This window comes from Rhinoderma darwinii, chromosome 1 (assembly GCF_050947455.1).
Source record: "Rhinoderma darwinii isolate aRhiDar2 chromosome 1, aRhiDar2.hap1, whole genome shotgun sequence".
Classification (NCBI taxonomy): Eukaryota; Metazoa; Chordata; class Amphibia; order Anura; family Rhinodermatidae; genus Rhinoderma; species Rhinoderma darwinii.
The window spans coordinates 223,282,437-223,426,615 of NC_134687.1; the positions used below are offsets into that span (position 1 = coordinate 223,282,437).

A 144,179-nucleotide genomic window follows, 5' to 3' on the forward strand; every position below is an offset into this window, starting at 1 on the left:
TCAATACGATTATGGTGATAACCAATTTATATAGGTTTTTTTTATATATTTTACTACTTTTAAGAAAGAAAAATATTAGTTGTTTCACCACATCCTGAGAGACATAACTTTTTTTTATATTTTCGTCTAAGCGGTGTGAGGGCTTATTTTTTGCGGGACGAGATGTAGCTTTTATTGGTACAATATTTTGATACATGCAAATTTGTATTAATTTTGTATTATTTTTTTTTAGCGTTAATGTGAAAAAAAAAAGCGATTTTGGATATTAACTTTTTTTTTACGGCCTTTACAGTGTGAGTTAAATAAGAAGGAATAAAAAGTACCAACATTGCCCACGTGGACAGCACTTTTAATATTTTTTCCTATTATACAAAAGATAGCCTTTGAGTAAACGGAGTAAGGGCCAGTTCACACATTGCGTAAATACTGCGGATTTTCCGCAACGGAATTAGTTGCAGAAAATCCGCTGCAAAAAACGCCACTCAGAAAACAAACAATATATTATACTTAGGAATCTGTGCTTTATCCTCCTGGGATGACGCTTCATCTCATGTGACCTCCGCTGCAGCCAACCATAGGCTGTAGCGGCGGTCACGTGGATGAAACGTCATCCCAGGAGGCCGGCCTGGATGATGTCAGAGGGCCGGCCTCCTGGGATGACGCTTCAACCCATGTGACCGCTGCTGCAGCAGTCTCCTGGGATGACAGGTCATTCCAGGAGGCCGGCGTGCAAGCAGGCTGGCTAAGTTCTGCAGTTTTCTGCAGCAGACATTCCAAGCGAGAAACTGCCCCACAGTTTGGTGCGGTTTTTCGCCCCAAATTCCCTGCGCCGCACAGGGCGGATACGCTGTGTTCTTTTACGCAGTGTATCCTCCCCATGTGAACTCAGCCCAAGGCCTTATTTAACCGAGCGTTGCGCACCTCGGACGTGAAAAGTGGCAGTTTTTCATGCCCGAGGTGCATCCGTGCTCGGCGCTGCGGGACGCGATGTCTCGCATCCCCCATAGATGAGAGTCTATGGAAGGATGCGTGAAGCGTGAAAAAATAGGACATGTCCTATTTTCTCACGACCCTTAACACGGTCCGTTGAATCAACGGCTGTGTGAACGGCCACATTGAATTACAAAGGTCTGTGGGACGGCCGATGTTTCAACGGCCGTCGCACGGACGTTTAAAACGCTCGTGTAAATAAGGCCTAAAGGTAATTTCACATTACATCCTGCCCATCCATGTAATGTGTGCACCGGGAAAGCTCCCAGAACGTATGGTAAACAGTCCCATACACCTGATGGAGGTTAAAAAAGCCTCAGTTCGGGTGGGACTGCGCTATTTTATTTAGTGGCGCCCAGTAAAAAAAAATTATACTGTATGTTTTTTGTGTCCACTTAATGTATGCGCCATATGATAAATGGACAGGCAGGACTTAATGTGAAAACAGCCTTACCAAAACATAGGCCTTGTTCACACTGTGCTCAAAACGGCGAAAAAATCGGAAGCAGAACGCCTCCAAACATCTGCCCATTGCGAAAATGGCATTCTGTTCCGACGGGGCATTTTTTACGCTGCCGTTTTGAAAAACGGCCGCAGAAAAATACGGCCACGAAAAATAAGTGCATGTTACTTCTTCAGCCGTTTTTGGGGCCGTTTTTCATAGACTTTATAGAAAAAAAGCTCCAAACACGGCTGTTAAAAAACGCAGTGAAAAACGACTTTGAATAAAAAACGGCTGAAAATCAGGAGCTGTTTTCCCTTGAAAACAGCTCCGTATTTTGAGACGTTTTTTATTTTGTGCGTGCGCATACCCTTAAAAAGACTGGTGTTTTTGTAAAGTTATTTTTAAACTACAGGCGCTTTTGAACGTATTCATCCCGTGTTTTTGCACGACTGTGGCGTGTTTTTTTGCCGCTCTATCAGAACTCCCATTCACTATAGAAATTAGGTGCAAGTGTGGCGCATTTTCGGCGCGTTTTACGTGCAAAAGAATTGACATGACGCTTCTTTTTTTACGCGACACATTTTTAAACATATATCATTGATGTCAATGGGACGCTTAAACCAAGCATTTTTTACACGTTTTTAGGCGTGACAAATGCACAAACAAAAGAACCAAATGCCGACAATACAGTGGGGGGCACCAAAGTGGGGGGCACCAAAGGGCAATTCCGCACAGGGCACCCTCTAGCCTAAGGCGGGCCCTGGTTGGAATACATTACGCTACTAGGTAGTGTAATGTATTCTAGCAGCGATCCCAGCTGGAGGTAAAAAAAGAAAGTGTAAAAAGTAAAAAAAAAGTTTTAAAAAAGTTAATAAAAATGTTTTACAAAATATTTTATTATAGGAAAAAAATGAAAACGTTTATTTTTTTTTTTTCACGAGTCAGGAAATATTATAAATTAATTCTAATTTATAATACTACCCATTTTTGGTCACTAGATGGAGCTATTCCCAAAATTGCAGCATTGCAACAATGGGTTAAAAGCCCTCGCTCTAGTGAGCTCTCAGCATCCCCCCCTCCTTTATCCTGGCTAGTGCCGGGATAAACGAGGGGTTTGAACGGTGTAACCTCCTACGCTGTGTGTCGCCATTTTTTGAGCTAACACACAGTGTAGTAGGTTTACATACAGTAGTAAACACACACAAACACGAACATACATTGAAATCTCTTACCTGCTCCTGCCGCCGCGGCTCCCTCCAGCCCGTCCGCTCCGTTTGCTGCCGCTGGTCCAAGTGCACAAATCCGGAAGCCGCGACCGGAAGTAGTAATATTACTGTCCGGCCGCGACTTCCGGTCCACAGGAAAATGGCGCCGGACGGCGCCAATTTCGAATTGGACTGTGTGGGAGCGGCGCATGCGCAGTTCCCACACAGACGCCGTACACTGAAGTCAATGGGACGGGAGCCGTTCGCAGTCCCTATGGGACTGTGGCTGCCGTATTCCATGTCTGTATGTGTCGTTAATCGACACAGACAGAAATGGAACAAAAAATGGCAGCCCCCATAGGGAAGAAAAAGTGTAAAAATAAGAAAAAGTAAAACACAAACACACAAATGAATATAAACGTTTTTAATAAAGCACTAACATCTTTAACATATAAAAAAATAATTTGTGATGACACTGTTCCTTTAAGGCCAAAACTAGGCTGCGTTCTTAAGGGGTTAAATGCTCCCTGTGAATGCTCTCTGGGACTGTGATGTGCTACTGATCTCTTTGTTTTGGTGTATGTCTGTATGTGAGAAGTGATATGAATGCGAGTGTGAAAGAGACATTAGAGGGTGAAGATTGTGAGGAGGTTGAAACCTTGTGGGTGGAATTACAGAGGGAGGTAAACACTGGAAAAATTACTTGTGATCTATAGACCCCCCAATATAACTGAGGAGATGGAAGGTCAGCTATATAAACAGATGGAGCAGACTGCTCAGTGTACTGTAGTGATAATGGTAGATTTTCCATATATTAATTGTGGTCACAGTTCTGCTTAAACTGCAAAGAGGAGAGATTTCCTCAATTTGTAGCAGCATAATTTTATGGACCAGTTTGCGGAAGAGCCGACAAGAAGTGATACTCTGTTGGATCTGGTCATTTCTAACAATGCAGAGCTTATTGGGATAGTGACCACAATATCATTTACTTTTTAGAAAACAAGAGGGGGAGACGAAACCTCCAGCTCACCTTTTATGTGTAGACTTTGCACTTCAAGTACCGCACGGATCCTCGCGTCGGCACGCGATGTACTGAATGGGAGACAAGGACGATGTGGATCCAGCGGAGCTGTAGGTAAAACGGAACTTGTTCCAAGTTTAATGGGCAATTTTCTTAAAAATGTTCAGGAGCAATCCAGACGATGTCCTGAGGTGCTTAGGAGAGATGTGCGGGAATTTTTGAAGCCTACGCGTTTCAAACGCTTCCTGCGTTCTTGATAATGGTAGATTTTCCATATATTAATTGTGGTCACAGTTCTGCTTAAACTGCAAAGAGGAGAGATTTCCTCAATTTGTAGCAGCATAATTTTATGGACCAGTTTGCGGAAGAGCCGACAAGAAGTGATACTCTGTTGGATCTGGTCATTTCTAACAATGCAGAGCTTATTGGGATAGTGACCACAATATCATTTACTTTTACCTAAACTGTAAAAAAACAAAAAAAAAACAAATGGCAAAAATACTTAATTTTAACATTTCAATTTCACGCTGCAAAAATGTTATATTTTGGAGTGTTTCATGGACATGGTGGAGGGGAAAAGTAAAAAGGAGAAGATCACATCTAAAATATATAAGATGCTAGTGGAGCATCACTCAATAGATCACTGCTTTATTTCCAGTGAAAACTGGCAAAAACATATAGGGTGTATCTCACAAGCTATATGGGATAGAGTATTAGCTAATTGTTTAAACAACACTTTTAATGCGTCTTGGAATCTTTCACAATGGTTCACAATACACAGATTAGACTATGTTAGCATCTGCGTCAGGGCTCCGTTCCGACGTTCCGTCTGAGCTTTCCGTCAGAACATTGCCCTGACTGACACAAACTGAAACCATAGGTTTCCATTTCCATCACCTTTCCGGTGCCAATACTTTCTGTTTGTCTCCGTCGTGCAAGGGTTCCGTCATTTTGATGGAATGAATAGCGTAGTCGACTAAGGTATTCGTCCCGTCAAAACGACGGAACCCTTGCACAACGGAGACAAACTGAAACCATTGGCACCGGATACGTCACCATTGAAATCAATGGTGATGGAAACAGAAACCCATGGTTTCAGTTTGTATTAGTCAGGGCTCCGTTCCGACGGAAAACTCAGACGGAACGGAGACCTGATGCAGATTTGAATGAAGGCTTACACGCAACACTGTCTTTTTTATTTAAAAGTAAAAGGAGAACTGCAGATAAATGTCCAAACAATGCCAACAATGCTAATTTATACCATATGCTTTGGAAATGTCCAAAAATTTATATGTACTGGAAGGAAGTGATCGATAAGTTAAAAGGTATAGACAAGTTGGATATCCGGATGTCTCCGGTCCTATGTATACTCGGTGATAGTTATGAGGACGTCTGTGTATAAAAGTAAATCTATGGCAAAAATTTTGATTATAAGACTTTGGTTGTCAAATAATATTCTATCATGTGCTATCTGGAAAAATATGCTTAATCTTATGCTATTTGGAGAGAGGTGGATATACAATAAGTAAAATCAGCAGGCTTATTTTTTATTTTTTTCTCTGGCTGGAATCCATGGTTATAATCTCTAACTAAAGACGAATACAGGACCACAATGGGTTAATGTGTTGTTTTTTTAATTTTTCCTTCCTTCTTCTCTTCAGCACTCCTCTCGTTCTGGGGTGGATGGGAAATATAAACATGTAATGCCATTTTTATTTTTGTAATCATACAAATTAATTAGTTAATTAAAAAATAAAATAAATAAAAAGAGGGCCAATTTCCCCAGGATGAGGGCTGCAATTCAGGATATAGACTGGGAACAACTAATGTCAGATAATGGTACAAATGATAAATCGGAGATCTTAAAATTCACTTTGTATAATTAGGGTATGTTCACACCTGCGTATTCCGATGTAATTCGGGCGTCTTACGCCTCGAATTACGCCTGAAAAAAGGCTCCAATACGCCTACAAACATCTGCCCATTACTTTCAATGGGAATTACGATGTTCTGTTCCCACGAGCCTTAATTTTATGCGTCACTGTCAAAATACGGCGCGTAAAACGATGGCTCGTCAAAAGAAGTGCAGGACACATCTTGGGACGTTTTTGGAGGCGTTTTTCATTGACTCCATTGAAAAACAGTTTAAAAAACAGCCGTAAAATACGCCAAGAAAAACGCGAGTTGTTACAAAAAGTCTGAAAATCAGGAGCTGTGTTCGCCTGAAAACAGCTCCGTATTTTCAGACGTTTTTAGTCACTGCGTGTGAACATACCCTCATAGTGCAAACTGTATTCCTATAGGGCAATACATGTAAAAAGGGAAATACATGACAAAAAAAGGGCACTTGAAAAATAATAATCTGAGGGTACAGCTGTAGCCTTTGTAAATGACAAAGAGCGTAATAAAATCTACAAAAAAGTAATAAAATCAGCAAAAACACAAAATTAAAGGCCGGTGGCCAAAGATAGTAAACCAAATCCCAAAATTTCTTCAAGTACCGTATTCTTTGGACTATAAGACGCACCTGACTATAAGATGCACCCAGGTTTTAGACAGCAGAAAATAGTAAAAAAAAAAACAACATATTTTACTACTTTTACTAGTATTATAAAGCAAAAACTATTTGTTAAAAAAATTATTTGTTCTGTTTCACCACATTCTGAGAACCATTTTGTTAGTACATACAATTTTTTTTATCACTTTTTATTTCATTCCTTTTTATTTATTTTTGACATTGTGCTTGGGGAAAAAATGGGAAAAGGGCTTTTTTTTTTAACTTTTAATTTTTTTTTTACTCTCCTGAAAATGTATGTAACTTTTTTTTTTTTACACATTTTATTAGTTCCCCTAGGGGACTTGAACCAGCGATCATTAGATCGCTGGTACAATACACTGCAATACATGGATGAGTTACGGAAAGAGCGTAACTCGCTGAGCTACTCTGTTTCCGTAACTCCCATAGTAGTGAACGGCAGTTACAGAAGCAGCGTAGCATGCTACGCTGTTTCCGTTACTACTATTTAGTTCTATGGTAGTTCCGGAAACAGCGTAGCTCAGCGAGTTACGCTGTTTCCGTAACTCGACCGACCATGTACGCTGTTTTCGGAGCTACCGAGTTCCGGAAACATCGTAGCTCAACGTGCTATGCTGTTAACGTAAATCCCATTCACTTCTATGGGAGTTACGGAAACAGCGTAGCTCAGCGAGCATTCGGCTGTTTCCGTAACTCCCGACCACCTAACCAGGAAGTGGCCAGGAGACAGCGGAGCGAGTAAGCTAGAATGGGATTTAGGGGGCCCCGTTCTAGATATAGGTGCGGGCAGGGCCGCCATCAGGAATTTCAGGGCCCCATACAGCTACATTTTCTGGGCCCCCATTTTACTGCTCGCGGGAAAAAGACACCGACGCCTCCCATTGAAATCAATGGGAGGCATTTTCGGGCCATTTTTGACGAGTTTTGTGACGCAGTTTCCGCGTCAAAAAACTCGTCAAAATACTCTGTGTGAACATAGCCTTACACGTATAAATTCCCTGCGAGTGGTGCAGCACCCCAGCCTACTGTATAATGACATTCTGCAGCTTTCTGTCTTCCTGCTTCAGTTCCTCATGATTTTCAAGATCTCTGCCTGCTGTCTGTGAATGAGAACATTAAAACCAGTCCTGGCTTATTACTTTCACAGCTGATGGTCTTGTTACAATGTATGAGTGTAGATAAGAGCCATCTACCTGGAGTCCAGCACAGGAGAGGGGTTTGTGCTGTTTCTGCGTTTAGCTCACAGATGATTGACTGATACATTGTAACAAACTTTCTTATATACAACTTTAACGCCATACAGCCCCCACTGTAGAGAACTCCATACAGCCCCCTTTGTAGAGAACGCCATACAGCCCCCTCTGTAGAGAACTCCATACAGACCCCTGTAGATAACGCCATACAGACCCCCTTGTAGAGAACGCCATACAGACCCCCTGTAGATAACGCCATATAGCCCCCTTTGTAGATAACGCCATACAGCCCCCTCTGTAGATATCTACAAAGGGGGCTGTATGGTGTTATCTACAGGGGGTCTGTATGGCGTTATCTACAGTGGGGCTGTATGGCATTATCTACAGAGGGGGCTGTATGGCGTTCTCTACAGTGGGGGCTGTATGGCATTCTCTACAGGGGGGCTGTATGGCATTCTCTACAGGGGGGCTGTATGGCGTTATCTACAGGGGGGCTGTATGGCGTTATCTACAGAGGGGGTCTGTATGGCGTTATCTACAGAGGGGGCTGTATGGTGTTCTCTACAGTGGGGGCTGTATGGCGCTATCTACAGGGGGCTGTATGGCGTTCTCTACAGTGGGGGCTGTATGGCGTTATCTACAGAGGGGGCTGTATGGCGTTCTCTACAGTGGGGGCTGTATGGCATTCTCTACAGGGGGGCTGTATGGCGTTATCTACAGGGGGGCTGTATGGCGTTATCTACAGAGGGGGTCTGTATGGCGTTATCTACAGAGGGGGCTGTATGGCGTTCTCTACAGTGGGGGCTGTATGGCGTTCTCTACAGTGGGGGCTGTATGGAGTTCTCTACAGAGGGGGCTGTATGGAGTTCTCTACAGGGGGGGCTGTATGGAGTTCTCTACAGGGGGGGCTGTATGGAGTTCTCTACAGGGGGGGCTGTATGGAGTTCTCTACAGGGGGGGGCTGTATGGAGTTCTCTACAGGGGGGGCTGTATGGAGTTCTCTACAGGGGGGGCTGTATGGAGTTCTCTACAGGGGGGGCTGTATGGCGTTATCTACAGAGGGGGCTGTATGGCGCTAACGCCATACAGCCCCCCATGTTGGTAACGCTATACAGCGCCCCCTGTAGGTAACGCTATACAGCCCCCCCTGTAGGTAACGCTATACAGCCTCCCTGTAGGTAATGCTATACAGCCCCCCCTGTAGGTAACGCTATGCAGCCCCCTGTAGGTAACGCTATGAAGCCCCGCTGTAGGTAACGCCATGCAGCCCCAACCCCCCCAAAAAAATCTGACCTACAGTGTGTCCTACAGAAGACATGTATCCACAGGATAGGGGATACATGTGTGATCGCTGGCATTGATAGGGAGAACGGGGGACCGAAAGTCCCCCGAAGTTCTCCATGACTAACCTCTGACTTCCGGCGTCTGCGCAGCTCAATAAAAATGAATGGAGCGCTGGTCACGCATGCGCAGAAGTGCGACCGCTGCTCCATTCATTTCTACGGAGCTGCCGACACAGACCCCGGAAGTCCGAGGTTTGTGATGGAGAACTTCAGGGGATTTTCAGTCCCCCGGTCTCCCTATCGCTGCCAGCGATCACACATGTATCCCCTATCCTGTGGATAGGGGATACATGTCTTTTGTTTAATGGCAGAGCGGGGAGATACCTCCATGCTCTGCCGTAGTGTTCAGTGGCGTCGCGCTGTAGCAGCCATAGCGGCTGCTAGCTGAGCATCCGGCCATGGTGGGGCCCCTCATGCCACGGGCCCCTGGCGGTAGTTACGCCACTGGCCGGGCCCCATACAGAAGTACCCCTAATACCCCCCTGATGGCGGCCCAGAGGTGGGACCCGCATCTATCTGACATTTATGACATATCCTATATCGCTATGTGCAGTGTAAATGAATAGGGAGAAGTATTGGTCACTGATTGGTCAGCGTCATACACTCCTCTCCACAACGCCCACTTGGTCAAAATGTAAAACACGCCCAGTTGTCCATTAAGAAACTTGTTAGCATAAAGCTAATATAGGTCATAGCTCCATCAAAAATGATCGTTTTTCTAAATAAAAAACACTGCTAGAATCTACATTACAGCGCTGATCACATTATGTACAAGATAGGCCACTTATAATGTGGTGACAGAGCCTCCTTAAGTTTTGCACAGTAGTTTTGAGATTCCGTCTGAAGGTAAAAAATGGCATGATCGTCAAGGGGTTAAAAACATTAGAAGTTATCCCGGTGAGGCCGTTTATAGGGAGGGAAAAAGGGGCCTTTGCAGAAGGGGCCTCCTAATATCGGCTTAGCATGCATGTAATTTATGGCCATTCCCATTCCCCGGTGGTGGGGCGCGATTGGCCGATGTAGTCGGGTGCTGCGGATAAGACATCATTACGCATTGTTGGATATAAGGAGTGGATGGGACAGAGAACACCAGCCGAGGGGAAAGAGAGGTTTTGGGTTCATGAGCATATTGAAAGGTTTTTATTTTTTTTCTATTTAGGCCCAAAAGTGCTTCTCAAATCCCTGGAAAACCCTTTTTAAATTAGCCACACATTAAAAGGCTCTGTTGATAGGGAGGGGATCCATTCACAATCTTGATCCTGCCCTGCATTTTGGAGTACAATGCACTCGCCCTGCAGCCTCATGCTTTTATATGGTACTCTATTGTGACAGCTCATTTTCTTATTACATGCATTTGTTTTAGGTTAACACAATGGCAATGAAAATCAGTCAACCAGCGCCATCTTGTGGTTGAGGAGTGTACAACTGTTTATGCATGAGTGGCAAATTCAATCCTACCACATCTGCCAGTGCAATCATTAGGATAAGTTCACACAAAAAATCTGCCTTAACTATAGTATTCAATGCAGTATCTCTCCAAGCTGTGCAGTATTTTTGTGTCATATAGTTTTGCAGTTTTTTTTTATTTAGACTTCCTTTGTCTCCTCTTCCCTTTTACCAGAATTGTTCCACTTTTAAAAGGACTGAAAATTGCTTGAAATTATATTTGAGCCTATTATTGTTGTCAGTTCTCCCTAGGTTGGCAGTTCCACCATAGGTTCACTGCCACCTACTGACCCAGTTCCACTGTCTTTCTTTTGTTATGTTTGAATAGGTCATATCTGACCACGTGTGACTACTACGTACGGGTTATGTATGGGATACATTTTAGAATTCACCACACATTCCCGCTTCGTACTCTCATTCTGTTAGACACCTCCCTTATTTCTGGTAGTACTCCCTCTAACCCTTTCACACGGGTAACTCTCCATATGGAAGTCTTTTTTTACTAGATCTGATTCGCATTTATTACCGTCGCCCTTGGTTCAGCTCAGGGATATTATTGGAGCGGCCCCTAAGGCTTTGTGTGACAGCGCTCCTTTGAGTGTCAGATGTTCTCGGACCCCTCTGACACAACTGTTGGATGACGATGGTAGTTTGATCTCCCACTCTGCTCTCATGTCTGCTTTATCTATTACCGATAGTCACTTTCTGCTCCTTGCATATGTGAAATCTGCTACTTTGTCGTGTAGCAGGTCCCACTCTTTCTATAGGGATATTATTAACTGGTTCGAAATTCTGGTCTCTCAAAGCCGTACGCCACTTAAGCCTATTTGTCTGATTTATAAGAAACTCACTATACCCATTCCATCTCGTCCTCCATGTTTTATTGGTTTATGAGAAAGGGATTTGGGTAGAAAACTCACTGATGCTGAAATCTCTAGGATTCTCATTGCCCCCCATAAAATGTCTAGATGCATTAAAATACAGGAAAATAGTTACAAAATCTTATCCCGATGGTACAGAACGCCAGATAAGACATGTTTTTTTTTCTCGTCACATTCTGATATCTGCTGGCGCTGTAAGACAGAAAGAGGTACTTTTTATCATGTTTGGTGGGAATGTGGATTGTTGGTTAAGTGGTGGGAGGAGATTTTTACACTCAGTAATGCCATCTGCAAATGCTCCATACCTATGTCTCCGGAAATTGCCCTACTTTCTATACCTGCCTCCTCGGTACAGGTTGCCTTATTTAAGTTATTAATAGTTGCGGGCCGATTGTTAATCCCACTTCATTGGCTCTCAGACTCTATTCCTACTATCGACCATTGGATTGCGAGGGTTGATCAGATTTATAGATTCGAGGAGTGGTCTCATTGAGATTCTCAATCTAGGAAAACTTTCCTTACAGTTTGGCACCCTTGGAAGATCTTTCGTAAATTTGTTTGATGATGTATTTTGTGAAATTTTTGCTTTTATAACGTGTTTCATTACTTGGATTACTGTCTGTTGAAAATGTCAATAAAAAAAAAAAAGAAAGAATTCACCACACATTTTGAGTGTCAGCCTTCATTTATGCATCTGTACTATATGGGTTTCTTGTTTTTCGGCCCTTGAGAATGATTCTGATAACAGGATCTTGTCATATTGTCCTTTTTTATAGCATGGCTTATTCTCCTCAACTACCCTACAGGTGCTCTGTTTTGGCTTGCTAAATAAAATGGTTTGTATATCAAGTGGAGTTACGAAACCGGAGTTAAAAAGAGGAGTTAAAGCCCCTGTAAGTACTCTTCTTTTCTTTTATTTTAACAATTGTTCACAGTTTTTTTGTAACTGGGATAATGGATAGCAAGATTGGAGGTTTTCTTCAGTGCAGTTTGCCATATGTATGCACGACTGGAGCAGGAGGTCCAGGGTGAATACCTCTGTGGCAGATGTGAGCATGTTGTTCACCTGCTCGCATTAGAGATCTGGAGGAGCAAAATTCAAGGGCCCAAGAAAAGGAAGGCCGATCCTGTTTCTGATATTCCAAGCAAAATTGCCAAGTTGGGTGATGATGCGAGGGTGTCTGTCTCAGAAATGGCAGCCCTAGTGGATACTGTTCTCCCTAACAGCCGGGAGAACAGCCCAGCTAGTAGTCGGCGGGATAGTAATGCAGGTAAGGCAAGACAATTGATAGTTGTAGGGGATTCTATAATCAGGAAGTCGGATAGAATAATTTGTCGCCAAGTCCACCTCAACCGAATGGTTTGCTGTCTCCCTGGTGCCAGGGCTTGGCATGTGGTGGAACGGGTGGATAAATTACTGGGAGGGGCTGGTGATGATCCAGCTGTTGTCGTCCATGTAGGTACCAACGACAGAATAAATGGAAGGTGGAGGAGCCTTAAGAATAATTTTAACCCCTTCCCGCCGCAGCCCTTTTTCAGATTTTAATTTTCATTTTTTCCTCCCCACATTCCAGAAGCCATAGCGTCTTTATTTTTCCGTCGATATAGTACTATGAGGGCTTGATTTTTGCGGGACGAGTTGTAGTTTTTCGTAGCACCATTTATTTTGCCGTATAATGTACTAGGAAACGGGAAAAAAAATATTTGTGGGGTAGGAAATGAAAAAAAACAGCGATTCCTCCATGGTTTTTCACCCGCCGTTTTTACGGAATTCACTTTTCAATTAAAACAACATGTTTTTATTCTGCGGGTCAATACGATTACGGCGATATCAAATATGTATAGTTTTTTCTATATTTTACAAGTAAAAACGTAAGTGTAAAAAAGAAAATTTATTTTGTGTCGCCAAATTCCGAGAGCCAGAACTTTTTTCTTTTTCTGTCGATTAAGCGGTATGAGGGCTTATTTTTTGCGGAATAAGCTGTAGTTTTTAATAATACCATTTTTGTGTAAATGCGATGGTTTGATCGCATTTTATTTAATTTTTTGCGGGAGATTAGGTGACCAAAAAATAGACATTCTGGCGTTTACAATTTTTTTTTTTACGGCGTTCACCGTGCGGGTTAAATAATGATATATTGTAATAGTTCAGACTTTTACGGACGCGGCGATTTCAATTATGTTTATTTATTAATTTTTTTAATATGCTCTAGGGGGAAAATGGCAAAAGGGGGGTTTTTTGAACTTTTAATTAATTTTTTTTCCTTTACACAAAAAAAAACGAACTAATTTTTACTTTTTTTATTAGTCCCCCTAGGGGACTTCAACCAGCGATCGTTAGATCGCTTGCACGATATACTGCAATACTAATGTATTGCAGTATATCGTGATTCTGACAGTCATCTATTAAGCCCTGCCAGAGGCAGGGCTTAATAGGTGTACAAAGATGGCGGACCTGGGGGCGTTCATTAAGCCCCCAGGCAGCCATAGCAACCATCGCCCCCCCGCAATGCAATCGCGGGGGGGCGATGGTTGCTATGGCTGCGATGAGCTGTTAGAGGGGGTCGCCCCCTCTTTCTGAGGATTTAAATGCTGAGGTCGGTATTGACCGCGGCATTTAACTAGTTAAACTAGCGGGATCGCGCTCGAGCACGATGCCGCTAGTTACTCTGAAGTGTCGGCTGTAACATACAGCCGACACCGTATGGAACGAGCTCACTGCATGAGCCCGCTCCATACTTCCCCTACCCGACTTTGGCGTATGGATACGTCAAACGTCGGGAAGGGGTTAAAGACCTAGGCTACAAGCTGAAGGGAAGGACCTCCAAGGTTGTATTCTCAGGAATACTGCCTGTGCCATGCGCATCACAGGAAAGACAGCGGGAGCTCAGGGAGTTAAATGCATGGCTTAAGTCTTGGTGTAGAGGAGAAGGCTTTGGGTTCCTAGAGCACTGGGCTGACTTTTCATCGGGGTACAAACTGTATTCTGCAGATGATTTGCACCTAAATGGAAGGGGTCTGCTGTGCTGGGGGGGGGGGGATACTAGCTGGGGTGGCGGAGTATTTAAACTAGGGCTGAGGAGGGAGGTCAATGTAGAAAATAAAGGGGTAGTTGAGTTAGAGAGGGGTCAGACTATATTAGTGGGGGGGGGGGAGAGATAGACTGTGGGGAGAGGACTAGACAACAGGATAAGGTGATCAGTTTGTTACAAAACAGCAATGAAACTAAAAATGCCCAAATAATGTAAAATAATGACATTCCTGAAAGTGAAAAAATTAAAGGCAAGTTAAAGTGTATGTTCACAAATTCCAGAAGTCTAGCAAGCAAAATGGGGGAGCTGGAGGCCTTGGTACTGGAAGAAAATGTAGATATAGTTGGTGTTGCTGAAACATGGCTAGACTCTTCACATGATTGGGCTGTAAATCTACAGGGTTTTACACTGTTTCGGAAAGACAGGGCGAATAGGAAAGGCGGTGGTGTATGTCTGTATGTGAGAAGTGATATGAAGGCGAGTGTGAATGAAACATAAGAGGGTGAAGATTGTGAGGAGGTTGAAACATTGTGGGTGGAATTACAAAGGGAGGTAAACACTGAAAAAATTACTTTTGGTTTAATCTATAGACCCCCCAATATAACTAAGGAGATAGAAGGACAAATATATAAACAGATGGAGCGGGCTGCACAGGCGGGTACTGTAGTGATAATGGGAGATTTTAACCCCAGCCCTTTTTCAGATTTTGATTTTAGTTTTTTCCTCCCCACATTCCAAAAGCCATAACTTTTTTATTTTTCCGTCTATATAGTACTATGAGTGCTTGATTTTTGCGGGACGAGTTGTAGTTTTTCTCAGCACCATTTATTGTGCCATATAATGTACTAGCAAACGGGCAAAAATTATTTGTGAAGTAGAAAATGAAAAAAACAGCGATTCCTCCATTGTTTTTTTGCGCGTCGTTTTTACGGAATTCACTGTGCAATTAAAACAACATGTTACCTTTATTTTGCGGGTCAATACGATTACGGCGATACCAAATATATTTAGTTTTTTATATATTTTACTACTTTTACAAGTAAAAGCCTAAGTGTAAAAAATAAAATTTATTTTGTGTCGCCAAATTCCCAGAGCCATAACTTTTTTATTTTTCCGTCGATTAAGTGGTATGAGGGCTTATTTTTTTCGGGATAAGCTGTAGTTTTTAATGATACCATTTTGGGCTACATGCAACGTTTTGATCACTTTTTATTTCATTTTTTGTGGGAGATGAGGTGACCAAAAAATAGCGATTCTGGTGTTTACATTTTTATTACAGCGTTCACCGTGCGGGTTAAATAATTATATATTGTAATAGTTCAGACTTTTACAGACGCGGCGATACCAATTATGTTTATTTTTTTTACTATGCTCTAGGGGTAAAATGGGAAAAGGGGGGTTTTTTGAACTTTTAATTTGTAATTTTTTTTTTACATAAAAAAACAACTTTATTTTACTAATTTTAACTTTTTTTTTTATTAGTCCACCTAGGGGACTTCAACCAGCGATCGTTAGATCGCTTGCACGATATACTGCAATACTAATGTATTGCAGTATATCGTGATTCTGACAGGCATCTCCGGCAGGGCTTTACAGGTGCACAAAGATGGCGGACCTGGGGGTCTCCCTCTTTCTAACGATTTAAATGCTGCGGTCGCTATTGACCGCGGCATTTAACGAGTTAGAGCAGATACCCGCATCGTATGGAGCGGGTTCACTCCGTGAGCCCGTTCCATACTTCCCCTACCCGACTTTGGCGTATGGATACATCAAACGTCGGGAAGGGGTTAATTACCGGGATATTAATTGGTCTCATGGTTCGGCTTCAACAGCAAAGGGGAGAAATTTCCTCAACCTGTCGCAGGAAAATTTTATGGGCCAGTTTGTGGAAGACCCAACTAGAGGTGAAGCTCTGTTGGAACTGGTAATTTCTAATAATGCAGAGCTTGTTGGGAATGTCAATGTTCGTGAAAACCTCGGTAACAGTGATCACAATATAGTTATATTTTACCTATACTGTAAAAAACAAACACAGGCTGGGAGGGCAAAAATACTTAATTTTAAGAAAGCCAATTTCCCCAGGATGAAGGCTGCAATTCAGGATATAGACTGGGAAGAACTAATGTCAAATAATGGAACAAATGATAAATGGGAGATTTTCAAATCTACTTTGGGTAATTATACTGCAAAATTTATTCCTATAGGTAACAAGTATAAACGACTAAAATTAAACCCCACATGGCTTACACCTTCTGTAAAAAGAGCAATACATGACAAAAAAAGGGCATTTGAAAAATACAAATCTGAGGGTACATCTGTAGCCTTTGTAAAATATAAAGAGCTTAATAAAATCTGTAAAAAGGTAATAAAATCAGCAAAAATACAAAATGAAAGGCAGGTAGCCAAGGATAGTAAAACAAATCCCAAAAAATTCTTCAAGTATATAAATGCAAAAAAGCCAAGGTCTGAACATGTAGGACCCCTAGATAATGGTAATGGGGAGTTGGTCACAGGAGATCAAGAGAAGGCAGAATTTATAAATGGGTTCTTGAGCTCTGTATATACAACAGAAGAAGGAGCAGCTGATGTAGCCGGTGCCAGTGCTGTTAATATATCAGTTGATATAATGAATTGGATGAATGTAGATATGGTCCAAGCTAAATTAAATAAAATAAACGTACACAAGGCCCAGGGACCCGATGGGTTACACCCTAGAGTTCTTAAAGAGCTTAGTTCAGTTATTTCTGTCCCCCTCTTTATAATATTCAGAGATTCTCTAGTGACTGGTATAGTGCCAAGGGACTGGTGCAGGGCAAATGTGGTGCCTATTTTCAAAAAGAGCTCTAGGTCTTCCCCGGGTAATTATAGACCAGTAAGCTTAACATCCATCGTGGGGAAAATGTTTGAGGGGCTATTGAGGGACTATATACAGGATTATGTGACAAAAAATAGTATTACATGTGACAGCCAGCACGGTTTTACTAAGGACAGAAGTTGTCAAACTAACCTGATCTGTTTTTATGAAGAGGTGAGCAGAAGTCTAGACAGAGGGGCCGCTGTGGATATTGTGTTTTTGGACTTTGCAAAGGCATTTGACACTGTCCCTCATAGACGTCTAATGGGTAAATTAAGGTCTATAGGTTTAGAAAGTATAGTTTGTAATTGGATTGAGAATTGGCTCAAGGACGGTATCCAGAGAGTTGTGGTCAATGATTCCTACTCTGAATGGTCCCCGGTTATAAGTGGAGTACCCCAGTGTTCAGTGCTGGGACCACTATTATTCAACTTATTTATTAATGATATAAAGGTTGGGATTAATAGCACTATTTCTATTTTTAGAGATCACACCAAGCTATGTAATATAGTTCAGTCTATGGAAGATGTTTGTGAATTGCAAGCGGATTTAAACCAACTAAGTGTTTGGGCGTCCACTTGGCAAATGAAGTTTAATGTAAAGTTATGCATCTGGGTACCAACAACCTGCATGCATCATATGTCCTAGGGGGAGCTACCCTGGGGGATTCACTTGTTGAGAAGGATCTGGGTGTACTTGTAAATCATAAACTAAATAACAGCATGCAATGTCAATCAGCTGCTTCAAAGGCCAGCAAGATATTGTCATGTATTAAAAGAGGCATGGACTCGCGGGACAGGGATTTGATATTGCCACTTTACAAAGCATTAGTGAGGCCTCATCTAGAATATGCAGTTCAGTTTTGGGCTCCAGTTCATAGAAAGGATGCCCTGGTGTTGGAAAAAATACAAAGAAGAGCAACGAAGCTAATAAGGGCCATGGAGAATCTAAGTTATGAGGAAAGAATAAAACAATTAAACCGATTTAGCCTTGGAAAAAAAACAACTAAGGGGGGACATGATTAATTTATATAAATATATGAATGGCACATACAAAAAATATGGTGAAATCCTGTTCCATGTAAAACCCCCTCAAAAGACAAGGGGGCACTCCCGCCGTCTGGAGAAAAAAATGTTCAAACTGCAGAGGCGACAAGGCTTCTTTACTGTGAGAACTGTGAATCTATGGAATAGTCACCGCAGGAGCTGGTCACAGCAGGGACAGTAGATGGCTTTAAAAAAGGGTTAGATAATTTCCTAGAACAAAAAAAATATTAGCTCCTATGTGTAGAAATTTTTACTTCCCCTTTCCTATCCCTTGGTTGAACTTGATGGACATGTTTCTTTTTTCAACCGTACTATGTAACACATTTTGCAGCCAAACAATAAGTGACAAACACCCCCTCCCTCTTCACGAACAAAAGCATAAAAATCCTACATTGTTATTGTAACCTACTCTCGAAGTCTGTTCTTTACTTTGACACGTCTTGATCACTACCTATAGTTGTAACCTACACTGAATGAATATTTAGTTTTGTGTATACTTTGGTATAAAATATCTAGATTTTTGGCAACAGATACTCATTGTAAAATGTACCTAAAGTTTTGGTGCTCTGTAGTCTAGATATGCATAAACCAAAAATCATTATGATGCAGGGTTTACTTAACGTGTAACGTATATACATATGAAAAACTCAGTAAATATGCATAAAAGTAGCTACTCACATCTTTCACAAATGGAATAAGAATAAAGATATTCCTAAAATATTGTGATTACTCTCTTTACAGGAGGAAGCACTTCTACAGTACAGCAGGTAATATCAACATATGTCTCAACAGGAAAGTGGTTATCAGGGTTAGACCACCAGCAAGTGCGGATTTTAGGCCTCCCTACTGTAGAAATAGAGACTCCAAAATAACTATGGAAAACACTGAGAACAAAGGAGTCATACACTATTGGGATGAAATTTGCCAATGGCATAGAAAAATAAGCTTTATTAGGACAATACAAATTACATACAATTTAAAATTAGACTGCAAAATCCAAGACCTGTATACCTCCCAAGTGGCATGAAAGAACACAAAGGAACCACCTCTTATAAATGCAGCTCCAAGAAGAAGAAGGTCTTTATAACAGATAAGCTAGGGCTCAAGCAACAAAATATAAGTTAAATATGATTAAGTATCAGTAAGGGCAAAAAAAAAGCCAAACTGTGAAATATGAATGAAATTGTATCATAAATTCATCCAGACTCATAGTAACCTTTTGAGTAAATAATTATATGCTGGACTCAGAATAATGACAACGAATAGTTTACATAAGCCCACATTAAGCAAGACAGGTCTTCCCAGCAAATAAAGCCACAAGAGGAAAGGCAAGTAGAAAAAGTATAGGGTACAACGTAAAGTACTACTAACCCATATAGTTCCTGTAGTTCAGTGACTTCCCGAGTACGGAGGGACCCCGACGCGCGTTTCGCGTGGATGGCTTTTTCAGAGGGGTATACTATCTTCGATCTAGTCTTTCTACCTTAAATACACTGTTTAATCCAGTCAGCTGGTACGGGTTGGCCAATGAAATCAACACGGCCGTGCTTGTCAGACCGAGACATCGCGAGACTCGCACACCTGCTAGCCGGGTCCCCACTACGCATGCGCGGCTCCGGAAACCGCGCACGCGCAGAGAAGCACAAACGGCAGACAGGGTTAGAGCCAGCGATGACGCGTATGACAGGCAGGGCCGGTATACAACGTTATAGGATGAAGTAAAGGTAAGTTTAAAAGACAAATTTTAATGCTACGAAGTTATATACTACAGTAATATTGTTTAGTGCAGATGTTAGAGCACACATCGATCCACGAAGGTTCTCACTGGAATTGATCATAATAAGATCAGTGTGGAAGAATCGATACAATAAATCGGGATCGCAGAAAAAGTGCTAAATGACAGGTGAACCCCAAGGTGCTGTGATAAATTAATAAATATAATACATGAAAAAGAAAAAGGTTCATCAATAGAAAAAAACAAATAAGAGATGAGAAATATATATATATAAATATAATAAGAGTGCACACAATACAATCCATGTTATAATGGCATGTTTATGTTATATTATCAGTATACAATGCTGAATTTAATCAACAGTGAAAAAAATAACGAATTCGGAGAGTCCCACTCTAAAGCGGAACACATTATGTGTTTGTTCCAACCATATCCCAGGCCGTCAAAAAAGCATAAAAAATAACATATATACAACAATAATGACAGAAGATTATAAAGTACAGTGAATTATCCCACGACGTGTAGATACTGGACACGATTTCAATCAGATCCGCATAGTGGGAATTAAAGTCCCACGAACAGTAAGACAGGTGTTCCAAAGATATCGATCTTGGACCAATGTAAATACATGAAGGTCAGAGAATGGCCAAAGTAGAAGACTAGAAGGAGAAAATATAAAAATTAATAGACATACAGTTTAAAAACACAAGCATTTAAAAAATGGTAGAGGGATTACAGAAAGGGCGCAAAACTAAGTGTCTCATTCAGACCAACAGGGGCCATTGTTCCAAGCGTGATAATCCACTTGCACTCCCTCTGAGCTAGCAATTTCTTGGCATCCCCACCTCTGATGCCACATATCACCCTATCTATACCCCAAGCTTTGAAAGATCTTGGGTCACATGCATGATAGATTTTAAAATGTCTGGGGATTGTTTTCAGCAAAGTAAGATCTTCAATTTCCCTAGCGGCGACTATGTCGCGCACATGTTCCCTAATTCTGATCCGTAGTTGTCTGGATGTCAGACCGATATATACCTTTGAACAACCACATGTGGCATAGTATATGACGTTCATTGTACTACAGGATATATAGTATCGGATCTTGAACTCTCTATTGTCAATCATAGAGGAGAAATTAGATGTACGGACCATATTTGTGCATGCCACACAATCGCCGCATGGGTAACAGCCATGTCTAGGGTTTTTAGATGCAAATAAATTGCATTCTCTTGGCACGTAGTGGCTTTTTACCAGCATATCTTTTAAATTCATGCTCCTACGTGCTGTCATTTGTGGCTTTTTTGATAATTTATCAGCCAGGGCAGGTTCAGAGTGTAAAATTGGCCAATGTTTTTCCAATGCAAATCTCATCGCCTGCCACTCATTATTGTATGTGGTGATGTATCTACTACTAGTGTCATCACTTTTTTTTAGTGGCGTTCAGTTTTGATGGATGTAGGATTGAATTACGATCCGTAACCTTTGCCCTTCTATATCCCTTCTTTATGCTTCTATGGCTATATCCCCTATCTCGGAATCTCTCCTCCAGGTCTCTTGATTGTCTCTCAAAATTTCCGTTTAATGAGCAAATACGCCTCATTCTTAGGAACTGACCAATAGGGACGGCCCCAATCGTGGACTGGCTGTGGGCAGATGTAGCATGGAGTTAACGGATGTCTTTTTCCGAAACACATCGGTCTGAAGACATCCTATACTGTCCACCTCAATGCTGATATCCAAAAACTCCACCTGATGTTTATCAAAAACATAGGTCAGTTTTATATTCAAATCATTGGTGTTAAGACCTAGCATGAAATGTGCAAGTTCAGTCTCCGTCCCTTGCCAAATGAAAAGGACATCATCTATGTATCGCATCCAGCACTGCACATGGTCAGCGGCGTGCGCACCGTCACCAAGGAAAACCTGCCTCTCCCAGAGGCCGAGAAACAGGTTCGCATATGACGGTGCACACGCCGCACCCATGGCAGTGCCCCGCTTCTGTAAATAAAAGGCGTCCTTAAAAACAAAGAAATTGTGCGTAAGAATATATTCAAGTAGCTCCACAACCAGTTCACAGGTAGGGCCGTCCCAATTGCTCATCCCCAAGAAGAGGCGTACAGCGGTAATCCCATCATCATGTCGGATGCTGGTATACAGCTTATCTGTTATAAAGACCTTCTTCTTCTTGGAGCTGCATTTATAAGAGGTGGTTCCTTTGTGTTCTTTCATGCCACTTGGGAGGTATACAGGTCTTGGATTTTGCAGTCTAATTTTTAATTTGTATGTAATTTGTATTGTCCTAATAAAGCTTATTTTTCTATGCCATTGGCAAATTTCATCCCAATAGTGTATGACTCCTTTGTTCTCAGTACAGCAGGTAAGCCAACTGTGGATTCCCTGACTCAGCAGACCACAGTCTATAGTCGGCATCACATTCACAGATTATAGGTCCGCTCATCGACTCATGGAAACACAGTTGTCTAAAGGGGGTTTTACACTGGGCAATTATCAGACGGACATGCACTCATAGAACGCTCGTTGCCGATAATTGTCCTGTGTAAACAGGGGAATGATCAGCAGATGAAGGAGCAAACGCTCGATGTGCTGATCGTATTGTTTTAAAAACCTGAACTATTATTGTTGTCTGCAGCACATCTCCCTGTGTAAACAGGGATACGCGCTGCCAACATGGTAAGAATGGTAAGAATGTATGGGGAGGAGCGATCGTAGTAACGACCGCTCGTCCCCATCCATAGCTCTGTGTGACAGGAGCAAGCGAGTGCCGATCAACGATGCCTCGTTGATCAGCGCTCATTGCAGAGGCCAAAATTGGCCGGTGTAATGGCCTTTTTACACCGGCCAATAAAGCGAGTGCTGATCAACGAGACAGCTCATTGATCGCCAGTCGTTTGCTCCTGTCAGACAGAGCTATGGATGGGGACGAGCGGTCGTTACTCCGATCGCTCGTCCTCATACATTATCATCATGTTGGCAGCACGTATCCCTGTTTACACAGAGAGATGTTCTGCCGACAACGAGATAGATATGATAGATATTATATATATATATATATATATATATATATATATATTTATTATATATATAATTTTTTTTAAATGATACGACCAGTAGATGTTAGAGCACTTGCTTGTTCATCTGCCGATCATTCCACTGTTTACACTGGGCAATCATCGGCAAAGAGCGTTATATGAATGCTCGTCTGCCCAATAATCGGGCACTGTAAAACCCCCTTAACAGGTTCCTGACCGCTGGCCGTATTTATACGGCCAGCGGTCAGGGTCTCTGAAGTCCGCCGTATAGACTATTTACGGCGCCACTTCAGAGACTGTGCACGCGCGATCGCGTGCACACAGCTCTATGCCCTGGCTGTTGCTAACAGCCATGGGCACTGGGCAGAATGTCAGGGGCCAATCTTTTGGCCCCTGAACATGTGATCGCTGTGACAACCAATCACAGCGATCACATGCATTTCTGCATAGAAAAAAGTGTGCACGCGATCGCGTGCACACAGCCCTGTGCCCACGCTGTTACCAACAGCTCTGGGCACTGGGCAGAGTATCAGGGACCAATCTGATGGTCCCTGAACATGTGGTCGCTGTGAAAACCTATCACAGCGACCACATTTGTTTTATTTTGACTTTTCTGGCAGTAAATCTCCTGCCTCTTTTCTTCTCCTCAAACATTGTTTCAGTTTGAGGAGAAGAAGAGACTCGGGAGAATTGCTGCCAGAAGATTACAGTTACAAAAAAATACAGTTACACTATAAAACATTCTCTGTATAGATAGATTTCTATCTATCTATACAATCTATCAATCCATCTATCTTTTTTTCTATCTATCTACCTTTCTGTCTTTTATTCTATTAGAATAGGCAGGTAGGGAGTATATAATTATATATATATCCACATATATATAATATATATAGCAATAGCGGTTTATTTTTTTGTTAGCGGTAGTGTAGATATATATAGCAGTTAGTTTGTGTGTTTTATAAAAATAAAAAGAATTTGTTTAGTTAGTGTTAGTTACGTTATGGCGAGGAAGTTGTTTAGCGCCGAGGAGGCATACGCCATGCTGTGGTCTGAGTCGGAGACCGCATCAGAGATGGCGTCCGAGATGGAACCTGTTTTAGGTAGTGACGATGACAGCGTCACTTCAGGTTCATCTTCAGGGGACATTGTCCCTGATGCAGTTGAAACTGCAGAACATGAAAGCGCAGGGCCAAGTAGCGCTGTAGCACGGGACAGCCTGGTCCCTTCAGTCCAGGCTCTTGTATGGGCACCTGCCCCATCTTTTGGGCCTAGAATCCACGGATTTACTGCCACTCCTGGCATAACCGTGGACAATACAAATTTTGTCCAAATGGATTACTTCCATTTATTTATAACGGACGACATCCTAAATCAGATTGTCCACGAAACAAATTTAAATGCCACTCAATATATAAGGCAGAAACCTTCATCCACCCATGCCAGAGATTGGACGCCCACCAATTTGCAGGAATTAAAAAAAAATTTGGGGCTCACCCTAAATATGGGTATTGTCAAAAAGCCCTCCATTAGGTCTTACTGGTCAACAAGACCCGCCCAAGCCACCCCAGTATATTCTGCAGTAATGCCTAGGTCTCGTTATGAGACAATAATGAGGTTCCTCCACTTCAATGACAACGCACAGGCCCCCCCAAGTACCGATGCAAACCGGGATCGGTTGTTCAAAATAAGACCGCTAATAAATTCCCTGAATAATTTATTTCTGCAACTCTACACCCCTGAGCAGAATGTAAGTGTGGACGAATCCCTCCTCAACTTTCATGGCAGACTTAGCTTTCGCCAATATCTACCTTCAAAAAGGGCAAGATATGGCGTTAAGCTCTACAAATTGTGTGAAAGCGGGTCAGGATATACCACCGCCTTCAGGATTTATGAAGGGCGGGACCGCACAATAAATGTTCCTGGATGCCCCCCTGATCTTTCCACCAGCAGTAAGATCGTGTGGGAGATAATGCAGCCTCTGCTTCACAAGGGGTACCACCTGTACTGTGATAATTTTTATTCAAGTGTGCCCCTGTTTAGGCATTTGCATGCTGCAAGGACTGGGGCATGTGGTACCATGCGCAAAAACCGAATTGGTTTTCCACAGCAATTAGTGGGGAAGCGCATGTTAAAGGGGGACTCCTGTGCTTATGCATCTGAAGAATTGCTGGCGGTCAAGTTCAGGGATCGCAAAGATGTGTATGTGCTAAGCACGATTCATACCGCAGGAACAGTGGCAGTGAGGGAAAGAGGGGCAACATCGGACAAGCACAAACCAGTGAGCGTGTCCGAATATAACAAGTACATGGGGGGGGTGGATTTAAGCGACCAGGTTTTACAGCCCTATTTAGTAAAACGCAAAACTAAAACCTGGTACAAAAAGGTGGCCATTTATTTGTTACAGGTGGCCATCCACAACTCATTTGTGCTCTACAAAAAAAACAGAGGCAGAGACACATACCTGGATTTCCAGGAAAAAAGTATTGAAGGCCTCATTTTTGATGTTCAGGACACCAGAGAATGCCCCCAGTCTGAGGATGTCACGCGACTGACTGAAAGACACTTCATCAGTCGGATTCCCCCAACAGCAACCAGAAGCAACCCCCAGAAAAGGTGCCTCGTCTGCAGAAAAGACGGGCACCGCAAAGATTCCCGATATTTCTGTCCCTCATGTCCCTCGCAAAGAGGCCTGTGCATTGAGCCATGTTTTAAAAAATACCACACTGTTCTGCATTATTAGATTTTAGTTAATTCGTTGAAAATATATTTGCCCTACATTACGTTTTTATTTTTCCCCTGATTTTACTCCAAGGATGAGGGAGGGAATGGGTGGGGGGGTGGATGTCATGTTTGCATATTTTCTAAAGTTCATCTGCTGGATAGCTCCATTTGCATAAACCTGCAATTTCTTATTTTAGAAAACCCCAAAAAATAAATTCCCATTATACCCCTAGATGAATATTTTGGGATTTCTGCTTCAAGAGCAGATATTTTGGAAGTGTTATAGAAACTCTGTTGAGTTTTGTAAAACCAGCTTTGAAAAAAAGCGATTTGTGAAATAAGCTTCTTCTATCGTCCGCCCTCCTACTTCTCTATGTGATAAATAAGACACACATATTTGGTATCCCCATGCTCAGGAGAAGTGGAAGAATGTGAAAGGAGATGAATTTTGGCCGTGGTCTATGCCGTGTGTGAAAAATGCTGGTATAAACTGACGCATTTGCTAAAAAATTGCTAATTTTATTTTGATCCATCTTATTCAAGAAACTTTCAGAAGAAAACTGGACTGTCTAAAAATATGATAAACCCCTTGAAGAAAACCTTGTGGGGTCTACTTGTGTGAATGAAGTAATTTATGGGGTGATTCTAATCTTTCAGCAGCATTACGCCCCCCAGAAAACAGTACGCTGCTATAAAGTCAAGTGCAGAATTCCTGGACCGAAAAGGCCAAAAAGCCTCCTTTTATGCCAAGCCCTGGCACATGCCCGTGAATAAAGCACACATATTTTGTATCCCCATGCACAGGTGAAGTGGAAGAATGTGAAATGCGATGAATTTTGTCCGTGGTCCATTTTGTGTGTGAAAAAGCTAGCATAAACCGACGCATTTGTTAAAAAAAAAGGTAATTTTATTTTGTTCCATCTTATTCAAGAAACTTTCAGAAGAAAACTGGACTGTCTAAAAATATGATAAACCCCTTGAAGGAAACCTTGTGGGGTCTACTTGTGTGAATGAAGTCATTTATGGGGTGTTTCTAATGTTTCAGCAGCATTAAAGGGAACCTGTCACCAGCATTTCACCTATTGAACTTTACATATCCCTCACTGGCCGCTGCTATCAAAAGTTCATTGCCGTTATCCCCTCTCCTAAACTCCTTCTCTAACTGTAAATTACGGTCTGCCAACATTTTGCGCCTTTTATCGTAATAATCCGGTGTCACTTTATGCGCACACCCCAGAAGAGGATATCAACAAACGTGGGATTTTGTGTGCTGGGGGAAGGCGAGGAGTTGTCAATCAAAAGTAAGGAGGCGAGGAAAACTCAGAAAGACTTGAGGAATGAAGATATTACTTTTTCAAATGAAAATTTGACTCTTTTCAAATTAAGATCTGACTCTTTTCTGCTCATTAGCATACTGTGTGGGACCACTAAAAAGCTGAATACTAAAGCTACAGAGCCGACTAAGAAGACAATTATAGGTTATATAGAAATGATTTTTCACCCACTACCACCAGGTAGTGCTGGTTTAATAGGTGAAATGCTGGTGACAGGTTCCCTTTAAGCCCCCCAGAAAACAGTATGCTGCTATAAAATCAAATGCAGAATTCCTGGACCAAAAGCCTCCTTTTATGCCAAGCCCTGGCACATGCCCGCACAGTGTATAAGGCACACATATTTGGTATCCCCATGCACGGGAGAAGTGGAAGAATGTGAAAGGAGATTAATTTTGTCCGTGGTCCATACTGTGTGTGAAAAATGCTAGCCTAAACTGACGCAATTGCTAAATTCTTGAATTTTTTTCCAATTTTGCCCACTTTAGAGAAAAAAATTTAAATTATATATACTGACAAATGCCACTAAAACAAAGCCCTATCTGTCCTTTAAAAAGAGTGTAAAATTCAAAGATGAACTTTATTCACCTGCAGAGTTATAGTCATCTAAAGAAGCGCATAGCAAAATTGTGAAATTTGCTCTGGTCATTTAGCTGTAAAACAGCCTAGTCCTTAACCGGTTAATAGGGCCTTTAAAGGCTAATGTACACACCTGTACTGCAGATCTGTGTTGTAAAATCGGCTGCTTGTTTAGCCATTCAGGAAATCAGACAGAACATCTAAATCTTATGAGATAGTAGGACAAATCTCTCTCTTGGCAAAATACTTCTATTGTTCTTGGGTATAATCCATAGAGTATTCCCAGACAATTTAATAAAACATCAGATTATGACTTGAAAGGAAATAATGAAAATAAACTTTAAGCCAGTCCCTTATATCAAGGGGATCACAGAATATATCACTTCTTGCTACAAGTCCATTTCTCAGAACGCTTAGTAGTGTATATAAAACCAGATATTACTGTGCTGTGAACAGGTATTTGTCCCTTGCATATGACACCAAACTGGTTCTGATCTTTAATTAAAATGTATGTTTAAGGCCTCATTTACACGAGCGTGTGCGTTTTGCGCGCGCAAAAAACGCAGCGTTTTGCGTGCGCAAAAGGCACTTGACAGCTCCGTGTGTCATCCGTGTATGATGCACGGCTGCATGATTTTCGCGCAGCCGCCATCATAGAGATGAGGCTAGTCGACGTCAGTCACTGTCCATGGTGCTGAAAGAGTTAACTGATCGGCAGTAACTCTTTCAGCACCCTCGACAGTGCATTCCGATCACCATATCGAGTAACCTGTTTAAAAAAAAAAGAGGTTCGTACTTACCGAGAACTTCCCGGCCGTTGCCTTGGTGACGCGTCCTTGGTGACGCGCCTCTCTTGACATCTGGCCCCACCTCCCTGGATGACGCGGCAGTCCATGTGACCACTGCAGCCTGTGCTTGGCTTGTGATTGCAGCAGCTGTCACTTGGACTGAATTGTCATCCCTGGAGGTCAGACTGGAGGAAGAAGCCGGGAGTTATCGGTAAGTCAGAACTTTTTTTTTTTTTACACGTTCACGTATATTGGGATCGGAAGTCACTGTCCAGGGTGCTGAACCAGTTTAAACTCTTTCAGCACCCTGCACAGTGACTGTCTCCTGCCGGGTTCGGTCAAAACGAGTTCGGCCGAACCCGGTAAAGTTCGGTTCGCTCATGTCTAAGACACTCCGTTCGGATGTTTGTAAACAGAAAAGCACGTGGTGCTTTTCTGTTTACATTCAGTTTGACAGCTCTTGCGCGAATCACGCAGTTCGCACGGGAGTGCTTCCGTGCGACCTTCGTGGTTTTCACGCACCCATTGACTTCAATGGGTGCGTGATGTGCGAAAAACGCACGATTATAGAACATGTCGTGAGTTTTACGCAACGCATTCACGCATCGTCTGCACTGCCCCATAGAGTAATATAGGTGCGTACGACACGCGTGAAAAGCACGTGCGTCGCACGCGCGTATATTACGCTCGTGTAAATGAGGCCTAAAAGTCTGTACAATGTACCCCCTAAATTGTAAAATGCTGCGGAATATGTTGGCGCTATATAAATAAAGATTATTATTATTAAAAGGATTCTCTAGAATCCACTTTATATGATGGCAATAGTGCAGGAACCCCATCAATCCAGAAGACAGGGGTCAGTCTTTATTAAAAAGTCTATGGGAGATATGGAAACAGCTATGGGCCCTTCTACACGGGACAATTATCGGGCAAACGAGCGTTCACAGAACGCTCATTCCCAAAAATTGCCGTGTAAACAGGGGAAGGATCAGCCGATGAACAAGCAAACGCTCCTTCATCGCCTGATTCTATTGCTTTAAACGCCAAAAATATTACCGTTGTCGGCAGCCCATGTCCCTGTGTAAACAGGGAGACGCGCTGCCGACATGATAGAAATGTATGGGGATGAGCGATCAGAGTAACGACCGCTCATCTCCATACATAACCAATGATTGCTCGTCCTCGTCGGGCTGTGTAAGACCATCTTAATGGTTTCCATAACCAGTGGACACGTCATTTGTCAGAAAACTCCTTTAAGCAGTTTCGGCGCCTTGATGTAATAGTAAATAGAGTAGTAGGACTTACTATTACATTAACCCCTTCCCTCTTTAGCCACTTTTGACCTTCCTGACAGAGCCTCATTTTTCAAATCTGACATGTGTCACTTTATGTGGTATTAACTCCGGAATGCTTTCACCTATCCAAGCGATTCTGAGATTGTTTTCTCGTGACACATTGGACTTTATGTTACTGGCAAAATTTGCTCGATATGTTCAGTATTTAATTGTGAAAAACACCAAAAATTAGCGAAAAATTGCAAAAATTTGCATTTTTCTCAATTTAAATGTATCTGCTTGTAAGACAGGCAGTTATACCACACAAAATTGTTGCTAATTAACATCACCCATATGTCTACTTTAGATTGGCATCGTTTTTTGAACATCCTTTTATTTTTCTATGACCTCACAAGGCTTAGAACTTTAGCAGCAATTTCTCACATTTTCAAGAAAATTTCAAAAGGCTATTTTTACAGGGGCCAGTTCAGTTGTGAAGTGGTTTTGAGGGCCTTATATATTAGAAACCCCCAAAAAGTCACCCCATTTTAAAAACTTCACCCCTCAAAGTATTCAAAACAGCATTTAGAAAATGTCTTAACCCTTTACACATTTCACAGGAATTAAAGCAAAGTAGAGGTGAAATTTACAAATGTCATATTTTTCTGCAGAAATAAATTTTTAATACAATTTTTTTTATAACACGGAAGGTTTTACCAGAAAAAGGCAACTCAATATTTGTTGCCCAGTTTCTGCAGTTTTAGGAAATATCCCACATGTGGCCGTAGCGTGCTACTGGAACGAAGCACCGGCCTCAGAAGCAAAGGAGCACCTAGTGGATTTTGGGGCCTTATTTTTGTTAGAATATATTTTAGGCACCATGTCAGGTTTGAAGGGCTCTTGCGGTGCCAAAACAGTCAAAATCCCCCAAAAGTGACCCCATATGGGAAACTACACACCTCAAGGAAATTATCTAGGGGTGTAGTGAGCATTTTGACCGCACAGGTTTTTTACAAAAATTATTGGAATTAGGCCGTGAAAATTAAAATCAACATTTCTTCAAAGAAAATGTAGGTTTAGCGATTTTTTTTCTCATTTCCACAAGGACTAAAAGAGAAAAAGCACCGCAAAATTTGTAAAGCAATTTCTCCCGAGTAAAACAATACCTCACATGTGGTAATAAACGGTTGTTTGGAGACACGGCGTGGCTGAGAAGGGAAAGAGCGCTATTTGGCTTTTGGAGTTCACATTTAGCAGGAATGGTTTGCGGAGGCCATGTCACATTTACAAAGCCCCGGAGGTGACAAAACAGTGGAAACCCCCAACAAGTGACCCCATTTTGGAAACTATACCCCTTGAGGAAATTATCTAGGGGTATAGTGAGCATTTTGACCCCACAGGTTTTTTGCAGAAATTTTTGCAAGTAGGCTGTGAAAATGAAAATCTACATTTTTTCAAATAAAATGTAGGTTTAGCTAATTTTTTTTCATTTCCACAAGGACTAAAGGAGAAAAAGCACCATAAAATTTGTAAAGAAATTTCTCCCGAGTAAAACACTACCCCACATGTGGTAATAAACGGCTGTTTGGAGACACGGCGTGGCTGAGAAGGAAAAGAGCGCTATTTGGCTTTTGGAGTTCACATTTAGCAGGAATGGTTTGCGGAGGCCAGGTCACATTTACAAAGCCCCTGAGGGGATAAAACAGTGGAAACCCCCCACAAGTGACCCCATTTTGGAGACTACACCCATTGAGGAAATTATCTAGGGGTATAGTGAGCGATTTGACCCCACAGTTTTTTTGCAGAAATTATTGGAAGTAGGCCCTGAAAATAATAATCTACATTTTTTCAAAAAAAATCTAGGTTTAGCTAATTTTTTCTCATTTCCAGAAGGACTGAAGGAGAAAAAGCACCACAAAATTTGTAAAGCAATTTCTCCCGAGTAAAACAATACCCCACATGTGGTAATAAACTGCTGTTTGGACACACGGCAGGGCTTAGAAGGGAAAGAGCACTATTTGGCTTTTTGAGATCACATTTAGCAGGAATGATTTGCGGAGGCCAGGTCACATTTGCAAAGCCCCTGAGGGGACAAAACAATGAAAACGCCCAAAAAGGGACTCCATTTAGGAAACTACACCTCTTGAGGAATTCATCTAGGGGTGTAGTGAGCATTTTGACCCCACAGAGGTTTCATAGAATTTATTAGAATTAGGCAGTGAAAATAAAAACAGTCCTTTTTCTTCAATAAGACGTAGCTTTAGCGCAAATTTTTTCATTTTCTCAACAAATAAAGGAAAAAAAGAACCCAACATTTGTAAAGCAATTTCTCCCGAGTACGGCAATACCCGATATGTGGTCATAAACTGCTGTTTGGGCAAACGGCAGGGCTCAGAAGGGAAGGACCGCCATTTGGAGTGCAGATGTTGCTGGATTGGTTTCTGGGCGCCTGTGGGCCCAAAACAGTGGAAACCCCCCAGAAGTGACCCCATTTTGGAAACTACACCCCTCAATGCATTTACCAAGGGGTGTAGTAAGCATTTTAACCCTGCAGGTGTTTTGTAGAAATTAGTGTTCACTCGATGTTGCAGAGTGAAAATGGGATTTTTTTCCATAGATATGCCAATATGTGGTGCCCGGCTTGTGCCACCATAACAAGACAGTTCTCTAATTATTATGCAGTGTTTCCCGGTTTTAGAAACACCCTACATGTGGCCCTAATCTTTTGTCTGGACATATGACAGGGCTCAGAAGTGAAGAGTACCATGCGGAGTGGAGGCCTAATTTGGCGATTTACAAAGTATTGGTTCACAACTGCAGAGGCTCAGATGTGAAATAATAAAAAGAAACCCCTGATAAGTGACCCCCACTATGGAAACTGCACCCCTCAAGGCATTTATTAAGGGGTGTAGTGAGCATTTTCACCCCACAGGTCTTTTCCATAAATGAATGCGCTGCGGATGGTGCAAATTAAAAATTTATATTTTTCCCTAGATATGCCATTCAGTGGCAAATATGTCATGCCCAGCTTATGAAGCTGGAGACACACACCCCAAAAATTGTTAAAAGGGTTCTCCCGGGTATGACGATGCCATATATGTTGAAGGAAACTGCTGTTTGGGGACGCTGTAGGGTTCAGAGCCGAGGGAGCACCATTTGGCTTTTGGAGAGCGGATTTTGCTTGGTACTATATTTGTTTGAGTATTGCTGGTGTTTTATAATGTGGGGGTACATGTAAGCGGGGCGGAGTATATAAGGGGCATAGTCAGGTGGTATAAAAAAATAAAATAATCCATAGATGTGTGTTACGCTGTGAAGCAATCCTTTCCGCACAGGCCGGTGTCGCACTGATAAATGGTGTCCTTTCTTATGCCCCTTTTGGTCCACACTCCGCACCTTTTGTAGTTTGGGGAATTTTGCTGGGAAAGTGTTGTCCTGGTATAATACGGGCACCGTCGCTTCCAGCGGATATGTTTGGGCTCTCCCCTTCCTGGTTCCCTAATTTTAGGTCCTTGATAAATCGCCTCTTGAAACAGAAGAAATGTTCCCCTCGGGCACAACTGCATATTTTTTTATTTCCGGACTTATTGGAGCCATAACTTATTTTTTTTTTCATAGACGTAGCGGTATGAGGGCTGGTTTGTTGCGGGACGAGCTGTAGTTATTATTGGTACCATTTTGGGGTACATGTGACTTTTTGATCACCTTTTATCCTATTTTTTGGGATGCCAGGTAAACAAAAAAACGCAATTCTGGCACAGCTTTTTTCGTTTTTTTTATACAGCGTTCACCATGCGTTATAAATTACATGTTAACTTTATTCTGCGGGTCCGTACGATTCTGGCGATACCTAATTTATAGCACATTTTTATGTTTTACAACTTTTTGCTCAATAAAATTACTTTTGTAAAAAGAATGTATTTTTTCTGTCGCCAAGTTGTGAGAACCATAACTTTTTAATTTTTTTGTCGACGGAGGTGTATGAGGGCTTGTTTTTTGCGGGACGAGCTATAGTTTTTATAGGTACCATTTTTGGATACGTGCAACTTTTTGATCACTTTTTATTCTAATATTTGTAGGGCAAAGTGACCAAAAAACAGAAACTCTGGTAAAGTTTTTTCCGGTTTTTTTTTACGCTGTTCACCGCGTGCAATAAATAATATAAAATTTTGATACCTCAGGTCGTTACGGTCGTGGCGATACCAAATACATATGGTTTATTATTATTTTTCAATAATAAAGGACTTGATAAGAGTAAAAGGGGGATTGTGTTTTATTTGATTACTTGAAACTTTTATTGTTTTCAAACTTTTATTTTTTGCACTTTTTTTTACACTTTTCTTCAAGTCCCACTAGGGGACTTGAAGGTCCAACGGTCAGATTTTTTTTTTTTCTAATACATTGCACTACCTATGTAGTGCAATGTATTAGATCTGTCAGTCATTCACTGACAGCAAGCCGATTAGGCTTCGCCTCCCGGCGGGGCCTAAATCGGCTTCCGTAATGGCAGAGCAGGAGACCATTGTGTCTCCTGTTGCCATAACAGCAGTCGCCAGTCCCGATTGCCTCTCAGAGCTGGCGATCTGCTAGTAACCGCTACGATGCAGCAATCGCTTTCGATTGCTGCATCGAAGGGGTTAATGGCAGGGATCGGAGCTAGCTCCGGTTCCTGCCGTTACAGGTGGATGTCAGCTGTACAGTACAGCTGACTTCCACCGCTGATGACGCCGGATCAACTCCTGACCCGGCGCCATCTTGCCGGCAGCTACGGAAGCCGATCAGGCTCCGCCGCCGGGCGGATCTTGACCGGCTTCGGTGCTAGGCAGACCAGGAGGCCAGTATTAGGCCTCCGGTTGCCATTGCAGCCACCGGAACCCTGGCAATTTCATTGCTGGGGCTCCGATGAGCTGCGAACACCTTAAGTGCAGCGATCGCGTTTGAGTGCTGCACTTAAGGGGTTAATGGCGGGGATCGAAGCTAATTTCGGTCCCCGCCGTTACAGTCGGATGTCAGCTGTAAGATACAGCTGAGATCCGACGATGATGGCACCGACTCAGCTTCTGAGCCGGTGCCAAACATTTGACGTAAATGTACGGCATTTTGCGGGAAGTCAATGCTTTCCATGACGTACATTTACGTCAAATGTCGGGAAGGGGTTAAGTTGCTTGTATGACCAGTAGGATCAAGCGATCACCCGAAATAGTCTTGCTGTAATATGCAGATGCATTTCCTCAATGTCTGCCGGGTTAAAAGAAACCCTTCCTGGCAGCGAACCCCTCAGATATGATCGCAGCACTTTGATGAACAGGATTTCCAGGGCTGGAGTCACTAAAACAACAGCCTGGGACCTGACAAAGGCCCCTAGGGATGTCTTGTAAAGATCTAATGCCTATAGTCATCTTTAACCATAAAGACAACATTTTTCATCATACCCACAAAAAACTATGTAAAAAAAGCCAAACAGAAAATACACCAAAATCCCTTACGTAACTGGATCTTAAGCGAATTCCTATTTCTCTTTACCCTTTTACACTTGCCCAAGAAATTTGGGCAGAGTGAGGATAGTTTTAGGGGCTGGACACCACAAAGATGCTGCACATAACAGAACAGTCACGGGGAGACTACTAGAATTCTCCTGCACTACATTATGGATATAGCACAAGAACACAATGCCGACATATTACCAGTTGATGCAGGTATTTTATTTTGGAATGAAGAAAGCGATGTCCTACAATACATCTCTGTGCTATTATCTTTACAGTGTGGCAGATACCGTGTTTCCCCGATAGTAAGACACCCCCGATTGTAAGACGTATCGGGGGTTTCAGGGGGGTCGGCTAATATAAGCCGTACCCCGAAAGTAAGACATATGTCTTACTTTCGGGGAAACACGGGGGTATTGCCGCCTCCTGCCCACTTCCACTCCCACTTAACGCCGAAGGACGGATATATCCGTCCTCAGCAGCTGCTAGTTCGCGCAGGAGGACGGATATATCCGTCCTGTGATCGCGCGGGTACTGAGACTGTACCCACGCGATCAGCGGCAGGAGCACGGCTGTTATACACAGCCTGGCTCCTGCTGCAACTGCCGGAATCGAAGCGCGCGCCGATTCCGGCAGTTTAACCCATTAAATGCCGCTGTCAATAGTGACAGCGGCATTTAATGTGTTTGACAGAGGGGGGAGCTCCCTCTGTCACCCGATCGGCGCCCCCGCAAACAAATCGCGGGTCGCCGTCGGGTTTCCATGACAGCCGGGGGTCTAACAAAGACCCCCAGGTCTGCCTTCAGCATCTGCCTGTTAGGCGATGCCGGAGGCATGACCTAATAGGTTGCCTGTCAGTTTTACACTGACAGGCAATAATGCTTCGGTATACTAAGTATACCAAAGCATTATATATGCGATCGGCACATCGCATAGTGAAGTCCCCTGGTGGGACTAAAAAAAAAAAATGTAAAACAGTTAAATAAAGTTTGTGAAAAAAAAAATAAAAAAAAAAAAAAATATTTTTTTGCCAATGTAAGACATACCCCGAAAGTAAGACATAGTGGGGCTTTTGGGGATAAAAAGAAAGTAAGACACTGTCTTACTTTCGGGGAAACACGGTATGACAAGAAAATATAAATAAATAGCATGGGAAATAATGGGAAAGTAAATATATAGGGTAAGAGACACTGAAGGTGGTTACGCATTAGTTTTTCATTTGAGCGCTGCCGATTTTTGTGGTCTTCTTGAGGTGGTGATAATTTGGAAGAATCTTCATTAGGAAGTCCAGCTGCAAGGTTTGTGGCTGTATTATCAAGAAATAAGAAAAACAATTGTCAACTGATAAAAAGTGATCAAAGTCTCTTGTACCCCAAAATGGTACCAGTAAAAAAAAAAAAACTACATCTCACCCCGCAAAAAATAAGCCCTCATACGGCTCAACCGTCAAAGAAGAAAAAAAGTTACGGCTCTCAGAATATGGCGACAAAACTCAAATTTTATTTATTAACAATAAGTTTCTTCCTTGTAAAAGAAGGAAACAAAAAAAAACAAAAAAAAAAAAAAACAAACACATACAATTTGGTATCGCTGTAATCGTAATGACGCGAAAAATATAGTTCATATGCCATTTTTACCGCACGGTGAACGGCGTAAAAATGTAACCCCCCAAAAGATTGAGCAATCACTGTTACTTTCCTATACCACCCCACAAAGAATTTTTCTCTAGTTTCTCACTACATTATACGGTACAATAAATGAAGAAGTGAAAATCTACAGGTCCTGCAAAAAACAAGCTCTCATATGGCAATATCAACTAAAAAATAAAAATTATAGCTTTTGGGTGGTGGGAAGGAAAAAACGAAAGTGAAAATCCGAAAAATGGCTGCGGCGGGAAGGAGTTAAAACATCATAGTTCTGTTATATTTCAGTAAACGATAAAAGAGAATTATGCACAAATATCTTCTTCAGTTATAAAATCCAATGTCCCTGCCAAAATGTACTATTGTCCAGGGTATGTAATTGGGGAGACGTGGGATTTTCCCACAATGGGGTATCCTGAATTAAATCCCAAAACTGATGTAGTACTCTGGTTTCCTTCCAGGCCTGGTTAGCTAATATACGTATAGGAAGAAATCCCCGAGATGAGAACGCTGGCTGTTACGGGACCAGCCAATGACTGTGTTTTTATGCGTTAGGCCGAATTCATACGACCGTGGTATACGTCTGTGGGACGGCCGTTAAAACAACCGTCACACGGACGCATGTATTTCAATGGGGCTGTTCACATGGCCGTTGTTTCAACATAGAACATGTCCTGTTTTGTTCCGTTTTCACGGATCCCTCGATGGACTCAAGTCTATGGGAATCTGTGAAAACGGGACCCGCATGGGGCAACTCGGATGTGAGGAAAGTCCGTTTTTCACATCCGAGTTTCCCCACGTTCGTTTGAATTTGGCCTAATAGAGTTTTGTCCCTTGGTAACCGTGGCAAAAAAAATAAAAAATTCCTGCAGTACTGCCGCCCCATTCCTGCAGTGTGTGCAGGTTTCATTAAATAGACAACATACACATATAGGGAGATCTATACCAACCTGGGGACGCTCCGTCTGTACTCTACGTAGACAATCAGATCCATAGATCACGGTGTTCTCGGGGATAACCTCGCAGGTGTCCACCTGGCAGCAGGCACCAATTATGCAGCCGCTGGTTAGTATGACATTTCTACCCACATAAGCTAATAAAGGAAAAGCAGACGGCTTAAGAAAACTGATCGTGTCACAAAATATATTCACACTTTTACTAGGACAACATCACCACTTTGCATTCCAAATGAAGTAACACGTTTACATGTGGGAGCTTCACAAGGAATATTTTTAGGTTTAAAGTGAAAAAGTTTATAAAAAATAATTGAAATCTTACTAATAAAAAACTGGCTCGTCCACCATTAGACATTGATAGCATACTGCTATTCTATAAATATCTAATCAATGGGATTCCGACTACTGGCACCCCCACCGAGTAGATGTTGTCAATTAAAGAGACACGTCTGGTGGTGGATTCCATTTAAAGGAAAAAGTCACTTAAAAGGTGAGACCACAGTTTAGGGACTTTTACAGCTTACCTTTGGATTCAATAACATTATTATCCCCCATCTTCATTGCTTGAGAATCTAAATATTGGCATTAAGGTCTTTTACGTGTATTCTCAGGGTGAAGAAAAGGAAAAAGCTAGAGAAATATTAACAACGCTAGGTACAGAACCATTGGAAGATGAATTACCAGGGACACTAGGTTGAGGGCACATTATTATACCTGATCACTGGTTTTTACATCACTACGTTCCCGTTGCGAAAACCTTCATAGGAAGAAATGATCTGTAAAGCCCAAACACAAACCAGTGACCTAAACTGAGCAGCAACTCCTGGGTATAAAGTGTTAAATCCATCTGGTGTGTAAGGGTCCCGACATGGGCCGTGTAAACGAGCGCTGATCAAGGAGACAACTCGATGATCGGCGCTCGTTTGCTCCCTTCACAAGAAGCTAGTATGGGGACGAGAACTCGTTACTCCGATCGCTCGTCCCCATACATTTCTATCGTGTCGGCATTTGCTCATTCATCAGCTGATCATGGTCTGGTTTACACAAGGCAATGAGCGCTCGTTTGCCCGATAATCGGGCCGTGTCATAGGGCCTTTAATAATAAATGATAAGACAGGTGGGATTAGAGTGATCTGTTTTGAAGCGTCAGTTAACATCGGCATGCCTCCCCCAAATGTCCACCACTATTTACACAAGTAAATTAGAAAAAGATTCCTAAAGCCATGTCGTGTGTATAAAAGAGAAGGATACAGCATCCAACTTCAAAGACATTGTTGGTGCCGATGATCATCGCTTTTGGCTCCACATCTTCTGAATCAGGTGCAATGTTTTCTGGAAGACTGGAAAAGGAATTCACAAGAATATTTTAGATTAACCCCTTAACGACCGCCTGTGAGCGCTCACCCTCTAAGCAGGAGCTGTAATTAAAGGGGACTCCCCTCTTTGCGTCACCAGCAACGTGATCGAAGAGCGGGGAATCAGTCTGCAGTCAGCCCTGGGGACCTACAAAGGACCCCAGGGCTGTCTATTCAGTATGCCTGCTGTTAGGGCACACTATGTGCTGCCCTAACAGCAGCCTGTGTCAAAGTGACACAGAAGAGCATGTATTAGCACACAAGATTACGTTAATACATTATAAGTAAAAATGTAAGTTAGAAATAAAGTTATCCCTTAATAGGATTTAAAAAAAATAATTAAAAAAAAAGAGTCATTATTTTATATAAAATACATTTTATTGCCCCTTCATTACATAGAAACAAAAAACTCACATTTCAGGTATCTACACTGTAAGGGTATGTTCACACGCTGAGTCAAAAACGTCTGAAAATACGGAGCCGTTTTCAAGGGAAAACAGCTCCTGCTTTTCGGACGTTTTTTAAGCCACTCGTGATTTTCGCTGCGTTTTTTACGGACGTTTTTGGAGCGGTTTTCTATAGAGTCTATGAAAAACGGCTCCAAAAACGTCCCAAGAAGTGTCCTGTACTTTTTCAAAATGGCCTCGTAAAAAAACGGCCCATCGGAACAGAATGACGTTTTTCCCATTGATTTAAATGGGCAGATGTTTGGAGGCGTTCTGCTTCCGATTTTTCGGCCGTTTTTCAGGCGTTTACGGCCCGAAAAACGGCCGAAAACACTGTGTGAACATACCCTCATAAGACTGTGTTCACATCAGCGTTGGGCTTCCGTTCACGTGTTTCGTTAGACCTTTCCGTCGGAGGAACCCATGAACGGAAAGCCAAACAGAAACCATAGCTTTCCGTTTGCATTACCATTGATGTCAATGGTAATGCCTCCATCGCAATTGGTTTCCATTTGTTTCCGTTCCGTAAGGTTTTCTACTTTTTTTTTTATTAGCGAAAACAATAGCGTAGTCGACTACGCCATTGTTTCCGCAAAAAAACCTGAAACCTTATGGAACGGAAAGTCTAACAGAACCCATGAACGGAAGGCCGACGCAGATGTGAACAGGCCCTAACCTGAATAATTAATTGAACAGATTATTTAGCGTGAAACGTGAACGGGATAAAAAAAAAAAAGAAAAAAAACAATGGCCAAAATCGCTTTTTCCTATATTTACGCCGTAAAAATAAAATGATATAACTTACACAGTGAATTTTTTTCTAACCCCAAACCAGGCAGAAAAAAAATACAATTTCTCCCGCATAAAACAAGTTCATACGGCCACGTCAATAAAAAAAAAAAAAAAGATGGCGGCAAAAACTGAAAAATGTAGCGGATCATTAAAGGCCTTTTCAGGCACGGGTCATTAAGGGGTTAAACCACAGCCAAATGACAAAGTAGTCTGAATATGAACACATACATCAGTAGCACAACTTCATCTCCTGACAGTTTGCTACAGTGTTCGAGTGTAAGGCTGTGTTCACATCTGCGTCGGAGGCTCTATCAGACGCCTCCGTTGCAGATTTCGTCACGTCTGTTGTGGTTTCCGTTCACCTGTTTCTTATAAAAGCCTGTTCTTCAATCAAGTTGCCTTCCCCAATAATGATCGGACCTGCTTCAGCATATATACGAGCCTTGGGGTGAACGACTGTCCTTGGACCTTACAAGAAAAAAAAAACAAAAAAAAAACCAGAAAATTAAAAAGGAGTTGTCCAGGAATAGAAAAACATAGCTTCTTTCTTCCGGAAACAGCACCACAACTCTTTTAATGAGGATTGTAATACAAGCTATAAATAATAAATGCCGGACAATTTATGGAAATAGATAGAAACAAAGAAAACCTGTGAATTTTAGTCAAAGCTGGACAAACTTGAAACCCATGTTAAAAAAAAAAAATAAAAAAAAAAAAAAACACATCATGGAAAATTCTACCCTTTTCACCGTTTTTATCATAAAGCTTCCCCCGTCTAGTGATAGAGGTAATGAAAGTGAATGAAGTCCCTTCCCTTTGTGACCCGCAAGTTTCTGCGACCACAACACCAGATTCCCAAGAAGTCCAGAAAGTTTGGATTTCTCGCGACTGTGGTGTTGCACCAACTTGCATGTCACATTGACTTTCATTACCAGCGACTCAGGCGGCGCAACACAAATTTTTGACCGTGCAGCGTGTGTCGCAGCCAAAGTCGCTGTCTAGCCCGAGCATAAGAATGGCTGCCTTCTACAAATAGTACAATAAGCGACCATTAGCAAACGCTTGCTAAGCAAATGTAGGCCCCAAGTATGCGAATATGTAAGGGTGCTCAAGTACTAGTATAATATCTACGGCTACGTATACACTTACCTATTGTGACATCGCCTTTAATTTCACTTTCCACGCAGACAACGGCTCCGGGTGCAATTTTAACACTGAAATCACAAAAGTTCACAGTTGATGAAAACAGCCTCGGTTGCAGATTCCATCACATAAAACAGCGCTGCACGCACGGCTATTCTTTAAGACAAAACGGACATTATGAAGGAACCCTGAAGGGTTGCTCTTATTTAAAACGAGTTTCTTCTAAAGGTCCCCTGGTGATAAGCAGATTATTGGGGGCCCACTGCAGCATTAGTATTATTTCCTATGTAGTGGCTGATATGGAGGGCACCCAAAATGGGACCCTACTATTAAATGGGCTTTCCCATAATCTATATTTATCACCTATCCACAGGATAGGTAATAAATATATGATCGGTGAGGGTCCGACACCCACCGATCACGAACACGGGCTTACCTTGCCGTTGCTGGGAGCCCCATAGGAATGAAGCAGTAGTGCGCATGCTCGACCACTAGTCTATTTCTCTCTATGGGGCTGCTGAGCGCTATCTTCGGCAGCCCCATAGAAGTGAATGGAGCGGTGGCCGAGCATGCACACTACTGCTCCATTCCTATGGGGCTCCCAGGAACGCCACTGCAAGACCATTCTCGTGATCGGTGGGGGTGCCAGAGGTCGAACCCCCACCGATCAATATTTATCACCTATCCTTCGCATCTGAGTGGTTATAGGGGGGAGGGGGCTCCCTCTCTCACCCCACCGGCACCCTGCTATACGATCACAGGGTGTCGTGGTTTCTATGGTAGCCGGGACCTAACAAAGGCCCCCAGGTCTGCCTCTAGTTGATGCCAGAGGCATGGCCTAACAGATGCCTGTCAGTTTTACAAAACAAAAAGCCCTTATACAGCTGCATTGGCAGAAAAATAAAGACGTTATGGCTCCTAAAACATGGAGACACAAAAACAAATTATTTTGGGGGGAAAAAAAAAGTGTTTTTACTGTGTAAAAGTAGTAAAACATAAGAAAACTATATAAATTTGGTATCGTAACGACCCGCTGAATAAATGTTACCTATACCACACGGTAAATGGCGTAAATTTAGGATGAAAAAAAAAAAGAGGGGACATGGCTGGTTTTTTCATATCCCCCACCCCCAAAATAAGTTAATAAAAGTTAATAAAAAAATTCTATGTACCCCAAAATAGTGCTTTTAAAAACATAAACTTGTCCCGCAAAGAAACAAGACCTTGTACAGCTATGTCGATGAAAAAATGTATAGCTCTTTGAACACGACGATGGAAAAACGTAAAAAAGCCTGGTCATGAAGGCCTAAAATAGGCTGGTCGTTAAGGGGTTAACCTGCATTGTGAATCCCAACCCTGACATTTGGGGGTTCACTCGTGTCGGAGACTTAGTCCGGAGCCTCTGTCAGATTTGGCGGGAAGAACGGTTCTGTTCACAGCGGCATCAGAGGCTCCATTCCAACATCGTAGACTTAGTCAGATTTGATGGGATTCTTCCAGTCAAAGTAACAGGAACCATGACGGAACCCGACAGACCCCATTATAATAGTCAGTGGCATCCATTAATGCTGTAGGTTATTCAACGGATTCAGCACTGCGTCCTAGTTTACGTCATAAACAGAATCCAGGATGCAGATGTGAACAGAGACTTAGACATTTTTAGACTGCAGGCGTTATGCCAGAGAGAATAGAATCCAGACAGACACTGATAAAGCTAATGGGGTCAGTGGGTGAACCTTTAGATCCCCAAGACAGCGGAACTGTCATAGCATTACAGTGAAGAGAGCTTTATGACTGTCTATAACTAATAGGCCGCACAATGTATTGTAGATGATTATAATACTGAAGCCCGTGCTTCACCCGCTAACGATCCAAAGAGACAAGCACGACACAGTCCCAGAAGTAAGAAAACTGTCACCTCTTCTGCAGCTGAGACTGCTTCAGGAGCTCCGCCATCTTTACGTGGGAGGTGGATGTAAAATCCCAGGGAGCTAAAGGACCTGTGATGATGTCACGATGATGTGATCAGCCACATGATGGCAGGGAGGAGTCAGGCGTAACAAGGGAAGAGGTGTAATGTGTGCAGGATACTGAAACTTTCTATAGAAGAACCGTGTAAGGCTCTGTTCACATCTGCATCCTGGATTCTGTTTATGATGTGTGGAGCGGAGCTGTGTATGTGTAATGTTGATGTAAGATGCGCGCAGCAGAGCTGTGTATGTGTAATGTTGATGTAAGATGCGCGCAACAGAGCTGTGTATGTGTAATGTACGCGCAGCAGAGCTGTGTTTACGTGATGTGTATGTAGTAGAGCTGTGTTTGTGTAATGTACGCGCAGCAGAGCTGTGTTTACGTGATGTGTATGTAGTAGAGCTGGGTGTGTGGGTAAAAATGGGCGCATAGCTGGGCTGTGTGTGTAATGGGCTCCCGGGACATCAGTGCATGTTATAAGTGCAGTCACATGCGGCAATTTCTGCGACTGGAAATCGGTTGCATTCATCTGAATGGGGTTGTTTATTGCAGCAGGTGCAGGAATTTCTGCAGATGAATGGAACAAATTCAGTCCTTCAAAGCTTCTGTAAGCAAAAGGCCGGATATACACGAGCGTGTGCGTTTTGCGCGCACAAAAAAACGTGGCGTTTTGCGCACGCCCAAGGTACTAAACAGCTCCGTGTGTCATCCCCGTATGTGATGCGTGGCTGCGTGATTTTTGCGCAGCCGCGTGATTTTCGCGCAGCTGCCATCATTATGACACTGTTTTCAATCATAGTTTTGACTGCTGTTGCGCGAATCACGCGTGTCACACGGAAGTGCTTCCGTGTGGTGCGCGTGATTTTCACGCACTCATTAACTTCAATGGGTGCGTGATGTGCGAACAACGCACAAATATAGGACATGTCGTGCATTTCACGCAGCGGACACACGCTGCGTGAAAATCATGGACTGTTTGCACGGCCCCATAGACTAACATAGGTCCGTGCGAGGCGCGTAAAAATCACGCGCGTTGCACGGACGTATTACACGTTCGTGTAAATAAGCCCAAAGGGCTGTGTTATAGGTTCTCTGCAGAATTACTTTGGTATAATGGCAGAGCTGCATGTGTGTGAAGTGTGTGCAGCAGCACAGCTGTGTTTATAATGTATATGCAGCAGAGCCTGACGTATTGAAGTCGATGATAAAATTAAACTGAAACAGTTATAATCTGTTCCTCGAACCTATCAGATTCTAAATCTTTGAACCTTTCTCTAGGCTATATCCACATAGCTCGGGGCGTTATTAAAGGCTCATGGGCCCCGATGCAAAGGTTCTTCTTGCCCCCCCCCCCCCCCAAACGTCCCATGGCCGACGGCCTGCTGCATCGCTGGGTCTCCTAAGTGATCCAACAATGCAGCACTGGCAGCCATGGGCGTCACTATCGTCAGGGGAAATAGTCCCAATACATATACCCCCAAAAAATGTGTGCATGTATATAGGAGACCGCATATCTATAGCACTACGACCCTATAAACTATGGATAGGGTTAGATACATTGGCTCAGCAGAGAGTATCACACATGATAGGATTAGATACATGGCCCAGCAGCAGTATCACACATGATAGGATTAGATACAGTGGCTTAGCAGACAGTATCACACATGATAGGATTAGCTATAGGGCCCAGCAGACAGTATCACACATTATAGGATTAGATATAGGGCCCAGCAGACAGTACCACACATGATAGGATTAGATACAGTGGCTCAGCAGACAGTATCACACATGATAGGATTAGATACAGTGGCTCAGCAGACAGTATCACACATGATAGGATTAGATACAGTGGCTTAGCAGACAGTATCACACATGATAGGATTAGATACAGTGGCTTAGCAGACAGTATCACACATGATAGGATTAGATACAGTGGTTTAGCAGACAGTATCACACATGATAGGATTAGATACAGTGTTTTAGCAGACAGTATCACACATGATAGGATTAGATACAGTGGCTGAGCAGACAGTATCACACATGATGGGATTAGATACAGTGTCTTAGCAGACAGTATCACACATGATAGGATTAGATACAGTGGCTCAGCAGACAGTATCACACATGATAGGATTAGATACAGTGGCTTAGCAGACAGTATCACACATGATATGATTAGATACAGTGGCTTAGCAGACAGTATCACACATGATAGGATTAGATACAGTGGCTTAGCAGACAGTATCACACATGATAGGATTAGATATAGGGCCCAGCAGACAGTATCACACATGATAGGATTAGATATAGGGCCCAGCAGACAGTACCACACATGATAGGATTAGATATAGGGCCCAGCAGACAGTATCACACATGATAGGATTAGATATAGGGCCCAGCAGACAGTATCACACATTATAGGATTAGATACAGGGCCCAGCAGACAGTATCACACATGATAGGATTAGATATAGGGCCCAGCAGACAGTATCACACATGATAGGATTAGATATAGGGCCCAGCTCGCTCACATTGCGCTGGACCCAGGAAAGGTAAGAATAATAATTGTTTTGCTTCTTTATGTGTTACTAATTATTTTTGTGTGTTTGTGTTTTTTTACAAGTTCAGTTGTTGGACTACTTCAGATTCGAGGACTACTTCAATGACTTTGTTTTTTTAAATTCTCAATAAAATGGATAACGAGGGATGTGTGGGATTTTTATTTCAATAAAATATTTTTCCTATGTCTTTGTATTTTTCTAGACAAGACATTAGACACAGAGGCAGCACTTCCAAAAAAATGGCTTTAATCACCCGTGTGACGTTTCAGTCCAACAGGACCTTCCTTAAGCATGATGCTTGAGAAAGGTCCTGTTGGACTGAAACGTCACACACGGGTGATTGAAGCCATTTTTTTGGAAGTGCTGCCTCTGTGTCTAATGTCTTGTCCAGTATCTAGGACTGTGGACCAGGTCCAGTTGAGGCGTGCGCCCACTCTCGGTCCAGTGCTGTGGAATCCTTTCCCTTTGTATTTTTCTAAACTTTACTACCGCCTTAGTAATGGCCGCTGGCTGATTGACAACCTCCATTACTAAGGCGGGGCTTAATGTTAGACATGAAGAGGCTAAGGGTATGTACACACACAAAATTAAAAACAGCTGAAAATACGGATCTGTGGATAGCTGATAAATATTTTGGTCTGGTTCACCCCTCCAAATGGAGAGAGTATTCCATATTGCACGGATCCCCATAGAGAGTTTTTTTTTCTCTCAGGGATCCTTTTCAAATCCATGAGAAATGACGTTCTACCTCATGCTGCATTACGAAGGTATTTTCCTCACAGAGGCATCATACAACAATATGTAAAGTGAATAGGCATATAGGCAGCTGGACATCGTACATTTAGCATTGCCCTCAATATGACTGATAGAAAGTAGCATAAAAAAGTCTATAGAACAAATAGCTTGCAAGGTAGTCAGTACTGCCCTTTTAAGAGAACTGTAAATGTCCCCATGTTGTCTGCGCCATGACGCCTGATGCTCTGACTCAGAGGAGTGGAGGGAGCTTCCCCCAAATTGCAGGGGGATTGGATGGGCCTGTGGACGCTGCCTCTGCATCGCTACCCTTAACGGGGGGTACAGCAGCTCTGGGGAATTAGGTGGGAGGAGCCAGGCAGTGTGTGCCGTGGGGAGCATGCGTGTGTCGATGGAGAGCGTTGTACCCGGAGAGGAAGAGTTAGGGCGTGCCTCAGCCCCAGGAACTGATCAGTGGCTGAATTGCATCCGTGACCATCCAGTAAGTCGTGTACATTTATTTAAATTAGACTGGACTGCAAAATGCGGCCGTAATAAGACATGTCCTATCTTTTTGCTGTCCAGGCTCCCGGGCAACGCACGGTTGTGTGCATGAGCCCAATTCCCCCCGCAAATATGCTGCAAAAACACTTTGTGTGCATGAGGCCTAATAGACAGAGAGAAGACATCAAGTGCAGTACTGAGGCTGGAAAACGTGTGGCTTTGAATTTAGCGTGGAAGCCTCATTACACTGAAGTGCTCTTATTGGCATCCAGAACGCCCCTGTAAATCAAGTAAAGTATTACCAGTTTTGTGGCTTGCGTTCTAAGAATACCTAAAGCCGAGTTCATTGTTCACTGTTGCTATAGGGTGGTACGGTTACAATTTCCATGTTAGAGCTGGTCTTAAAGAGATGGTGGCCTGTAAATTGAACTTTGGACTGCTGCTGTGCCACCATTTCCCTATTGGCTGCACGTATCAGGTCGGTGGTGACATTTACAAGCAACCACTCAGTTGTGCTACCGTTGGTACTGTGAAAGGTAGTGGTTGACTGCCAAAAGGACCCCCCCCCCCCAAAGGTGTGGTGGGCGCGACCTAGTGAAGAGGACTTCATCCATACCTTTGGAGTAGGCCATGAGGTACTAGGGTGGTCCTCATAGCGACCCTCGGACCAGCGACCACGCAGTCGGACATGAGCTCATGACGCAACGTGTAAGGCCCCATGCACACGAACGTAATTACGGGCCCATAGACTTCTATTGGCCACGGGTACCTCCCCGTATGCTAACGGGAAGGTGCCCGTGCCGTTGAAAAAGATAGAGCATGTCCTATTTCAGCCCGTAATTACGACACTGGCAGGCCCATAGAAGTCAATGGGGCTCCCGTAATTACGGGTGACTACGTGTGTGCACCCGTAATTACGGGAGAGTTGCTAGGCGACGTCAGTGGTTAGTCACTGTCCAGGGTGCTGAAAGAATTGAACGATCGGCAGTAACTCTTTCAGCACCCTGGACAGTGACTTCCAATCACAATATATATCAATGTGTAAAAATAGAAGTTCATACTTACCCAGAACTCCCTGCTCCTTCCACCAGTCCGGCCTCCCGGCATGACATTTCAGCCCATGTGACCGCTGCAGCCAATCACAGACTGCAGCGGTCACATGGACTGCCGCGTCATCCAGTGAGGTCGGGCTGGATGTCGAAAGAGGGACGCGTCACCAAGGCAACGGCCGGGTAAGTATGAATTTCTTTTACTTTTACTACGGAAAGGGCTGCCCCTTCTCTTTATCCTGCACTGATAGAGAGAAGGGGCTGCCGATTAGTGCAGTGTAATTTTGCAGCGAAAACGTGCCCGTAAATACGGGTGGAATACTGGTGACACCGGACCAGTACGGGTCCGTAAATACTGGTGCAATACGGGTCGAATACGTGTGACCAAGGACCCGTATTTACGCCGGTATTTACGGGAGGAAAAAAATACGTTCGTGTGCATGAGGCCTAACTCCTGTGTTCTGTTGAGGTTCCCGGCCTTGAGATGACTTCTGAGCTTCAAGTTTTTGCTTTAGTCAATAAAAGTTGAGTTAAAAGAAAATTATCTGTTTTCATTGCCGCGCAACAAGCTGTACTAACAAAACAGACTACACAGAAAAAAAAAACATTCCAATGCGGCCGAAAATATCTATTTGAATTTGAGGGACATTTCCACAGTGGACATTTTCTGTTACAGGTGAACATGGTCTAAATGATTTTTGCTTCTGATTATAGCACAAATATAAATAATTACTGATAAAAAAAAGTTGCATAAGACAATGTTATTACAAATCTTTCACATTTGAGAATTTTTGAGGCAAAACTCCACTCAATTTTCCATAAGTATGTGCCGGGAAAACCTCCTGATGTATACGTTAAACATATGCTGTAACAGATGCATAATAGGCATCCGTTTAATGCATATGTCATGAAAAGCGTATACATTTAATAGATGCCTGTAAAGTATGTCATACAGTGGCATACATCACCTATAGGCTCCTATGGTATAAAACATACCACGCGGTATATAATTTTTTTTTGCAGGATCCGCTTGTATGAAATAGCATAGTCTACACTATTCCATACTTAAAGGGTAAATAAAACATTTGACAAACTTCTGACATGTCATAGTGACCGTCAGAAGTTTTGATTGGTGGGGGTCCAAGCACTGAGACCCCCACAAATCGCTCAAATGAAGCTGCAGAAGCGTTCATGTGAGCACTCAGCCGCTTCGTGTTTGTTTGGCTTTTTCCAGAAATCAATGTATCGGAGTACAGGCTCAATAGAAAGTCCATGAGCCAGTACACCGATACATCGGCTTACCAGAAAAAGCCAAACAGACACTAAGCGGCTGAGCGCTCACACGAGTGCTTCAGCTTCTTCGTTCTAGCGATTGGTGGGGGTCTCAGTGCTCAGACCCCCACCAATCCAAACTTCTGACATGTCTCTATGACATGTCAGAAGTTTGTCAAACGTTTAGTTAAACTTTAAAATAAAAATGTATACCACCCCGACGGTGGCCAAAAAGACACTCTTGTCCTCCCTTGGGCTAATAAAGCCCTATGCAGACGATTAGCTTGTAAGTCGGGAGCTTTCCTGTCGTACATACTAAACAAAAAGCAAAAAGGTTATTTGAACACGGTCTAAGCAACATAAAATTAAGGGCAGGGGCGTAGCTAAAGGCTCATGGGCCCTGGTGCAAGAATTCAGCTTGGGTCCCCCCTGCCGCACCTATGGCCAGCCGTATTGCCCAACAGCCCCCCCAGTATACTTCCCCCATAGCCGCCCCCACACACAGTATAGTGTGCCCCCCACACAGTATAATGCTCCCATAGCTACCCCCCCCCACACAGTATAATGCCTCCATACAGTATAATGCCCCCCATAGCAGACCCCATACAGTATAATGCCCCCATAGCAGCCCCATACAGTATAATGCCCCCATAGCAGCCCCATACAGTTTAATGCCCCCATAGCAGCCCCATAGAGTATAATGCCCCTCATAGCTGCCCCCACACAGTATAATGCCCCCATAAAGTATGATGCCCCCATAGCGGCCCCATATAGTATAATGCCTCCATAGCTGCCCCATACAGTATAATGCCCCCCAGAAATGCACTTATACAGTATAATACCCCCATAGCAGCCCCATACAGTATAATGCCGCTCATAGCTGCCCCCACACAGTATAATGCGCTCCTTAGCTGCCCCACACAGTATAATGCCCCCTTTAGCTGCCCCTACACAGTATTAAGCCCCCATAGCTGTCTCCCCACAGTGTAATACCCCCATAGCTGCCACCATATCAGCCCCCCCGACAGTATAATGCCCCCATACGGTATAATGTCCCTCATAGCTGCCACCATATCAGCCCCATATACAGTATGATGCCCCTCATAGCTGCCACCATATCAGCCCCCCATACAGTAATGCCCCTCATAGCTGCCACCATATCAGCCCCCCTCCTTATACAGTATAATTCCTCCATATGTGCATAATAGAAAAATAATAAAGTTGCTTACCTATCCCAGTTCCCACGACGGGTGGAGGAGGAGATCCTTCTCCTCCTTTGCCCTGTGTTATGAGTGACTCGGCGCAGACAGGCGCGATGACGTCACTAAATCGCGCCTGTCTGCGCCGAGCCGCTAATAGCTCACGGCAGTGAATGCTGGAGGAAGGAGCCGTCAGCTGTTTGCTCCAGGATTAAATTCAACTGGATCTGCGTCCTGAGGACGCGAATACAGTTGGAAGCAGGACATCAGTGAGTGGTTCGCGACCCCCCGGAGGTCTTCACACGACCCCCCAGGGGGAGTGCGACCCACAGATTGTAATATATTGTGTCGTGCAGTTTGTGTTTGCGGTGGAGAGAGGAGTGGGGGGCCTGTAATTTAAAGCCCCTCTCTCAATACAACAGACAATACAATACAACACACATACATTGCGGGCCCCCTCTGCAGCTCACCTGCAGTCTTCCATACTCTTCCGCATCGGCTCTTCCAGTGGCTGGAACGCCCACTCTTGTGAAGTCACGGTCACATGGTACACTGAGTGTACCATGTGACTGTGACGTCTAAACAAACCATGCCCGTAACCAGGAAGTGCCGGCATCACGGCACATACAAACTTTGTATTAGCGCGCTGCGTGGCAACGGGGGCCCTGCGGGCTGCCCAGGCTTGTGGGCCTGGTCGCAACTGCGACCGCTGCGACCCCTATAGCTACGCCACTGATTAAGGGGTTAAAAGAGTGACAACTGGGCATAATGCCTGTAAGGAGCCATAAGGCCTCATGCACACTTCCGTTTTTTCCTTCAGGGTGCTATCCGTTTTTGTCACTGATAGCACCCTGAACCCATTCATTTCAATGGCCCCATGCACACTACAGTTATTTAAACGGATCCGTTGTTCCGTTCCGTGCAAAGTAGAGCATGTCCTACTTTGCTCAGTGATTCAGTGACCGTGTGGCCCATAGAACTCAATGGGTCAGTGAAAAAAATGATGGCACACGGAAGGCTTCCGTGTGCCGTCCGTTATTGATGGATCCGTTGCCATAGCAACGGCTGCGTGAGCCAAAGTTCACAGACTACAGTAAACATTCATTCCTGAAGATAGGCTCATATTTTCACTCCAAAACACCCATAAAACCAAAGTAAGCCAAGCAGAGTAATCTCAAACTGTTCTCTATGCTCTGAAAGCTACAGAAAACAGCAGCAAAAACATCTTGTAAACTTTCTATGGGTGTTTCCTGGGACATGTGACAGGTTCAAATGAAGTTCACATCCATTTTTTAAACAGAAAAACGGAAGCCAAACGGAAGCAAAACGTCCGTGTAAAACGGAAACACGTAACGGAGACGGAGTGCACACGGAAACAAAAACGGACACACGGATCCGTCAAAAACGGCAGAGAAAACGGTGATGGAAGTGTGCATGAGGCCTAAGAGGGGCCATGTGACCCTCAAGAAGAGGGTAAAAAGGAGGCTAAGTTTGGGTAGGTAGGAAACTGTAGGGAAAACGGTGAAGGCCGCATGGCTTGTGAAGCCTATAAGACTAATGCAGGGGTCTCAAACTCGGCCGGGTAAGTGGGCCGCATATAGAAAAAATGGGAAGTTGACGAGCCGCATTACTTTCAAATTTGATACAATACAAAATTATTGTTAATCAATTAGTTATTTGAACTACTATAACACTATAGTACAATAATAATAATACTACATTACTATAATAATAATAATAATAATAATACTACATTACTATAATAATACCACTAGGTTTAAAATTTGAGATATTTCTCCACGTGCTTATTTCAACAATCCAGTTTTCCAGTTTAAGTGTCGCTAAATGCAGTCCGGCGGCTCAGTTAGCAGCGTTTGGCAGACACACATGTCAAGATTGGGCAGCCCCTTTTTAGATAGTGCCACAGTGCCCTCGGTGGATGCTGCCTCAGTGCCCTCTGTGGATGCTGCCGCAGTGCCCTCTGTGGATGCTGCCGCTGTGCCCTCTGTGGATGCTGCCGCTGTGCCCTCTGTGGATGCTGCTGCAGTACCCTCTGTGGATACTGCCGCAGTGCCCTTCGTGGATAATGCAACACACCCCTAGATAATGCCACAGTGTCCTCTGTACATACTGCCACAGTGCCCTCTGTAGATGCTGCCACAGTGCCCTCTGTAGATGCTGCCACAGTGTCCTCTGTACATGCTGCCACAGTGCCCTCTGTAGATGCTGCCACAGTGCCCTCTGTAGATGCTACCACAGTGCCCTCTGCAGATGCTGCCACAGTGCCCTCTGTAGATGCTGCCACAGTGCCCTCGAAGATGCTGCCACAGTGCCGTCTGTAGATGCTGCCACAGTGCCCTCTGCAGATGCTGCCACATTGCCCTCTGTAGATGCTGCCACAGTGCCCTTGTAGATGCTGCCACAGTGCCCTCTGCAGATGCTGCCACAGTGCCCTCCGCAGATGCTGCCACAGTGATGTCAGGGGCTTGCCCAGAGCTGGAGTCCTGGAGCAGAGCCGCTTCTAGCAATCTGCCTGGGATTCCAGCTCTGGATGTCAGGGGTTACCCCAGAGCTGGAGTCCCGGGCAGAGCACTAGTAGTCTCTTCCTGGGACTCCAGCTGTACTCCTGACATCACTGGGACTCCTGGGACATCATTGTCGATGTATGGACAGCGATGTCAGAGGCTTCCCCAGAGTCCCAGAGCAGAGCCTATACTAGCGCTCTGCCGGGGACTCCGGCTCTGGGGAAGCCCCAGACATCGTGTGTCCAAAGATGGACAGCGATGTCAGGGAATTCCATAGAGTCCCGGAGCAGAGCCGATACTAGCGCTCTGCACGGGACTCCGGCTCTGGGGAAGCCCCAGACATCGCTGTTCATATGTGGACAGCGATGTCATAGAATTCCACAGAGTCCTGGAGTAGAGCCTATACTAGCGCTCTGTCTGGGACTCCGCTCAGGGGAAGACCCTGACACACTGTCCAAACATCGACACCGATGTCAGGGTATTCCACAGAGTCCCGGAGCAGAGACTATACTAGCGCTCTGCCTGAGACTCCGCTCTGGGGAAGACCCTGACACACTGTCCATATATGGACAGCGCTGTCAGGGAATTCCAGAGTCTCGGAGCAGAGCTGATACTTGAGACCCGCGTGCTTGAGACCCCTGGACTAATGGAATAATAGCAAGGTTTCGTCAGGAAGAAAGGTGAGAAAAGTAATTCGGAGAAGATATTAGGGGTGGGGTTGAGTAGGGGAATATAAGGTAGAAGCAGGTCAGGGGATAATAATTATCTCTATACTTACAGGGCGAAGCCAAACCCACCCAGCCCTTGTTGCAAGCGTGTTGTTTTGTGTTATAAGGCGGGATTATGGAACCTCACACACATTGAGTCGATAACTATGGGCCATGGCGAGAGTACCACAGGCTTTATTGCCGGCTTTCTCGTCTGTGGGAAGAAACAGGCTGTGCGGCAGGTTCTTGGTTCGGATGGACTTGGGCAACCATAAAGGTTGGTTGAGAATGACCAATGGTTGCCTGAGGAAGTCAGTGGAGGTTCATGGGCACAGCTGGCTCTTATTTGGTGGGAGGGCTGGGGGCAGGTGTACCAGTGTTGTCAGGTCACCCAACTGCTGCTTATTATAAATAAAGAGTGCCTGGTGACACAAATTTGTCATAATACAGTTTTGTGGTTATTAGTGTTTAATGATTAGGGTTTTAACATGTGCCCCTTCTATGTATTTTCTTATTTTTCTGTCCTAGTTTTGAAAAATGACCCAGTTCCATTGCCATTTGTCCTCAAAACAGATCTCTCCTTTTATCCGTCACTATCAAGAGTGACCATTTTTCCATTAGTCTTTCAACAGACTGTGCACCTGATAATACAGATTAAGGCATATCTAGTTTCCCCTTCCCACTTGATCTGCAGCGTGGGGGATTTCTAGTAAACCTAGCACGCTTAGTATTTCACAGATTTCTCCTGCATCCGCTTTCTTCTCAAAGACAAAGCAAAGTGCTCTTAGAAAAACAAATACTTGTTGCTTTGCATTGGCGTAGACAAATAAATCCTCTTTCGGATAACTTGGTCACCTTGGTTATCGGGCACAGTCGTTGCATGTTTTCTTGGTTTTCACTAGTGCCACTATATAAGGATGAGGAGTGACAGCTACTTTACACTGGTGATGAAGACAACTCTTGTCCAGCAGGCTACCTGTCATATTCGTAAATACGGGACTTTTAATGGATTATATTCAGATTACATTTCATCCAGTCGCTTTGTACCAGCTGGCTGCCTTCCCATGTGCTGTGCTGTACTGTTATCTCTGCTCCTATGGCCATTTGCCCACTACCCTCAGGTACGCTTTGTTGTGCTACCGCAGTCATTGTTGGTTGCTAAAATGTTCGTTATCTGTAAAAATGTGGACATCGGAAAAGCCCAAAATTGTAAATGTAGCCCTAAAGTAATTTTTCTTTACGAGTTCTTCTATGTACATATTGTTTGCATTGACACTTTCTCCCCACAGGTTATTTTTAAAAGGACTTTCCAGTTGCATGTAAATAAAACTTTCGCAACTTTGTAATATACTATTGGGTAGAGAATTACTAAACTAAAGTGTTTGACTTTTTGGCGCCTCGCTAGTCAGTTTGGGTGTAGTTTAAAATTTTCAAAATTGTACCAAAATTTTGGCAGCATTGTAAACCAACCAAGAGGTGGCTTAAAAAGGCTATCCGGGACTCTTAGGGTATGTGCACACGATAACTGCATTTACGTCTGAAATTACTCCATTACTCCATTACTCCATTTACACTCCGTCTTTTGACAGTGAGGCTGGGTTCACACGACCTATTTTCAGACGTAAACGAGGCGTATTATGCCTCGTTTTACGTCTGAAAATAGGGCTACAATACGTCGGCAAACATCTGCCCAGTCATTTGAAAGGGTTTGCCGACGTACTGTGCAGACGACCTGTTATTTACGCGTCGTCGTTTGACAGCTGTCAAACGACGACGCGTAAAAATACAGCCTTGTCAAAAGAAGTGCAGGACACTTCTTTGGACGTTTTTGGAGCTGTTTTCTCATAGACTCCAATGAAAACAGCTCCAAAAACGGACGTAAAAAACGCCGCGAAAACGGCGCGAAAAACGACACGAGAAATGCGAGTTGGTCAAAAAATGTCTGAAAAGCAGGGTCTGTTTTCCCTTGAAAACAGCTCTGGATTTTCAGACGTTTTTGGTCACTACGTGTGCACATACCCTGAGGCTGGGTTCACACGACCTGTTTTCAGACGTAAACGAGGCGTATTATGCCTCGTTTTACGTCTGAAAATAGGGCTACAATACGTCGGCAAACATCTGCCCATTCATTTGAATGGGTTTGCCGACGTACTGTGCAGACGACCTGTTATTTACGCGTCGTCGTTTGACAGCTGTCAAACGACGACGCGTAAAAATACAGCCTCGTCAAAAGAAGTGCAGGGCACTTCTTTGGACGTTTTTGGAGCTGTTTTCTCATAGACTCCAATGAAAACAGCTCCAAAAACGGACGTAAAAAAGCAGCGAAAAACGCAGCGAAAAATGCGAGTTGGTCAAAAAACGTCTGAAAAGCAGGGTCTGTTTTCCCTTGAAAACAGCTCTGGATTTTCAGACGTTTTTGGTCACTACGTGTGCACATACCCTGACGCGTAAAATTACAGGTCGTCGGCACAGTACATCGGCAAACCCATTGAAATGAATGGGCAGATGTTTGCCAACGTATTGGAGCCGTGATTTCAGGCGTAATTCGAGGCGTAAAACGCCTCCATTACAGCTGAAAATAGGTTGTGTGAACTCAGGCTGGATTCACACGAGCATATTACGTCCGTAATGGACGTAACGTATTTCAGCCGCAAGTCCCGGACCGAACACACTGCAGGGAGCCGGGCTCCTAGCATCATAGTTACGTACGACGCTAGGAGTCCCTGCCTCCCCATGGAACTACTGTCCCGTACTGAAAACATGATTACAGTACGGGACAGTTGTCCGGCAGCGAGGCAGGGACTCCTAGCATCGTACATAACTATGATGCTAGGAGCCCGGCTCCCTGCAGCGTGTTCGGTCCGGGACTTGCGGCCGAAATACGTTCCGTCCATTACAGACGTAATGTGCTCGTGTGAATCCAGCCTTAAAAATCAGCTTGAAGGCAGGGAATGGCATAACATAATAATCTAGCAGATAATTGCCCCCTGAAATGCCCCTCGCTCCTGTTCTGAGGAACCGTTCTCCGCTACTACGGTCCCAGAAGCTCCTGCGGCAGTTACATGCCCATCATCAGTCATGTGTCGCTGGCCCAGTGATTAGCTGCAGCGACATGGGACCGATGCAGGAGAACGTGGTCTCAGCGCTGTAGCGGGGGGCACTTCAATGGGTGAATATCTTCTAGTTTATTATGTTATGCCCTCCTCTGCCCTGCTGTCGATTTTGAAAGGTCCTGGATTACTCCTTTAAAGGTAAGAAAAGTGTCTAGCAAGATGTGCCAAATTTATCATACAGCGTGCATTACTGGGATAAAGTTGCTGCATCTTCTGCCTGTCTGGCCTAATTTTAAGCTGTCTGAATGTTAGTAAGTAATAATAAATATTCCCCCTTGTGCTTACATTTTTACTACTTTCAAGATGTCTGTTTGCTGTCAGTGAATGGAAATATGTATTATTTATAATCTGCAGCTGAAAACATGTCATGGAACTGCTACTCACACTGATGATCAGTTTGTTAAAGGTTATTGACTTTTTTAAATATAATTTGATCATAATTCAACTAACATCAGCATTTATGCGTGCTCAGGAGAGGAGATAGACGGGCCGAAGAAAAAAGCCATGAATGCCCTACACTGACTGATTTAGCTGGGAACAGGACAGCGCAGCCTGCAATGTATGTGAATACATGCAGGCTGCACAAGCAAAACATTACAACATTTTTAATACAGACTTATTGGGGAAATTATTTTTACTCCAAAATCCGTAGAATGCAATAAAAAAAAGTGTGTGTGTCTCTCTCCTCTCTCTCTCTCCTCAGAATCAGAATATTTTTTCTGCTTTTGAATGTAAACAATGGATTTTTCCATTCTCTGACAGCAAGCAGACATCCTGAAAATGGTGAATAATTGAAACAAAGTATATTAGAAAGTTGCAGAATGTTTAACTGTGCAATAATTAAACTTTATTGACATACTATAAATTGAAAAACCACTTTAACAAAGAAAAAACACGTTCATGATAAAGAGATCTCTTGTATACAGAACATATCGAGTTCATTTGATGACACATAAAGTATTCAAATTGTAATACTCCGTCCACACTGACATCATGGGCTCCATCTTCATTATAGTCAGTGGCTAGCACTGTTGCCTTGCAGCGCTGGGGTCCTGTATTCAAAACCAACCAAGAACAAAATCTGCATGGAGTTTGTATGTTCCCCCTTTGTTTGCTTGGGTTTCCTCCCACACCCCAAAAACATACCGATATGGAATTTAGATTGTGAGCGCCAATGGGGACAGTAATGTCTAGTTCACACTGAGTTTTTTTGGCAATGTTTGTAATGCGGAAACTGTGACAAAAATTTTTCCAAAATCGGCTTCCATTGATTTCAATGGGAAGTGGAAGCATTTTTTCCCCGCGAGCAAAGTAAAACGCTCGCTGGGAAAAAAGTGACATGCTCTTTCTTCCCGCGGTTCCGTCTCTGACCTCCCATTGAAATCAATGGGAGGCAGAAAAACGCGGCAAAGACTGTGCAGGCAGGGCAAAATCTGCAGATTTTTCTGCCTGCAAAAATCTCAGTATGATCATACCCTTAGGCCTTATTAACCACGAGCGTATTTCATGTCCGTGTTACGCGCGTTAAAACAACGGACGTCACACGGACCTATGAAATTCAATGGGGCCGGTCAGACAGTCCGTGTTTTTCACGCAGCGTGTGTCCGCTGCATAAAACTCACTGCATGTCTTATTCTTGTGCGTTATTTGCGCATTATGCACCCATTGAAGTCAATGGGTGCATGAAAAAAACGGACAGCACACGGACATAATTGTGTTTTTCACGCACCAGTTGCTAAAGAAATGATGAGGAAAAAATAAAACACTTTCTTTTTTTTGCGGACGTAAAAACGCGTGACATACGCGCGTAAAAAATGCAGACGCGCACCGTAGACGGATGCCACACAGAACTGCAACGCAGGAAAAACTCTGTATCTTTTACGCACGCAAAGCGGACATGCTCGTGAGAATTAGGCCTTAGTGTGGACCTCTGTACAGCATTGCGGAATATGTTGGCGCTATATAAGTAACATAAATAAATAATCCTAACAGATCCCACTGACTTTAGTTTTTTAATAAAGACGGCTTCTAGATGACCTAATATCTCCGTGTAAATATATGAAAGGTCTGTCCAGAGATCTGACTAATGATCTATATACCCGGGGGGACATCCGGAGGAAAGAAGGTTTCTACACCAACAAAGAAGTAGTAAGTGATATTATGGAACTCTCTGCCAGAAGAAATTATCATGGTTTATTCATAGAACGAGTTTGAAAGGGGCCTAAATGCCTTTCTTGATAGAAGAAATATTCCAAGTTGTAGATTGTCCTACTAGGCCGGATCCTCGTGTACACGGGCGGTGGAGTGATTCATGCTACTTCACAGCCAGTCCATAAAGATCGGTGCACTAGAAGCAGCTTCTCACCGCCACTGGACACATTAGGTGGATGGTCTGAGAAAGAATAAAGAACACCAGGGGGCGACATAAGTATGCAAAAGCAATATCTAGCCATTTTTTTTAATTTTTTTAAATAATTCCAATTCTAAAATAATATGTGCGATCTAACAGAAATGTCATCCTGGAACAACCTCTTTAGTCATAATATAAAACTGTTATAAAGATACCGTACACATAGCAGCCGGGTGGTGGTAGTGTGCCGTGCGGCCAAGAACCGCATTGCAAAACCACAGTAATTTGCGGAAAACTACCTAGTCCTAGCCGGTCCCATGTTCAATGCCATAAATGCCATATATGCCATAAATGTCTCTCTTCAGAATATTAAGTAAATATATCAAAATCATTGTATAAGAAAAAGTTATGCAACGTTGTGATATACTTTGTTTTTCAAATCCCCATTAAGATCTCTGCTTGCTATGAATGGAATCATTCTTCGGGCTTATTCAGACGAACGTATAATACGTCCGTGCAATGCACGTGATATTCACGCGCCTCACATGGACCTATGTTAGTCAATGGCGCTGTTCAGACTGTCAGTGAATTTCACGCAGCGTTTGTCCGCTGCGTAAAACTCACGACATGTCCTATATTTCCCCTTTTTCCGCGCATCACGCACCCATTGAGGTCAATGGGTGCGTGCAAACCGCGCACGGCACACAGACGCACTTCCGTGTGCCGCGCGTGATGCGCGCTTCAGTAGTCAAAACTATGAATGAAAACAGAAAAGCACGACGTGCTTTTCATTTTACAAACATACAAACAGAGTGTCAAAACGCACACGCTCGTGTGAATCTGGCCTTCTTTAGGCTGGGTTCACACAACCTATTTTCAGGCGTAAACGAGGCGTTTTACTCCTCGAATTACGCCTGAAAACACGGCTCCAATACGTCGGCAAACATCTGCCCATTCATTTCAATGGGTCTTACGATGTACTGTGCCGACGACGAATTTTACGCCTCGCTGTCAAAAGACGGCGCGTAAAATAACAGCCTCGTCAAAGAAGTGCAGGACACTTCTTGGGACGTAATTGGAGCCGTTTTTCATTAAAGCCAATGAAGAACAGCTCCAAATTACGTCCGTAATGGACGCCCCGCAAAACACGAGTACGAGCAATTACGTCTGAAATTCAGGAGCTGTCTCCGTAATTTCAGACGTAAATGCAGTTATCGTGTGCACATACCCTTAGGCTGGGTTCACACACCCTATTTACGGATGTAATTCGGGCGTTTTAACCTCGAATTACGTCCGAAAATATGGCTCCAATGCGCCGGCAAACATCTGCCCATTCATTTGAATGGGCTTTACGATGTTCTGTGCCGACGGTCATTTTTTTTACACGCCACTGTCAAAAGATGGCACGTAAAAAAGACGCCCGCGTCAAAGAAGTGCCTGTCACTTCTTGGGATGTAATTGGAGCCGTTTTCCATTGGCACCATAGAAAAACCGCTCCAATTACGTCCGTACGCCTGCACTTGCCTTTACGTCTGAAATTCCGGAGCTGTTTTCTCCTGAAAACAGCTCCGTAATTTCAGGCATACCGGACGTGCACGTGTGAACATACCCTTAGGCTGTGTTCACACGTGGCGGAATTTCACTTAAATTCCGCTGCGGACACTCCGCAGCGTTAATCCGCAGCGGAGCCGTTTGTCCATTGACTTACACTTTAATTTAGCAGTGTTCGTTTAGACGAGGCGTAAAATTCCGCTGCGGAGCATAGGCTGCGGAGCGGAATTTGGTGTCCGCAGCATGCTCTGTCTGTTGCGGAGCAGTGGCGGACTCATGGCGGAATTTCTCCATTGACTTCAATGGAGAGTCAAAATTCCGCAATGAAGTCCGCAGATCTTATGTGTGCTGCGGAGCGTATTGGTTTTACTACCATGACATTTCTTCATTCTGGCTGGACCTATGTATTTCTAGGTCTACAGCCAGACTGAGGAAGTCAATGGGGCTCCCGTAATGACGGGAGCGTTGCTAGGAGACGTCTGTAAATAGTCACTGTCCAGGGTGCTGAAAGAGTTAAGCGATCGGCAGTAACTGTTTCTGCACCCGGGACAGTGACTACCGATCCCAATATACAGCAACCTGTCAAAAAAATAGAAGTTCATACTTACCGAGAACTCCCTGCTTCTGTCTCCAGTCCGGCCTCCCAGGATGACGTTTCAGTCTAAGTGACGGCTGCAGCCAATCACAGGCCAAGCACAGGCTGCAGCGGTCACATGGACTGGCGCGTCATCCAGGGAGGTCGGGCTGGATGCCGAAAGAGGGACGCGTCACCAAGACAACGGCCGGTAAGTATGAAAATCGTTTACTTTCACTAGGGAAAGTGCTGTCCCTTCTCTCTATCCTGCACTGATAGGGAGAAGGGAAGCACTTTTCCCGTAGTCCGCAGCAGCTAGTCCGCATCAATTTTCTGCACATTTTGTGCAGATCCGCAGCAGAATCTGCAACGCAGATTCTGTGCGGCATTGATGCGGACAGTTGCGGAGGAAATCCGCCACGTGTGGTCATGCCCTTACAGTCAAAAGCTGAAAACCAGTCCTGCCCTTGTGCTTTGTACACAGCTGATAGGATTGTCATTATTTATCAGTCAAGTCAATCCTCTGTAAGCTTAAAGAGGCTCTGTCATCAGATTTTGCAATCCCTATCTGCTATTGCAGCAGATCGGCGCTGCAATGTAGATAAGAGTAACGTTTTTTTTTTGTTTGTTTTTTTTAAAAACGAGCATTTTTGGCCAAGTTATGACCATTTTTAGATTTATGCAAATGAGGCTTTCTAAAGTACAACTGGGCGTGTTTAAAGTTAAAGTACAACTGGGCGTGTATTGTGTGCGTACATCTGGGCGTTTTTACTTCTTTTACTAGCTGGGCGTTGTGAATAGAAGTATCATCCACTTCTCTTCACAACGCCCAGCTTCTGGCAGTGCACAGACACACAACTTTATGCCCCAGGTCCTGCATCGTGTCGGACGAGCGAGGACACATCGGCACCAGAGGCTACATTTGATTCTGCAGCAGCATCGGCGTTTTCAGGTAAGTCGATGTAGCTACTTACCTGCAAACGCCGATGCTGCTGCAGAATCAACTGTAGCCTCTGGTGCCGATGTGTCCTCGCTCGTCCGACACGATGCAGGACCTGGGGCAGGAAGTGACGTCACAGCGTGATCTCGCGAGAACACGCTGTGTGTCTGCACTGCCAGAAGCTGGGCGTTAACGAAGAGAAGTGGATGATGCTGATTCGTCAGCATCATACACTTCTATTCACAACGCCCAGCTAGTAAAAGAAGTAAAAACGCCCAGATGTACATACACAATTGAACTTTAAACACGCCCAGTTGTACTTTAGAAAGCCTCATTTGCATAAATATAAAAATGGCCATAACTTGGCCAAAAATGCTCGTTTAAAAAAAACAAAAAAAAAAACGTTACTCTTATCTCCATTGCAGCGCCGATCTGCTGCAATAGGAGATAGGGGTTGCAAAATCTGGTGACAGAGCCTCTTTAAAGAGGCTGTCACCAGAGGATCAAATCCCTATCTCCTATTGCATGTGATCGGCGCTGAAATGTAGAAACGATAATTTTTGCCCAAGTTATGAGCAATTTTATATTTATGCAAATGAGCTTTTCAATGGACAACTGGGCGTGTTTTCTCGTATTTCCATCTGGGAGTGTATTGTGTTTTTACCAACTGGGCGTTGTGAATAGAAGTGTATGACACTGACGAATCAGCATCATCCACTTCTCATCGTTCCCACCCAGCTTCTTTCATGGCAGACGTCACCCACAGGTCCTTCAACCTGTGAGATGGAATATGGCACATACATCCCCATAGAGAATGCGAACGGGAGCCATTCCATTCACTATAGTGTACGCCATCTGTGTGGGAACGGCGCAGTTTAACTAGCGACACATTCCCTTTAAGGGCACGTTCAGACGTGGAGGAATTTTTCCGCTGCAAATGTTGGTGCAGATTTGGGGCAATTACGCAACGAATCTGCACCAACATTTGCATATTTGACAGGTAATTCAGACGTTGCAGATATCACAGCGGACTTGCCCCAGATTTCAGTTTTTGTATTGCAAAGGCTGAAATCTGCAGTGAAATTCCCCTTCTTCTCCGCAATGTAATGAGCATGCTGCGGAGGGAAAATTCTGCAGCGCAGCCTGATTTCCACACAGTTATTTTCTGCAACGTCTGAACTAACTTTTGTTAAAATGTATAGAAACAAATGTAAAAAACGGCTGCTGCAAAATTCCACTGTGGACTATCCGCAGCGTAATTCAACAGCAATTCCGCCACGTTTGAATGTGCCCTTATAGAGCTGTGCTGCAGTTCCCTGCATAGTGGATGGCTGGGAGCACCGCTGTGCAGGGAAAAAACACTGAGGGACCTCGGTACCTTTCTTCTCCGGATCGACAGGGGTCACAGATATTGGAATGTTATGGCATATCCTAGCAAAATATCATTACATTCAAGCTCTACTTATAATAAAAATGAATAGCCCCTTTAAAAGCATATTTGCCCAGTGTTCCGCTTTTGTCCAAGTTTTTTAAGCAGAGCATACAATAATATAAGATGGAGAGCCTACAAATACTACAATGTCATCTGAACTTACTTTTTACTAGCCAAATATTTTTTAAGCCAATGCCTGGATATATGAAATCTATGAGGTACAAATATGTTAGTCTTTTGGCTTCACTTGTTGTTTTTTGTTTTATTTCAGATACCTATATCTACTAGTTGGAGGAGTGATTTTAGCCAGTACATCAATGGGTCATTATGCCATATTGTTATTCTTTCCTGCCCTGGGTTCTACGGTGTTGTTTCACACAGCCAGCTCCCACTCCATACACAGATGGGCCTTTCTGCTGCAGATGGCATGGCAAACTGTTTGCCATTTATGGGTGATGTACAGACAATACTACTTACAGGAAATAATGACTATAAAGTAAGTATAGTAAACATATTGGAAAGGTGCAGGATTCACACATCAGTAAATATCAACAAACAACTGTAAAAACCTTAGTAGTTAGCAAAATGTATCTAGTTTCATATATAATAATAGATGGGGTCCTTCATCTATTACCCAGTGTGAAGTAACCCTGGGTAATAGTTACCCTAAGCAGTGTGGAGTAACCCTGGGCAAGGAGGACCCTGCACATGTTTGCTGGCATAGCAAATTTATTTAAATACAATCTGTGTAATGCTTAATTTCCCCTGTGGTGGCGCTGCAGGAAAATTGAACACTTTCTGTTCAACCACAGATTACAGCTGATCACTGGAGATTTGAGCAGCAAAACACCCTATGACCATCTTATCGTCACTTCTAACAAAAGGGACTGTCCAAAGTGAACAACCCCTTTAAAAATGGCCATATGTAAGTAAATCAGAAGTAGTGTAGCAAAGGTCTGAATTATTTTTATTTGTCAAACTTTGGCTATCGCTCTAACGTCCAATTTACTAATATACTGTGTTATTTCATGCTTATATAGCACCAACATGTTTCCCAGCACAGAGATTGTCATCACTCACTGTCCCCTGTAGGACACATAATCTAACACACACTGTGACCATTTTTATAGAAACTGATTAACCTATGAGTATGTTTTCGGAGTATGGGAGTAAATTGGAGTAACTGAGGAAAAACATGGGAGAATGTACATTGTAAGGGTATGTTAACACGCTTAGGGTATGTCCACACGGCCTATTTTCGGACGTTTTTCGGGCAATAAATGGCCGAAAAATCAGAAGCAGAACGTCTCCAAATATCTACCCATTCATTTCAGTGGGAAAAACGTCGCTCTGTTCCGACAGGCCATTTTTTTACGGCGTTTTTTTATGCCTTGTTTTCCAAAAACGGGCGTGTAAAAAAACAGCCACGAAAAAGAAGTGCATGTCACTTCTTTGGACGTTTTTGGAGCCATTTTTCATAGACTCTATAGAAAAACAGCTCCAAAAAGGCCATAAAAACGTCATGAAAATCGCGAGTTGCTCAAAAAACTTCCCTTGAAAACAGCTCTGTATTTTCAGACGTCTTTGAGTTTGCGTGTGAACATACCCTTAGGGTATGTTCACACAGAGTGGTTTCAGCCGTTTTTCAGCCCGTAAACGTCCCGAAAAACGGCTGAAAAATCGGAAGCAGAACGTCTCCAAATATCTGGCCATTAATTTCAATGGAAAAACTGGCGTTCTGTTCGGACGGCCGTTTTTTTCATGGCCGTTCTGAAAAATGGCCGCGTAGAAAAAGGCAGCGAAAAAGAAGTGCATGTCACTATTTCAGCCGTTTTTGGAGCCATTTTTCATAGACTCTATAGAAAAACAGCTCCAAAAACGGCCGTAAAAAACGCAGCGAAATACGCTGCGAAAATTCCATTGAAAGAAGCTACGTATTTTCAGATGTTTTTAATTTTGTGTGTGCACATACCCTTACTAAAAAACGTCTGAAAATACGGAGCTGATTTCAAGGGAAACCCGCTCCTGATTTTCAGACATTTTATAAGCAACTCGTGTTTTTCGCTGCGTTTTTTACGGCCGTTTTTGGAGCTGTTTTTCTACAAAGTCAATGAAAAACTTCTCCAAAAACGACCCAAGAAGTGACATGCACTTCTTTTTCGCGGGTGTCTTTTTACGTGCCGTTTTTGGAAAACGAGGCTTAAAAAAACGCCCCGTCGGAACAGAACGCCATATTGAAATCAGCGGAATTTCACTGCAGATTTCAGCCTTTGCAATGCAAAAACTGAAATCTGTGGCAAGTCCGCTGTGATATCTGCAACGTCTGAATTACCTGTCAAATATGCAAATGTTGGCGCAGATTCGTTGCGTAATTGCCCCGAATCTGCACCAAAAATCTGAACATGGCCTAAGTTATTTTCAGAAACGCCCCTCCCCAAACAATTACATGGTTTCTTTCTCATTCAAAATAAGCAAGGCATAGTAGAAAATGTAACCTACCCAAAACCCTCTTAAATAGCAAAAATAGTCAGAACAATTTATTTGCATTTTCATGGTATACTTTCTATAGGTTGTCCATCACGATTTCATCGCTTATGCTGTTGACTCAAAAAATTACATCTCTTGCTATGGATATCCATGAAAAGAAAGTAACTGTAAGCACAAAGGATATGATAAAGTCCAAGGAGAAAGAACGTCATCATCTGCCAGCCTGCACTGTGCTAGCTGTCCTCTCCTACTTACTGTATTTCCCAGCACTCCTGGGTGGGCCATTATGTTCATTTATGGAATTCCAGCAGCAGATCAGTAACTCTAAAGCATGCGATAACCTTTGGCGAATCTGGACTGTAATAAAGACCTGCACATTATTCTTCCTCTTCCATACATTACAAGGTATATTATTCCAGTACCTAACCTTTCAATACAACCTCACAGACTGCAGACAGTGGGAATGTGTATATGTAATGTGGAGCACAGCCTTGTTATTTAGACTGACCTACTACTCCCACTGGATGCTGGATGAAGCCCTATTATACAGTGCAGGCTTTTACATAGGAGCGTGTTCCCATACAGCTTTCACTGATAGCAACATCTATACATTAGAAACGACCAACAAAATCTCATTGTTTGCCAGAACCTGGAATAAAAGCACAACAAAGTGGCTTAGAAGACTCATATTCCAAAACTGCTCGACGCAGCCTTTACTGAGCACATTTGCGTTTTCTGCTTGGTGGCATGGACTGTACCCTGGACAAATTTTTGGCTTCGTGTGCTGGGCTGTGATGGTAGAAGCCGATTACAGAATACATGCCAAGTTAGGCATCATTTTAAAATCACCATATATAAGATTTCTCTGCAAAATAATGACTTGGTTTCAGACACAAATGATTATTGCTTTTATCATGTTAGCTATAGAAATGAGGAACTTAACAATGCTTAAGGCACTTCTCTCTTCTTACAATAGTTTATTTCCTTTTTTCTACTGTGTGACATTGATATTCTTAATGAAAATAAAGCCGTAACATAATTTGTTAATTGTACATTTAAAGGGGTTCTCCCCTGAGAGACATTTATGACAAATCCACAGGATATGTCAGATAGATGCGGGTCCCACCTTTGGGACCCACACCTATCTCTAGATTGGGACCCCCTAAACCCCGTTCAGTCACTTTGTGTAGCGGCTGAATGCGGTGAATTCCGACCATGAAAAAGATTATATGGTCGTGAGTTACGTAAACAGCGTAAATCGCTGAGCTACGCTGTTTCCGTAACTCCAATAGTAGTGAATGGCAGTTATGGAAGCCGCTTAGCATGCGAGCTACGCTGTTTCTGTAACTACCATTCAGTTCTATGGGACCTATGGAAACAACGTAGCTCAGAGAGTTACGCTGTTTACGTAACTCACGACCATATAACCTTTTTCATGGTCGGAATCCACCTCATCCAGCCACAACACACAGCGGCTGAATGGGGTTTAGGGGGCCCCGTTCTAGAGATAGGCGTGGGTCCCAAAGGTGGGACACGAATCTATCTGACATTTATGACACATCCTGTGGATAAAGGTGTGGGGGGCATTCTGAAATCCGTGGCTTGGGCACCAAGAGAGCTTATACCCTTGGGCCAGGTTCCCACGTAACTAAACGCTGCGGTATTTCCACAACGGAATTGTGTGCAGAAATTCTGCAGCATTTATAGTAGCAGCAAAGTGGGTGAGATTTAGTAAATCCAATGCCCGATCTGCGGAAAAAAACCGCAGAGTAAATGTTAATAACTTGACTTGCGGTGCGGAATTTAAATCCACAGCTGTCAATTTATGCTGCGTGATTGATTTTCCGTGGCAGGCTTTCCCCATTGAATTCAATGGGAGTGCAAAACCCGCAACAGAAAGCCAAGCATTGCGATTTTTGCGGCGTAATCGCAGCGGTTACGCCGCAAAAATCGCAATGCCGGAAGAAATATAAAAATCATACTAACCCAGCCTTATTCACACGAGCGTGTCCGTTTTGCGCGTGTAAAAAATGCAGCGTTTTTCTTGCGTTGCAGTTCCGTGTGACATCCTTGTTCATGCAAAAACAGCTCCTGATTTTCAGAAGTTTTTGTAGCAACTCGCGTATTTCGCGGTGTATTTTACGGCCATTATTGGAGCTGTTTTTCAATGGAGTCAATGAAAAATGGCTCCAAAAATGTCCCAAGAAGTGACATGCACTTCTTTTTCACGGGCGCCTTTTTACGCACCGTATTTTGACATCGACGCGTAAAATTACACCTCATGGGAACAGAACACCGTAAAACCCATTGCAAGCAAGGGGCAGATGTTTGTAGGCGTAATAGAGCCGTTGTTTCAGGCGTAATTCGAGGCGTAAAACGCCCGAATTACGTCTGAAAACACTGCGTGTGAACATACTCTTAAAGCAAAGTGGAGGTAAAATTTACAAATTTTATTTTTTTTCCAGAAAATCAGTTTTAATCCATTTTTTTTCTGTAACACAGAAGGTTTTACCAGAGAAACGCAACTCAATATTTATTGTCTAGTTTCTGCAGTTTTTAGAAATATTCCACACGTGGACCTAGTGTATTAATAGACTGAAGCACAGGCCTCCGAAGCAAAGGAGCACCTAGTGAATTTTGGGGCCTCTTTTTTTTATTAGAATATATTTTAGATACTATGTCAGGTTTGAAGAGGTCTTGTGATGCCAAAACAGTGGAAACACCCCCAAAAATACACCATTTGGCAAACTACACCCCTCAAGGAATTTATCAAGGGGTATTGTCAGCATTTGACCCCACAGGTTTTTTTTGCTGAATTTAGTGTAATTAGGCCGTGAAAATCGAATTTTTTTCCCAATAAAACGTAGAAGTTTTCAATTTTTACAAGGCATAAAGGAGAAAAGGCACCCCAACATTTGAAAAGCAATTTCTCCAGATTACGGCAATACCCCATATGTGGTCATAAACTGCTGTTTAGACCCATGGCAGGGCTCAAAAGGGTAGGAGCGCCGTTTGGCTTTTAGAGCTCAAATTTAGTTGGAATAGTTTTCGGGTGCCGTGTCGCATTTTCAAAGCCCCTGAGAGACCAAAACAGTGGAAACCCCTAAAAAGTGACCCCATTTGGGAAACCCCATTTGGGAAACTACACCGCTTAAGGAATTTATCGAGGGGTATAGTGAGCATTTTGACCCCACAGTTTTTTTGCTGAAGAGCAGAATTAGGCAGTGAAAATGAAAATCGAATTTAGTTTTCTAATAAAATGGAGTTTTAGCTCAGATTTTTCCATTTTTACACACTGCAGGTCAATTTCTGGTCGAAAGTTTTACGCAGCAAAAAAGCTGAAATAAAAGAGAAAAGGCATCCCAATATTTGTAAAGCAACCGCTTCTGAGCATGACAATACCCCATATGTGGATATAAACTGCTGTCTGGACACACGGCAGGGCTCAGAAAGGCAGGAGAGGAGTTTGGCATGCAGATTTTGCATGATACATTTTAGGGCGCCATGTTGCATTTGCAAAAGCCGTGAGGTACCAGAGTACAGTGGAAGCCCCCAAGAAGTGACCCCGTTTTGGAAACTACACCCGTCAAGGCATTTATCATTTGCCTGGACATTTGACAGGGCTTCGAACTGAAGAGCACCATGCGCATTTGCAGGGCTCTGAGGTCAAATAGTAAAACAAACCCCCAAATAGTGGAATCTATTTTGGAAACTACACCCCTTAGGACATTTTAAGGGGTGTAGTGAGCATTTTGACCCCACAGGTGTTTTTTCATTAGAAATTATTCTGCAGCGGATGGTGCAAAGTGAAAATTGCAATTTTCCACTGATGTTCCATTTTAGTGCACAATATGTTGTGCCCAGTATTTGCCACTGAAGACAAATACCTTATAAAATGTTAAGCGGTTTCTCCCGAGTATGGTGATGCCCTATATATGGATGTTAGCTGCTGTTTGGGCACACTGTAGGGCTCAGAAGGGAGGGAGCGCCATATGGCTTTTTGAGTGCAGATTTAGCTAGTTTTTATTTGTATCATTTTGGGGTACATGCAATTTTTTTTATCACTTTTTATTCCATTTTTTGGCAAGCAAGGTGTCACGATGCGGGCTGTGGACCCATTGGACCGTACCGCGTAGCGGAACGTCAGCTGACCAAACAGGTAAGTACAGAGTCTATAGTCCTGAGAGGGTACCTGTGGCAACTTGGACAGCAGTAAGGCAGGCTCGGCTGGGACCAGGCAGCAGGTAGACATCAGGCGTGGTGTAGCAGAACAGGCGTGGTATGTAGCAGAACACGACAACAGCTCAGCAGGGTGCTGAATCTGGATAGCACGGGAAACAGGATACAGGAACAGGGAACACTTGGAAACTGGAGGACACTAGGGGACCATTAGCAAGACAAATTTTGGGAAACGAACAACGCTCAGGCAAAGAACAAGAGGCCAGGGCCCTTTTTATAGACCAGTAGCCTTCTGGGCTAGATTGCAGACTTCCTGCAATATGCGCGCACTGGCCATTTAAGGCCAGGCGCGCGCGCCCTCCGGGAGACAGTGAGTGAGGAAGTGAGTGAGGAAGTGAGTGCCGGCGCCTCACAGGAGGACGACGCTGCAAGGAACTCAGATGTCCATGGCCATGGCCATAGACCTTACACAAGGTAATCAAAAACCAACAATTCTGACAATATTTTTTATTCTTCTTTTTTTACAGTGTTCATTGTGGGCTATAAATGACAATTTTACTTTATTTTGCATGTCGATACGATTATGGCGATACCAAATATATATCTTTTTTTTATGTTTTGCAGCGTTTGCACAATAAAATTACTTTTTTTTAAAAAAAAATTATTCTTTGTGTCACCATATTCTGAGAGCCATAACTTTTTATTTTTTAGTCAAAAAAGCCGTGGGAGGGCTTGTTTTATGCAGGATGGGTTGTAGTTTTTTTGGTCCTACTTTGGGGTACAGGCGACTTTTTGATCACTTTTTAGTCTATGTTTTGGGAAAGGTGGTGCCAAAAAATAGCGATTCTGGCATTGTTTTTATTTAAAAAAATTTCGGTGTTCACCGTGCGGGAAAAATAACATTATAATTTTATCGTTTGGGTCATTATAACAAAATATGTGTACTTTTTTTTTCATTGTTTTCCCTATAATAAATGACATAAGAAAATAGGCCATTTTTATTTTTTTAAGTTTGGTCCCCCGCCACATCGTGATGACTATCGGCTGTCTGTGACAGCCGATATCACTGTTCTGCCTTAAGGCAGTGCAAACCATGATCTACACTTCCGGTGCGTTAAGGGGTTAAGCAGAATATTAGGAAATACATAGTGGGGATTTAAAAGCTGATCTCGTCAGTTTTATCAGACTAATCTTTCACCATTTAACGAGCATGAAGGAAAACGTTTCCTTACATGATTACTGAACTAGACGCTTTTTGTTCTTCCACCTACAATTGTATGTTGGCTGTCAGAATTACATTGTTACTCATCTTCCTCCGAGACAGGTTAGCATGTATGACTCTGACAGTATTTCCGCTACTCTTGGCTCTACAAATTATTATTTTAACTTAACGGATATGGTTAATGAACTTACAAGATTGGTATTCTCTCGTTACTCATTGTTATCGAAGACAGCAGATACTTATTGAGTGAGATATGCCAAGTCTTTAATGTCCTTAGACAGGCATAGAAATCACATAATGGCTTCCATTTCCTTTAAAAGGCAGAGGTTGGATTTAGGAAATACCAGTATAATATGAATTAAATGGCTACATGCCAGTAAAATACAGTTGACTAACATCTATCTATCTATCTATCTATCTATCTATCTATCTATCTATCTATCTATCTATCTATCTATCTATCTATCTATCTATCTATCTATCTATCTATCTATCTATCTATCTAGGGGCGTAACTAGGAAAGACTGGGCCCCATAGCAAACTCTTGACCGGAGCTCGCCCCCCCCCCCCCATGTGCCATAAGCAGCCCCCCTTATAAATAGTGCCCCCTGTAGAATTTGCCATACAGCCCCCTGTAGACAGTGCTATATAGCCCCACCTATAGACGGTGGCACACTCCATTTGTAGATAGCGCCCCCACCTCCCCCTTGTAGATAGTGCCATACAGCTCCCCTGTAGATATTGCCATTAAGCCCCCACTGTATATAGAGCTATACAGCTCCCACTGTATATAGTGCCACACAGCCCGCCTCCCTTGTATATAGTGCCACACAGCCCCCCCTTAGTAGAAAGTGCAGCACAGCCCCCCCTTAGTAGAAAGTGCCACACACAGACCCCTGTATATTGCGCCACACTCAGCCCCCTGTAGATAGAGCCACAGGCCTCCCCCTTGTAAATATTGCCACACAGCCCCCCCCCTTGTGTATAGTGCCACACAGCTCCCCCTCACCGGTGACGTCTCACATTCTAGTTCTTTTCTTCTTCCTCCGGTCCAGACCTCTATGATGGATTTCAACCGACCATGACCCATTTCTGCAGTTTTCCGCTCAGATATCTTCAGCTTCTCACGTTTAAAACATTTCTGCACCTATAAACAAAGTTAAAATTCTCAACACCTCTTGCACCTCTAACTATAATAGTGCCATAAACTGTGTCCCTGATTATAATAGTACACTGTCACATACACACACACCATGCCCCCTGTAGATGGTGCCCCCATAGCCACCGTACTGCCCTACATATAGCTTCCTCTATAGGTAGTGCTCCACGTATAGCCCACCTCTGTAGACAGTGCCCTACATATAGCCACCCTGTTGCTAGTGCCCCACAGGTAACCCACCCCTGTATATAGTGTCCCACATATAGCCCACCCCTATAGAAAGTGCCCTAAAAAATAGCTCCCCTGTAGATAGTGCTCTACATATAGCCCACCCCTGTATAGTGTCTCACATATAGCTCCCCCTGTATATAGTGCTCCACATATAGACCAACCTGTAGATAGTGCCCCACATATAGACCCCCCCTGTAGATAGTGGCCCACATATAGACCCCCATGTATAAAGTGGCCCACATCCCCACATATAGACCCCCCTGTAGATTGTGCCCCACATCCCCACATACAGACCACCCCTGTAGCTAGTGCCCCACATATAGACCCCCCATGTATATAGTGGCCCACATATAGACGACCCCCCTGTAGATAGAGCCCCCACTATAGATAATGCCATTAACAGTTAAAAAAAAAAAATACATACTCACATGATCCCGTTCCTGTTCGCTGGCGATGCAGATCTGCTCTCTTCTGAGCAGGTCTGCAGGAGTTGAACGAGCGTCATCCAATGACGCTGATTGGCGGGGCAGAATTACTTGCCCCGTCAATCAGCGCCTTTCAAGCGTGGAAGCGGCGCGATGACGTCATCACGCCGCTAGCCAATCAGCGTCATTGTAAAGCGCTGAACGGTCGGCCACTATTCAGCGCTAATGCATGTATTTGGCTCCGGTGCTAGCGACCCCTATAGGCATGAGAGGGCCTGTGTCGCCTGGCCCATACTTGTTGGAGGCTCGGCGGCGCGGGCCCCATAGTAACGGCGCTACTACTGTACCAGACATAACGGCTGCTAGCGGCGTCACCGAGTATATGGGGGGGCGTGTCGGCTGGCGGCACGGGCCCCCTCAAGCCCCGGGCCCCGTAGCAGCCGCTATGGCTACTACCGCGGTAGTTATGCCACTGTATCTATCTATCAATCTATCTATCTATCTATCTATCTATCTATCTATCTATCTATCTATCTATGTGCAGCATAGCTTTACACCTCATAAAGGTCGCCTTGTCGTGGAAGGTAGGCTCACACAATTTGATCAAAATGTGCGCTAAGAACCTCCATATTGTAAGTAGATTTAGCAGTAATGCATATTTATTTATATTTAGAGGCTTAGGTGGCATTAGTGTTCGAAGTGTGCTGTCGCCATTTTCTTGTGTGCTGTATAAATTTGCAGTCACAGGCCTTCTTGCACCTGTATACACATTTTGTTTCATTTTGTTGGAATGTGCTGTTTAAACGTTTGTGTTGTTTATGTGATTCATATATGTGGGGTTAGTAACTGCCCCCATTTTTGATCTTGCACTCCTCCCATTCTGCACTGGGTGATTTTAATAAATTTAATGCTGGTTCCTACCATCCCCAAGAATATGTAGCTTTAGTCCCAGTTCTGGGTGTATGTGCTATGTGCAGCTTAGATTCCCACCTCATAGAGGTCGCCTTGTCATGGCAGGTGGGCTCACACAATTTGATCAAAATGTGCGCTAAGAACCTCCCTATTGTAAGTAGATTTAGCAGTAATGCATATTTATTTACAGGGCCGCCATCAGACATTTCTGGGCAACTTACAGCCAAGGAGTCTGGGGCCCCCCTCACTATTGGGGCGGGCACAAAGTAAAGGGGTGGGAGGTAAGGCAGTGGTGAAAAGCAAACTAGTAGGGTCTCTTTGGAGGGGCAGGGCAGAGATAGCTGTTGGGTATCAGGGGGCAAGGTGGAGAGACTAAGTGCCAGGGCTCAGTGGGGGAAGGAGGAGGGGATTTCTGGCATGCGTGGTGACACCAGGCATGAGGGCGCCTGTGCCCCCCGTCGGAACGGGCCCCCCCATGGCCGGCGGGTGGTATCTCCCTGCTCTGCAATCTACTAGTGCCACTGTAGCTCCCTGAAGGAGCGAAATCCCTGTGTGGCCGGGGATTCCGCTCCTGGAGTGCTCCGCTTGATGTCGCTGACCGTATATGGACAGTGACATCAGGGGCAACTTCTGAAGGGGAATCTCCGTCCACAGCAGTGCCGACTCTGTGACCGGGGATTCCAACGCTGTGGACGGCAACGCTGTGTACGGGGATTCTGCTTCAGGAGTTGCCCCTGATGTCACCGTCCATATATGGACAGAGACATCAAGCGGAGTGCTCCAGGAGCGGAATCCCCGGCCACAGGGGGATTCCGCTCCTTCAGGGAGCCACAGTGCCGCTATCTACAGGAAGAGGGGTGCTATCTACAAGGGGGCTGTGGGCAGTGTGGCACTACCTGCAAGGGGGCTGAGTGGCACTACCTACCATGGGGCTGTGTGGCACTACCTACCAGGGGGCTGTGTGGCACTACCTACCAGGGGGCTGTGTGGCACTACCTACCAGGGGGCTGTGTGGCACAACCTACCAGGGGGCTGTGTGGCACAACCTACAACGGGGCTGTGTGGCACTACCTACAAGGGGGCTGTGTGGCACTACCTACAAGGGGCTGTGTGGCACTACCTACAAGGGGCTGTGTGGCACTACCTACAAGGGGGCTGTGTGGCACTATCTACAGGGGGAATCTGTGAGTGACGGGCTGATGGTCATTTTACTGTGAGTGGGGGGCTGATGGTCATTTTACTGTGAGTGGCAGGTTGATGGCTATTTTACTGTGAGGGGGGGCTGATGGTCATTTTACTGTGGGTGGGGGAGCTGATGGTCATTTTACTGTGAGTGGGGGGCTGATGGCCATTTTACTGTGAGGGGGGGGCTGATGGTTATTTTACTGTGAGTGGGGGGCTGATGGTCATTTTACTGTGAGTGGGGGGCTGATGGTCATTTTACTGTGAGTGGGGGGCTGATGGTCATTTAACCGTGAGTGGGGGGCTGATGGTTATTTTACCGTGAGCGGGCGGCTGATGGTTATTTTACTGTGAGTGGCGGGCTGATGGTAATTTTACTGTGAGGGGGGCTGATGGTCATTTTACTGTGAGTGTGGGGCTAATGGTCCTTTTACTGTGAGTGAGGGGCTGATGATTATTTTACTGCTAGTAGGGAGCTGATGATTATTTTACTGAGAGTGGGGGCTGATGGTCATTTTACTGTGGGTGGGGGAGCTGATGGTCATTTTACTGTGAGTGGGGGGCTGATGGCCATTTTACTGTGAGGGGGGGGCTGATGGTTATTTTACTGTGAGTGGGGGGCTGATGGTCATTTTACTGTGAGTGGGGGGCTGATGGTCATTTTGCTGTGGGTGAGGGAGCTGATGGCCATTTTACTGTGAGTGGGGGGCTGATGGTCATTTTACTGTGAGTGGGGGGCTGATGGTCATTTTACTGTGAGTGGGGGGCTGATGGTCATTTTACTGTGAGTGGGGGGCTGATGGTCATTTAACCGTGAGTGGGGGGCTGATGGTTATTTTACCGTGAGCGGGCGGCTGATGGTTATTTTACTGTGAGTGGCGGGCTGATGGTAATTTTACTGTGAGGGGGGCTGATGGTCATTTTACTGTGAGTGTGGGGCTAATGGTCCTTTTACTGTGAGTGAGGGGCTGATGATTATTTTACTGCTAGTAGGGAGCTGATGATTATTTTACTGAGAGTGGGGGCTGATGGTCCTCAAGTGGTTTCCACCTCTGAGCTCCAATTGAAATTAATAGAAGGCAGAAAATACCTGCGTCTTTTGCATTCGCTTCAACAGCTTAACCACTTCCTGACCAGCGGCTTTACCCCCCTTCCTGACCAGGCCCATTTTCAAGTTTTAGCCATGTGCCAATTTAAAAGCAAATTGTTCTTCTATTACTCTTCCAATCTACATGTATTTAGTTTTGTTTTTCTCAGAACATATTGGGCTTCCATATTGTATAAAATAATAATAGATAACATATACTTTTAAAAAAATGTAAAAGGGAAAACGGGAAATAAATTAAAAAAAAATGTGCATATGTCATTTTAGGTGATTTTTTTTTACATCTGGTGCTTGCCACACACCTAAATACATATTTGCCAACTTCTACCGTCTTTAACGATACGAAATATGTGTGTATGTCTTACACACTGGGCGCAAGGCGGAGCTTACAATGAATGGTGCGCAAACTTGCTTTTGGAGAGCAAATTTTCCAAAGCTGGTTCCATAGCGATCTTTGTGTATGCGACCAGTGTCGCGGCCAAAGTCGCCGTGTAGCCCCAGCCTAAAAATTTACAATACATCTATATATATATGATATGAAATATATAGATAAAGAGATAGAAAGATAGAAATAATAATAATCTTTATTCGTATAACACAAAAAATAAATAAAACGCAATTTAGATTTAGATCTATCTATCAGCTATGTCATATCTATCTATCTATCTATCTATCTATCTATCTATCTATCTATCTATCTATCTATCTATCTATCTATCTATCTATCTATTATCTATCATCTATCTATCTATCTATCTATCTATCTATCTATCTATCTATCTATCTATCTATCTATCTGTCTGTCTGTCTGTCTGTCTGTCTGTCTGTCTGTCTGTCTGTCTGTCAGTCGGTACACCCATCTATCTATCTATCTATCTATCTATCTATCTATCTATCTATCTATCTATCTATCTATCTATCTATCTATCTATCTATCTATCTATCTATCTATCTATCTATCTATCTATCTATCTATCTATCTATCTATCTAAAGTCCACCGTCCAGCAGCACCAGTCAAGGTTATGGGTGGATGCACGCTCGAGGAGCTCGATCACAACTCCAAGTCTCCTATAGTCGTCCAAGAATAGGCAGCACTCCAAGTCACAGTGAAAAAGGGGTACCCCTTGAAAAAGCTACCGCGAAACGCTAGTGACCGCTCCTTTTTATACTCTATTTGGTCTGTGATATATTACCTTGCTTAGGCATGCTCTTACGAGGTATATCTGTGGCTTTGCATTTCTTTGAATTATACATTTACAGCATGTCTTTTTGAGTGACTTTTCTCAGTGATATTATATCATATGCCATTCCATATGTTGAGTATGTCATTTTGAATAGCCTTATTGTTCTCCACATCATTGCATTTTTTAAATTGTTTGTCTTATTTTAGGTCCTGATGGGCAATATGTTTTTATGAGTATTGTAATAAAGGATTTATATTTTTGTAAGGTACATATGTGTACTAGGTGTTATTTTCTCCTTTTTGGATGTGTGATATGTCCTCACATACAGCTATGGGTATTTATTCTCTATCTTCTTTTTGATATGTGCGTACGTTTATTGTAACGTTTATCGTTTGGTTTGTATCAATATAGGTATTCATCAACTATATTATATTGTATACACTACCGTTTAAAAGTTTGGGGTCACCCAGACAATTTTGTGTTTTCCATGAAAACTCACACTTATATTTATCAAATGAGTTGCAAAATGACTAGAAAATATAGTCAAGACATTGACAAGGTTAGAAATATTTTTTTTTAATTTGAAATAATAATTTTCTCCTCCAAACTTTGCTTTCGTCAAAGAATGCTCCATTTGCAGCAATTTCACCCCATGCTTCCAGAAGCCCCTCCCACAAGTTGGATTGGCTTGATGGGCACTTCTTGCGTACTATACGGTCAAGCTGCTCCCACAACAGCTCTATGGGTTGAGATCTGGTGACTGCACTGGCCACTCCATTACAGATAGAATACCAGCTTCCCTAAATAGTTCTCGCATAATTTGGAGGTGTGCTTTGGGTCATTGTCCTGTTGTAGGATGAAATTGGCTCCAATCAAGCGCTGTCCACAGGGTATGGCATGGCGTTGTAAAATGGAGTGATAGCCTTCCTTATTCAAAATCCCTTTTACCTTGTACAAATCTCCCACTTTACCAGCACCAAAGCCACCCCAGACCATCACATTACCTCCACCATGCTTGACAGATGGCGTCAGGCACTCTTCCAGCATCTTTTCAGTTGTTCTGCGTCTCACAAATGTTCTTCTGTGTGATCCAAACACCTCAAACTTCGATTTGTCTGTCCATAACACTTTTTTCCAATCTTCCTCTGTCCAATGTCTGTGTGCTTTTGCCCATATTAATATTTTCCTTTTATTAGCCAGTCTTAGATATGGCTTTTTCTTTGCCACTCTGCCCTGAAGGCCAGCATCCCAGAGTCGCCTCTTCACTGTAGACGTTGACACTGGCGTTTTATCTGGGTACTATTTAATGAAGCTGCCAGTTGAGGACCTGTGAGGCGTCTATTTCTCAAACTAGAGACTCTAATGTACTTGTTTTGTTGCTCAGTTGTGCAGCGGGGCCTCCCACTTCTCTTTCTACTCTGGTTAGAGCCTGTTTGTGCTGTCCTCTGAAGGGAGTAGTACACACCGTTGTAGGAAATCTTCAGTTTCTTGGCAATTTCTCGCATGGAATAGCCTTCATTTCTAAGAACAAGAATAGACTGTCGAGTTTCGCATGAAAGCTCTCTTTTTCTAGCCATTTTGAGAGTTTAATCGAACCCACAAATGTAATGCTTCAGATTCTCAACTAGTTCAAAGGAAGGTCAGTTTTATAGCTCTTCTAAACAGCTAAACTGTTTACAGTGGTGCTAACATAATTGCACAAGGGTTTTCAAGTGTTTTCTAATCATCCATTAGCCTTCTAACACAGTTAGCAAACACAATGTACCATTAGAACACTGGAGTGATGGTTGCTGGAAATGGGCCTATATAGACCTATGTAGATATTGCATTAAAAAACAGACATTTGCAGCTAGAATAGTCATTTAGCACATTAACAATGTATAGAGTGTATTTCTGATTCATTTAATGTTATCTTCATTGAAAAAAAACTGTGCTTTTCTTTCAAAAATAAGGACATTTCTAAGTGACCCTAAACTTTTGAATGGTAGTGTATGTTGCGCTCCTCAACGCATGCGTATAGTGAACTAAATCTTTATCTAAGGCTATTGTGCTATATCAAGCGGCGCATGCGCTGTACAATCCACGTAACAAACTCATCTTGACTAAAAAGATGTAAGTAACTGTCTGGATAAAAACTCGGGCTCAAATATATATATGTGACTAGATAACTGTAATGTATTGTATAATTTATATATACTTATAGAAAAATATGACATTTATAAAGTGATCAATTCATATATCAAGTAATAAATGAGTTAGTATTTCTATAACAGAGAGCTCGTTCTTCAAAAACGTGAATGTAATAAGCAGTCAATCCACTTTGATAAAAAACGCTACTATAACGCACAATGTGTATACTGGCAGAGAGCAATCACATATATGTCTCAACAACATCAGAATAGAGTTTCAATAAAATTGTAATTGCTATGTTTATACAACGTATCTTTATAGACAGTATTTTTAACAGCGCATCTGATAATATTAAAAAGTGTACGACATGCTTATGGACATTTTTAGACACCGGGACAATGGGTCCAAAGTAAACATGGTAGGTACTTGATGAATTCTTTGTAGATGATCTGAAAGAGATAAACAATATTAAAATATGCAAAATATTATATAAATGTTTAATACACTAGTTCATATACACAGAGGGTATATATCCATCGCATCCCTCCCTGTGGGCAAGGAAGTTTCTAAAGCACACCATGCGTGACAAAGTCAACATTGAGACCATTAGGTCTCAATGTATGTAACCTTTCTATCCACTGTAATTCTTTATAGTTGAGCAATTTTATACGATTACCTCCCCTGCGTGGAATAGGTACATGGTCTATCAGACAAACCCTTATTTCTCACTCCGTATGTCTAGCCTCTGTATAGTGCTTGGATACCGGGAAATCCAACCGATTTTTTTCGGATGGTATAACGGTGTTGGTTTAACCGTAACTTAAATTCAAGGGAGGTTTCCCCAACATACAGAAAATGACAAGGAAACTCTAGAATATATACGACATGGTCAGATATACAATTTAAATAAAACCTTATGTCATATGACCGTTTAGTATGAGGATGGATACATTTTGGTCCTTTTTGTATCAAGGAACAATTTATACAACTAAGGCATGGATAACAAGCTTTATTGCTCTTGGTAAAATAGGTTTGTCTGTTTGTTCTGCCAGGGCCTATATCGGAATTTACCAGTCCGTTTTGTAAATTGGGTGATCTCCGATATGAAAATAAGGGATTGTTTTTAATTTCAGGAATATGTGGTAGGCTGTGTCTCAACATGGGCCAATATTTTAATATAATTTTATTAATTGAGTCACTATTTTCTACAAATGTGGTTACAAAGGGCATACGAGCAGGTACAAGGTACCTGCAGGACAAAGAGCTCAGTAGTCAAACTACCCTCCTGGATATTAATTAATACATCAAGAAATTGAATAGATGTGTCCGAACTGACTAAAGTGAATTTGACCGTAGGATCGATAGTATTTAGAACTAACCTTTGATCCCAAATTTACAATTATGAGACGTATACAAAATATTATAAATAAGGCCTTACAAGATGGAATTATTGATAAAAAAACATCAGAATACTTAATTATGGAAAACCCTAGGACACCAGTGCTGTACACATTATCCAAAATACAGAAGTCCCTGACCAATCCACCTGGGCGACCTATAGTCTCGGGTACAGATTCTATCTCCAGTCATATAGCAATTTTCCTAGACAGGGTGTTTAGGGTGTTCTCAACAGAAGCCTTTTCTTATATACAGGATACATCAGACTTTTTAAACAAGCTTAAGTCAGTACACATACCAAATGATCAACATGTTATACTTGCATCATTTGATGTCGTAAGCATGTATACGTCTATTGAACACCGAAAAGGTATACGGGCAATAGGCATATATCTTCAGGAAACCAGGTACACTAACGAGGCTCAACAAGTTTTTCTTGACTTGCTACAAATTATTTTGACTGACAATTACTTTTTGTTTCGTGACGATTTTTATATACAAATCTAAGGTACGGCGATGGGGTCAAATGTGGCCCCAACGTGCGTAAACACATATATGAGATACCTTGAGGAGACATTTGTCTATGTGTCCCACCACTTCAGTCGGGTCCTGTGGTGGTGGGGATACATAGATGATGTCTTCCTCATTTGGACAGGTAACGGACAGTGAGCTCCAACTTTTTCATGCATTTCTAAATACTATCGATCCTACGGTCAAATTCACTTTGGTCAGTTCGGACACATCTATTCAATTTCTTGATGTATTAATTAATATCCAGGAGGGTAGTTTGACTACTGAGCACTTTGTAAAAACCACAGATAGGAACAACTTATTAATATTTAACAGTAATCATCCGTGCTCCATGGTAAAAAGGTCTCCCTACCAGTCAATATATCCGTGCCAAACGCATCACTAGTGTAGAAAACAAAGTTGACAGTACTCTCCAGAATATGGAAAATAAATTCCTTCATAGGGGTTATCCAGCATTGTTACTTAAACATCAGAGGACAGAAGTGGAACAAATGCAGAGGGATACACTGTTAAAGACCAAGACACGAATGTTGTTACCGGCCATATATACCCTTTGTTACCACATTTGTAGAAAATAGTGACTCAATTAATAAAATCATATTAAAATATTGGCCCATGTTGAGACACAGCCTACCACATATTCCTGAAATTAAAAACAATCCCTTATTTTCATATCGGAGATCACCCAAATTACAAGACAGACTGGTAAATTCCGATATCGGCCCTGGCAGAAAAAACAGACAAACCTATTTTACCAAGAGTAATACAGGTTGTTATCCCTGCCTTTTTTTTTTTTTTTTTAGTTAAACAGTTACTGTATAAATGATGAAACATTGTTCTAATTTTTTTAATTTTTTCACGAGTCAGGAAATATTATAAATTAGATTCTAATTTATAACATTTCCCAGTGCTGGTCACTAGATGGAGCAATTCCCAAAATTGCAGCATTGGCATGTGGTAAAGCAACCACATTGCTTTATGCTGCAAAATTTGAGAAAACACACTCGCTCTAGTGAGCTCACAGAATCCCCCCTGCCTTATCCTGGCTAGTGCCAGGAGAAAGGAGGGGATTGAACGGTCAAACCTCCTACACTGTGTGTCGCCATTTTTTGAGCGAACACACAGTGTAGTAGGTTTACATACAGTAGTAATCACACACTTAAAAACACGTACATACAATGAAATAACTTACCTGCTCCTGCCGCCGCTGCTCCCGCCGCTCCCTCTGGTCCGTCCGCTCCCTCCGCTCCAAGTGCTTGCATCAGAACACAAGTCCGGAAGCCGCGACCGGAAATAGTAATCTTACTGTCCGGCCGCCACTTCCGGTTCACAAGAAAATGGCGCCGGACGTCGCTCTGCCGAAGACCTTCCCACACAGACGGCGTACAGCATAGTGAATGGAACGGGTCCCGTTCGCATTCACTATGGGGCTGTATGTGCCGTAATCCATGTCTGTATGCGTCGTTAATCGACACATACAGAGATGAAAATAAAAATGTCGGGGTGGGAAGACAGACAGATGAGCCCTAATCTACCCACCACTCAATCCCTGCCTACTTGCACGGCCTGTCCTAGGCGACGGCGTACAACTGGGCGACGGTCCCTACGCTCAATATGTGAACGACAGACAAACAGACAAGGGTACTGAAGCGGTCTACTACAACCCACACCACCGACTTGCCTTGAGATGGAGGCAGATCGGTGATAAAATCCATGGAGATATGGGTCCAAGGTCTCTGGGGAATGGGCAAAGAACATAGTAAGCCCGCTGGTCGGGACCTGGAAGTCTTGGACCTAGCACAAATTTCACAAGTGGCGACATAGGCCTTAACGTCTTTAGGCAAGCCAGGCCACCAATAGTTTCTAGCAATAAGGTGCTTGGTACCTAGGATGCCAAGGATGGCCAGATAGTGCAGAGTCATGATTTTCCCTGAGTACCCTTAGGAATTGCAGAGGGACAAACAGCTTGTTCTCAGGAAGGTTCCCGGGAGCTGAACCTTGATCAGCCGCAATTTCGGAGACTAAGTCAGAATCAACAGAGGATATTATTATACCTGGGGGCAAAACACAAGCAGGAACTTCCTCCGAAGGAGGGCTGGCTATGAAGCTACGCGACAGTGCATCAGCTTTAATATTTTTAGACCCAGCCTTATAGGTGACCACAAAGTTAAATCTAGTAAAAAACAGCGCCCATCGAGCTTGTCTCGGGTTTAGCCTCCGGGCAGATTCTAGGAAAACCAGATTCTTGTGGTCGGTAAGGACCGTTACCTGGTGCCTAGCCCCCTCCAAGAAGTGGCGCCACTCTTCAAATGCCCATTTAATGGCTAAGAGTTCGCGGTTGCCCACGTCATAGTTACTCTCGGTGGGCGAGAACTTCCTGGAGAAGTAGGCACAGGGACGGAGATGGGTGAGGGACCTGGTACCCTGGGACAAGACAGCAGCCACTCCCACCTCGGAGGCGTCAACCTCCACGATGAATGGCTCCATTTGGTTAGGCTGAATCAGCACTGGGGCAGAGATAAAGCACTTCTTAAGGATCTCAAATGCCTGGACCACCTCCGGAGGCCAGTGGAGGAGATCAGCACCTTTGCGAGTAAGATCCGTAAGAGGATTAGCGATGACCGAGAAGTTAGCAATAAATCTCCTGTAATAATTAGCAAACCCCAGGAAGCATTGTAACGCCTTCAGGGAGGCAGGTTGGACCCATTCAGCCACAGCCTGAACCTTGGCAGGGTCCATGCGGAATTCATTAGGAGTGAGGATTTGACCCAAAAATGGTATCTCCTGCACCCCAAACACACATTTTTTGGATTTAGCAAAGAGTTTGTTTTCCCGAAGGGCGTGGAGCACCTTCCTGACATGCTCAATGTGGGAGGACCAGTCCTTGGAAAACACAAGTATGTCATCAAGGTACACTACAAGAAATACCCCCAGGTAGTCACTTAAAATCTCATTTATGAAATTCTGGAAGACCGCGGGAGCATTACACAACCCAAAGGGTATGACGAGGTATTCGAAATGACCTTCAGGCGTGTTAAACGCAGTCTTCCACTCATCCCCTTCTCTGACTCGGATAAGGTTATAAGCCCCCCGAAGATCAAACTTAGAGAACCATTGGGCCCCCTGAACCTGATTGAAGAGATCAGGAATCAAAGGAAGGGGATACTGGTTCCTTACAGTGACCTTATTCAAGTTTCGGTAATCGATGCACGGCCTAAGACCACCATCCTTCTTCCCTACGAAGAAGAAGCCAGCACCTACCGGAGAAGTGGAGGGGCGAATGTAACCCTTGGCCAGGCTTTCCTGGATATATTGTCTCATGGCCTCGCGTTCAGGACAAGAGAGATTAAATATCCTACCCTTAGGGAGTTTAGCTCCTGGTACCAAATCGATTGCGCAATCGTATTCTCTATGAGGAGGTAACACTTCGGAGGCCTTTTTAGAAAAAACATCAGCAAAGTCCTGAATAAACTCAGGTAGAGTGTTCACCTCCTCAGGGAGAGAAATAAAGTTAACAGAAAAACAGGACGTCATGCATTCATTACCACATTTAGTAAGATCCCCAGTATTCCAGTTAAACGTGGGATTATGCATCTGCAACCAGGGAAGGCCTAAAACCAAATCGGAGGATAATCCCTGCATCACCAGTACAGAGCACTGCTCCAAATGAATGGAGCCAACAATTTGTTCAAAAACAGGGGTATGCTGCGTAAAATAACCATTAGCAAGTGGAGTGGAGTCAATACCCACTACCGGGACAGGTTTAGGCAAATCAATCAATGGCATAGCTAGAGACATAGCAAATTCCACAGACATAATATTAGCAGAAGACCCTGAATCCACGAAGGCACTGCCGGTGGCAGACCTACCCTCAAAAGAGACCTGAAAGGGAAGTAAGATCTTATTAGGTTTCATATTTACGGGAAATACCTGTGGGCCCAAGCGACCTCCCCGATGGTCACTTAGGCGCAGAAGTTTTCCGGCTGCTTTTTCTTACGCCTAGGACAGTTGTTCACTTGATTCTTGTCATCCCCACAGTAGAAGCAGAGACCATTCTTCCTCCTACATTGTTGGGGAAACACGGAGGCCCCGAGTTGCAATGGTTCATCCGAGTTTTCCGTGGAAGAACGAAGCAGCGGAACCTCGGGAGCCATCAGGGGGAGCCAGAGGAGAAGGCACAAAAACGTTCAAGTCGTCGTTCCCTGAGACGTCGGTCAAGACGTACCGCTAAAGCCATAACCTGGTCTAGAGAGTCAGAAGAGGGATAGCTAACTAATAGGTCTTTAAGGGCGTTCGACAGACCCAATCTAAACTGGCACCTCAAGGCTGGGTCATTCCACTGAGAATCTACACACCACTTCCTAAAGTCAGAACAGTACTCCTCAACGGTTCTCTTACCCTGACGTAAGGTCACCAGCTGACTCTCGGCAAAGGCAGTCTTGTCAGTTTCGTCATAGATGAGCCCGAGAGCAGAAAAAAAAGGTCAACAGAGGAAAATTGAGGGGCATCAGGAGCCAAGGAGAAGGCAAATTCTTGGGGGCCGTCCTGGAGCCGGGACATAATTATACCCACTCGCTGGCTCTCAGAACCTGAGGAGTGGGGCCTTAGATGGAAATAGAGCCTACAACTCTCCCGAAAGGAGAAAAAAGTCTTACGGTCCCCTGAGAACCGGTCAGGCAACTTGAGGTGGGGTTCAAGAGGTGAGGTAGAGGGCACTATCTGGTTAGCATCACGCTGGTCGCACCTCTGAGCCAGGGCTTGGACCTGTAGGGAGAGACCCTGCATTTGCTGAGCCAGAGTCTCAAGGGGGTCCATAGTTGTGTAGGAACAAGGGTAGAAAAGGTAAATGGGCCTGTGATTATGTAATGTCGGGGTGGGGAGACAGACAGGTGAGCCCTAATCTACCAGCCACTCAGTCCCTGCCTATTTGCACGGCCCGTCCTAGGCGACGGCGTACAACTGGGTGACGGTCCCTACGCTTAATACGTGCATGACAGACAAACAGACAAGGGTACACAGAAGCTAAGGGAAATGGGGCAGTTGCCCATGGCAACACCGTGAGCAACAAGAGTAGTGAACGAGCAGACTCAAACCAGGAGTGTACGAGGTACCAAACGCAGAGCAGGAGAGTAGTGAACAAGCCGAGTCAAACCAGGAGTGTACGAGGTACCAAACGCAGAGCAGGAGCGTAGTCAGTAAAGCCAGGGTCAATAAGAAGCAGAGGTCAATAGAAATCGCAGGAACAGCAGAGCCAGGAAACAAAAGAGAATCACAGGCAAAGACAAGCAGCAAATAAAGGTATAAATAGACCGAGTGCGGGAGCTAGAACCGTCTGGCCAGGCTGTGATAGGTTCTCCCACTCCTCAGCCTACCAGCCTGAGTGGTAGCAGATCGAGTCACTCTATCAGACCTGGGAACAGATGCAGACTGATTAACCACGGGCGTCGACAAAGAAGCTGTGTATAGCAGATCCTGTAGGCTGGGTTCACACGACCACATTAACGTCCGTAATGGATGGACGTATTTCGGCCGCAAGTCCCGAACCGAACTCATTGCAGGGAGCCGGGCTCCTAGCATCATAGTTATGTACGATGCTAGGAGTCCCTGCCTCTCTGCAGGACAACTGTCCCGTACTGTAATCATGTTTTCAGTACGGGACAGTAGTTCCACGGAGAGGCAGGGACTCCTAGCATCGTACATAACTATGATGCTAGGAGCCCGGCTCCCTGCAATGAGTTCGGTCCGGGACTTCCGCCCGAAATACGTCCGTCCATTACGGACGTTAATGTGCTCGTGTGAACCCAGCCTTACAACTATACAGAGGCATTACATATGGAGAGAGAAATACGGGTTTGTCTGATAGACCATGTACCTATTCCACCCAGAGGAGGTAATCGTATAAAATTGATCAAATATAAAGAATTACAGTGGATAGAAAGTTTACAAACATTGAGACCTAATGGTCTCCATGCTGACTTTGTCACGCATGGTATGCTTAAGAAACTTGCTTGCCCACAGGGAGGGATGCGATGGATATATACCCTCTGTGTATATGAACTAGTGTATTAAACATTTATATAATATTTTGCATATTTTAATATTGTTTATCTCTTTCAGATCATCTACAAAGAATTCATCAAGTACCTACCATGTCTGCTTTGGACCCATTGTCCTGGTGTGTAAAAATGTCCATAAGCATGTAGTTCCCTTTTTAATATTATCAGATGCGCTGTTAAAAATACTGTCTATTAAGATACGTTGTATAAACATAGCAATTACAATTTTATTGAAACTCTATTCTGATGTTGTTGAGACATATATGCGATTGCTCTCTGCCAGTATACACATTGTGCATTATAGTAGCGTTTTTTTTTAATCAAAGTGGATTGACTGTTTATTACATTCACGCTTTTGAAGAACGAGCTCTCTGTAATAGAAATATTAACTCATTTATTACTTGATATATGAATTGATCACTTTATAAATGTCATATTTTTCTATAAGTATATACAGTGAAGGAAATAAGTATTTGATCCCTTGCTGATTTTGTAAGTTTGCCCACTGTCAAAGTCATGAGCAGTCTAGAATTTTTAGGCTAGGTAAATTTTACCAGTGAGAAATAGATTATATAAAAAAAAAAAAAGAAAATCACATAGTCAAAATTATATATATTTATTTGCATTGTGCACAGAGAAATAAGTATTTGATCCCTTTGGCAAACAAGACTTAATACTTGGTGGCAAAACCCTTGTTGGTAAGCACAACAGTCAGACGTTTTTTGTAGTTGATGATGAGGTTTGCACACATGTTAGATGGAATTTTGGCCCACTCCTCTTTGCAGATCATCTGTAAATCATTAAGATTTCGAGGCTGTCACTTGGCAACTCGGATCTTCAGCTCCCTCCATAAGTTTTCGATGGGATTAAGATCTGGAGACTGGCTAGGCCACTCCATGACCTTAATGTGCTTTTTTTTGAGCCACTCCTTTGTTGCCTTGGCTGTATGTTTCGGGTCATTGTCGTGCTGGAAGACCCAGCCACGAGCCATTTTTAATGTCCTGGTGGAGGGAAGGAAGTTGTCACTCAGGATTTGACGGTACATGGCTCCATCCATTCTCCCATTGATGCGGTGAAGTATTCCTGTGCCCTTAGCAGAGAAACACCCCCAAAACATAATGTTTCCACCTCCATGCTTGACAGTGGGGACGGTGTTCTTTGGGTCATAGGTAGCATTTCTCTTCCTCCAAACACGGCGAGTTGAGTTAATGCCAAAGAGCTCAATTTTAGTCTCATCTGACCACAGCACCTTCTCCCAATCACTCTCAGAATCATCCAGATGTTCATTTGCAAACTTCAGACGGGCCTGTACATGTGCCTTCTTGAGCAGGGGGACCTTGCGGGCACTGCAGGATTTTAATCCATTACGGCGTAATGTGTTACCAATGGTTTTCTTGGTGACTGTGGTCCCAGCTGCCTTGAGATCATTAACAAGTTCCCCCCGTGTAGTTTTCGGCTTAGCTCTCACCTTCCTCAGTATCAAGGATACCCCACGAGGTGAGATTTTGCATGGAGCCCCAGATCGATGTCGATTGACAGTCATTTTGTATGTCTTCCGTTTTCTTACTATTGCACCAACAGTTGTCTCCTTCTCAACCAGCGTCTTACTTAGGCCTCATTTACACGAGCGTATTATACGCGCGTGCGACGCGCGTGCTTTTCACGCGTGTCGTACGCACCTATAATAGTCTATGGGGCTGTTTAGACGATGCGTGAACTTTGCGCTGCGTGAGTGCGTTGCGTAAAACTCACGACATGTTCTATATTCTTGTGTTTTTCACGCAACACGCACCCATTGACTTTAATGGGTGCGTGAAAACAACGCATGCCACACGGACGGTCCTGTGTTGCATGCGCGAAAAACACGCAAGAGCTGTTATGTCCATTCTAATTAGTCTATAAAGCTACACAAAGCTACTCCAAACCAGGAAGTGCCTGCCTTTCAAGTGCGAGGGGGCAAGTCTAGCCAGTGCCAGGAGAGTTGTGTGCGGATAGTTTTGAGCGTTTCACAGCCATACTACAGCCATGCCGCGCGGGATGAATGTGGAGCGCCTCATCCTTTTTGTCCAGGAGCATCCAGCGATATGGGATACCAGATGTGAGGAGTATCATAACAGGACGGTGAAGGAGGACGCATGGGAGTTGGTGGCCAAAAACCTCTTTGGGCAAGAGTGGGAGACTGGCCGAACCCGGGACCGCACTCGGTTGGGTGACTACCTGGCATTTTCTGTCAATGCCTGTCATGCCTATCGAAAACCTGGGCCCTGTATGTGTATTGCGCTCATTAGCACGAGAAACTTTGGTGGAGCAGGTGCTTCCCCACGTCCCACCGCATTGCCATTGCAGGGCCCTTCATTTTGAAGTGAGAGGTGATAGTTCTGATGGCGTGTTATGTTTTTGTTACATCCAACAGTCCAAGATATCAAGACACGGTGGCGGAGCTGCCGTGATCAATTCAGGCGAGAGATGGGTGACAAGGGACGCAGCGGAGATGGGGCATCTCGCAAACGGCCCTACATATATACTAAGCAGCTGATGTTCCTGAAGGACATCATGGATATGCGCACGTAAGCGTTTATGCCGTTGCATGAGTGTAATGTGTGTTTGCCAAGGTCCTGTCTGCCAACGTGTTGTTGTGGGCAATGTTAGATATTGTAGTCATACTTTTTTTGCTCCTTGTAGAACCACCGACAATTTGGAGGACACAGCAGAGGAGACTGACGTGGGGGAGTCTGTGGCCGAACCCCCTGCTCCCAATATCCTGCCACCTAGCCCCGAGCCGACACCCCAGGAGCCCGCACCAGGCCAGTCAGAACGGCCGGTTGCCTCTCCAGCCCAGGAGCGGCCTGTGCGAGCCCGCAGTCGGCGTGTTCGTGCCCCACAGCCCTCCACAGCTACCCAGGTGGATACGCGGGTACTGGACTATCTCAGGCGAGCTGCAGAGGAGGATGGGAATGATGCCTTCGGCCGCAGCATTGTCCCCCTCCTACGCCTGGTGCCGATGGACCTTATGGGCCGTCTGCAGGCGTCGATCGTCACATTGATCGACGCTTGCAGACCGCCACACAATCCCCATATGTGTTTCACGGCAATAGAGCAGTGGCGAAATAATTACATGCCGCCACCCACGGCCCAGGTGCCTGGGCAATTCCACCCTGTTCCCCAGATGGTACGGCCGTATCCCTACATGCGCCCTATGGCTCACCAGCTGCCAGGGCACACATTCCACCCACCACATCAGCACCACTATGCTGGCGAGGGACAACCTACCCAGCTCCAGGTCCAGCATAGTGGTGCTGATATGCAGGAATATGCCTCCCCAGGACAAAGATACCAACACCTGTGAGTGTGTTGGTGGGAATATCTTTGGACGGCAATGTTGTGTGTGGTGCAAGGCTGCCCACGTTTGTTGTGTGCGCACGCTGTTGTTTTTTTGTTCGTTACACCATGTTCTTCGTGTGTATGTTCAGGTGCAAAACGTTTTAGTTGGCTCCAAAGCCATCAAGAAAAATAATCATGGTTAATGGTTTGCTTTCATGTTATTATTCATTTAGACCACACAACACAAGGTTTGCCACAATGTTCCTTTGCCTACACTCTCACACACCTCTGGCCTTTTGGACCAATGCATGGCCATGTGATATAAGGTTTTAGTTCATCTGTCGGGGTTTGACATAGCTTGAAAGCGATTGCAAAGTTTAGGTCCTGCCATGGGCCCCGAGGCAAACGAACTACACTTGCACTTGGACGGTCCTAAAGTGTAGTCGGCACAACAGGATATATGGGGAAAGTAACTCAGCAACTGTATAAAGTCCTGCTGAACCCCTGAGAGATGTAGAAACGCGCGTCAAGGGTCCTCTGGTTTTGCGCGTCCCTAACCCAACCCCAAACCCACAAATACACACAATAGTTACATGGTCACATGACACGTGGGTAGTGAAGCCGCCAAAGAACATACACCCCTTCAAAGGTCTTCTGGCCCCCACGGTGCTGGTCCAGATGGGCACGCAAAATATGCTGCCAACGTATCACGCACGCGAAGGCCAGAAGAGACAGAACGCCCTTGAGGATTCACCGGGACATTGTCAGTGGTGCCTGCATGTGTCAGGATATATTCTGCATCAAAGTTAGCATCATTAATGCGGCAGAAGTTATGCAGAACTACACCCGCTTGTATAACACGTGTGACATTCGGCATGGACAATTGCATGGTTGAGAGAAATACACGCCACCTGTTTGACATAATGCCAAAGGCACATTCCACACAGCGCCGAGCTCGTCCCAGGCGGAGATTGAACATGCGCCGACGGTCATCCAAGCCCCTTCTTGCAAAGGGACGCATGACTTGCCTAGTGAGTGCAAAGCCCTCATCCGCAACGATAACATATGGGATAGGGGGGCCACTGGAGCCCGGGAGGATGGAAGGTTCCGGCACCGCCAGTCGCCTATTGAGGAGTCGTTTTCCCATTCTTGAAGAACGGAATATGCGTGCATCAGCGGAGCTTCCATACGAGCCAATGTCAACAATAGTGAAACTATAATTGGTGTCCGCCAAGGCTAACAAGACCATAGAAAAAAACTGCTTGTAGTTAAAGTATTGGGAGCCACTGCGTGGGGGCTTTCTCACACGAATGTGTTTGCCGTCTAAGGCACCAATGCAATTCGGAAATTCTGTCGCTCTAAGAAATCCCTCCGAAATACATAGCCACTGTTCTGTCGTGGGCTGCGGCATGACCGTGCTCTTTAACCTCTGCCACAACACGACACAGGTGGATGTGATAATGAACGAAATGGTGGTCACTCCCAAAAGAAATTCAAAATGCAACGAATGATAGCTATTGCCTGTGGCCAGAAATCTAAGAAAAAACGAGAAAGAAATACAAAGGCAGAACATATGTTAGTGGAGGGTTGGATAAGCAGACAGCGGCATGGTCTAAGTGCAATCCGTTTCACACATACCTCAAGGTCACAAGCAGCCGTTCTTCGGCCGAAATGCAGCGTCTCATGTTGGTATTCTGGTAGGTGAGACCAGAGCGAGTTTGCGCAAGAAGAAGGTCAAACGCGGCCACAGACATGCGGCAGAAGGCACGAAATTTTTCGGGTTGCCGCCTTAACTCCTCATACAGGGTATGGAAATGGCCTTTTATAGTACGTTGCGCCACAAGTGGATGAACCCAAATGCGAGTTCTTAGGGTATGTGCACACACACTAATTACGTCCGTAATTGACGGACGTAATTCGGCCGCAAGTCCCGGACCGAACACAGTGCAGGGAGCCGGGCTCCTAGCATCATAGTTATGTACGATGCTAGGAGTCCCTGCCTCGCTGCAGGACAACTGTCCCGTAGTGTAATCATGTTTTCATGTTACACATATTGTTCTGCGCATGCGCCGTTTGGTGCAACGCAACAGTCATAGATCCTGACTACTTTACCAAAATGGCCACTGTTGGCCTCAAATCTACTATGCGCATTCGCGGAAGTGCACTCCATATTCATTGATATATGTCATATACAAGCGCCGCCCAATTCCTAGGGCGCCGGAAATACACACTGGAACATGGATCCACGGTACCACATGGTAAATGTTTTTAATTTGAAATGTATTGTTTACACATGTGAGTACTTAACCCCTTCCCTCTTTGGCCACTTTTGACCTTCCTGACAGAGCCTCATTTTTCAAATCTGACATGTTTCACTTTATGTGGTAATAACTCCGGAATGCTTTTACCTATCCAAGCGATTCTGAGATTGTTTTCTCGTGACACATTGGACTTTATGTTACTGGCAAAATTTGCCCGATACATTCAGTATTTAATTGTGAAAAACACCAAAATTTAGCGAAAAATTGCAAAAATTTGCATTTTTCTCAATTTAAATGTATCTGCTTGTAAGACAGGCAGTTATACCACACAAAAATGTTGCTAACTAACATCCCCCATATGTCTACTTTATATTGGCATCGTATTTTGATCATCATTTTATTTTTCTAGGACGTTACAAGGCTTAGAACTTTAGCAGCAATTTCTCCCATTTTCAAGAAAATTTCAAAATGCTATTTTTACAGGGGCCAGTTTAGTTGTGAAGTGGCTTTAAGGTCCTTAGATATTAGAAACCCCCAATAAGTCACCCCATTTTAAAAACTGCACCCATCAAAGTATTCAAAACAGCATTTAGAAAGTTTCTTAACCCTTTAGACGTTGTGCAGGAATTAAGGCAAAGTAGAGGTGAAATTTACAAAGTTCATTATTTTTTTCCAGAAATTCATTTTTAATCCATTTTTTTTGTACCACGGAATGTTTTACCCAAGAAATGCAACTCAATATTTATTGCCCAGGTTCTGCAGTTTTAGGAAATATCCCACATATGGCCCTAGTGCGCTAATGGACTGAAGCACCGGCCTCCGAAGCAAAGGAACACCTAGTGAATTTTGGGCCTCCTTTTTATTAGAATATATTTTAGGCACCATATCCGCTTTGAACAGGTCTAGTGGAACTAAAACAGTGGAAACCCCCCAAAAGTGACTCCATTTTGGAAACTACACCCCTCGAGGAATTTATCTAGGGGTGTAGCAAGCATTTTGACCGGCCAGTTTTTTTGCAAAAATTTTTGGAACTAGGCCATGAAAATGAAAATCTACATTTTTTCAAATAAAATGTAGGTTTAGCTAATTTTTTTTCATTTCCAAAAGAACTAAAGTAGAAAAAGCACCACAACATTTGTAGAGCAATTTCTCCCGAGTAAAACAGTACCCCACATGTGGTAATAAACGATTGTTTGGACACACGGCAGGGCTTAGAATGGAAAGTGCGCCATTTGGCTCTTGGAGCTAAAATTTAGCAGGAATGGTTTGCGGAGGCCATGTCGCATTTGCAAAGCCCCTGAGGTGACAAAACAGTGGAAACCCCTAACAAGTGACCCCATTTTGGAAACTATACCCCTCGAGGAATTTATCTAGGGGTGTAGCAAGCATTTTGACCGGCCAGTTTTTTTGCAAAAATTTTTGGAACTAGGTCATGAAAATGAAAATCTACATTTTTTCAAATAAAATGTAGGTTTAGCTAATTTTTTTTCATTTCCAAGAGAACTAAAGTAGAAAAAGCACAACAACATTTGTAGAGCAATTTCTCCCGAGTAAAACAATACCCCACATGTGGTAATAAACGGCTGTTTGGACACACGGCAGGGCTTAGAAGGGAAAGAGCGCCATTTGGCTCTTGGAGCTCAAATTTAGCAGGAATGGTTTGCGGAGGCCATGTCACATTTGCAAAGCCCCTGAGGGGACAAAACAGTGGAAACCCCCAACAAGTGACCCCATTTTGGAAACTATACCCCTTGAGGAAATTATCTAGGGGTATAGTGAGCATTTTGACCCCACAGGTTTTTTGAAGAAATTATTGCAAGTAGGCTGTGAAAATGAAAATCTAAATTTTTTCAAATAAAATGTAGGTTTAGCTAATTTTTTTTCATTTCCACAAGGACTAAAGGAGAAAAAGCACCATAAAATTTGTAAAGAAATTTCTCCCGAGTAAAACAATACCCCACATGTGGTAATAAACGGCTGTTTGGACACACAGCGAGGCTGAGAAGGGAAAGAGCGCCATTTGGCTTTTGGAACTCAAATTTAGCAGGAATGGTTTGCGGAGGCCATGTCGCATTTGCAAAGCTCCTGAGGGGACAAAACAGTGGGAACCCCCAACAAGTGACCCCATTTTTGAAACTACACCCCATGAGGAAATTATCTAGGGGTGTAGCAAGCATTTTGACCAGCCAGTTTTTTTACAGAACTTATTGTAAGTAGGCCGTAAAAATGAAAATCTACATTTTTTCAAAGAAAATGTAGGTTTAGGTATTTTTTTTTCATTTCCACAAGGACTGAAGGAGAAAAAGCACCGCAACATTTGTAAAGCAACTTCTCCCGAGTAAAACAATACCCCACATGTGGTCACAAACATCTGTTTGGACACACGGTAGGGCTCAGAATGGAAGGAGCACCATTTGGATTTTGGAATGGTTTCTGGGTGTCATGTCATATTTGCTGAGCCCCTGTAGTACTAGTACAGTGGAAACACCCCAAAAGTGACTCCATTTGGGAAACTGCACCCCCTGAGGAATCATCTAGGGGTATAGTGAAAATTTTGATCCCAAAGGTTTTTTGCTGAATTAATTAGAATTAAAGAGGCTCTGTCACCAGATTTTGCAACCCCTATCTGCTATTGCAGCAGATAGGCGCTGCAATGTAGATTACAGTAACGTTTTTATTTTTAAAAAACGAGCATTTTTGGCCAAGATATGACCATTTTTGTAGTTATGCAAATGAGGCTTGCAAAAGTCCAAGTGGGTGTGTTTAAAAGTAAAAGTCCAAGTGGGCGTGTATTATGTGCGTACATCGGGGCGTTTTTAATACTTTTACTGGCTGGGCGCTCTGAAGAGAAGTAACATCCTCTTCTCTTCAGAACGCCCAGCTTCTGACAGTGCAGATCTGTGACGTCACTCACAGGTCCTGCATCGTGACGGCCACATCGGCACCAGAGGCTACAGTTGATTCTGCAGCAGCATCAGCGTTTGCAGGTAAGTTGATCTTACCTGCAAACGCTGATGCTGCTGCAGAATCAACTGTAGCCTCTGGTGCCGATGTGGCCGTCACGATGCAGGACCTGTGAGTGACGTCACAGATCTGCACTGTCAGAAGCTGGGCGTTCTGAAGAGAAGAGGATGTTACTTCTCTTCAGAGCGCACAGCTAGTGAAAGTATTAAAAACGCCCCGATGTACGCACATAATACACGCCCACTTGGACTTTTACTTTTAAACACACCCACTTGGACTTTTGCGAGCCTCATTTGCATAACTACAAAAATGGTCATATCTTGGCCAAAAATGCTCGTTTTTTAAAAATAAAAACGTTACTGTAATCTACATTGCAGCGCCTATCTGCTGCAATAGCAGATAGGGGTTGCAAAATCTGGTGACAGAGCCTCTTTAAGCCATGAAAATGAAAAATATTTTTTTTTCCAACAAGATGTCGTTTTAGATACACATTTTTCATTTTTGCAAGGAATAGAGAAGAAAAAGCACCCCAACATTTGTAAAGTAATTTCTCCCGAGTACAGTAACACCCCATATGTGGTTATAATCGGCTGTTTACGTATATGGGAGCATTCAGAAGAAAAGGAGCGGTATTTATCTTTTGGAGCGTAGATTTTGCTGGAATGGTTTGCGGACGCCATGTTGCATTTGCAAAACCCCTGATGTACCAAACAAAAGTGACCCCGTTTTAGAAACTACACCCCTAAAGGCATTTATCAAGGGATGTAGTGAGAATTTAGACTCCACAGGTGTTTTTCAGAAATGAATACGCAGTGGATTGTGCAAAGTGAAAATTGCAATTTCTCCACTGATCTGCCCATTCACCGCACAAGATGTGGTGCCCCTAGAGAATCTTACCCCATAAATTGTTAAGCGGGTTCTCCCGGGCATGGTAATGCCTTACTTGTGGCCATAAATTGCTGTTTGGGCACACTGTAGGGCTAAGAAAGGAAAGACCGCCATTTTGAGCATGGATTTTGCTTGGTAATAGTTCTGTTTGGGGTTTTGCTGGTATTTCCGTTTATAATGTGGTGGCATATGTAATCTGTGCGGAGTACATCAGGGCATAATAAGAGGGTATAATAATGGGGTAAATAATACAATTATCCATAGATGTGTGTTACGCTGTGAAGCGATCCGTTATGCACAGGACGGTGTCACACTGATAAACGGTTTTCCTTCTTATCCCCCTTTTGTAACACTCTGCACCTTTTGGGGACTTTTTCTCCTTCGTAGTTTGGGAAATATTGCTGGGAAAGTTTTGCACTGGTATAATACGGGCGCCCTCACTTCCAGCGGATGTGCCATGTCCATTCCCTTTTCTAGTTCCTAAATACTAGGGCCCTGAAACTGAAGGAATGTTCCCCTCCGGCCTGCGCATTGAGATGTTTTTTCATCACCGCATTACTAGTGTCATAACTTTTTTATTTTTCAGTAGATTGAGCGATGTTCGGGCTTGTTTTTTGCGAGACCGGCTGTAGATTTTATTGGTACCATTTTGGAACACATACGACTCTTTGATCACTTTTTATTTCATTTTTTGGTAAAGGAAATTACCAAAAACAAGCAATTCTGGAATAGTTTTTTATTGGGTTTTTTTCGGCATCCACAGTGCGCCCTAAATTACATGTTAGCTTTATTCTGCGGGTCGATATGATTACGGCGATACCAAATGTATATAGTTTTTTTTATGTATTGCGGCTTTTGCACAATAAAATCACTTTTTTTATAAAATCATTTGTTTTCTGTGTCGACATTCTAAGACCCATAACTTTATTATTTTTGCGTGCACAAAGCGGTGTCAGGGATTATTTTTTGCGGGACGGATTGTCGTTTTTATTGGTACTATTTTGGAGTAAATGTGACTTTTTGATCACTTTTTATAGCATTTTTTGGAAGGAGATGTGACCTAAAAACAAAGATTCTGGCGCTGTTTTTCATGTTTTTTTTTTACGGCGTTCACCATGCGGGATAAATTACATAATTGTTTTGTAGTTTGGGTCGTTACATACGCGGCGATACCAAATTTATATAGTTTTTTTTATGTATTGCGGCTTTTGCACAATAAAATCACTTTTTTTATAAAATCATTTGTTTTCTGTGTCGCCATATTCTAAGACCCAGAACTTTTTTATTTTTGCGTGCACGAAACGGTGTCAGGGATTATTTTTTGCGGGACGGATTGTCATTTTTTATTAGTACTATTTTAGAGTAAATGTGACTTTTTGATCACTTTTTATAGCATTTTTTGGAAGGAGATGTGACCTAAAAACAAAGATTCTGGCGCTGTTTTTCATGTTTTTTTTTTACCGCGTTCACCGTGCGGGATAAATTACATAATAGTTTTGTAGTTTGGGTCGTTACGGACGCGGCGATACCAATTATGTATAGTTTTTTTTATTTTTACGGTTTTTCCCATAATAAAAGACTTACTATGGGAAAAAAGTCAGTTTAGCTTTATTTTTATTTGAAATGTGTGTGTTTTTATTGTTTTACCACATTTTTATTATCTTTTTTTTACTTTTTTTACTTGTCCCACTAGGGGACATGAGGGCCTGATGCCCCGATCGCTACTCTAATACACTGCACTACATACGTAGTGCAGTGTATTAGCGCTGTCAGTTATTCACTGACAGCAAGCCTATGAGGACACGCCGCAGGCGGGTCCTCATCGGCTCCCGTACAAGGCAGACTCGGACGCCATTTTCTGGCGTCCGATTGCCACAGCAACCCAGCGATTGCATCACTGGGTTGCCGATCGGGTGAAAATATTGAGCGCAGCATCTGAGGGGTTAATCTGCCGGATCGGAGAATAGCTCCGGTCCTGGCAGTTACAGGAGGGTGCCAGCTGTATAATACAGCTGTCACCCCGCGGTGATGGTGCCGGCTCTGCTCCTGAGCCCGCACCATCACTGCACCGTAAATATACGGCGCTTTGCGGGAAGCACCTCCCGACAGCGCCGTATATATACGGCGGATGTCGGGAAGGGGTTAATGTTGTGCTCACTAATTAGCACTTATGTCTTTATGTATGCAGTGTGTCACGAAGCGGGTTAGTGGACCCACTAGGCCGTACCGCCATAGCGGGAAGGCAGCTGGCCAAACCACAGGAAACCCCAGAAATACAATGTCCCGCACAAGGGTACCTGAATAGTCCGGATGGTGGCCGGAGCTCTGGCACAGATGAGATGGGTGCAGCAGATGGCGTCAAACGTGGTGGATGACACAGGAGCCGCAAGTTGCGCCAGTCGTGGCGGATTCCTCCGGACGTGGCCGATGACACAGGACGTGGCAGGTGACACAGGACGTGGCAGATTCGTCTGGACGTGGCAGATTCCTCTGGACGTGGCAGATGACACATGACGTGGCAGATTCCTCTGGATGTGGCAGATGACACAGGACGTGGCAGATTCCTCTGGACGTGGCAGATGACACAGGACATGGCATGACTTGATACTAAGGCAAAGCACGGGAAACAGGAACGGGGAACAAGGCACGGGTAACAGCAGGAACGGGAAACACAAAGGGACCATTTGCAAGACAGACTGGGAAAACTAACAACGCTCAGGCAAGGATTAGAAGGCCAGGGGCCTTTTTATAGACCAGGAAATTGTGGCAGTTGATGATGATGACGATTTCCTTATTGCGCGCACTGGCCCTTTAAGGCCGGGCGCGAGCGTGCGCGCGCACCCTACGGGACACAGCCGAACGTAGCGGAAGTGAGCGCTGGCGTCTCCTAGGAGGGAGACGGGGACCCGCGCTCACAGATCCATGGCTGCGGGCGTCGGGAGGTGAGTGAACCCGACGGCCCGCGGCCATGGACGCTACACAGTGATTTCAACTTTTATGGGGATGACTAAGTATATTTATCACTATGTTGTATATATTTTTTTTTCACAATTACAATGATTGTATTATTGTAATTTTCTACTTTTATGCTTATCACTTGTTAATGGGACTAATTGTCTGGTCCCCATATATTTCACCATTTTGTACATGGTTTGTATGCTTGAAAAAGGCTCCATATGTAGAGCCGAAACTGCAATTTTTTCACTGTGACTTGGAATGCTGCCTATTCTTGGACGACTATAGATACATAGAGAGATATTACATAGATAGATAGATAGATAGATAGATAGATAGATAGATAGATAGATAGATAGATAGATAGATAGATAGATAGATAGATAGATAGATAGATAGATAGATAGATAGATAGATAGATAGATAGATAGATGGATAGACGGACAGACGGACAGACGGACAGACGGACAGACGGATAGACGGATAGACAGATAGACAGATAGACAGATAGATAGATAGATAGATAGATAGACGAACAGACGGACGGACGGACAGACAGACAGACAGATAGACAGACAGACAGACAGACAGACAGACAGACAGATAGACAGATAGATAGATAGATAGATAGATAGATAGATAGATAGATAGATGAACAGACAGACAGACAGACAGACAGACAGACAGACAGACAGATAGATAGATAGATAGATAGATAGATAGATAGATAGATAGATAGATAGATAGATAGATAGATAGATAGATAGATAGATGGGAGATAGATGGATAGTTAGATAGAAATATATTTATTATTTTATTATACACTGTTCTCCCTCTCCTGACAGCCTGCCAGGAGAGGGAGAAGTTGGGGGGGGGGGGGGGGTGCCACTAGGGGGGTCCATGAGGGGGGGCACAAAGGGGGGGGGCGGGGGATTGCAGCGAGGGGGGCGAGGGTGCCACGACGATGGGGAAAGTATAGTGATCATTGTGACAGTCGTCACAATGATCACATGGCCAGAGACCTCAGTGATTGGTCTCTGGGCAGAGCTCCGTGATGTCAGCTGTCTAGAGACAGCTGTATCACAGAACTAAATGCCGCTTCAGACCGGCAAACAGGCTATCTCTGCAGGATGTTCTGGAACGGCCCTGCAGAGTTAATTAAGGGCAACCCGGACATTTATAGTCAATGGGCGGTCCGGAAGTGGTTAAAAAAAATGCAAAAAAAAAAAAGGGCAAAAACGCTGTCAATTTCTGAAGGAATTTTGAGGCAGATTTTTTTGTCTTACAATAAACGCTGTGTGAACATACCCTATGAGTGTAGTGCTTGATTTTAGCTGTTTTCTGTCTTTCTCTGAATAATTTTTGGTTGGGGTGCCCTGAGGAAATTTTATTTTTCCAGTGGTGCCTCGAGTCCGAAAATGTTGGGAAACTCTGTACTAGGCTACAGGATCACGCTGGCCGATGCAAGGGTCTCGTCGTGGAGCAGCTCAGTTCATCGGGGGAACGGGGCCTAGGTGAGTAAAAAAAATGTTGGAAAAATATGAAAGAAATCCTCCAGCTCACCTTGTCACAAGAAGGGTATAGGAATCAGCACACGGATCCTCGTGTCGGCACACGCAAAAGATACATCAGAAACAGGGGAGTTGGAACCAGCGCTGAGAGTGTAGTTTCTTGTTAAAACGGAAATCTATTTCCAAGTTTTATTAGGTCTTGGTTAAAATCGAAGCACAAGGGCTACGAACAAAAATATAGTGACAGGTAGGTATAGTCCAGAGTACAGAGAGAAGGAGAGGATAGGTGGTAGCCTACGCGTTTCAGACCCTCGCTAGGTCCTTAGTCATGGCTTATGATGAAGTCTGACTGTGAGGACAAAATACTGTGTTATTGAAGGGATTATAATATATTATTATTATACTGTATGGGGGGAACTAAAGGGAAACTAAAGGGGCATTATACGGTTTTTTATGGGGCATTTTTTTTATGATGGGGGTGGGGCGCCGAAAGATAATTTTGCACGGGGCGCCATCTATCCTAAGGCCGGCCCTGTCACTACCCACCACAGGTTTGAAGGCAGTGGCGTAACTACCACCGTAGCAGCAGTAGCGGCTGCTACGGGGCCCGCGGCATGAGGGGGCCCGTGTCGCCCGCCAGCCCGGGCCCCCACCATGGCCGGAGGCTCCGCTAGCAGCCGCTATGGCTGCTACAGCGGGACGCCACTGAACACTATGGCAGAGCGGGGAGGTATCTCCCCGCTCTGCCATTAACTGGTTCCCGACCGCTGGCTGTATTTTTACGGCCAGCGGTCAGAGTCCTTAAAACCCGAGCCATAGACTTTCTACGGCTCGGGTTTTAACTTGCTGCCCGCGCGATCGGGCAGCTGAATGTCGGGTCTCCGGCTGTCAGTGACTGCCGGGGACCCTGAGGAGAGGATAGAAGCAGCTTTCGCTGCTTCTGTCTTCTCTGATCACTTGTACACAGCGCTGAATGCGCGCTGTGTACAGGAATAGAGACAGCAGCAGCGGCGCTGTCTCTATTCCTCTCGGTGATCATGTGACTGGTCACATGATCGCCGGGTGCCGTTAGTGGCAGACTGCTGCTGGGTCTTACTAGACCCAGCACAGCCCTATTAGTGACAATCGTCACTATGAGAGGGCTGATTTCCCCTGTAACTGGGGCTGCTGTGCAGCTCCAGTTACAGTGGAAAAACATGGTGTAAAAGAAAGAAAAAAAATATATAAAGTTCCCCAAAGGTTTTCTTTGACCTTTGAGGGACAGACCATAGTAATAAAAAAAGAATAAAGTAAAGTGCAAAAAAAATGTAAATAATAAATACACATAAAATACCCACCCCCAAAAAAAAACGTTCCCCCCCGCCAATCATTGTTGTAACGCTAGCGCTGACCCAATTACCCTAATATAGACATGTAATATATAAAAATTTACGGTAGACAATGGCGATCACAAATAAAAGGTCTATTTTAGGGTAAAATTATGTTATTACCAAAAAAAAAATAGCTGAAATGTAAAAAAGCTTATTTTTTTACTATTATTTTCAAACTTTATGAATAAAAATTCTAAAATAGCAAAAAAGGTGTGTATAAAAACGATAAAAAAATGAAACCTGCATTGTCTACGGAAAAAACGTCGCAAAAATCACGTCGTTAGCCCAACAAATAAAAAAGTTATAGCCATTTAACTAACACGTGCTAAACGGTGTCTGGTCCTGAAGGCGCAAAATAGAGCAAAAGACATGTATCCCCCACCCCTCTCCACAGGATCTCCACAGGACAGGGGATACAGGTGTGATCGCTGGCAGCGATAGGGAGAACGGGGGACTGAAAGTCCCCTGAACTTCTCCATGACTAACCTCGGACTTCCGGGGTCTGTGTCGGCAGCTCCGTAGAAATGAATGGAGCGCCGGTCGTGCTTGTGCGCATGCGTGACCAGCGCTCCTTTCATTTTTATTGAGCTGCGCAGACTCCGGAAGTCCGAGGTTAGTCATGGAGAAGTTCAGGGGACTTTCAGTCCCCCGTTCTCCCTATCGCTGCCAGCGATCCCTCATGTATCCCCTATCCTGTGGAGATCCTGTGGAGAGGGGATACATGTATTTTGTAGGACACACTGTAGGTCGCATTTTTTTGGGAGGGGGGACGCTGTATGGCGTTCCCTACAGGGGGGGGAACGCTGTATGGCGTTCCCTACAGGGGGGAGCTGTATGGCGTTCCCTACAGGGAGGGGCTGTATGGCGTTCTCTACAGAAGGGGGGCTGTATGGCGTTCCCTACAGGGGGGGCTGTATGGCGTTCTCTACAGGGGGGGCTGTATGGCGTTATCTACAGGGGGGCTGTATGGCGTTCTCTACAGGGGGATGTATGGCGCTATCTACAGAGGGGGGGCTGTATGGCATTATCTACAGGGGGGGCTGTAAAAAAGGCACTATCTACAAGGAGGGGGGGGTTGTGTGACACCCAGGGGAGGGGGGGGCCCCAGTCAAAAGTTTGCTATGGGGCCCAGTCTTTCCTAGTTACGCCCCTGTTTGAAGGCTATGTAAACCTTTGAATGTGTTTTTTGTTGTTTTACCAGTCTGTTTGGTGCTACTTTGTAAATACTTTTTATTAAAAGATAATTTTTACTTTATGAGATACAGCTGCTTTGTATCCTGTATACAGAGCTGCTGTATCATGCACTGCAACCTTTATCTGTCAGGTCAGCGGGACTGACGGGTTCAGTGTCAGCGGGTCCTGCGTGTCTTTGTTCATAATTTGGATTTGATCAATAACAGGTGGATCCTGAACCGCCGACACTGAACCTGTCTGTCCCCCGAACCTGACGGATACAGGTCTCAGCGCACGATACAGCTGCTCTGTATACAGGATACAAAGCAGCTGTATCTCCAAAAGTAAAAATTATTTTTAATAAAAACTATTTACGAAGTTTCATAACACACACTAATAAACATTTTTATATTACAAAAGAGGTGTCCATAGCCTTTAAGATCTCTCCCCCTCCCCCAGGTATCCTCTCTCCTTCCTCTACCCCTCCCTTCAGATATCCTCTTTTCCCCCAGTTATCATCCCCCTAGTATAATGTCTCTCTTAGTGTCATCCACCCTCCATTATTATCTTCTACCCACTACTGCAACATCTCCCTGTCCCCATTGTCATCTAACCCCCCCCCCCCATAGAAAGCAAGGGTCTTACCCAGGTCTGTATGAACCTCCTGACACTGAAGCACTGCATTGTATCACTAGCAGCGGCTCTACGATAGCTCTTATCTCCTTATCTTACACAGCACAGGAGATAAGAGATAAGAACTGCTACCAGTGATACAAGACCATGAAGCAGAGCTTAGAGGGTATAGTACCGACATGGGTGTCATTGCTTTTTATTGGGGGGATGTGATGTGAGGAGGCTCCGGGCAGCAGCAGCATCCTGACAGACATTACATACTGACACAGACATCACATACTCACCATGTCAGATGTTTTCTTCTGTTGCTGCTGTTGCTGCTTGACACCTCCACTGCATTCAAACCTCCCGCTGCCTATATGACATCTCCCCTCCTTGTCTCATCCACACACGCTGTCACGCCGCTGTGGAGGAGGAGAAGGAGGAGGGGCGGGCACTATGTGAACACCGCACCCTTATGATTTTACTTTGATGCAAAGAACGGGTCCCGGCTCCATGATGGGCCCGTGAGCAAATGAATTCCAGCAGTGGAGCACGGGCCCCCATTTTTTCAAATTTATGACCGGGCCCCTGACGGCAGTGCCGCCAGTACTGCCCTGATGGCAGCCATGTTTATTTATATTTAGTGGCTTAGGTGGCATTAGTGTTCACAGTGTGCTGTCGCCATTTTCTTGTGTGATAGATAGATAGATAGATAGATAGATAGATAGATAGATAGATAGATAGATAGATAGATAGATAGATAGATAGATAGATAGATAGATAGATAGATAGATAGATAGATAGATAGATACTGTGTATACAGTGATCAGTCATAACATTAAAACCACTGACAGGTTAAGTGAATAACATTGATATCTGATATGTCGTTACAATGGCACTTGTCAAGGGGTGGGATATATTAGGCAACAACTGAACAGTCAGTTCTAGATTTACATAGAGTTACATAGTTAATAAGATTGAAAAAAAGACACAGGTCCATCAAGTCCAGCTTATAATCCTACCATGTTGAATTAGAAGAAGGCAAAACCTCCCATGATGCAAGTGCCAATTGCCTCATTAGGGGAAAAATTCTTCCCGAGTGTAAAACAGAATAATGCCATGGATCAACATCCCATCTCCGGAATCTAGTACTTATAACTTGTAATATTATATTTTTCAAGAAAGGCATCTAGGCCCCTGCTTGAATTTGTAATACAGCCATTTCCCCGCTCCTGACAAGTGTGCGTGCGCGGTCAGCATGAGGTGATGTGGTCGACTCTGCACTAATGAGCGCCGGTACAGAACACAGAGAACATGGCGGGCGGACTGCAAAACACCTCCATGTTCTGTCTTCCGTGCCGGCGCTCATTAGTGCAGCACCGGCTGAATCACATAATGCTGGCCGCGCACACTCACTTGTTGTCAGGAGCAGGGCAATGGCTGTATTACAGAGCCGCAGCCCCGCTCTAATGGCGGATATCAGAGAAATCTCTAATCTCCGCTGCTATTCCCTTGAATGCTGCGATCAAAGTTGACCGCAGCATTCAAGGCGAAAATGAGAAGGGGAATGAACTTTGGATCGCGTCACAGGGAATCCCTGCGATGCGATCGATGGTCATACCATATATGGGTGTAACGTCTATGGCCACGGTCTGTCGTTCTAACTTACACCTCGACGATCGCAGTCATGGACATCCTGCTGTTGTGCTGCGTCGTCCCCCTGTGAGGCACCGGCACTCACTTCCGGGTATGGAGACCGTCTCCCGGAGGGTGCGTGCGCGCTCGTGCCCGCTCTTAAAGTGCCAGTGCGCGCGCATGAAAATCATCATCATCAACTCACATGATTTCCTGGACTATAAGAAGGCCACCGCCCTTCTGATCCTCGCCTGAGCGTTGTTGTTGTTCCCCAAAGTTTGTCTTGCAAATGGTCTCCCAAGTGTCTCGACCGCTGTCTGGGTCATATCCATCCACCGCAGTCTTTGCCGCATCAGTCATTGGCAGGGTTGCCTTCTTGTTTCTCTATGTTCTCTGATGTCTTCAATAAAAGGGAAGCGGAGACCTTGCCGCCACATCGAGCATATGATTGTCCGATCGACTTGGTTCCTGATTCATCTCCTCGCGGTAGAGTATACCCTCTCTCCCTGCCAGAGACTCAGTCTGTGTCGACCTACATCAAGGAGAATCTGGAGAGGGGCTTCATTCGTAAGTCCTCATCCCCGGCCGGAGCTGGGTTCTTCTTTGTCAAGAAGAAGGATGGATCCCTCCGACCCTACATTGACCACCGAGGCCTCAATCGGATCACGGTGAAGAACAGGTACCCAATGCCTTTGATTTCGGAACTGTTTGATCGCATACGGGGGGCAAATTTTTTTTCTAAACTGAACTTGCGGGGGGCCTACAACCTGATTCGGATTCGTCAGGGTGATGAGTGGAAGTCCGCATTTAATACACGTGATGGGCACTATGAATACCTAGTTATGCCCTTCGGCCTGTGTAACGCCCCCGCAGTGTTTCAAGAATTTGTTAATGACATTTTTCGTGATCTCCTCTGTATCTGTGTTGTGGTGTATCACGATGACATTTTGATTTTTTCCCCAGATCCGGTAACTCATCATGTCCGCCAGGTGTTGCTTCGTTTAAGGGAGAATCATCTTTATGCCAAGCTGGAGAAGTGCATGTTTGAAAAAAGATCTCTTCCCTTCCTGGGCTATATCATCTTCGATCAGGGCCTCAAGATGGACCCTGAGAAGGTAAAGGCTGTCCTGGAATGGCCACGACCCCAAGGCTTAAGGGCCATACAACGCTTCCTGGGATTCGCCAAATTCTACCGGCTGTTCATTCCCAACTTCCCCCATCTCTACCCTCACAAGAAAGGTTAAGAATGCCAAAATGTGGACTCCGGAGGCAGAAGCCGCATTTGAAACCTTAAAAAAAGCAATTACGTCAGCCTCTATTCTTCACCACCCTGATGTGTCCCTACAGTTTTCTTTAGAGGTGGATGCTTCCTCTGTTGGTGCAGGTGCACTGTTGTTCCAGAGAGGTTCTAAAGGCAAGACTGTGGTATGTGGCTACTATTCCAAACTGTTTTCTTCCGCAGAGCGCAACTACTCGATTGGGGATCGGGAGTTACTGGCCATCAAGCTGGCCCTGTAGGAGTGGAGACATCTACTTGAAGGCGCAGTCCATCCTATCCTGGTCTTCACGGATCACAAGAATCTGACCTATTTACAGACTGCTCAACGGTTGAACCCTCGTCAAGCCAGGTGGCCATTGTTCTTTGCTCGGTTCCGGTTCGAACTCCACTACCGACAAGAATGTGAGGGCCGATGCCTTGTCTAGGTCGTTTGAAACTGAGGACACTGTGGAGTCCCCACAGAATATTATTGATCCTTCCTGCATCTTCTCTGTGAACCCTCTGCAGGTTAGTGACATTCCTGCAGGAAGAACTTTTGTACGTCTGGCAGACAGAGGAAGAGTCCTTCGCTGGGGTCACAGTTCCAAGCTGGCAGGTCACGCGGGTGCCCGTAAGAGCCGAGACCTAATCGCCCATCAGTTCTGGTAGCCCACGCTGCCCAAAGACGTCATGGACTTTGTCTCCTCCTGTATGGTGTGTGCAGCAAACAAAGTTGCCTACTCAGGACCAGCCGGTCTGCTCCAACCACTGCCTGTGCCTGATGCCCACTGGCGGCATGTTGCTATGGACTTTGTCACAGATCTGCCTCTCTCTGCGTGATGCAGCGTGATCTGGGTGGTGGTGGATCGATTCTCTAAAATGGCTCATTTTGTTTCCCTGACTGGCCTGCCTTCTGCTGCTCGACTGACTGACCTCTTCATACAACACATCTTCCGTCTGCACGGCTTGCCTCTGCAAATTGTCTCAGATCGAGGGGTCCAGTTCACCTCAAAGTTTAGGAGAGCATTCTCCTATAATAACCCTACTAGTGAGTCAACCACCTCCAGCTCGTTCTTCATAGTCTACGGCCAAAATCCTCGAATACCTCTTCCCGTCTCTACTATGTCCCAGGTGCCTGCAGCTGACTCAACCTTCAGGGACTTTCTGCAAATATGGCAACAGACCCGATCTTCTATTCTGCTGGCAGTTGACCGCATAAAGAAAAAAATCAGATACTAGAAGACGGGATCCTCCTCAGTTTCTTCCAGGTACGAAGGTCTGGTTGTCCTCAAAGAATATCCGGCTGAGGATGCCGTCCTGCAAATTTGCTCTCAGGTTCCTTGGACCCTTCGAGATCCTGCTACAAATTAACCCGGTCTCTTACAAACTGTGGCTGCCTCCTACCCTCAAGATCCCTAACTCCTTCCATGTCTCCTTGCTGAAGCCCGTGGTCCTGAACCGCTACTCTAGGACTCCTAGTTACGCAGTGGCTCCTGGTGGCTCGTCAGGGACTTTTGATATAAGGGAGATTCTAGCCACCAAGAAGGTGGGAGGAAGGACGTTTTATTTGGTGGATTGGAGAGGATTCGGTCCAGAAGAGAGGTCTTGGGAGCCAGAGGAGAACATCGATGCCCCTGTCCTCATGAGGAAGTTTCTCTCCCGTTCTGGCCCCAAGAAGAGGGGGCGTTGGAGGGGGGATACTGTAACATCTATGGACGTGGTCTGTCGCTCTAACTTACCCCTCGACGACCGCGGCCATGGACATCCTGCTGCTGTGCTGCATCATCCCCCTGTGAGGCACCGTCACTCACTTCCAGGTATCGAGACTGTCTCCCGGAAGGGTTCGCCCGCGCGCTCGTGCCCGCTCTTAAAGGGCCAGCGCGCGAGCATGAAAATCATCATCATCAACTCACATGATTTCCTGGACTATAAGAAGGCCACCGCCCTTCTGATCCTCGCCTGAGCGTTGTTGTTGTTCCCCAAAGTTTGTCTTGCAAATGGTCTCCCAAGTGTCTCGACCGCTGTCTGGGTCATATCCATCCACCGCAGTCTTTGCCGCATCAGTCATTGGCAGGGTTGCCTTCTTGTTTCTCTATGTTCTCTGATGTCTTCAATAAAAGGGAAGCGGAGACCTTGCCGCCACATCGAGCATATGATTGTCCGATCGACTTGGTTCCTGATTCATCTCCTCGCGGTAGAGTATACCCTCTCTCCCTGCCAGAGACTCAGTCTATGTCGACCTACATCAAGGAGAATCTGGAGAGGGGCTTCATTCGTAAGTCCTCATCCCCGGCCGGAGCTGGGTTCTTCTTTGTCAAGAAGAAGGATGGATCCCTCCGACCCTACATTGACCACCGAGGCCTCAATCGGATCACGGTGAAGAACAGGTACCCAATGCCTTTGATTTCGGAACTGTTTGATCGCATACGGGGGGCAAATTTTTTTTCTAAACTGAACTTGCGGGGGGCCTACAACCTGATTCGGATTCGTCAGGGTGATGAGTGGAAGTCCGCATTTAATACATGTGATGGGCACTATGAATACCTAGTTATGCCCTTCGGCCTGTGTAACGCCCCCGCAGTGTTTCAAGAATTTGTTAATGACATTTTTCGTGATCTCCTCTGTATCTGTGTTGTGGTGTATCACGATGACATTTTGATTTTTTCCCCAGATCCGGTAACTCATCATGTCCGCCAGGTGTTGCTTCGTTTAAGGGAGAATCATCTTTATGCCAAGCTGGAGAAGTGCATGTTTGAAAAAAGATCTCTTCCCTTCCTGGGCTATATCATCTTCGATCAGGGCCTCAAGATGGACCCTGAGAAGGTAAAGGCTGTCCTGGAATGGCCACGACCCCAAGGCTTAAGGGCCATACAACGCTTCCTGGGATTCGCCAAATTCTACCGGCTGTTCATTCCCAACTTCCCCCATCTCTACCCTCACAAGAAAGGTTAAGAATGCCAAAATGTGGACTCCGGAGGCAGAAGCCGCATTTGAAACCTTAAAAAAAGCAATTACGTCAGCCTCTATTCTTCACCACCCTGATGTGTCCCTACAGTTTTCTTTAGAGGTGGATGCTTCCTCTGTTGGTGCAGGTGCACTGTTGTTCCAGAGAGGTTCTAAAGGCAAGACTGTGGTATGTGGCTACTATTCCAAACTGTTTTCTTCCGCAGAGCGCAACTATTCGATTGGGGATCGGGAGTTACTGGCCATCAAGCTGGCCCTGTAGGAGTGGAGACATCTACTGGAAGGCGCAGTCCATCCTATCCTGGTCTTCACGGATCACAAGAATCTGACCTATTTACAGACTGCTCAACGGTTGAACCCTCGTCAAGCCAGGTGGCCATTGTTCTTTGCTCGGTTCCGGTTCGAACTCCACTACCGACAAGAATGTGAGGGCCGATGCCTTGTCTAGGTCGTTTGAAACTGAGGACACTGTGGAGTCCCCACAGAATATTATTGATCCTTCCTGCATCTTCTCTGTGAACCCTCTGCAGGTTAGTGACATTCCTGCAGGAAGAACTTTTGTACGTCTGGCAGACAGAGGAAGAGTCCTTCGCTGGGGTCACAGTTCCAAGCTGGCAGGTCACGCGGGTGCCCGTAAGAGCCGAGACCTAATCGCCCATCAGTTCTGGTAGCCCACGCTGCCCAAAGACGTCATGGACTTTGTCTCCTCCTGTATGGTGTGTGCAGCAAACAAAGTTGCCCACTCAGGACCAGCCGGTCTGCTCCAACCACTGCCTGTGCCTGATGCCCACTGGCGGCATGTTGCTATGGACTTTGTCACAGATCTGCCTCTCTCTGCGTGATGCAGCGTGATCTGGGTGGTGGTGGATCGATTCTCTAAAATGGCTCATTTTGTTTCCCTGACTGGCCTGCCTTCTGCTGCTCGACTGACTGACCTCTTCATACAACACATCTTCCGTCTGCACGGCTTGCCTCTGCAAATTGTCTCAGATCGAGGGGTCCAGTTCACCTCAAAGTTTAGGAGAGCATTCTCCTATAATAACCCTACTAGTGAGTCAACCACCTCCAGCTCGTTCTTCATAGTCTACGGCCAAAATCCTCGAATACCTCTTCCCGTCTCTACTATGTCCCAGGTGCCTGCAGCTGACTCAACCTTCAGGGACTTTCTGCAAATATGGCAACAGACCCGATCTTCTATTCTGCTGGCAGTTGACCGCATAAAGAAAAAAATCAGATACTAGAAGACGGGATCCTCCTCAGTTTCTTCCAGGTACGAAGGTCTGGTTGTCCTCAAAGAATATCCGGCTGAGGATGCCGTCCTGCAAATTTGCTCTCAGGTTCCTTGGACCCTTCGAGATCCTGCTACAAATTAACCCGGTCTCTTACAAACTGTGGCTGCCTCCTACCCTCAAGATCCCTAACTCCTTCCATGTCTCCTTGCTGAAGCCCGTGGTCCTGAACCGCTACTCTAGGACTCCTAGTTACGCAGTGGCTCCTGGTGGCTCGTCAGGGACTTTTGAGATAAGGGAGATTCTAGCCACCAAGAAGGTGGGAGGAAGGACGTTTTATTTGGTGGATTGGAGAGGAGTCGGTCCAGAAGAGAGGTCTTGGGAGCCAGAGGAGAACATCGATGCCCCTGTCCTCATGAGGAAGTTTCTCTCCCGTTCTGGCCCCAAGAAGAGGGGGCGTAGGAGGGGGGATACTGTAACATCTATGGACGTGGTCTGTCGCTCTAACTTACCCCTCGACGACCGCGGCCATGGACATCCTGCTGCTGTGCTGCATCATCCCCCTGTGAGGCACCGTCACTCACTTCCAGGTATCGAGACTGTCTCCCGGAAGGGTTCGCCCGCGCGCTCGTGCCCGCTCTTAAAGGGCCAGCGCGCGAGCATGAAAATCATCATCATCAACTCACATGATTTCCTGGACTATAAGAAGGCCACCGCCCTTCTGATCCTCACCTGAGCGTTGTTGTTGTTTCCCAAAGTTTGTCCTGCAAATGGTCTCCTAAGTGTCTTCCAGCTTCCCAGTATTCCCTGTACCTGTATCCTGTATCCCGTGCTATCCAGTTCTATCCTGGTCTACTGCCGCGCTGAACTGTTGTCGTGCTGTGCTGCATTTCCATGCCTGTTCTGCTACTCCATGCCTGACGTCTACCTGCCGCCTGGTCCCAGCCGAGCCTGCCTTGCTACTGTCTACATTGCCTCAGGTAACCTTTCTTTACTATAGACTCTGTACCATACCTGTTTGGCCAGCTGCCATCTAGCTACGTGGTACGGCTCAGTGGGTCCACACCCCGCATCGTGACATTCGGCAGATAGCCCAGGGTCTATTGAAGGACCCTAGGGCTGTCTGACCATGTTTCCTGTTGTTAGGGCATACTTAAGTATGTACTAACAACTGCCTGTGTACTATCAGTCGACACTGGCTAATGTACTGGCATATAGATAAATGTCATTATATTAAAGTTTAAAAATTTTAAAAAAAGTTAAATAAAATTATGTCATGCTAAATAATAAAAAAAAATTAAAAAAATACACACACACTTTTTACAATAAACATTAAAATAAAAGTCATGTACACATATTTGGTATAGTCGCGACTGTAATAACCTGCACAACAAATTTATAGGGTAATTCATGATGTATACGCTGTAAAAATATAAAATAAAATCTGCTTTCTTTCGCTTATTAATGTGAGGCACATGGTATTATGAATTTAGTACCTCCATGTGCCTCACATTAATAGTAATTAACACCATCATGTACCTCACACATTAACCCAATGTTGTCCATTATGACTGTGAGAAACATGATGGTGTTTATTACTATTAAAGTGAGGTACATGGAGGTTTAAAATTCATCACACCATGTACCTCACATCAGAAAATGGAAGAACTTTTTTTTAGTATTGGCAAAGTATCGTTTTGGTATCGAGAAGCACAGTGCTACACAAAGTATCGGAAGTCCAAATTCTAGTCAACACTCAAATCTTGTTGAGATTCGTCGATTGATTGGCTCTACATCATAATGTATTCCATTATACCTTTTATTATTAATAAAGGGAACTGTAGGACCTCCTTCAGCTTAGTATCATCTGCAAATACAGAAATTATGCTCTGTACACTCTCTACAAGGTCATTTATAAACATGTTAAAAAGAAGAGGGCCCAATACTGACCCCTGTGGTACCCCACTGGTAACTGTGACCCCCTCTGTGGATGTATTATTAATAACCACACTCTATCACTGAGCCAGTTGTTAACCCAATTACACATTTTTTCCCCTAGTCCCAGCTTTCTCATGTTATGCACCAACCTTTTATGTTGTACAGTATTAAACACTTTTGCAAAGTCTACATACAAAACATCCACAGCTTTACCCATGTCCAGTCTAGAACTTACCTGTGACCTGTTAGAAGCAGAAAAAGTGCTATAGTGTAAGGCTCTGTTCGCACTGAGTTTTTTTGCAGGCAGAAAAATCTGCCTCAAGATTCCTTCAGTAATTTTGAGGCAGATTTTGCCCTGCCTGCACTTTCTTTGCCGCCCTTTTTGCAGCGTTTTTTTGCTGCATTTTTCGGCCATGGCCATTAAGTGTTGCAGGCAAAAAACACAGCGAAAAATGGAAAAAAGGGGAAAGATGGATCCAGCGTGGATGCGTTTAAAATGGAACGAGTTCCAAGTTTAATTAATCAAATAATTCTAAAAAAGAATAGGACTTGGTTGAAAGTGTAAGATCCTGGAGTGTGAGGAAAATATCCAATGTAGAAAAAGCCTACGCGTTTCTGACGCTATCTGCGTCCTTAGTCATGGCTGGTAGCATTACCAGCCATGACTAAGGACGCAGATAGCGTCAGAAACGCGTAGGCTTTTTCTTCATTGGATATTTTCCTCACACTCCAGGATCTTACACTTTCAACCAAGTCCTATTCTTTTTTAGAATTATTTGATTAATTAAACTTGGAACTCGTTCCATTTTAAACGCATCCACGCTGGATCCATCTTTCCCCTTTTTTCTGCTATACACCATCATGAACCGACACGAGGATCCGTGCGGGGTTATTCTAATGAACTAGCAATACAAGGTGAGCTGGAGGCTTTCTTCATTTCTTTGTTACAGCGAAAAACGCTTTCTCTGCCTCCCATTGATTTCATTGGGAGGTCAGAGACGGAACAGCGGGAAGAAAGAGCATGTCGCTCACGCTATCTCCCAGATAGGATTTGCCCATGCAAGAGCCTTGCCAGTGAGGAGAGAGATGATGAAAGCGACCCTTGAGCCGTCAGACGAAAATGCACTTGTATACAGACTGTAGTGGATTTGGCACTGGTTCAAGAATCCACGACAGGTGCCTGCGTCTCCATCATAGCGGTCAGGAAGTGCCAAAGAAAAACGAGGATCAACACTGCCAGGCGGTGTAGTATGAGGATCAACACTGCCAGGAGGTGTTTTAGGATAAACGACAGCTTGTGACGTCACCTTGGTCTTGGATCGACCAGCGGGGTCCATGGCCTGAGCGTACTGTCAGGTTGGGTTCGTGGACCCACTGGGCCGTACCGCCTTAATGGTATGGCAGCTGGCCAACCGGGCGCAGGGAACAGTCTATAGTTCGTATGGGGTACCTGTGGCAGCTCGGACAGTAGCAAGGCAGGCTCAGTAGCAACAGGCAGACGTCAGGCGTAATGTAGCAGGACAGGTGTGGTATACAGCACAGCACAACTACAGCTCAGCACGCCACTAGACCAGGATAGCACGGGATACAGGATACAGGATATAGGTACGGGGAACACTGGGAACTGGAAAACACTAGGAGACCATTTGCATAGACAAACTTAGGGTATGACAAAAACACTCAGGCATGGGAGGAAGGGGCCGGTCCCTTCTTATAGTCCATGGTACTCATGGGCTAATTATACATTAAAGTCTGGTGCGCGCGCTGCCTACAGGACCCGGCCGAGGTGAGCGGAAGTGAGCGCTGGCGTCTCCTGAGGAGGAGACTAGGGCCAGCGCTCGCAGACCCATGGCTGCGGCCGTCAGGAGGGGAGTGAGCCTGACAGCCCATGGCCATGGACATGACACCTATAACCTGCAGTTATGTAGGTTTACACATATAACGTGTAAGTTCGATAAATGTTTATGTGTATTTACCATGAGTAGAACATACCAAGTTTGAAAAGGTTTAATCTTTATTTTTATTAATTTAGGCAATTAGACAATCAGTTTTTTATTAGAAGATTTCACCCAAAAATAAGCTGATCATAGAGTCCCGCTGCTTATCCCCCCCCCGCCCAGCAGTTAGCTGTAATATGCTGCGTTTTCTTGCAGGTCCACTAGAGTAGAGCTAAAGCATTACACAGAGCCTATTTAAATCAATGGACAGGGACAGGCTGGGTCCTCCAAAGAAAGAGAGAGAGAGACACTAGACATAGCTGCTCTCTACTCCAGATTATTGATGGAGGTTTCGAATTAGGGACATCTTTCTATTAACTCAGTTATTATAGTGCTCTAATAGGGTATTTTAAAAGACTTTCATAAACCAGACAACCCTTTTAATATTTTGTCTTCATTCCACGCATTCTGCATTCTTGCATCTAAAGTACAGGTGTTTGTGTGCACCAGTCTGCTGGTCCACAAGTGCTATCAAGACTGGAATTGAAATGGTGCTAGAAGATGGAAGAACCTTAACCCCTTCCCTCTGCAGCAAATTTTTATTTTTTACTTTAATGGGTTCTGTCGGGTTTCCGTCATGGCTTCTGTTAACGCAATCATGGGCCAAAATATATTAGACTGAAATTTGTAATGGGTATGTCAACCGATACCCGCCCTCCATTGATTTATCCAGTTTCCAAATCATAGGTGATCGATATATATACTGTATTTCTGAGAGAAAAGATTACACAAGAGACCATGCATGTATGCTCAAAATCCTTCTCTGATCTTTATTGATCCAAACAAGTATATAAGTATGATGATAGAAAAGGTGTAGGCTTTGATTTCAGCCAATCATCTACAATATGATAACGACTCTGATTCAGCAAATGAAATTATTTTAATGCTTTATAATGATTCTTCACCCGCCAATGTCCCCCCAGGTGGCCTGCCCTTTGTCACATAGGGGAGACACACATAAGTTAATGTGTCTCTACTTCTTATCTAACTAGAGAATGGAGACTGCAGATAAGATGGCCCAACATTAAATCATTTAAACAAAGCCCTTCTTCAAGGCTGACCCCCTCCCTTATGGTAAACAATTCTACCATTCCATTCTACCAAGGATAATTGACCTGCTCTTTACAAGAATAATAAAAACATTCAATTCAAGATCACATAACATAGAATTGTTTCAAGACATCTTCTGACTTAGATCAATATATTACTTATTAATCTCAAGATGGCTCCTTCAGGCCAAAAGATGGATTCCAACGATCCAAAATGGACGCCTACTATACAAGATGGAGTCCTTGCAAAATGTTAGTTATCTTTTAAACATATTCTAATCACTTTCACATTTCCCACCTTTTGTTTATATGAGGACATTTTGCGTCCAGGCCAGGTACTTAAAGGAATAGTGTCGCCAAATTATTTTTTTTTATATCAGTTTGATGTTAGTGTTTTATAAAAAACTTTTGTATTTATTTGTGTGTTTGTGTGTTACTTTTTTTTATTTTTTTACTTTTTCTTCCCTATGGGGGCTGCCATTTTTTTTTCCATTTCTGTATGTGTCGATTAACGACACATACAGACATGGAATACGGCAGCTACAGTCCCATAGTGAATGCGAACGGGGCCCGTTCCATCCACTATGGTGTACGCCGTCTGTGTGGGAACGGCGCATGCGCCGCTCCCACACAGTCCAAGTTGAACTGAGCGCCGTCCGGCGCCATTTTCCTGTAGACCGGAAGTCGCGGCCGGACAGTAAGATTACTACTTCCGGTCGTGGCTTCCGGACTTGTGCACTTGGAGAAGCGGCAGCAGACGGAGCGGACGGACCGGAGGGAGCGGCGGCGGCAGGAGCAGGTAAGTGATTTCTATGTATGTTCGTGTTTCAGTGTGTTTACTAGTGTATGTAAACCTACTACACTGTGTGTTAGCTCAAAAAATGGCGACACACAGTGTAGGAGGTTAGACCGTTCAATCCCCTCGTTTCTCCCGGCACTAGCCAGGATAAAGGAGGGGGGGATTCTGAGAGCTCACTAGAGCGAGGGATTTTCTCCCAATTTTGCAGCATAAAGCAATGTGGTTGCTTTACCACATGCAATGCTGCAATTTTGGGAATTGCTCCATCTAGTGACCAGTGCTGGGAAATATTATAAATTAGAATCTAATTTATAATATTTCCTGACTCGTGAAAAAAAAAAAAAAATTAGAACAATGTTTAATCACCTACACACTAATTGTTTAACTAAAAAAAAAAAAAATTTTTTGCTAGCAACACATTCCCTTTAAAGGAGGGCTTTTCCCCCCTTGAGGACTTACCTAAACTTTTCACCTCATCCCCTGGGCATGCCAACAAAATTCCTTCCCATAATTGTTTCACTCATAGGGTACACTTGATCAAAGGATCTGGGAAGGTGGGTAATCGTTTTAGCCTTTGCAGCGAAGAATTGCAAGAGTTTTGTCAGGCCTCAAAATATGAGCGTCAGAAGCAAATATAATGCAATACATAATAAAACAACCTGCAGGATGAACTGGAGAAACCCTATTATCCATCTCCCAACACCCTTAAACCAGTTAGAGGGATTGAGCAATGACAACCAAACCGGCCCCTCCAGGTTCCAATCATCTTTAGAATTGGCTTTCCTGAACCCTTCCTTTATTTTCGTAGCTTGTTCTATATCATGCTTGACCTGCATAATGCCAATAGGGTCTATATAATGGCAACATGCTGCGCCAACTACTTGGCACATGACTCTTGGGCAGCATTCAAAACATCTCACATAATCTGTAGCATTGTCCAATCTTTCAGTCACTTTCTCTATATTATGTGCATTCTTTACTGTTAGGCTGGATTCACACGAGGTCATTACGTCCGTAATTGACGGACGTATTTCGGCCGCAAGTCCCGGACCGAACACAGTGCAGGGAGCTGGGCTCCTAGCATCATAGTTATGTACGATGCTAGGAGTCACTGCTTCGCTGCCGGACAACTGTCCTGTACTGTAATCATGTTTTCAGTACGGGACAGTTGTCCGGCAGCGAGGCAGAGACTCCTAGCATCGTACATAAGTATGATGCTAGGAGCCCGGCTCCCTGCACTGTGTTCGGTCCGGGACTTGCAGCCGAAATACGTCCGTCAATTACGAATGTAATGACCTCGTGTGAATCCAGCCTTAAACATACTAATATTGGCAATAATCCAAACTTCTCCTCCACAGTACTTGTATTGGTCATAATTGTGTTGCACTCTCATTTACTGTCCTAATGGGACCTTTACCACTGCAGATATAACAGGTCATGGGCAGCATCTTCCTCAAATCTAAAGACTCCCAGCTAACATAACCTCAGTGTTCTCATTGCTGCCATGTACTTCTTACTTATGAGTGACAACAACCAGTGACCTTCACCTCATACCTCCACATAAAACTCCTCAGCTTGTAATTTGCAGTACCGTGGCATATTTACACACATTATAATTATAAACCTCAGACAATATAAACAATAGGGCCTCAACTAATAAAATAATGCTATCACCAATCTCATGACATCACCCTTCAGGTTTGGGTCCCATCAGTTTATTGACAAGTCCTGTACATCATCGTCCTCTTCTTCTTTTGTCTTCTTCTTCTCTTCACTGACTGTCACCCTTAGGGTAACCCACACAATTGTGGAGTCAGGCTATACGGTGGTGTCCAGTCGGTGATTTATTATTACCCTCCTCCTGATCATTTACTTATTAAAACACTTCGATACTGCTGACGGATTCACTCAGGTCTTTGGTCTTTTCTTTACTTTGATCTTTGCTGTTGTCATCAGGACTTGGTTTGGTCCTTCTCATCTGTCAGACACCGTCTGTTTTAGTATATGTCACCGGGCTTTACACAGCACCTCATGCTGTGAGCCTGAGGTGAGATCCCACATAGACGGAGTAGTGGAGTTTTATTGTGACTACCACAAGCACTCCGCATCTGTCCTCTTCCTCCGGTAAGTTGCTTATCTGCACGGCTGCTTAGAATTGTGACACTGCCGTCAGTTCATGACAAGCGCGTTGCATAGGCTCAGGCTGCGCCTGCCGCATCTCAGTGATGGAGTTCATCATGTTAAAAGTCTTTTAGTTCATGTTTACTGGCACTTGCTGGGGACTCAACCCTTGTCAATTATTAAAATAAATGCTAATCTGGTGATAACATCATCTGCATACACTATAAAAGTTGTACATACAATAGTAATGTCAGGCCCTTAAACTAAATCAAACAATCACCTGTATGTAAGAAAAACTTATTTGTCCCAATGGACAGGGCACCTAGAAAATGTATAGTTACTGGGTACATTTTATTTGCACTTGGTGTTACACTTTTCAGCTTCTACTTACAGAAATATTCACAGATACCATAAGTTTTATGTTTTCAGTGTTTATTTGTGAAAAACCACAAATCTGACATGTGTCAGTTTATGTGGTAATAACTCTGGAATGCTTTTATATATCCAAGCGATTCTCAGATTGTTTTCTCATGACACAATATACTTTATGCTAGTGGTAAAATTTGGTCGATATATTCAGTCTTTATTTGTGAAAAACCACAAAATTCAGAGAAAATTTTCAAAAATTAGCATTTTTCTAAATTTGCACTTGGTGTTACACTTTTCAGCTTCTACTCACAGAAATATTCACAGATACCATAAGTTTTATCTGACAAGTATCTGAAACCAATTTTTTTCCCCTACTCTTGTTTGTTTTACCTGGGAAGGCCTCTCAAGGTCTCTTCTCTTCGTGGGAGGCGGGTATGATAAAGTTGGCATCGGTCTGCCATGACTGTTCTGTAGGCAAATCAAACAGCTCTAACAGAATTTACCAGCAAAAGTTGTAAAAACCTGGGACATACCAATTAGATCTCACCAAATCGATCCTTGCAGTCTTGGGACATATGTGAGGCCATACACAATCAATGCAAGTGCCATCAAGAGTGCCTTGGATACTACCGGCTTACCTTCCTTTATCCGTCCACATTCTGTTAGAATCTGGTTTTCACGCCGTCCGCTCCCAGTTGGACACTTCCTGTGGAGGACAATCTTTTACATCGCATAAACATTAATTGATCTTAATCAGATAATTCAGTTGAAGAAAAACATTAACAATGACATATTTATGTTAAACATTCACACTGGGTAGTAACTAAAACTGATACATACAAACTGATTCTTCTTCTTTTTATATATATACTGCACAGAATTTTCTGCTCTAATATTTTCCTTTCACAACAAAAATATTTTCAAATGGGAATATACTTGCACTAAGAAGTTATCATTTACACAAACATAATACTGACACATGCCTCCAATAGTCCAATGCTAAGGCACGCTGATCCGAATTTTACATAAAACCTAACCTCCGTTTTTAATATTCCCACAGCACTTCTTGAATACCATTATTAACCCCTTAAGTACACAGCCTGTTTTGGCCTTAAGGACACAGCCAATTTTTTCAAATCTGACATGTGTCACTTTATGTGGTAATAACTCTGGAATGCTTTTATATATCCAAGCGATTCTCAGCTTGTTTTCTCATGACACAGTATACTTTATGTTAGTGGTAAAATTTGGTCGATATATTCAGTCTTTATTTGTGAAAAACCACAAAATTCTGAGAAAATGTTCAAAAATTAGCATTTTTCCAAATTTAAATGTATTTGCTTGTAAGACAGATAGTAATACCACCCAAAATAGTTACTGGTTAACATTTCCCATATGTTTACTTTATGTTTGCATCGTTTTTTAAAAGTATATTTATTTTTCTAGGACGTTACAAGGCTTAGAACTTTAGTAGAAATTTCTCACATTTTCAAGAAAATTTCAAAAGGCCATTTTTTCAGAGACCAGTTCAGTTCTGAAGTGGCTTTGAGGGCCTTATATATTAGAAAGTCCCCATAAATCACCCCATTTTAAAAACTAGACCCCTCAAAGCATTCAAAGAAGCATTCAGAAAGTGTTTTAACTCTTTAGGAGTTTCACAGGAATTAAAGCAAAGTAGAAGGGAAATTTACCATTTTCATTTTTTTTGCCAAAATTCATTGGTAATAATTTTTTTCTTTAACACAGAAGGTTTGATCAGAGAAACGCAAATTTATATTTATTGCCCAGATTCTGACGTTTTTTTTAGAAATATTCCGCATGTAGCCCTAGTGTGCTAATGGACTGAAACACAGACCTCAGAATTAGAGGAGCACCTAGAGGATTTTGGGGCCGCCTTTTTAGAATATATTTTAGGCACCATGTCAGATTTGAAGAGGTCTTGTGGTGCCAAAACAGTGGAAACCCCCCAATAGTGACCCCATTTTGGAAACTACACCCCTCAAGAAATTTATCTAGGGGTATATTTCGCATTTTGACCCCCACAGTTTCTTTACTAAACTTATTGGAATTAGTCTGTAAAAATGAAAAACGTAGACATTTTTAATTTTTACAAGGAATAAATGAGAAAAAGCACCCCAACATTTGTAAATCATCTTCTCCCGTTTACAGCAATGCAACTTATGTAGTAATAAACTGCTGTTTGGATCCACGGCAGGGCTCACAAGGAAGGAGCACCATTTCGATTTTGGAGAGCAGATTTTGTTGGAATAGTTTTCAGTGCCATGTCGTGTTTGCAACGCCCTGGAGGGACCAAAACAGCGGAAACCCCCCCCAAAGTGACCCATTTTTTAAACTGCACCCCTCAAAGAATATTTCTAGGGGTATGGTTAGCATTTTGACCCCACATGGTTTTTGCAGAATTTATGAGAATTATGCCGTGAAATTGAAAATCTAAATTTTTTCTAATAAAATGTCGTTTTATCTCACATTTTTTCATTTTTACAATAAATAAGGGAGAAAAAGCACCGCAACATTTGTAAAGCAAACTCTTCTGAGCACAGCAATACCCCATATGTGGTAATAAGCTGCTGTTTGGACACACGGCGGGGCTTAGAAAGGACGGAGCTCAAGTTTTGCTGGAATGGTTTGCGGCGCCATGTCACATTTGCAAAGCCACTCAGGGGCCAAAATAGTGCAAACCCCGCAAAATTTGGGAATCTACACCCCTTTTGCTCATTCATTGGCTGATCGTTGCCCTGTTTACACAGGGTAATGATTGGGAATGTGTGTTCATATGAACGCTCGTTTGCCTGATCATTGTCCCGTGTAAGGCTGTGTTCACATCACCGTTGCCCTTCCGTTGAGGGGTGCCGTCTGATGTTTCCATCGGGTTAACCCCTCAACGCAATGGGGAGTGACAGGGTTCCATAGTTTTTGACAGAATCAATAGCGCAGTCGACTGCGATATTGATTCCGTCAAAACAACGGAACCCTGTCACCTTTAGCAACGTTTCGGTCACCATTGATATCAATGGTGAGGAAAACGGAGGCTTAGGTTTTCGTTTGTCTTTCTGTTGAGGAGTTAACCCAACGGAAACCTCCGGCGGAACCCCTCAACGGAAGGGCAACGGTGATGTGAACAGGCCCTAAAATAGCCTTAAAGGAAAGGTGTCATGATTTTTTTTTTATTATTAATTTATGTGTTTGTATTTAATAAAACTATTTTTTCACATAAAATGTTTTTTTTTTATTAACACCTTTTTTTAATTCACTGTGGACTGGATGGAATATGGCAGCTACAGTGCATAGGACATAACGAACGGGAGCCGATCATTCCATCCTCTGCCTCTGCCGTCTAGCTCTATACTGCGCATGGGGGGGGGGGTAGTTCGACGGAGCAGCGGTGCTCGCCGCTGCTTGATAGAGCAGCGGTGCTCGCCCTGTTCCCTCAAAACAGCTGATTGGCGGCTATGAAGGATCAGCGGCACATGAGCACCGCTGATCCTTCATAGATACTTATAAGCTATTTTGAAGGATCAGCGGCGAGCACCGCTGCTCCGTCGTTTATTGCTCCTACTGTGAATCGCCCTCTAGCGGCGGTTCACAGTATTACAGCCTTCTCCTTTTCACATGAATAGGAGATGCATTCAAAGTAGGAACAAGGAACGACAGAGCAGCGGTGCTCGCCGCTGTTCATTCAAAACAGCTGATTGGCAGCTATGAAGGATCAGCGGCACACGAGCACTGCTGATCCTTCAGAGCCGATTATCAGCTATTTTGAAGGATCAGCGGTGAGCACTGCTGCTCCGTCGTTCCTTGCTCCATCTGTGAACCGCCGTGTAACTACATGGCGATTCATAGTAGGAGCAAGGAATGAAGAAGCAGCGGCATATTACTAACTTTTTTTTTCTTTTGTTTTTCAGGTTTCACTAGACCATTTGGACTACGTCGTAGATTCGTTGTATTATTTCGATGATCGACTTTTTTTTGTCTTTTAAATAAAATGGTGAATGAGGGTTGTGTGGGAGAGTTTTTGTTTCCATAAAAAAATATTTTCTTATGTCTCTGTGTTTTTTAATACTTTATTAGCGCCTTAGTAATGGGAGTTGTTTTTGACGACGTCCATTACTAAGGCGGGGCCTAGTGTTAGCCAGTAAAAATGCTAACTATCGCCCCATTATTTCCCCGGTACCCACCGCCACCAGTGGTCCTTCCCAGCCTTGTAATGCTAGCCTGTGGCTGTTTTATTGTATCTGGCTGGTTATGAAAATGGGGGGGGGGGGTCAGACAACTTCCATTACCAAGGCGCTAATAAAGTATTAAAAAACAGAGATATAACTCCCTGTTCACACAGAGCTTGCAGCGCCATAAAACCCCTGAAATCCCCTCGCATTGATTTCAATGGGAGGCAGAGGCGTTTTTTTCCCGGGTGGCTTTTGACCGTTCGCAGGGAAAAAAAAGCGGCATTTCCTTTCTTGCGGCTTTCGTCTCTGACCTCCCATTGAAATCTTTTCGGAGGCATTATTCGTGGCGTTTTTGTCCATGGTTCTTGCTATGCTTCAATGGCCGCGAGTGAAAACTGCCGTGAAAACAGCAGAAAAAAAGTGCAGGCAGTTTAAAATCGGCTTTAAAATTCCAGATGGAATTCTGAGGCAGATTTTTTCTCTGCCTGCAAAAAAACTTTGTGTGAACAGGGCCTAAGGGTGTATTCACATAGTGCAGTTTTGCCCCGTCTTTCCCACACGGCCAAAAACCATCGAAAAGCGCCTGCGTTTTACCACAATTTTTTCGATGAGGTTTTCGACTGTGTGACAAAAACACAGCAAAACCGCACTGTGTGAATATACCCTAAGAAAATATTTTTTTATTCAAATAAAAACTCCCCCGCACAACCCTCGTTAACCATTTTTTAATTTTTTTTTTAAATGTAGATCAAAATATTCCAGCGTATCTATGATGTAGTCCAAACGGTCGAGCAGAACCTGCAAAATAAAAAAATAAAGTTAGTAATATAAAAAATAAAAATCTTCTCACCTACAGCGGACTTCTGTCTTTTTCCTGCACTGCAATATAAACTACAGGCCAATAAAAAAGAATTCCCTTAGAGCAAGTTCACACGACGCTCAAAAAAAACAACAACGTGTAGACATGTAAAATACACCAGCGTTTCTTGTGATTTGCCTTCTAAAATACAGGCGTTTTTACGTGTTTTTTTAAGCATTTTGTGCATACTTTTTGCAAGTTTTTTGGCACGTATTTAGGACTCCCATTGACTATGGGAACATTTGGCGTGCTTTACGCAGCAAAGACTCAAGACGCTTCTTTTTTTCCACAACGCGTTCTTTTAAAACGTTTGCGTAAAAAATCGTGTTGTATGTACTAATGCCACGCTTTCCCATTGACGTAAATGGGAAGGTTAATCAAGTGGTTTTTGATGCCTCTTTCAAGGGGCTTTTAACACGTTTTGTGCGCGCTTTTTGCACGTTTTTTGGCGCGTAATTATTTTCCCATTGACTTTGAGAACATTTGGGACACTTTACGTGCCAAAGAATTGAGTAGATGCTTTTTTTTCCGCAAAGTGTTTTTTCAAAAACGCTTGCGTTAAAATTTGTGTTGTATGTTCTAACGGCGTGCTTTCCCATTGCTGTAAATGGGAAACGTAATCAAGTGTTTGATGCATTTTTTGGCGCGTAAAATGCCCCCCAAAACAGCGCCAAATACATGCCATGTGAACCTGTCAACTGAAAAGTCATCCACCACAGGGTCTTCCCTCTTGACTTTCATCATTAGCCTTTTACCATCTGCCATTGTAAAAACACTCGCAAAATGGAGATGGACACTGCTTAGCAATTTAAAGACACCTTTTCTTGGCTTGATCGTGCACGGGCCGGGAGGTTCATTAATGCACACAATCGTGCGATCCGGCAGCTATATTGAACAATATGTTGGAATACTAATAATCCCTGATGATGTTCCACTAAGAAGGGTGGTTCAGAAATGCGTAGGATTAACGCGATATAGCAAAATTACATAATAACACATTGAGTGAACATTGGTCAGCGATCTTACAACAGGGTGCTTGCTACCTAATACTGGAGGTCTTGATCTGAATTACTGACCATTCACTATACTTGGCTCTAAGAGCCGGACGAGCGCGGTGTAGCGCATGGTGTAGCGTGGTACGGCGCTAATACTATTCAATCAGTAGGACTCAGCGAATATATAATAATAGGAGAGACTGGTCTGGGGGTTCAAACTATCTATTGCCTTTTAGGCTATGTCTCTGCTGCTGACCCTATGATTGAGCCTGGTATACTTTGGCTTTAAGGGCCCATTTTAAAGATTTATCTAATTAAACTTATTTTAATCGTTCATTTCAGGCAGTAATATTTACAATTTAACGGAAGGAAAACCTAGTTATCAGAGTGATAATAATATACCAAAATGGAGATGGACACTGCTTAGCAATTTAAAGACACCTTTTCTTGGCTTGTAGCCAAAAATAAATAGGGAGGGGGTGAGTCTCCCTCCCACATTTACATCAGCTGTAAGTTTGGCTGCTTCGCCTGATTCACTTTGCTGTAATTTTGGGAAGTGCTCCCTCTGGTTTCCATTTGCCTTTCCGTTGAGAGGTTAACCTGACGGAAACCTCAGACGGAACCTATCAACGGAAGGGCAACGGTGATGTGAACACAGCCTTTGTCACTGTTTTGTGAGGTTTCCCTTGTTTTGATGGAATCAATAACTTTAGTTAACTGCATAGATTATGTCAAAACTGTCAAACGGAAAGCATTTGCAACCAAAAAGTTAACATTGAAAAAAATTATACTACAAACAGAAAGCTATGGTTTGCATTTTTATCAGTATAGTTTCCGTTCATGTGTTCCCCTGACAGAAAGGTCCAACGGAACCCCTAGAGAGATGTGAACAGAGCCTTAACAATACACTTACCTGCAGACTATTGGTGTTCTCCAAAGTTCCTGTATTGTCGTTACCTGCTTCTTCGTTACATCCATCCTCAATTTCTCTATTTGATAAAATTGTATGGGAAGACCTTGATACCTTCTGGTCCCTTGTAAATTTGAGTAAATAAAAATGCCACAAACTTGACGTGTACACTTCATCCACCCCCGCTCCTGATTTTGTGGGTGCTTCAACCTTTTTTAGTTATTTTTTGTACACTGTATGTATGTTTTGTATTTTCCTCTTGACAAATTTCAAGTCCGCCATTGGATAGTACTTTTGAGACATCTCTACAAGCTTTTGATAGGCCTCAGACTTCTTATTTCTATTGCAATAGTCTGGCATTTTGATCTTCCACAAGCACGGCACCGAGCGATAAGTTTCAATGAAGTCTTTCAGAAAATCTTCTATATGTTTCTTCATTGTAGGTGCTATAAAGAAGAAAGCAGTTTATTCATTCACATAAGTTAGGTATCAAAACAAATATGTAGCCAAAAAAATAAAATAAAAAATGTATTCGCAGTAGTAAATACTTGTACGATTGAAGGAGGGTGCTTGTTTAAATTCCCCTGCCTGTATGTTAAAGTTCGCTATAACAATAGTCATACTACGAGTAACCATTTATAACGTTCGTATTAGCGAATATAAATACACCATAGCTATACCTTTAGGTTTTTGAAAGTGCTCAAGGGCTAGATAAATATCCTTTCCGGTTGTAGCTTTCGAGCGTTTATTCGAAGTTTCAAAGCCTCGTGAAGCTTATATATCCACATGTTGCGTACGTAATTACGCTTTCCTTTGACCAATAGTAGTAGTGTGTTCGACACATGATTCGTTCTTCCTTTCGCACGTATTTCCGGTCCGTCCTAACCAACTACTGCATTTGGATGTTAAAAAGTTATGGGACACACCTCTCAGAAAAATCAAATACCTACTACTTTGTCGTTGAAAGACGAACGATACCTGTTTAAACTTGCGCATTTCGTGACGACGAACAATAATATTTCTCTCATTCAAAACGATGTGATTGTCGATTTACGAAGGATATATCGTTAATTGTTCGATCGCTTGCAATGTTTACACCTTAGCTGATTGATTACTTTTGCTCAATAGAACGATTATTCGACCGATAATCGACTCGTCTAAAAGGGCCTTAAGTCCTGGGTTCAATTTTGACCAAGGGCAATATCTGCAAGGAGATTGCTCTCTCCATGTTTCAATCTCTATAAACATAGTGATAGGTAAATTGCCCCTGTTGTGTTTGAGATAAGGAAATTAAATTGTGAGGCAGTGAGTGATAACTAATTCTTAACAGCGCTGCAGAATACATTGGTGCTATATAAGTCAAAAAAAATAAATAACTTATGTATTTACCTAACTGCTGACAGGAAAAGGTAATGTGGGGTTAAGAATTGTTGATTATTTGACAACTAGTACTATCTCTAGATAGAGAGAGTTAGAACATTTAGAACATTTCTATCAGGAGCAAAAACATTGTCAAGGTAAAACGACATCTGCAATGATCTCAGAGAAGCTAATTGCAATTTCCAAACAAATAAAAACTGTAGATTGGGCTGTAATAAAAGACTGCTCGTTCCTTGGCCTTGACCATAGTTTTTATCTTATTTGCTGCAAAGTTCTGAAAGCTATAAAGAATAATAAGAAATCAAATAAACTGATGGCCTTATAACTGGCCCAAATTAAAGAGGCTCTGTCACCACATTATAAGTGGCCTATCTCCTACATAAGGAGATTGGTGCTTTTTATTTAAAAAAACGATCTGTTTTCACCACTTTATTAGCGATTTTAGATTTATGCTAATGAATTGCTTAACCCCTTGAGTACCCAGCTCATTTTGGCCTTGAGGACTAGACCCATTTTTTCAAATCTGACATGTGTCACTTCATGTGGTAATAACTCTGGAATGCTTTTACCTATCCAATTGATTCTGAGATTGTTTTCTCATGACATATTGTACTTTATGTTAGTGAAAAAATTTGGTCGATAAATTCATTGCTTATTTGTGAAAAACACGAAAATGTAGAGAAAATTTGAAGAAATTATGATTTTTCCAATTTTAAATGTATCTGCTTGTAAAACAGATAGTAATACCACACAAAATAGTTACTAATTAAAATTTCCCATATGTCTACTTTATGTTTGCATCGTTTTTTGAACATCCTTTTATTTTTCTAGGATGTAACGTAAGGCTTAGAACTTTAGCAGCAATTTCTCATATTTTTAAGAAAATTTCAAAAAGCTATTTTTTTCAGGGACGAGTTCAGTTCTGAAGTGGTTTTGAGGGCCCTATATATTAGAAACCCACATAAACACCCCATTTTTAAAACTGCACCCCTGAAAGTATCTAAAACAGCATTCAGAAAGTGTTTCAACCCTTTAGGCGTTTTACAGGAATTGAAAGAAAGTAGAGCTGAAATGTTCAAATTTCATTTTTTTTTACAAAATTCATATGTAATACATTTTTTTCTGTACCACAGAAGGTTTTACCTGAGAAACGCATCTCAATTTTTATTGCCCAGGTTCTGCAGTTTTTAGAAATATCCCACATGTGGCCCTAGTGTGCTAATGGACTGAAGCATAGGCCTCAGAAGCAAAGGAGCACCTTGTGGATTTTGGGGCCTCCTTTTTTCAGAATATATTTTAGGCCACATGTCAGGTTTGAAGAGGTCTTGTGGTGCCAAAACAGTGGAAACCCACAAAAGTGACCCCCATTTTTTAAACTACACCCCTCAGGGAATTTATCTAGGGGTATAGTTAGCATTTTGACCCCACAGGTATTTTGCTATATTTATTGGAGTTAGTCTGTGAAAATGAAAATCTACTTTTTTTCTGGAAAAACTTAATTTTTTTTAATTTTTGCAAGAAATAACGGCGAAAAAGCACCCCAACATTTGTAAAGCAATTTCTCCCGATTACGGAAATACCCCATATGTGGTAATAAACTGCCACAGCAGGGCTCAGAAGGGACGGAGCACCATTTGGATTTTGCAGCTCAGATTTCGCTGAATTGGTTTCTGGGGGCCATGTCGCATTTGCAGAGTCCCTGAAGTACCAGTACAGTAGAAATTCACCAGGTGTGATCCCAATTTGGACACTATACCCCTGAAATAATTAAATTAGAGGTGTAGTGAGCATTTTGAGCCATCATGTGTTTTATAGATTTTATTAGAATTGGTCCAAGAAAATGAAAACATTTTTTTTTTTCCAATAACCTGTAGATTTAGCTCATAATTTTTCATTTCCACAAGGAATACAGGAGAAAAGACACCCCAAAATGTGTTACACAATTTCTCCTGAGTAGGGAAATACCCCATATGTGGTTGTAAACGGCTATTTGGACATACGGCAAGGGTCTAAACGGAAAAAGCGCAATTTCGTTTTTGGAGTGGAGATTTTACAAAATTTGTTTTTGATGCCATGTTGCATTGCGCTGAGGTACCAGTACAGTGAAAACTCCCGAGAAGTGACCCCATTTAGGAAACTACACCCCTCAAGGAATTCATCTAGAAGTATAGTGAGCATTTTGACCCCAAAGGTTTTGCAGAAATTAGTGCACAGTGGATGTTGCAGATTGAAAATTGCCATTTTCCACAGATATGCTATTTCAGTGCCCAATGTGTTGGGCCCAGCTTGTACCACTGGAGACATACGCCCCATAAATTGTTAAGCGGTTCTCCAGAGTACACTAATACCCCATATGTGGTCATAAACTGCTGTTTGGGCACACTGCCAGGCCCAGAAGGTGCGCCATTTGGCTTTTGGAACGCAGATTTTGCTTGGTAGTAGTTTTGTTTAGTATTTCACTGGTGTTTCAGTTTATAATGTGGGGGCATATGTAAACTGGGCGGAGTAAATTAGGGTATACGTTAGCTGGGTGGAGGTATATGTAAGCTGTGCGGAGTAGATCAGGGTATATGTAAGCTGGGCGGAGTACATCAGGGTATATGTAAGCTGTGAGGAGTACATCAGGGTATATGTAAGCTGTGCGGAGTAGATCAGGGTATATGTAAGCTGGGCGGAGTACATCAGGGTATATGTAAGCTAGGTGGAGTTCATCAGGGTTTATGTTAGCTGGGCGGAGTGTATTAGGGTATATGTAAGCTGTGCGGAGTACATCAGGGTATATATAAGCTGGGCGGAGTACATCAGGGTATATGTAAGCTATGTGGAGTACATCAGGGTATATGTAAGCTGGGCGGAGTGCATCAGGTCATAATAGGATGATGTAATAATGGGGAGAATGAATAATAAAATGATCCATGGATAGTGACGTACGCTTTTAACCAATCCTTTATGCACAGGCCGGATTATTGGGTGCAGGAGTCGAACTTCTAAAGGGTGTCCGTGGTATTGTACAAAATATCTGCACTCCAGCATTGCCTAATCTTTGACTTCTTCACTAGCCCCATATATAAACAAGAGAAAAGAAGTCCATAAATATCAGAATTTTGAGAAAGTAGGAAAAACTTTATTATTAATCAAAACATGAGAATCTAAAACAGGTCTTGTAACTGGATCAAAGTAATGTACACTTTGTCAGAAATATGTATAAACAGTACATAACATGAGAAATCACATCTATATTATATCCCAATCCAGGGATGTATCCAGGTGGATAGGTATATGTCAGGAAAAGTGAAGAACTCAAAATATGAGCTTACACCCAATAAGCATAACCAATGTAATGAATATATATGAGACCTGACAGAATCTCCATAATGTGCTTACCCATATTTCCGTAGTGTAGTGGTGTGACCTAGAGGATAAGGTAGCGCCCCGACATGCGTTTCGCGTGTAGCTTTTTCTAGCCCCATATGTAGCACAGACCCCAAAATGTCATAGTTTCCGCTGCATTTACAGGGTCTACCAGTGGGGGCTGCAAATGATGACGTGGGTTTTTAGGTGAAGAACTGCTGCACATATAAATTAGTCTGGGCCGTCGTTTTGCATTATTGCGTTCCAAGAGTCATAACTTTTAATTTTTCCGTTAACGAGCTGTGTGAGTGCTTGATTTTCATGGGACGAGCTGTAGTTTTTATTAGTATTATTTTGGGGTACATGCGATAATTTGATCAGTTTTTATTCCATTTTTTGTGAGGTGAGGAGACCAAAAAACAGAAATTCTTTCACTGTTTTTTTTATAATTTTTAACGCCGTTCTCTGTGCAGTATAAACAACATGTTTACTTTATTCTGCGGTTAGATACGATTATGCCAATACCAAATTTATATCGTTTTTATATGTTTTACTACTTTTACAAAATAAAAACACTTTTTTCAAAATAAAATGTTTTAGTGTCACCATGTCCTGAGAGCCATAACTTTTTTATTTTTTTGTCGACAGAGCTTTGTGAGGGCTTGTTTTTTGCGTGACACGCTGTAGTTTTTATTGGTACATGTTTGGCTACGCGCAACTTTTTGATCAGTTTTTATTCCATTTTTTTGGAAACAACGTGACCAAAAAAGCAAATTCTGCCATTGTTTTTTATTGTATTTTTTTATGGTGTTCACCGTGCGAGATAAATAATATGATATTTTTTTAGGTCAGGCCGATACGAATGCGGCGATACCTATTATGTCTAGTTTTTTTTTTTCGTTTTTTTCTAATTATAAAGGACTTGATCAGGGAAACAAGGCGATTATTGTTTTTATTACGTAAAACTTTTATTTATTTATTTATCTAAAACTTTTTTTCTTCACTTTTTATTTTACACATACTAGGGGACTGGAAGATCTGATCTTCTGATCCCCTGTACAATACACTGCACTACTTCTGTATGTACTTGTGTAGTGCAGTGTATTGTAACTGTCAATTTACAACTCACAGTTGAGCCTATTACATCCTGCGTTGGGCAGGACCTAATAGGCTCCCGTACCTGGCAACCAGGAAGCCGTTGCTAGGCTTCCTGGTTGCCATTGCAACCATCAGAACCCCGCGATTTTTTGCGGGGGGGGGCAATATGGTGCAGAGGGAGCCCCCTCCCTCTGTATCAATCACTTAAATGCCGCTGTCGCTATTGACAGCGGCATTTAAGGGGTTAAACTACAGTGATCGGGGAGAACAGTGATCGCTGTTGTTGCAGTGGGATGTCGGCTGTATATTACAGCCGACACCCGATGAAGATGGAGCGAGCACAGCTCCTGTGCCCGCTTCATCCTCAGGGCGTTACTGTACGCCCATTTTCGGGAAGGGGTTAATAAAAATAGTGTTTTTTTTTTTTACACAGCTTTCTCTGATCTCCTCACGGATCTCACAGAAATGAGGAGATCAGAGAAAGTGACAGGAGCGCTCTCCTGTAGACGACGTCACAGACGGCAGTGATTGGTCAGTCTCTGAAGACTGACCAATCACAGCAATCGCCGGCATGGGGGCCTGCTAATTGGTCCCCAGGCCGGTAACAGAGACGGTTAGCTGTCAATGACAGCTGCCGTCGCTGTTATATCACTATGTGATTTCACATAGTGACAGTTTATTCCTGCTCTGCAATAGTACGGCGCAGGTCCACTTCAATAAGCGGCGTGTGCCGTACTATTGCGGAGCAGGTACGCAAGGGGTTAAAGCCCAAGTGTGCGTGTTTCCACTTTAGACCAAGTGGGCGTTGTACGGAGGAGTGTATGATGCTGACCAATCAGTGACCAATCAGCGTCATGCACTCCTCTCCATTCATATAGTCAGCGCATAGGGATCCTTTTAGTTCACTATGTGCTGTCTTATACTAACACATTAACTATACTGAAGTGTTTAGACAGTGAATAGACATTCCACGGGATCTCTATTCACAATCTGTGCACTTCGTTACTGTTTCTGTGGTAGTTACAGCAGAGGAAGCATAATCTCGTTGTAATCTGTCATTTACTTCGTAATCTCGCGGGATCATGCTTACTCTGATGTAACTACCACAGACCGAGTAACGAAGTGCAGCGATTGTGAATAGACATCCCGTGGAATGTCTATTCACTGTCTAAACACTTCAGTATTGTTAATGTGTTAGTATAAGACAGCACATAGAGATCTAAAAGGATCCCTATGCGCTGACTAAATGAATGGAGAAGAGTGCATGACGCTGATTGGTCAGCGTCATACACTCCTCTGTACAACGCCCACTTGGTCTAAAGTAAAAACACGCCCACTTGGGCATTAAGCAGCTCATTAGCATAAATCTAAAATCGCTAATAAAGTGGTGAAAACAGATCGTTTTTTTAAATAAAAAGCACTGCTGTCACTTACATTATAGCACCCATCTCCTTATGTAGGAGATAAAGCACTTATAATGTGGTGACAGAGCCACTTTAAGGTGTTTTTCACGCGGCAGTATTTGGCGTCAGTATTTGTAAGCTAAAACCAGGAGTGGGCCCAAAATACGGATAGAGATATAAATCTTTCCATTATATTTCTTCTGTGTAGGTTCCACTCCTGTTTTTTGCTCCCAAATTCTGAAGCAAAATACTGACCAGAATACTGCCATGTGAAAGAGACATAAAGCATAATTCCACTTTTAGTAGCATGCACAAAATCACAATTTACATGGTGCATGGATTACGGCCACTTTCACATGCCAGTATTTTGGGCAGTATTCTGCCTCAGTATTTGTAAGCCAAAACCAGAAGTGGGTTCAAAACCTGAAAGAGGTGCAAATCTTTCCATTATACTTTTCTGTCAGGGTTCCACTACTAGTTTTGGCTTCCAACTGAAGCAAAATACTGACTTAAATACTGCCGTGTAAATGAGGCCTAAATTTGAATACATATATAGGGAAGGGAGTATAGGCAAATGTGACCAGCTCAAATATATGAACACGTGGTTATGGTTCCTTAGACATTGTGAGATGGACGTTTTCCTGCAGCCAGGTCTCAAAATCTCTGAGATAGAAGCTAAGTGGGCGCAACGCTGGGAAGAGTATCACAGGGACCTTTATGGTACAGTTGGCATCGTAAAGGGGTAGTCCTATCTGAGCAACTTCTTCTCTAACAGAAGACTCGCTAGTGATCGCAGCAGTTTCAGCTGCTGAAACCCCCCAGCGATTTGCTGTTATTGTTAGGGAAGATAGGATCAGAAACACGAGAAGTATAATATTACTCAAGAGTGGTTGTTAAGGATCTGCCAGGCACAGCTTCTGTATCCACGCCCATAGGTAATCAGTCTGCACCTGCTTCTATGTCTGTGAGACTGACTCCATCTTCCACCACTCAGGATGGCAGGCTTAGGAGTGGGAGAGCCTATCACAGCCTGGCCAGACGGAGCTAGCTCCTGCCCTCTGTCTATTTATACCTGCCTTTCCTGTTCCTCCTTGCTTGTGATTCTTCTCTGTTGGTTTCCTGGCCCTGCTGCAGCTTCTTGAACTACTTGTCCCTGCTTCGTATGGACCCTGGCTTACTGACTACTCTTCTGCTCTGCGTTTGGCACCTCGTACTCTCCTGGTTTGACTCGGCTCGTTTACTACTCTTGTTGCTCACGGTGTTGCCGTAGGCAACTGCCCCGTTTCCCTTTGTTCTGTGTTTCCTTGTCTGGTTGTCTGTCGTGCACTTACTGAGTGTAGGGACCGTCGCCCAGTTGTACCCCGTCGCCTAGGGCGGGTCGTTGCAAGTAGGCAGGGACTGAGTGGCGGGTAGATTAGGGCTCACTTGTCTGTTTCCCTATCCCTGTCATTACATAATCACAAGCCCATATACCTACTCTACCCTGGTCCCTCACACCACTATGGACCCCCTTGAGACCCTGGTTCAGCAAATGCAGGGTCGCTCCCTACAGGTCCAGGCCCTGGCTCAGAGGGTCAACCAGCCTGATGCTACCATGGTAGTGCCCCTCACCTCTTGAACCCCACCTCAAGTTGCCTGACCGGTTCTCAGGGGACCGGAAGACTTTTCTCTCCTTTCGGGAGAGTTGTAGGCTCTATTTTCGTTTAAAGCCCCACTCCTCAGGTTCTGAGAGCCAGCGGGTGGGTATAATTATGTCCCGGCTCCAGGACGGGCCCCAAGAATGGGCCTTCTCGTTGGCTCCTGACGCCCCTGAACTTTCCTCCGTTGATCTTTTCTTTTCTGCTCTCGGACTCATTTATGATGGGACTGACAGGACTGCCTTTGCCGAGAGTCAGCTGGTGACCTTACGTCAGGGTAAGAGACCTGTTGAGGAGTATTGCTCTGACTTTAGGAAGTGGTACGTAGCTTCTCGGTGGAATGACCCTGCCTTAAGGTGCCAGTTTAGGTTGGGTCTGTCAAACGCCCTGAAAGACCTGCTAGTTAGCTATGCCTCTTCTGACTCCCTAGACCAGGTTATGGCTTTAGCGGTACGACTTGACCGACGTCTCAGGGAACGACAACGTGAACGTTTATGTGTTTTCTCCTCTGACTCCCCCATGATGCCTCCCGAGGTTCCGTTGCTTCGTTCTTCCACGGAAGACTCGGAGGTACCTATGCAACTCGGGGCCTCCGTGTCCCCACAACAACGTAGAGAGTTCCGCAGGAAGAATGGTCTCTGCTTCTATTGTGGGGATGACAAGCATCAAGTGAACACCTGTCCTAGGCGTAAGAATAAGCAGCCGCGGTCTTCCAGAATTTCATAAATGAGATTTTAAGAGTCTACCTGGGGGTATTTCTTGTAGTGTACCTTGATGACATACTTGTGTTTTCCAAGGACTGGTCCTCCCACATTGAGCAAGTGAGGAAGGTGCTCCAGGTCCTTCGGGAAAACAAACTGTTTGCGAAGACCGAAAAATGTGTGTTTGGGGTGCAGGAGATACAATTTTTGGGTCAAATCCTCACTCCTCATGAATTCCGCATGGACCACGCCAAGGTCCAGGCTGTGGCGGAATGGGTCCAACCTGCCTCCCTAAAGGCGTTACAGTGCTTCTTGGGGTTCGCTAATTATTACAGGAGATTTATTGCTAACTTCTCGGTCATCGCTAAGCCTCTTACGGATCACACTCGCAAAGGTGCTGATCTCCTCAGCTGGCCTCCTGAGGCTGTCACGGCTTTTGAGGTCCTTAAGAAGTGCTTTATCTCGGCCCCTGTGCTGGTTCAGCCCAACCAAATGGAGCCATTTATCGTGGAGGTTGACACGTCCGAGGTGGGAGTGGGGGCTGTCTTGTCCCAGGGTACCAGGTCCCTCACCCATTTCCGTCCCTGTGCCTACTTCTCCAGGAAGTTTTCGCCCACTGAGAGTAACTATGATATTGGCAACCGCAAACTCTTAGCCATTAAATGGGCATTTGAAGAGTGGCACCACTTCCTGGAGGGGGCTAGGCACCAGGTAACGGTCCTTACCGACCACAAGAATCTGGTTTTCCTAGAATCGGCCCGGAGGCTAAACCCGAGACAAGCTCGATGGGCGTTATTTTTTACCAGATTCAATTTTTTGGTCACCTATAGGGCTGGGTCAAAAAATGTTAAGGCTGATGCACTGTCGCGTAGCTTCATGGCCAGTCCTCCTTCGGAGGAAGATCCTGCTTGTATTTTGCCTCCAGGTATAATCATTTCCTCTATTGATTCTGATTTAGTCTCTGAAATTTCTGCTGATCAATGTTCAGCTCCCGGGAACCTTCCTGAGAACAAGCTGTTTGTTCCCCTGCAATTCCGGCTAAGGGTACTTAGGGAAAATCATGACTCCGCACTATCTGGTCATCCAGGCATCCTGGGTACCAAGCACCTCATTGGCAGAAACTATTGGTGCCTGGGTTGCCTAAAGACGTTAAGGCCTACGTCGCCGCTTGTGAGGTTTGTGCTAGGTCCAAGACTCCCAGGTCCCGACCAGCGGGCTTACTACGTTCTTTGCCCATTCCCCTGAGACCTTGGACCCATATCTCCATGGATTTTATCACCGATTTGCCTCCATCTCAAGGCAAGTCGGTGGTGTGGGTTGTAGTAGATCGCTTCAGTAAGATGTGCCTCTTTGTGCCCCTCAAAAAACTACCCAATGCTAAGACGTTAGCTACCTTGTTTGTCAAACACATCCTGCGTCTCCATGGGGTCCCTGTCAATATTGTTTCTGACAGAGGGGTACAATTTGTTTCTTTGTTTTGGAGAGCTTTCTGTAAAAAGTTGGAGATTGATCTGTCTTTCTCCTCTGCCTTCCATCCTGAAACTAATGGCCAAACCGAGAGGACTAATCAGTCTCTAGAACAATATTTAAGGTGTTTTATCTCTGACTGTCAATATGATTGGGTCTCATTCATTCCCCTCGCCGAATTTTCCCTTAATAACCGGGTCAGTAACTCGTCAGGGGTCTCCCCCTTTTTCTGTAATTTTGGGTTTAATCCATGGTTCTCCTCCGTTTCACCTGGTAGTTCCAACAATCCCGAGGTAGAGGTCGTTCATCGGGAACTGTGCACAGTCTGGGCCCAGGTTCAGAAGAACCTAGAGGCGTCCCAGAGCATACAAAAAACTCAGGCAGATAGAAGACGTTCTGCTAACCCCTTGTTTATGGTCGGGGATCTGGTGTGGCTATCGTGAAAGAACTTGCGCCTTAAAGTCCCGTCCAAGAAGTTTGCTCCCCGGTTTATAGGGCCGTACAAGGTAATTGAAGTCCTCAATCCTGTCTCCTTCCGACTGGAGTTGCCCTCATCTTTTCGAGTGCACGACGTGTTTCATGCCTCCCTCCTTAAACGCTGCTCCCCGTCCTTGGCTCCCTCGAGGAAACCTCCTGTCCCCGTTCTCACCCCTGAGGGGGTAAAATTCGAGGTGGCCAAGATTGTGGACAGCAAGATGGTCCAAGGCTCCCTCCAGTACCTGGTCCATTGGAGAGGATACGGGCCTAAGGAGAGGACTTGGGTACCCGCCCGGGATGCTCACGCTGGGGTATTGGTCAGGAGGTTCCACCTTAGTTTCCCCAATAAACCAGGTCCATCTAGAAAGGGTCCGGTGGCCCCTCATAAAAGGGGGGTACTGTTAAGGATCTGCCAAGCACAGCTTCTATATCCACGCCCATAGGTAATCAGTCTGCACCTGCTTCTATGTCTGTGAGACTGACTCCATCTTCCACCACTCAGGATGGCAGGCTTAGGAGTGGGAGAGCCTATCACAGCCTGGCCAGACGGAGCTAGCTCCCGCCCTCTGTCTATTTATACCTGCCTTTCCTGTTCCTCCTTGCTTGTGATTCTTCTTTGTTGGTTTCCTGGCCCTGCTGCAGCTTCTTGAACTACTTGTCCCTGCTTCGTATTGACCCTGGCTTACTGACTACTCTTCTCTGCGTTTGGCACCTCGTACTCTCCTGGTTTGACTCGGCTCGTTTACTACTCTTTTGCTCACGGTGTTGCCGTGGGCAACTGCCCCGTTTCCCTTTGTTCTGTGTTTCCTTGTCTGGTTGTCTGTCGTGCACTTACTGAGTGTAGGGACCGTCGCCCAGTTGTACCCCGTCGCCTAGGGCGGGTCGTTGCAAGTAGGCAGGGACTGAGTGGCGGGTAGATTAGGGCTCACTTGTCTGTTTCCCTATCCTTGTCATTACAGTGGTGCTGAGTTTTCCAGAGTGGAAGACGCTGTTTGCAGTGGCTTTTCGCTCTGACTAATAGAGAGGGTTGAAGTGGGCGAACCCCTCTATGACATACACATGTCAATAGGGTATTTGGACAAGGGTTGTCTTAATGGGATTACCCCCATAAGACTTAACCCCTTAGTGACCACCAATACGCCTTTTCACGGCGGTCACTAAGGGGCCTTAGGCTAGGCCGTCGCCTTTTCACGGTGAACCAGTCTAAGTCCTGCATGGGTGTCCCATGCAGGCTGGAGCCGGAGCTCCAGCCGGGCTCCTGCTCCAATGCCCGCAATCGAAGTTTACTTAGATCGCGGCCGTTTAACCAGTTAAATCCTGCGATCAATAGTAACCGCATCATTTAACTTCTTTACAGAGGGAGGGAGCTCCCTCGCTCACCCATCGGCGGTAAAAGCCTGATAAAAGCCCCCAGGTCTGTCTTGGGAAAATGCCTATTAGGACGTGCCAGAGGCTTGTCCTAATAGATTGCCTCTCAGATTTAGGCCGGATTCACACGAGTGTGCGTTTTGCGCGCGCAAAAGGTACTTAACAGCTCCGTGTGTCAGCCGCGTATGGTGCTTTTCTGTTTTCATTCATACTTTTTACTGCTGTTGCGCGAATAACGCGCATCACACGGAAGTGCTTCCGTGTGCTGCGTGTGATTTTCACGCACCCATTGACTTCAATGGGTGCGTGATGCGCGAACAACACACAAATATCGGTCATGTCGTGAGTTTTACGCAGCGGACACACGCTGCGTGAAACTCACGGACAGTCTGTATGGCCCCATAGACTAACATAGGTCCGCGCGTTGCACGGACGTATATCACGTTCATCTGAATAAGCCCTTACACTGACAGGCAATAATGCTCTGGTATACGAAGTATACCAAAGTATTATAACAGCGATCTGAAGATGACTAAAAAAAATAAGTAATAAATGTGAAATAAAAATTATTAATAAAAATGACAGTAAAAAAATAAATAATACAATTTTTTTCCATAAAAAGTGGTTTTATTTAGTAAAAGTGTAAAAAATAAATAAATGTACACATATATATGGTATCGCCGCGACCGTAATGATTCAAACAATAAAGTTAATATGTAATTTAAACTGCAAGGTGAACACCGTAAAAAATAACCCGCAAAAAACCATGGTGAATTTGCATTTCATTGCCCCCCCCAAAAAGTCATAATAAACGTTAATCAAGAAGTCCCATGTACCCCAAAACAGTACCAATCAAAGTTACGCCTCGTCCCGCAACAAACAAGCCCAAAAAAACACTACATTGACGGAAAAATAAAAAAATTACGGCTCTTGGAAAGCGACGATGTAAAATCAAATAATTTTAGTTCAAAAGTGTTTTTATTGTGCAAAAGTCGTGAAACATAAAAAAACTCTACATATGTGGTATCGCTGTAATCGTACCGACCCATAGAATAAAGGCAATGTGTTATTTACGCCGCACAGTGAACGGTGTCCATTTAAAACGCACAGAACAATGGTGGAATTTCAGGGTTTTTTTCTATTCCCCCCCAAAAAGTTAATAAAAAAATTATATGTACCCCAAATTGGTGCCATTAAAAAGTACAACTAATCCCGCAAAAAAACAAGTCCTAATACAGCTATGTCGACGGAAAAATAAAAAAGTTATAGCTCTTTGAATGCAACTATAGAAAAACGAAAAAAATTGCTTCGTCATTAGGGCCTAAAATAGGCTGGTCACTAAGGGGTTAATGTGAAGACTAGGTTGTAAGATTTAAAATAAACTGACAGAAAATATAATGGGTTAAAAAAAGTTTCAAAAGATACACTCAATTATGTTTTGTCTCGCTTATTGAATCTAAATGTAGCCTGGTGGAAATGTGTTGTTTCCTCCTTTTTTTAAAAAATTTAGTAGCCTGCGTAATTCCTACTATGATTCATGTGTCAGCTATCCAGTCCAGCATTGCTTAGCACACTATTCATATGCAGTAATTTGTCACCTGCTCACTGTAACTGTAATTGTAAATTCAATATTTCAGATGGTTTAAACATATTCACTTTGCCTAATTAAACTTACATGTACTCAAAAATGTTCCAATTTTCTTTGTCTTTTCTTACTATAGATCTAGACAAACACATAAGATAGCTGCCAGCTATCTCCCCCACTGCCCCACAAACATGTATGCTCAGATCAGCGGTGTTTGCATGTTTACTGCGCTGGAATAAGCTGGTTACGGAGGCACTTGGTGGCTGGAGGCTAGTATCTGGAACCCACCGTCCAGCACCGCTTGGGAGCAGCCACACAGTCATAGAATTAAATGATACAATTTTTATGCCTGCAGCCACCACAAGGGGAACATACTATATATATATATATAAAATACATTGTTGCGGCCGCGGACCGTCGCTCTCACTTACCCCCAGACGGTCGTTACCGCAGACGTCCATGTCCGGGCCAGCGTCTCCCTCCCAGGAGACGCCAGCACTTGCATCTGCCCAGCTCTGCACTGGCCTCTAGGGTGTGCCCACGCGCTCGTTCCCGGCCTTCAAAGGCCAGCACGCATATGAATAGAACTAAACAATTATCCCTAGATCACCCTGGGCTATAAAAAGGGCACTGCCCTATTACTCATTGCCTGAGCGTTGTTGTGTATTCCTATGTCAGTCTTAGCAAGTGGTTCCTTATTCGTATCCTGTTCCCAGTGTTCCCGTGCCCTGCTACCTATATCCCATGCTGTGTTTGTTCCTGAGCCTCTTCTAGTGTTGGAGTCGTGTTGTGCCATCTGTCTTGCCTGCTGTCATACACCACGTCTGGTGTCATCTACCACATCTGCTGTTATACACCACGTCTGGTGTCATCTGCCACACCCATTGTCATACACCACGCCACGTCTGGTGTCGTCTGCCATGCCTGATATCATCCGCCACATGTGACGTCATCTACCTTCAAATTCCATCTGTGCCTAAGCCTCTGCTACTGTCTGGACTATTACAGGTACTCTTGTGCTTGCACTTTGCATAGACTCTGTAGACTGTTGTTTGGCCAACTGCTACTACACTACGGCGGTGCGGCCCAGTGGGTCCACATACCTACAGATCGTGAGATATATATATAGCTAGTATGAGTGCTGTATAAATAACTCTTCAGTTAGCTCCCCCTAGTGGTTGCTGCAGGCAGCCAGAAATGTATTCTGTGTAAAGTGAAGAATAGGATCTGGAGTTCTGTAACAGATAAACAGAAAATTGACCACAATAAAAATATATTGGGAAATTGGTACCCAATCTTGGATCGGGTTAGATAAAAGTATGTTTAAATTAAGTTAAATAATAGGTACAAGTGAATATATACACTGCCCTAAACCACCATACATAATACCCCTTAACCACCCTAAACCACTAGGAATATTAGATGTTAACCTCTAAATCATCCTAGACATCCAAGGACATTATGCATTAACCCATAACCAACCTAGAGAACTACAGATATTAATGCACCTTACCAGACCACCCAAGATATATTCTCAACCTCTGGTACATATACCGCAGTGGGTACATGCACTGTTCTCATGCTGTAATTTTAAAGTGCAGAAACTTGTATAATTATAGTATTGGGGGTACTTTGCTGTAATTTATTTGAGTTGGGACATGTTCAGACGTGGCAGTTTTTCCGCTGCAGATTTTGCTGCAAATACGTGGCAATTATGCAACAAATCTGCAGCAACATTTGCATATTTGACAGTTTGTTCAGACATTGCAGATTTCACAGCGGACTCGCCAAATCCGCAGTGAAATTCCTCTGCTTCTCCGTTGGCGGCCATGCATGCTGCGGAATGAAAATTCTGCACCTAATTTCCGCAATGTATGCACTGAAGTTACCTAAAAAGCCAAAGAAAATAATGGGAAAAAAAAGTTTGCTGTGGATTTCCACTGCGGACTGTACGCAGCAGAATTCCACAGCAATTCCGCCACATCTGAACATGCCCTTAGGGGGTACTTAGCTTAGAAACACAGAGAAACAGAAGGGACATTACCCAGAATACCATTGCCAACCCATAACCACCCCATGTAAAAATGTGTGATGTAGTCCATGTAGAAAGTTGGCAAAGAGTATAATGGTCATTGGGGCATCTGCCTTCTCTGCTATGGACAACAATGAATTTGGACTACCTCCACTTATGGACAAATAACTGACAATTCTCCGTAAAGGTTTTTTTTAATGACCTTTATAAAAGAAACCACAGCAGGCTCCAAATAGTATTGAACTACCTTTAAAATTCCACATCATTTCTGTGCCCCAGTCGGAATTTTGCAAAACCCCATTCGTCGACGAAAGTCAGCACAGATTTTGAGGTCAAACT

The 144,179-nt window shown here is 43.9% G+C and overlaps 2 protein-coding genes and 1 long non-coding RNA gene across 5 annotated transcripts; 2 read left to right on the top strand and 1 right to left on the bottom strand.

Annotated features, from left to right (window-relative positions):
- Positions 1-18,912: 18,912 nt before the first annotated feature.
- Positions 18,913-51,135, bottom strand: DCTN6 (dynactin subunit 6). 3 transcript variants are annotated; one of them, XM_075861896.1, is made up of 7 exons: positions 43,213-43,323; positions 41,301-41,365; positions 40,514-40,619; positions 38,810-38,898; positions 38,083-38,130; positions 37,553-37,695; positions 18,913-20,386 (listed from the first exon to the last, which is right to left on the bottom strand). In XM_075861896.1, exons 1-7 carry the CDS (start codon positions 43,248-43,250, stop codon positions 20,363-20,365), a joined length of 513 nt encoding a protein of 170 aa, XP_075718011.1. In that variant the 5' UTR covers positions 43,251-43,323; the 3' UTR covers positions 18,913-20,362. The 3 variants fall into 3 exon arrangements, with proteins under 3 accessions (XP_075718011.1, XP_075718003.1, XP_075717993.1); XM_075861888.1 differs by lacking the exons at positions 18,913-20,386; positions 43,213-43,323 and adding exons at positions 35,157-36,265; positions 51,053-51,135; XM_075861878.1 differs by lacking the exon at positions 18,913-20,386 and adding an exon at positions 35,157-36,265 and having other exon boundaries at positions 43,213-43,320.
- Positions 51,136-54,727: 3,592 nt separating this feature from the next.
- On the top strand, positions 54,728-67,295 carry MBOAT4 (membrane bound ghrelin O-acyltransferase MBOAT4). Its single transcript, XM_075850520.1, has 3 exons — positions 54,728-54,935; positions 64,046-64,270; positions 66,344-67,295. Exons 1-3 carry the CDS (start codon positions 54,820-54,822, stop codon positions 67,293-67,295), a joined length of 1,293 nt encoding a protein of 430 aa, XP_075706635.1. The 5' UTR covers positions 54,728-54,819.
- A 22,755-nt stretch (positions 67,296-90,050) lies between these two features.
- Positions 90,051-90,704, top strand: LOC142740357 (uncharacterized). Its single transcript, XR_012880623.1, has 3 exons — positions 90,051-90,185; positions 90,390-90,543; positions 90,659-90,704. It is a non-coding gene; the product is annotated as an uncharacterized LOC142740357 (long non-coding RNA).
- Positions 90,705-144,179: the final 53,475 nt, after the last annotated feature.

Coding starts and splice junctions, on each gene's coding strand:
- DCTN6 (XM_075861878.1), bottom strand. CDS start 43,250: ATGGCGGAGCTCCTGAAGCAGTCTCAGCTGCAGAAGAG. Junction 40,620..41,300: donor TAAAGGCGATGTCACAATAG/GTAAGTGTATAC, acceptor TTTTCTTGTAAG/GTCCAAGGACAGTCGTTCAC. Junction 38,899..40,513: donor CAGGCTTTTATAAGAAACAG/GTGAACGGAAAC, acceptor TTCCTTTTCCAG/TCTTCCAGAAAACATTGCAC.
- MBOAT4 (XM_075850520.1), top strand. CDS start 54,820: ATGGATTATATTCAGATTACATTTCATCCAGTCGCTTTGTACCAGCTG. Junction 54,936..64,045: donor CATTTGCCCACTACCCTCAG/GTACGCTTTGTT, acceptor GTTTTATTTCAG/ATACCTATATCTACTAGTTG. Junction 64,271..66,343: donor CAGGAAATAATGACTATAAA/GTAAGTATAGTA, acceptor TACTTTCTATAG/GTTGTCCATCACGATTTCAT.